This window comes from Lepidothrix coronata, unplaced genomic scaffold (genome assembly GCF_001604755.1).
Source record: "Lepidothrix coronata isolate B3197 unplaced genomic scaffold, Lepidothrix_coronata-1.0 Scaffold0, whole genome shotgun sequence".
Classification (NCBI taxonomy): Eukaryota; Metazoa; Chordata; class Aves; order Passeriformes; family Pipridae; genus Lepidothrix; species Lepidothrix coronata.
In genome coordinates, this window is record NW_016690180.1 from 15643804 (window position 1) to 15761065 (window position 117262).

Sequence of the window (117262 nt, forward strand, 5' to 3'; positions counted from 1 at the left end):
ATAAATGGTATTAAAGCAAAATCAGCATGATCTGTTCAGGGGGCATATAGAACAGTTCCCAGCACCTTTAGAGTAATCTGTAAACAAAATACATAAGGCTTATTATGCCTGATAATAGTGTAATAATATCTGATGTTTGCATAGTGTGTTTCACGTTAAAGAGAATTAATCTGTTGCAGCACATTGAAGATGTAAGATTAAGAGAGACAGAAATGGTTAAGAGCAATTCCTAGTGAAGGACAAGTTAATATAGCCTGGGATAGATACCAAAGCATACATGAGATACTGACACATCTCTAGTCTGCAATCTTTGTTTTAAACTTTCCTCTTTCAGGTGATCCTGAGCTTAAAATTGTTCTTTGAAGGGGAGGACATGGAGATGCCCAATTTCAACAACCATTTTTGAGAACCTTCTCTCCTTGAAATACTTTCCTATAAGAAGTGATTTAGTGGCAGTTTTATCCAGGCCAGTAAGCACAGGAACATTGCGTTGGCTAATTTGAAAAAGCTAAGAACTTCCTGCTGAATTCTTCAAAATATGTCACCTTTCAGTCATGAGGCAGCATCAGATGACCTCTACCAGGGGAGCAGCTTCATCTGACTCCCAGTGGCCCCTTGGTCACCAGGTCAGGCTGCCTGCAGCACCCACCTGGTGCTGCCACCATTCAAAACAATATTTGGACTTATACAAGCTTCAAGGAAACAATGGAAACCTTCCTGCCCTTGCCACAGCCCTTGTGAGACACTTTGCTTTGAGCTGGACCCCCCAGGTCACCATCAGTGCAAAGCATTCCCCCACCAAATCCCTTCCTCCTCTTTCTGCCCATGCTGCATCTGCTCCCAGGGCAGCCTGAGCAGCCTGCAGCTCTCTGGCACTACCAGGAGAGGGGAATTCACTGCAAGTGGGAACAGCCATGAGGCTCTCACTGTTTCAGGTGCAGCGGGCGGCTGCTGCCCCTTGGGATGCAGGAAGAACCCAGTACATCAGTGTTCCAGGCATCCCAGCATAAAGTGCCATGGCCCACAAAGGGGACTACCCTCTGGGAACAAACTGGAGTTCACAGCTTGGTGATGAGGAAGAGCTGGCAGGGCTGGAGAATGGCACAGCAGGAGCACTAACCCCATAAATCACACATCTGACAGCCAGGCTGTGGTTTGCAATGACAAGTATGCAGAGGGAGGGAAGGGGAATAAGGCTGAAGTGCTCTCTGCTGTTAATATAGGAGCTGGTCCTCACCCTCAGCCACTAGCAAATCCAGCTGTGCTGTAATAGGCAGAAACACGCACCAGCTCTGATGAACAGGGTGAGATGTGGAGATCTCATCCTCTCCTAAGAGTTTACAACTGGCCAGAAGGAATGAAAGTTCACAGGCCTGGAGGTTCAGGGTGTAACTTGTTGATGCTTTTTCTAGTCCATAGATCCTGGTGATACAGTAAAACTATTCACAGATAAGAAAATGCATAGGTTTTTTGTGGGCTTTGGTTTGCAGGAATTGCAAGATACGTTTTGTGAGATAACCTCCATCTTATCTTTATTTTTTCTGTTCTGAATTAGGGCAGGCTGGATGCTAAGGCCATTTCTGCCACAGTGTTAACTCCAGCCGGCAGAACAAGCTTCAATAAAAGAATTTTAGCCTTGGCCTGAGATTCAAGGAGTTAAAACGTGGCATTAGAGCGACAGCAGAGCTTCTAGCATTGGAAGATGGCTCCTTCCACACTACAGAAGAGCAGGGAGCCACGACTGGCTCGATAAGCTATTCTCCCTAGACTTACTTCTCTGGCTAAAACAAACGATTGACTTCTAATATTCTTGCCATCCACCCGTTCTGTATTTTATATATGTTTACACTGATTTTTAGTATTGCAGTCCTCATGCAGTTTCTTTGTATGATCCTCTGAACCAATACCAATTGACTGATATATGTCTGTCAGACAGCTCTTCACCAGCATCGCACTTCTCACACTAATACTTCTCCAGATTTAGGTATTACTTCTTTCTGAGAATATAGTCACAGTTTCACAGCAGCACAGATGAAGAATTCAGCAGGCCTAGAAAACAAATGTTTTTATTCAAAGTTTATGGTTTTATTCAAAAAATAAAATAAATTTGTGGGTTTGCACATCCTACCTGCACCTGACTTTCTGTTTAATCAACCTCCATACGTTAATAAATGTTGCCTTAAAATTCTTTCTGAGGCCTTGCACACTATAACATACCTGCATTGTTCTGGTCACTGCTTTCTCCCTTCTTGGATGGATAACATGTCACACTTGCTATTTCTGGTCGTGTTGTCTGCCTCTTGGGCTGGCAGCCATTTAAGCCATCTGAACCACAATTACCTCTGCCCATTATCTCAGAATTTCTTCTCCAAAGTGACCAGCCTTCCCAGTGCACTGTAGCTCCACATATTCCCACACCCTTGACCCTAATTGCTGCCCAGTGTTCTGCCCCTGGAAGAGAAGTCTTTTTTTTTCTCCTCAAAGATACACCATTAACCTGGTGATCAACAGGACACACAGGTGCCAACATCATCAAATTTCTTTCAGTAATAAAGAAAGGAAGAGACTATTTGAGCTATATTTAACAAATCCACTTACCTAAAGCCCATCAGGGAATAGATCCTCCTGTGTGAGTAGTATAAGCAAAGTATAAGCAAAGACAAAGTATCTGCTGTTTAAAGACAAAACACACACGTATCGTTTTCACGGCCAGAAAGGGGTTGCATGGAGGATTTGTGCAGTTTTACCTCATGAGCTATCTGTGGCTGTAGGTTTTTGAACACAGTAACACTTTAAAAAAAGTCCTTTCATAAATTCCCCTTCTTTAGGTAGATCTTGAAGGTAAGAACTGCCTTATAGAGCATATCATCACCTTGCCATTACATCACACAATAGCATTTAAGAGCCCACTGTATCTAGGATTGCACGTGCAGCATGGCGCTTGCTGGTATTCACCAAATGCAATTGCCTACAAAGCAGCATGTCAAAAATGCCTGAAAAACAAAATGGGGGACGCTTTTAGTCATTACAGTAAATAATACTTTCCTACCTGACAGCAGGGAAATTTTATTCAGTGTGTCACGTAGAGCAGCTGGCACAGCCTTCACCTGGTGCAGCCTTCATCTTGTGCCAAGTCACACAGCTCGCACCTCTGAAAGGTGCCTGCTCAGTTCAGGACACTGCTGTCAACCAAAGTTACAAGCAAACAGAGTCAGCTCAGGATGGCTGCCAAACTTGCAGGGACAGGTCTCTTATGCCCACCCTCAAATGAAAAGGCCAGGACAGAGGCCTTTCCTCCTCCAAGGAGGAGGAAGCCACTTCATAGCCTTTGAATATAAAACCAAAAGGTGGAAAAGCTCACAGGAATGTTCTCCCACCTTTCTGGTGAACTTGGTCAGGCCTGCCAACACAACTTGAGCCTTGTCCAAAACAGAAATCACAGAGTAGGTGAACCAGTATGGAAGATCTCAGGAACCCTGGAGAAGGAGGAAAGCACTCTAAAACCCTTCACCTTTAAGTCCTTTCAATTAACTTGGCTTTTCTTACCTTTTCTTACCTTCTTACCTTCTGAAGGCCAGAACAGTAAACATGGGCTTGTATTCAGCAATAGTGTACATAAAGGTAATCAGGAACTTGGAATGGAAATTAGGTATGTCAAGACGCTCATCACAGCTTGATGGAACAACATAATACTGCAGTGTCTCACTGGCCATATATTCAGGGGTTTGTCATTTGAGTGCTTCAAGAGAATGGGAACAGATCACTCAAGCTGCCTTTCTGAAGTATTCCCTAAAACCCCAAGGAGTCAGGAAAGGAGGTTAGAGATGGAGGTAGGTCTTTGGGACCTTCCAAATATGGAATGATGATTTGTTAAAACTCTTTGTGATTCATGCATTTTGTAATAAGAAAATTTCTCAAGGAAAGGTTCTTGGACTGAAAATTGGAGTGTTGTTCAAAAAAAGAGGAAAGATTTGTTGGATGTTAGCCCAAAATGTTTAGTTCATGAGTAACTCCCAGTAAGGCCTGACTGTACATCCTCTTCTAACCATGGCTATTCCATGCAAATGTCTATGGAGAGGGTCATTTGAAGAACAACTGCTGGGGTCAAGAGCTACTTGAGAGCATTTTCACTTGAAAAGATTAGGAATAGATAACCTGAGCAACTCCACAGCAGAACTGGCTTTGGAACAAAGGCAGCTGTCCAGCAGGGGCCTGAAGATGCACCTCATTTAGCTAACCCAGTTGCCCTTCATACAGTAAGAAGTGACTAAAAATTTCAACAGTAATCAGTATATCAAATTTTGTGTGTTTAACACCAAATATCAATTCTCTGGACAGTAAGACTACAAAGTAAATGTAACAAATTAAAATTTATATATTTTTATTCACTTTATGCTCATAAAATCGTTGCCCATATCAGATTGTATCACTCTTGGAGGATACTGAGTACTGAGGACACCTGTAAGAGAATTTTGCATCCTAATAATAGCAAGTCACAGTAAAGCTTTTTTTTTTTTAATCATTTGTAGGCAAACAAAGCATAAAGGTCATAATAAATTAAAGTTTAAAAGTTAGAAACTAAGAAGGCAAGGAAGAAAGACAAAAACCATGGGTATAGACGACAATGACAGTGCCACATGAAGAATGTAGTTAAGTACAGAGCTTACCATGTGTAAAAAAAACCCAAAATAAACAGATGTACAAAGCTGTTTCCAATTTTTAACATTTCCTTAAACATGTTTCTTCCAATGACTCATAGGAATTATCTGAGGACAACATTTTTAAGAGATGGTCCTATGGAAACACCTCCCTCATGCTGCTGCTTGCCATATATTCCAGATATAAAAGCAAGCTATAAGACAATTACACCTTTCTTTGAGAATTAATTCACATTAAAATTTCCTTTTCTCTAGACTACTATTCTTAGATTCGTATGATCCAGATGTTTAAACCTGATTAGATGTAACAGTGACTGTTTATAAGAATAACAAGTAATTGCCAAGAAGAGGTAAAAAGTGCTCATAGATGTGATGAGTATCATCAAACAACCTGGAGATCTGTAGAGTTTAATGGCATTACTAAAAGCTGGTATTTCTAGTGATATAGACCAACGAGAAAGTACAATACCTTTCTAGTGCTGATCTTTACTTTCCCTGTTCAGAAAAATGCTGCTGTTCTGTAAATCCCGTATTTTTAGTTTCCAGTCAATCATAATCAATGGAAAGAGACCAGCTCTTCCAGAAGGGGTTCGGAAGGTAACAACATACCACAGTACTCCTGCAAAACCAGCTTTTTTTCTCTGCTAATTGAAGAGACACTGTACAAACTTGCTTATTTGAATTCTTTCCCTAAACTCATTTTCTGAACTAAACCAGTACACTGTGACCCCTGCTGACTGGTGGGTTACATCAGGACAATAACTTCGGTATCCTGAGCTCCCAAAAGGCAGCGATAAGTATCTTTCCTGTCCACTGGACTAGGTTGAAGGACTTGACTTCAGGTACAGCAGTGGTCAGTCTCCTGCTTGGCAAGATGGGGCTTCCTAAGCAAAGGCAGTGGGGTAAGGCCAGAACACGGAAGAATAAAAACACTATGAACATTAGGGGATGATCCCTCGAGAAGAAAATAATGGGGGAAAAAATACCCCCCATGTTTCCATTTATGATGTAGACTGGACCAGAGTCTCAGCTTGGTGTCTAAAATGACCTTTCCAGAGATCTGAGATATATTTTCATGTTCAATGGAGTCAGTACTTAGGTTTGTTGACCTACTGCCAAACAAGCATCGCCTGAGTAGTGCTGCAGAGAGGACATTGTAATTAGTTGGGACATAGTGCCATCCCACAGCAGCAACACCATCCAGGTGGCCTTGCACTAGGGCCGCATCAGGGCATTGTACCACACTGATTTCTCTTGGAGAGGTTGGCTGGGATGATGCACAGTGCTTGGCAAACACCAGTAGATATCACCAGGGTAAAGAAAGATTGGATGTTGACTTTTGAACAGTTCAGGAAAGAAATGTCGTGGTTTATTTAAACATGCTAAATAAATTCTCAGGCAATCTAATTTATGCCCAACTGTTGATTGTACAGAAATCTCAACTTTGCCTCTGATGACAAAGAGCAAGCAAGGAATGGGGAATATTACAAGCCAATTTCCTATGATTGCAAGCCAAAAAAAAAAAAAAGGGCAAATTAGATGTTTCCTTTTTAAGGAATGTTACTTTCCCTTTTAAGTAATCAGGGGATTACAGTTCTATAAAGTTAAGATCCAAAACCAAGTCAAACTTCAACCAAGTAAAAGGAAGATTAGGCTTAAAATAGAAACACCATAAAATATGAGCTTCTTGTCTAACTCCACTATTTTCATCTTTCTCTAGTAGTGGAACTTTTTAGGTTTAAAAAAAAAAAAGTGTAACAGACTAAAAGCATAACAGATTCCTGTTCAATGTAAAGAGTAGTCCAGTTTCACCATTTGTCCTAGCTCAAGTTTCTAGGGCAATTTTTCTGTAGTTCATTTCTGGTGTCTCTAAAAGAACCTGAAAGAGGTTGCATCAGCTTTTAAGGAGCTATACCTGTTGACCAGATCTATGTGAATGTTGCAAACTTCTTTTATGCTTATTTTAACTACTCCCAAAATTCAACATGCATTCTAAAGTAGTTTCAGTTATTCCAGAAGTAGCATTAAGACTTTAAATAGATGGTTTTACCAACTGTTGAACAGCAGCATGTCTCAGGCTCCTTTCTTACGCTGGCCTCCACAAACTGCCGAAACGGAGCACAGATACATCTAAGCAAGTAGAATTCAGAGCGATTGGTGATGTTGTCACATCAGTGCCAGGCAGTGTCTCAGCTACCAGGTCATACGTGACAGGTGCAGCATCTCTCTAGTGCAACTACCTTGATTTTTGCTCCAAGCACGCAACTCTCTGCAAAGGCACTTTTTATGAATAGATGAGCTTGGGTTGGCGCTACTTCAAGTCTTTCTTGTGCCATCATTCATGGCTGGTGTGGACCTGTCCTCTGTGAATTAAAAGCCCAAATTCCACAGACATCTAATGAGACTGTTTTTGACATTACCAAGGGCTTCATTTTACTGTGACAAATACTCGTCTTCTGGCCAAAACAGACAAGTCACAGGCACACATGAGGAATCACAACATCCCACGTTTCAGGGTAGTTCTTCATCATCCCTTATTCTCCTAGCTGTGCATATGGTTGATCACCAACACTCTTCATGACTTTGAATATAATTAAAATGTATAATAAAGCAGTATAATAACAATAATATGCATGTAGAATAATATAGAAGAGTTTCATTTAAAAAAATTTTAAAAATAGAGGCTAGGCTTGTAAGAGGAGAAGCATGGGTGGAATTACAGGCTGTGAGATAACAGCTCTCCAGACCTGTGTTGCAACACGGCTCCAGAGTCATATTTAACAGCTGTGCAGTTTCCAGAACAACATAGAGGATGCTCATAATTAGCTGATGAGAGGCTTAACCTCTGAGGCTTTGGTGGTGTTAAATACCAAAATCTAGGCTCTGTACATTTGCTTGCGCTTCAGTACAAAATTCATGCGGAGCCATCCCTCCTTTTCTGTGGCTCTACAGTCCTGGTATTCACTTGTTAAGCTTTTCACTAAACACAGATAATAAATTTTCTCCATAATTTATAACATTCATGCTTGGAGGCCTTTGCTAAGAACAATTCATTTTACTCTTGTGTTTTATCCTTGTACTAATACCCCTGTAGCCAAGCGGATGGAGCTGAAATACAGCTCCAGTAGAAGAGTGATGTTAATGGATTCTCCCCATTTCAAAGAATGAGAGAAGAACATGAAAAAGGAGTGTGAGAATTTTTTACCTCAGTTCTACTTCTATTTTGCAGTATCTGAATGACCAAATGTCTCCACTGTGATGTCAGTGAACCACAGATAAAAACAGACAAAGAAGCTGAGAAGTCTGTGGTTATTTTGGCCTCTAATAATGTCAAATTCTGCAGGCTAAATCTCTACTGAACACCTAACATTGCTTCATTCCTGAGCAGTACCACAGAAGACAACTTTGTGATCTAATTTTAAAAAGTGTTTTGTTTGAAAAGCTTGTTAGCCTTTGAGATAAAGTCAGCTTAGCTGCAAACCTATCTATCAAAGTTTTATTTGATTGCAAATAAAAAATCCAAATTAAAAGGCCAAGCAAACACCACCTAAATATGAAGACTTACATATTCAAGGTTCCCAGATTCTCTGTTTGTTTTCTTTGGCTCTAAAGTCATGATTACTCATTACTGTTTTTAACACCAACCACGTGCTTCTCTCAATATTAAAGAAACAAGCAGCATGACATTCCTACAATGAAAGGAAAGTCAAACAGACAATACAGCACCCCAGCCTTGTTCAAGGAAGACTATGCATATGGAAAGAGTGAGTCCAAGTAAATGAATAACACTTCCTGCAAAGTTCACAGGTATTGTGCCTTGGCCAGACATGTGCAGGTACTAGCTGGCATGGAATAGGCCCCAGCTATCCTGATTCTTGGGCCAGTGATCAAAAGGTATGTCAGAAACACCAGCTTACTACTCCCTGACTTCTCAGGGAAGAGCTGAGGCTTCCTCCCTTGTGGTCAAAAAGAAAACAATACCCAGAGAGATGGCTCTGGATAAAACAGCCTTTGCAAGAAATAGCTTTGGGAACAACAACAAACCAGTGCCAGGTTTTAAAGCTGTGTAATACCCAGAACTGCAGGTATCTGCAAAGCTGACCAATTAAGGACTGCATGCTTGGGATGCCCAAAGAATAGGTCTTATTTTGGAAAATTGAGAAAGTTGACTGAGTACTAACCAATGAGCATTGCATAGCACACATTGCAGGGAAGAGGGACAGGTAAAGGGCTGCAGTTTTCATGTCCTCACTCACAGCAAACAGCCCCTTTCTCTCTAGAGCAGGAGTATTTAGATAACCTGGCCTATAGAAAAGTTTTCTCAACATAAATATCAGAATCTAATAGATTATTTTCCATTTGCAGACCTGGACCTGCTCCAGAAAGACAAGATTAAAGACTCCTCTAATAACTCAGGAGGGAGAACAAGCAAAACATTTAGGTGATTTGTCCCTGGTGGAGAAAGAAGCAATGACACTGGCACTAGTTTACTAATAGTTTGGTGACTGCTATCCACTCTGCTTTCTCCTCCAAATTGAGACTGCAGCTGCCATACCTTGTTGCTCAATTGTGATGATAATTTTAATTATTCCAGTGCCTGAGAACATGCTCTATATCCCTGAAATACATTCAAGAAAGTGTAAAGCTCTATAAGAGTAACAACTGAGGAAAAACTTTATATAGATATGAGAGAATTATTATTTATTTTCTTTTCTGACTTGTGCAGCTGCAGTTTGACCAAATAACTTAGCATCAAACCCAAAATTTTAGATTAAGTTGAAGCACCTAACTTACAGAAAATACTAAATCTTGGTTAAAGAGACCAGAAGATGAAAAAGCCAGTAAGTCCTTGAATTAACTGTTTCCAGGTAAATGATCCTCGGTCAAAAACCTGAAATGCATTCCAAGCCCCTCTGTCCATCATTAATATCTTGAATATTTTTCCTCATGAAATGAAATTAAATATCTGGCACTAACCAAGTTCTGGCTTGAGCATACTTAAAATTGTATCTGCCACCCTGCCAAACTGAAAAAAAAAAAAAAAGTTAAAAAAAAAAAAGAATTTAAGGGCGGAGCAAGTAATTTTTCCAAGATAATTTTTTACTTCAAACCTGAATGCTATGGTCAAATCTATGCAAAAATCCATTTTTCACTTTCTTTATTAATTCTAGTATGCTTATAATTAGAAGATAAATTTAAATGGCTTTAAATTGCAAATAGACATTCACAGATAAGAAATATAAATTATGCTATAATGTGGAAGAAAAACCATTGCAAAAATTAAAAAATAATTTTTATGTCTATTTGTTTTATTCTATGGTTTCTCTTCCATTGTTTGCCTTTCACATTCCTGCTACCAGACCTTTCCCACGTCAAGTAAAATTTTTATTAAGCTTGGTCATGTATTTACTTTGAAGACTACAACAGCAGTGGCTGAAAATCAGTATCTGTACTAACACTTTTTGGTAAAGTTTTAATTCATCTCCACAGTGTATTTACATTTGAAACTGCATCACCTGTGACCATCTGACATCTGCTACACTGCCTGATGATCAACAGACTTAGTTCCCTTTGTGCAAACAGCTGAATCACACAAATCTTGTTCGCACTCGGCTCTTTCACCATCCCTCAGTTATAATGTCACCAGAGGTGCACCAAAAGACTACATATTCCTACCAGAAACAGCAAATCAATGTGGTTGCCATAGAGATAATGCAGCCCCTTTGCCTAACAATGGATTATTGTGAAACCACAGACGACAACCAGGCATCTTTTTTTTTACTGTATTTGCTTTTTTAATCTTTGTTCTTTACAGAAAGTATTTACATAAATAAATCAAAAGGGTTGTTATAGTAACAAGTGCCAGGTTATGCATAGATGCACAGATGAAGGGTGTGCAAGGTGCCTCCCCTGTCCCCATGCAGGAGAGTGGTGGGGCTGGAGGCCCACAGGTGCTGCAGTTCTGCACCCACCGGCACAGCCCACAGCAGGCCCCTGGCTCCCCTGCACAGCACCTGCCAAGGACCGTCCACCTCCAGAAGCTGTAGTGAGAGAGACCAAAATCCCCACCATATGCAGTGGTGCAGCCAACCACTTTAATCCCTGTGATGGATGAGCAGGCAAAGGATTTGTAAGGGGGAGTCCCACACTGGCGCCACTGCTGCAGCCCCAGGTTTGTGAAAAGTTGGCTACCCCAGAAGCAGGATTTCTCAAACTTGTTTCTGTTATGTCTACACTTACTAAACAAAAGGTACTGGGCCACACCCTACCTCATGCTAGGTGACATTCAGATGTAATGCAACATTTAATTTTATGAAACCTGTCTTGCCAAAGTTTGCAATGACCTCAGCCCAGGTGCATTCCCACCTCCCTCTGACACAGGCACCTGAACTCTTATGCTTAGTTATGCTACCTTCCTTTCCCTTCACTGCCAACCTTCTGCTTTTTTTTTTTTGTAATTCTCCTACAGTTCTCATAAAAGGTGTTCTTCTTTCCAAGTCCTGCAACTCTCCTCCACTTTCTATTAGCATCCTACAAGTCTTTGACCTTGATTTCTTTCCCTTCATCTTCAAAAATTCCACCTAGAAGTGCAAGCAAATTATAGCTACAATTTCCATACCATTGAAGTGTTAAGGGTAGAGAAAGCCTAATGATTCTTTTTTTAAAGTTAGACTCATTCACAAAACAAAAATAGCATCTTGTGTTAGAGAGCTTCTCCAGTGTTTTGACGACTGCTTTTGTGTGTGACTTACCTAAAACTTTATATACAGTAGAAAAAATTAAATAATCCAAAGCTATCATAGAGCTGAGTTCAATTGTGTTTAGTCTTAAAATATGTGCTTCAGTTTCATAGAGTCATAGAATATCTCAGATTTGGAGGGATCCATAAGGACCATCAACTCCTACTCCAAAAAGCTGCAGAAAAAAATGTGACCTGATAGTGTATTATTTAAGAAATGGTATGCTATATGACAAAGACAAGTAAACAAGAAGCAGCATAAGTTTACATATGCAGGCTTAACATGGCTGCATTTTGACTTACAAGTTCCTGCTACAGGCTTTTTATGTTTTCAGATAATTCCTTGAGAAGCACACCCATAGGTTACTTACAGAGATAGCTGTCAAATGCCATGCTTTGAGAGTTATGAGCATGGAAATAAGAAGCTATGCCCATTGTGAGACAACTCTTGGTCCTTCTGAAAGAGGTGTCAAAATCTCTACTGACAACTCCAGCTAGCTCTTCATCATCACGTTTGAACCCAATGTAGCCTATTTTTGAAGCTTTATAGCATCTGCATTAGATGAGATGATTGCTATGCTTACAGGAACCATAAGCACTATCAAAGGGAGCAAAACAACATAACAGCTCTTAAAAACACCAACAATAAGAAGTAATAATGGATTTTACACATAAAGTCATCTGAGCTGCCTTTATCTCAGCACAGCTCTTAGACTCTGTGCTCCAGCATTGCAAAGCCTGCACCAGCCCAGAGTGGCAAGAGCAGCAGCAGGTGGAAATAGCACTGGAGATAGGAATGTGGAAGCCTGGTCTCCAGTGTCTGTGGTGGCCTCAGTGACACTGCCCACCACCAGGAGTGCCATTTAACTTAAACAGAGTTGTGTAGAAACAACAGATTGGGAGAGGAAACAGATTTAGTCTGGCATGAATCAATTATCTAATAGTGAGGAGTTGCAGCCATAGCTGGTCATCAGGGTTGGCTAGGTAAGGAGATTAGGGTTTAGAAACTGATGAATTGTCTAGGATGAGCAAGGAGGGAGACAAATCTGAGGAGTACTGGTAAGGCTGGTAAAGAGTGTGAGACAGAGACAGGAAACAGGAAAGTTTAGCATGGAGAGGCAGACTGTGGTAAGAAATTATGCTTGAGAGGGAGGGAAAGATTTCACAGTTCCTATCCAGACTGCAATAGGAATCAGCTAAACAAACAAAATGGTAAAAAGATATTGGGGCGCTGATGGGAGACAAGACAAGGACACCTGTAGAGGCCCAGAAAGGGGGCAAGTGTCTGAGAAGGGAGAGAGGTTTATAGATAGGAAGCTCAAAGAGCTTGGACAGTGATTTTCATAGAGAGCTCAAGGGTGGCATCTGGGATTGCCTGGAGGAGATTCTTAAAGAGAACAGAGGAGATGACAAATCAACCAGGGTGCACAAGGGACAGGGTCTAGATTGGGCTCAGACTGGAGTGCTGGAGAGAGAACATGACCAGCTTGGAGAGAGGGAGGAGATGAAGTAGTTGAGTCTGTGCCACTAAGTACACCACGTTTTCTTCATCCCCGGGGATACAAGCCAGCACTTGGGAGCCTTTTCAGCCTTTCTCTGTGTCCAAAATACAGTGCTACTTTGTATTTCAAAGCAGCACACTTGCTTTGAATGGGAGTGCCTGCAGGACTGAGTTAATATCATGTTATTAACCACCTCCTAGCCCAGAAGCAGTTACAGTCTGTTACAAGAAAGTTGTATCTTTTTGTACATTCTTTTCTGCTTTATGAGTTCCAGTGGTGAGTTTTAACCAAAGTATAAAGGTGTTTATTATACTAGCACTCATTGTAGCAAGTGAGAACACAGAACTTGAGAAATTGTAAACAAGAACTATTGATATTATTTAATGGTTCATCTAGCCTGGTTAAGGAAGTTTTAAATGCATTAAGTACATTTCAGGAGTTGTTTTGCCATGAGAGGTAATGTCTGACTTCCGAAGAAAAACCTGTTCACATTATTTTAATCTTAGAAAAATATTAAATTGCAGAAAAGTATAATTAATCAAATCTCATTATTAATTTCATTAGTGCAGTAGCAAACACTGTTATCAGAGTAGGAAAGCAGTTCTAAACCACTGTTTTTTTACAAAGATGAAGTTGAGCTCAGAGGAGGTCATCTCAAACTGGACAATTAGATATTAGCTTGATGAATTTGTTGATTGTCTTTCTGCTCTGGCCTTCAGAAGCTGTGAGCATCTAGCTACAGGGTAAGAACATATAGCCAGTGCAGGGGAAGGAGGACAGGGCTACACTGTGGTGACAACCTGTTCTCAGATCAGTTTACATCAGAAATGAATACTGACCCCTTGGAATATAACAGTCAACTGTAGACCTGTATTCCAATAACTTCTATTTGTGCTTGAGAGAGTGGGTATTACAAAAAACTCTTTCATTTGCAGATAAAACCCCCACATTTCAATTGCATTTAGGAAAGAAAAACAGTAATTTTTAAGATCAAACAATGATAATTTGAGGACCCAGTTTTCCTATTATTCTTGGGATATACAACTTATATCTGGAAAGTAAATAGAAACAGTGTTCACAACAAAACAGCTTATTTTTTTGAACGTGAATCAGATTCTTTTTACTACACCTATGCCTACATACACATGTACAAGTATTTTTTGTGAAATGCAGCTTGATAGTTGCATGTCCAGATAGTTATCTCTCAGAAAGGACAAAACCAAACTGAACCTACAGCAACCATAAAACATATTTACTCACTAACCAGCACTGATACGTTTTTGCCGAAACCAGATAAGGATAATGCAGTGCCCTCAAAGAAGGCATTCATTATCACAGAATACCCTGTAAAACCCAAGTTGTATTTCCTACCTCATCATCACAGACTTTCTTGTCCCTCCCCTACTTACCCCAATACTTTGAACCCCCTTCCTTGTCCAAAGCCCCTCAGGTGGTGGCTTAGGGTTTTCCCCAGAGCAATGGGTAGTCACTCTCCTGTCCATCCCTTGCAGGAGAGGCATTTGTTATTGGTCTACCCCAGCGTTGTCCTTTGTGCTGTGATCCCAAACTGCCTCAGAGGTCTTGCATTTCCCACGCTCACCTGACCGTGGCCCTCTCATAGGGGTGTCTGAACACAGCCTTTTCTTTTTCTTTCTTCCAGATCTGCAGCCTCTGAAGGTGGTTGATATCACCCCCTGATCTTCCAGACAAAACAAAATTTATATAGGAAGATTTCAGGTGAGGCTAGAAGGCTGAAAACAAAAGCATCACAAGTTTAGAACACAACACAGCCGATATTTAGCTGGATACCTTCTGAGATACTTTCGCCTTCCTTAGATAAGACTTCCCAGACATACCCCATTACCTGGAGCTGGGAACACAAGTTTTCCATCAACAACATCTCAGCCAGGTATGGAACAAGTTCTAAAATCTCCTAAGGCAAGTTAGATGATGAGGGAAGGTTGAGTCCCATCTTCCCCTCCCTCCATTTTACAATGAATTACAATTTTCATTCAGTACCACCTTCTCAGTACAAATGGCCTTAATACTGACAAAGCTTCTTGACAATTATTTCTGTGTCAGCTTTCAGAGTTCCTTTACTGTGTTTGAGGTTAACATTTTAAAAATAAGATAAAGAAGCTCATAGTTTTGCTTTGGGAGCAGGAACAAACTCACTAGAAGTCACCCTGTCTCTGCTTTATGTCTGAGAAGTAGTGCCTATGCCTTATCATCACACTGAATTATCTGAAGACTGAACCCAGACCTCATGTAGAGGATATCATTGGACTTAGATTCACTTCTGGGGTCTGATCTTCTCATTTAATTGCAACAGTTCTGATCCCCTAGACACATGGCTTCATCCTACACCATTTGCTCATTTTACAGTCATTACAGATTCAATCCTAAACATCCACTGGTCAGATTATGTGACAATACATCTGTTCTAGAACAAGCAGCAGTCACAAGTATTGAGGCCATGTTACTGAGAACACAGCTGCGTTGGGCAGGGCACGTCTCCAGGATGAAGGACCACCGCCTCCCTAAGATCCTGCTTTATGGTGAACTTGCCACCGGCTGCCGCAAGAGAGGAGCCCTGAAGAAAAGATACAAGGACTCCCTGAAACAACATCTCAGCCTTGGCCATATTGATCAACATAACTGGTCTACTCTGGCCTCCAATCAGAAGGTCTGGAGACACACCATCTATAATGCTGCTGATGCCTTTGAGAACACACGCAGGATCACTCTCAAGGAGAAAAGGCAACGCAGAAAGAATTGTGTCTTGCAGAATATACCACCTAAGGAGTCTTTCTGCTGTGCCTTTTGCAATCAGATTTGTCTATCTCGTATTGGCCTCATAAGCCACCAGCGTGCTTGTAACAAATGTGGATAGAGCCTTCCCAAATCTTCGTTCGTGAAGCCCAGCCATGATGACAGATTCAAAACATCAGTAAAAGTGCCTGTGAATTTTTTCCATGTGTAACCATCTTCTTCCAGTGATGAAGTTTTTAAGGTTTTACTTAATTTTTTATTAAGTTATGATGATATTGTGGAAGTTTTCATTAAAAAAATTAAAAAAATAATTTTCCTCCAAGGGAAACGTGGGTTGGAGTGTCTATTTCTAGCACCAGAGTCCTTGTAAAAGCAAATAAAACAATAGAAACTAGTAGTACACATTCCTAATTCAATTTTCTTTCTTTCACATCCCTCATTTCAGTCAAGTTACTTCAGACTGAGAACTGAGAAAAATAATTATTTTTATTTGTTTATTTGTTTATCTGTCCTATTTGCAGAACACTGTTCTTAAGAAACAAAGCTCTCCTACCTTGTAGGTAGGAGCTTACCATCATCCCTCCTTCACACTTGCAGCTCCTACTCTTTCTCTACTACCAGAGCTGCTGACATCACATCAGGTGTATGAAGACCACCATGAAGGACTGGCCCAACCACAGGACTCCAGACAAAGTTCTGTGCTAGGGCTGTCAATTTGACGTGTACCAAAAAGTTGCTAAAACATCCTAAGAAAGGTTAGCCACTTCTGGATGCTACTCACAATCTAGGGAACCATGGCATAACTGTATTTTCAGTCTGCTTTATAATCAATAGCAATTTCTTTACAGGATGCACTTGCACCCACACATAGCTGGATTGTAATCCAAAATCAGAGCTAAAAAACATTGCTAGCTTCAATCATGAATTCAATGCTGGATTGACAGTAGTTAGCAACTCTGGAAAATCCCCCCATAGAACAAATAATTCATAAAGCTTGTGGTGTTTGGGGTTCCATATTCAAAAGTGCACGCATTACTTTTATCAGGCCTCTCAGGAGGGACCAAGTGTTTACACTTGCTTAAACACACCGTAAACTGTACAAAACATGTGCAAGGGATGCAAGTGCTGCAATGACTGGCATGCCAAAGATTTTCTTTTTACCTTTATAAAATGAACTGATTTTGGACTACTTCCCCAACACAGCTAACATTACTTTCATGCACAGGCTGTGTTTCTGCTCAGAATACTAACTTTTATTTCCTATCTACACTTCAGGGATGTTGCAGAGCCCAAGAACTTAAATATTAGCAGTTACGTATTCTGAAGAAGCACCAGGAATTGAGGATACATAATGCATCTTGCTGTCTTCAGCCTCCTCTGGAGAACAGTCATCCTCCACCCTTTCCTCTCGGACCACTTAAAGAAGGTGAATCAACTCGTAACTTGACACACCTAATTATTATATGCCGCTAATATTCAAAGATGCTGTCAGATAAAGAAGAGGGTGTAGCCTCCATGCAAACATGCTTTCCTGATCTCAAATCAAAGACCTTCCTTTAATTAGTCATCTAATTCATTTAGGTCCAAATGAAGCTTCACAGGAAAAAGCAGATCCAGAAGAGGCATCATAAATGAGCAATTACAAGTCACTCACTCATCTTTAATTATTAGATATTTTCAAAGCAAGTCTTACAAGGAGGCTGAGGTCCTCTATTGTTTCTATCAGCTTCTTTAGTCCCCTTATTTTGATGGGCAATCAAATTCTTCCCTTTGAAACCGTTCTGGCAATTAGCCTGTATTTCCTGGTTTCCTGATTATAGAAAGGCTGCTCATATTTTTAATTTAGGAACTTCTAAAAGAGGGAATCTTTAATCCACCCCAAACATCACATTTCAGCACAGTCAGAGATTTGTACTGGATGAGTCTAGATAGTGGGTCCAATATTCAGTTGTATTCTGATACCAAGTGATGGGTGTCTAACCAATATTTAGCTGCAGGTTTCCCATTTGCTTTGCTCCTAACTATCTTTCAGCACACACTATCCACTAATCTTGGCAGGAAAGGATGGCAGAATGAATCCAGCATTATTTTCCCAATCTTTTTTTGGGAGGGGGCAACAAAGAGGTGCAGCTGAAGGATGCTTTATTCTTCCAGTTACAGCAGCAACATAAGGTGAATGAGATGGAAAGAAAGAAAGCGCTGCAGCACAGTAGGATTTCTGCAACAGGAAAACTGGCTTGTCTCTCTTTCTTTGCACCTGACTAGCACCTAGCTCCAAAGTAGCACTGCTCACACAGACTGTGGAAACACAGCAATAACTCCCTAAAAAAAAGAGCAGCCCTCATGCCATGGTTTAAAATGCAGATCCCTGTGCAGGTGAAAGAGAAGAAAGAAGTTCTCACCTCTGTGAGAACAGCCCACCATCTGTGCTAGCACAGCCCACCATCTGTGCTAGCACACCACACACTGCTTTTCTTCAAGTTCTTTCAGGCATCTTCTGAAAAGCGTCTTGAAACAGCAACCAAATAACTGAATCAGACACAAATTTAGGGAACATGATGCTAATGAAACATTCACAACAACTCTGATATTTGATTTGAATCCATATAGAGGTAAAAACATTCTCCCCTCTTAATATGATTAATTTAGACAAGCTCCACTTTCAGTTAAAACAATTATTTGAGTGGAGTAACAGATTATAATGTCCTCAGAAGAAAGTGACTGATCTTTTTCAAAGCATAACACAAATGGGTTTTTAGAGACAAGGAGTATTTTGGTTTTTTTCAACCAGTCCATTGCTGTAACAAACTTTCAGAGCCTGAAGAAGCACTTCTGTTCCTTAAAGCAATTCTTTTTTTCCCAGCTGTGTCCGGTGGTCTGATAAAATATATTGATCTCTCTCTTATAAATATTGATATTCAGAAAGTCCTCAATGTATCAAAACTATCACTACCACTGAACATGATAGGTTTAATACCGAGGAATCATTTTAGCTTTAACTCTGAGGGAGGATTAAATCTGTATTTCTGAAGTGCTGATAATGCAGCCATGGCATTTCAGACTGCAGAAGTGAGGACAGTTGCAGATTTAAATAGGCCAAATTAAGTTCCTAGTGAGCAAAGTACATTTCCCCAAAGCATTTTGAGGATGAACTCCAAATGTTCAAAGCATGGGACAAGATCACTGACACTGGCTGACCTGCACACCCTCATATCAGAATACTCCCAAACATGATGATTAGAAAAAGGAGAGAGTGTAACTGGGCCTCTGGCAGGTCATTAAGCAGAAGACAATGGCATTTGAAATGCACATTAAAGAAAAACATTGCTTGAAGGCTCCCAGAAATAAATGTTTATAGAAGATGAAGACAAACAGGAATTCAGCAGCAGCTTTTACAGCTGAAGAACAATGAATCCGGTAAATATTTTCCACTCATTTAATTTAAAAAGAAATCCACCTAATCTGTGTTCTCATTTTATGCATTTGCTCTCTCTTCTTATTATTGCAAACAATTTGGATCGATGGAATATTCTTAGAAACTGACATTAAAGCAATTACTAGGAAGAGATCACCTTGAATGTGGGGCAGTAAACATACACACTGAAGGCAGGCTGAACAAGTGTAACCCAAACAAACAGGGGAAAAAGGAAAAGCAATTCTGTGTCGTCAAAATACGTAAGTAATAAAAGTAATAGGTAGATCTGGCTCCTTAAGGCCCATATTCAGTCCAGTCACATGCTCCCAGTCTCCTCAGAAAATACAGGAATCCCACAGAACATTTCTGAAATCAAACTTCACAATATAATCCCTGTTTTCCCTACCCCATCTGTTTCATACAAGATGCTGGATCTCTGGCTTCTTCTTAAAAACTGCACTTACCCAAAGAGAAAAATGTTTCTGTCTTTCTTCTCCACTTGGGCTCTAACACTCTTAACCATCCCATTCCTAGCTGGGTCTAACCAGCCAAGAAGGCATGGTAATATTCCTGTAGTATCACATCACAAATAATCAGAAATGGGAAAGTACAGGTTTAACCAGAAATCTTAAGTCACAAATATCATCTTCACCTGAAACAGAAATGACATAAAGGAAGAAGCACAGTATCAAAAGCCTTCCATGGTTACTATCCCTCAGTACAAAGGTAAAGTTTGGCTTTGAGAAAGTAATGAATAGGCCAAGCATCTGAACCTTTAAAATAATTGTAGTGCTTTATGTACTAAAACATGCAAATTATCCAGCAGTCAGGAAGTAGTCACCAAACTTCTGAAACTTTCTGCCCACGTAGACCCTCTTCTTCCCCCATAGGTACTTTGTTTGCCCATTTCTCTGTGTTTTCTGGATGTTGGGTAACTGCTGCCTCAGTGGGGCTACTGCGTATCCAGAAAGCCTTGACAAATGGCCACTCTGCATATACAGACCAGCCCTACAATGTGTGCACAGTCACTGCAAGCAAGTTGAAGGTCGGCGTGTTTCTTTTTTTATCCAGAGACAGTAAAAATAAAAATCAAGCCTGTCACCAAAATCTACACCAATCTGTTGTGAGGATGCCTCAGGTCCACATATATTTCAGATGTGCTCATAACCATAGCAGCATGTGCCCAAATGCTTCTGTCCCATTCTCAGGAAATCTGACTGAAGCTCAGATTTTCAGAGGTACCTTCCTGGTGTGCAGAACCCAGGAAGCCACATGAACCATCCAGTTAGTCCCGGTGAACCCAGGGATAACTAGAACTAATGTAGATTTATATAATCCAACAAAACTGGAACATTTGTTTTCTGCACATACTCTCTGTGTGTTCATCAGAATTACATTAAAGAGAAGGTCTGGGTTGTTCTTTTACCCAAAAAAATTCTATTTGATAGAAAGATATGAAGACATGACTACGAAATAAATTGCTGTAAGCTGAGGTGAGGTGTGGATTTACAGCACACACCCAGCATTTCACAAAAGATACCCTTGAGCATGCCCTCATCAATGGTGCCATTGTGCTGTCACTGCAGCGTGGCTGCTGCACCTGTGCTATAAGTGAGCGTGTGTGTGTGTGTGTGTGAGAGCAGGCACTCACCACCCAGTAGTTTATTCTTATAAATCCAAACACTTCCACCACTATGCCATATCTTGTGTGTATGTCCATACACACTGGTCCAGATTTCTAAAGGAATTTAGGCATTTAACTTGGCCCTTAAGCATTTACTGGAGTGACCCAAAGTCAGACTGTGTTAAGTCACTGCTTGTACTACAAGGACGACTGTCTAGATTTGCTTTTTTTATTAAGTGATACAGCACAGGACCTTTTAAAGCACAGCCCCACTTGCCTATGTGAACTTTTTGAGATACCCAGAGCTAAGCTAACCACAGATGGCCGTATTAGCATGCAGAAACAGTACTAGCAGGTAGTGGGAGTCAACAAAAAGGAGTGCTGTATTTTAATTCACATTTTTCCAGATAGATAAGAAACTTCAGCTAGATTTTTTTAAAAGAGGCATTGCATACTTGGCATTGCATTAGTATTATCAGCATTTGCCTACAACGCTTTGAAAATAAACCTTTCATTATGTCCAGACATGATTTACAGATTCATTCCTGCAAACAGAAACACTGTGTTAGTTTTAAGATAAATCCTTTCTTATGTTCATATCTGATTTACAGTTAATTTTGTTCAAATAAAAATGCATGACGCAGATTTCCATTTCTGTTCTGCTAGGAACTTCTATTTTTAGATGTAGGGCAACTTTATACTCCTTTAATGTGCCTACCACTCCTATATAGCAAAAGGTGCACCTTAGTAAGGGCTAACACATTCTGTTAGATAAAGAAATTCTGCAGAATGGCTGACAAAATTGTCAACATTGATAAGAACAGTAACGTGTTTGGACATCCTACTTGATGGAAGTCTGCTAAAGGAAATTACTTCTTTCTTTTCTTTTCTTTTCTTTTTTTTTAATTGCAATTTGTTAATGTGGAAATAAACCAGAAAAAGAAGTAGCCCTCTGGGTACACTCCATAGTGAAACCACATTGCTCCGACACGTTCTCTTGCATCTGTCAAGTTGGGGCTGCTCCAGAGATCTTCACTGGTTCCCACTGTCAATGTGAAGGTCCCATGTCATCAGCTTTGCCCAATATTGCCTCCACCTACGTCTCTCTCATTTCCTCTCACACTCACCTCCCACTCTCCATGCTCTGCCCAAATTACTGATGACTGATCCTTTTGGATTTTTTTTTTTATCCACTCCCAAATGGGGACTTTTTTATATTCCACCTGTGCTCATAGAAACAACCTCTCAGCCAGGATCTATCAAATATTTTCCTTCCATCAAGAGCACTCAGAAAACTCCTGTCCTGAAAAAAACTGCACTGTTAAAAATTACGGGAATATGTAGAAAACATGAACTGATAGGTACCCTACCTTTTGTCTGATCATTTATCTGGCATATGTTTGGTAACAAACAGACAGTACAAAAAATATTTTGTTAACTAAACGAAAAGAAAAACAAGACTATTTCAGTACTTTCTTTTTCCCCAAGTGACAAATCTGGGTTTAGTTTTTCAATAAAAGTGGAACTTTGGTACATATTTGATATATATATATATGGGTTTTTCTTTTCCCTTTCCTATCTCAAAATTGAGTCAAATGGAATTTTCCTGATTAAAAAACCAGCTTTTTTATTTATGTTGTCTTCACGGTGGCCTGTGGTTTATATTTTATGAAATAATGATATCTTCAAAAACAAGAATACATAATGTGAGAGGAACACGCAGTTACTACTCCTCCTGAAACTCAAAAAAAACTTACAATCCAAAGTGTGGAAACACAGACAAAAAGGACTTTGTTTACTGTTTTGTTCTCCAGAAGGCCTCTGCAGCACAAGCAATGATCGTGCAACTCAAATGCTGTGTTGCAGGGATCTGTGACATTCCTTGCTGCAAGCTTCTGGGAAACAATCAGCTTCTTCTGGTAAGAAGTTTTTCTTCTATTAACTAAATGATTTTGAGTTATTCAAAACTATGAATATTTGTCCAAATGTTTATATGACCGAGAAAAATAAATTAAATTCCATCCAACAATGAAGCAACTTCCAGCAATGTGTAACAAAAATAGTGCCTCCCTTACATATTTACTCCAGTAAGTGTCTAAAAGTGATCCCATAATCAAGAATTGCAATCATAAATGAAAGACACTGGGAGGATGGCAACATTTGGAACAAAAACTCTTTCACCATAATGTAGATAACGTCTGTGTAGGAGAAGAGACTTTGTATTTACTTAAATTTCTCAGGGATGTTCTCACTTATCTATTCCTCTCAGTGCTTCCAAATTATTTGCTGCTTTAACAAAACAAAACTATTTTTAGAGAATTTCTCAACTCTGAAAAAATATTTTTAAATAACACTTGGAAAGCCTACCAGAATGAAAAAGCCTCTTTGTTTTTCCCCTGCTTAGTCTAACTGGCACTATCAAATATTTTCCTTTTTATTTAAAACACTTCCATAAACCTGGAAATAATTATACCTAAAATAACCCACAATTCTGATCTAATAGGAAATCCCTTGAAAACAAAAATGCAGTCTCACTCACCTTAACAACCAGCTTCCTCAAAATCATCAATTACAGATTTGCAAGTGTTTAAAATTAAACATTAAATTAAGAGTTTTGTCAAGCATGCGGTTATATAAGCATGTTCTTATTATTACATGGGTTAATATAGGAGAACATGAGTATGGAGTATGCAGAAAAAAATCAGAACTGAGTTTTACCTGTAACAAAAATTTTAAGTTAACTAAGGAACCTACTAGATTAGGTAGCACTGTTTATTTATTTTTGTCATATGATATTTTCTCCATTTTCTACAGAACTAGTGAACAAAGTTGAAACAAGAGTGTCACCTATGCACCTTACACGGCATCTGCAAGACTCTGAGTATTTTTTTTAAATCAGTGCCTGAACTTTTGCTGGCTACATATGACTAATACATTCCCTCACATCTCAAAACAGACCTCCAGCTATCATGAAGCTACAGCACCTTATATCAGTCCCATATTTTCTGAGGGCTTTTGAATATGTAGGAGGAGCACTGAAAATTTAAATGAATGAAAGGTCTTCCTTCTACAAAGCAAACAAAAAAAATCACAGGCAGGCCACAATCTGATGCATTAACAATGCTGATGTGTAGTACTTAGGATCATTACGAAGTTCTTTACTGTGAGGCACTGGAACAGGTTGTCCAGAGAAGCTGGGGATGCCCCACCCCTGGAAGTGTTCAAAGCCAGGTTGGATTGCCCTACTCACAGCAGGGAGGTTGGAACTAATGATCTTTAAGGTCCCTTCCAACCCAAATCATTCTGTGATTCTATGACTATGGTAAATAACTATGAATCTTGCCATAGGAATAATAAGATTAAGACCTATGCAGTGGAAGCAGCCTCCAAAGATTTGACAGACAACAGCAATCTAGTGCTCTGATTGCAGAAACCAGCACAGGATTTCCACCCCAGCTGTTTCCCTGTGGGCAAATCCCAAGCCCTCAGAGAAAGCCAATCCCCACCTCATACTAATAGCTGGTTTGAAAAGAAGACTTTCACTGCAGAAAATCTGCCATATCAAAGCAGCACTTGGAAGAATAAAAGATAAGGAAGGTAATGTGTGGCATGATGCATGTCCTGCCAGTTTTTCTTATCCTGCAAAACTGATAATCATACTTCCTGGCCTCAACGTGTCGCAGGGGTGAGATGTTCCCGCACTGTCGAAGTGCTGACACACAAAGCTAGTAACTCTAGTAACACTGCCAAACTGTATTTGGCAAAGAGATTGACAAAACTCTCTTGGGAGAGGGAGCTTCAGGAAACAACCTCAATAGACATCACTACATCACTTCCCAGTGCTGACACCTTAGAGACATAATACCATGATGAAGCTTTATTTTGCTGCCAAGTCTGACATCGTCTTGAGAATCTAAATTGAGCAATTGTTTACTACTACTCTTCAAGCACAGGTAGCAGAAAAGATCTTGTGAGCAAAGACACTTGGATCAGCTTATGCTGGATAGAAACTGGAATAAGCAATACTGACTTTGCAATAGGTCAGCTAAGGAACAGTTAGAAAATCCATTCCAGAAGTGATGGTAACAAAAAAGAAGTCAATAGAAGTGCTTGGAAAAATAATGTAGTTGCCAAGGCAAAGTGAGGAGCCTTCAGTGAGGACTCAGGGGGAAAATGCTATCCCCTTAAAATACCAATGGTCTTCTGTGTAGCATCTAGAAGTCTCTTGCTCAATTCCTGCCTCAGTCCAATCATACTTAATTTATGAGATAATCACAGCAGTTTGCTATAAAATGTCCCCCAGATATCTTTAAAGGATTGTTAAAGCTTTGAACTTCCTCACCTCCCTTATAATAGGTTTGAAAATGAAGTCACAAAACTACCTGATAAAACACACATGCTATAAATCCATAAAACTAGATCACAAATGATACTAGAATGGCCAATAAAAACTGATTTGTGTTTAAAAAAAGAAACCAAGCCAGAAAGCAACAAATTACATACTGAAAGCCCCCTTCTCCAACCCCTCCTCTCCCACAGCTCCATAAAGTTAAGTTACTCTCATTTACCTGGTCTGGTGGAAGGTATCCTTGCCCATGGCAGGGGAGTTACAACTCGCTGATCTTTGAGGTCCCTTCAAACCCAAACCATTCTATGATTCTGTACTTCAAGCATCCTAAGATCTTCAAAAACACATGGCATCAAAATGTAACAAACAAATAATGCCATAACTGATAATATTCAAATCAGGGCATGACCTTGCAGAACACCCATTAAGTGCTGATTTTGCAAAAGTCAAGCTGATTCAGTCTGAATGTGCACATTTTCCTTGGAGTCCTTTGGAAGAGAGGCAAGAATAATTTCCAGATTTAAACCTTTGTCTGATGTAAACTCAACAATTTGTTTTAAAATGTCATTACTTGAACACAAACTTTGGTTATCTCCCCAAGGCACAAACTGTGCACAAAGAGAAGTAGGTGTCCAGTCTCAAACTGTTGAAAGATCCCACTCTGAGAGAGAACTGAGAACACCGAAGACAGGTTTCTCTTAAAAGTATTTGCAGAGGCATGTGAGTTGCAGATGCTACTTGACTCACTATGAGTGACCTGCAGCTTTTCACGTGAAGAAAATATTACACTCGGGAATAGCCTGAGGATCCAAGAGCTCCACTGTGAGTTCAGGCTGTCACTAGCACAGCTTTGGAGCTGCAGGGTAGAGCACAGCACTTCACCCACAGACAGAGCAAAGTGTGTTCAATTTAAATAGACTTCACCTTGCACTACTTGAATATGACCTAACAAGCAAGAAATGCCACTTCCAGCCAGATTTGACTGCACTGAGAACTATTCTTCCCATCTACAATACTCCTTGTGTATACTTGGTGTCATGGCTAGGCTTTGTGAACGAAGATTAGGGAAAGGTCTCTACCCACATTTGTTACAAGCCCGCTGGTGGCTAAAAAGGCCAATATGAGATAGACAAGTCCAGTTGCAAAAGGCACAGCAGAAAGATTCCTTAGATGGTATATTCTGCAAGACACGATTCTTTCTGCATTGTCTTTTCTCCTCAAGAGTGATCCTGTGCGCTTTCTCAAAAGCCTAAATCCTAAACATCCACTGGTCAGATTATACAATCCTAAACATCCACACATCCACTGGTCAGATTATACTTGGTGGAGTAGAAAGGGGATGTCACCCCAGGAAACTGAACTGGCGCTTCTGATTTTCACTGGAAGTGGCTCACTACAGATGGGACAATTCCACCCTCAGAAGTCAAATTCAACTCAGATTACAAATTCAAAGCAGCGATGACTGAGCTGCGTGTACTGTTGCCATGAGTACATGCACGTTGCATGTCTGAGGGATGTTATGGAATAAAAAAAGTAATGTAATCTCTAATGCAAGCAGCAAAACTCCATGGGAAGTTTGGGTTTGTTACAGAACCTTAAATATGAAAGTCTCCAGTTGTGACACAGGAAGAAGAGAAGTTAGTCAATAAACAGTGTGGGAAAATGAAAGGTGTAAATTTCACCTACATTTCTTTGGGACACCCTCCCCCAACTATAATTAGCAAGGATGCACTTGCTTTGAAGTTCTGCCTTGGTTCACTTTGAGACAACCCAATTCCAACATGGCTACAGAGACTTTGGCACAGCTTCACTTTAAAAGACAGCTTTTGCAATTGAGTTCCTGATAGATTTGTTCTACAAAATATGTAACTGATACTTTTGCTAATGCACTTCAACAAACTGTAAACATTTTTATCTGTTTACTACTCCTCTTTGACTCTTACTGAGTGTAAAGACACACAGATCTCTCCTGTTAATGTTAAGAAGTGACTCAGATGAGGATGTTCACTGACATCTTCTAAGCTTTGCTTTTGTAGCTATTCAGGGGGGAGAAGAGAGAAGCAGTCTCTGCTTGTTGGGAGAACTCCTTCAATTAGAACTTCAGAATCAAAGGCTAATCTTGGATCAGTTTTGCTGGGTTAAGGACAGGGTGGCACAGGACTTTGGCTAGAGCTGAGATTGTGCCAGTGAAATGTCAGTACAGCCAACCATGACAGATAAGATTGTTCCTTCACTCAATAGGGAGCAATCAAACTTCAGGTCAAGGAAATATCAGTAATCTAGAAAGATAAAATACACTGGGGAGACAGGAAACTGGGGACAGAGGGTCTCTTCACTCTCCTCCAACTGCAACTTCTATCACCTCCCTGAAAACTAATTCAAACACACTCCCAGTGTCATTCCTCCTGAGCAAGCCATCAGATCCTACTTTCTCTAAACATTCAGTCCCTTCAAACGTCTCAAAAATACAGACTGCAACTTTATAAGTGGATCTGACATCCATTATTTGACATGTGATCTTTTCAATACTTCTGCCAGCTACAGTGATTCTTCATGTCAAAAAATACTGATATTATTATTAAAAGTATTTAATAGAGAGAAAACTAAGACCCATTAAATAGGGAGAAAACTACGACACATCCTAATGAGCCATGTATTTACAGATCACCACCAAAAGTCTTTAATGTGAATCTCCCAGATACAAACCATGTCATCTTATTTGGGAGCACAGTCCATTGTAGATATTCCTGCAGTTGAAATAATACTCAAAATTTGTAACGATGAAAGTAATCTATAGTAACTGAAAAGTGAAAGCTCTGAAAAGTGAAAGCTCAGTCATACAGTCACTTCTGATTTCACATTAGGGTCTGCTTTTATTAGAAGGCAGAGATCAACCTTGAGAGTTACCTACTAAGCAGGGAGCTTCAACTCAGAACACAGGTAGAAGTGAAACATGCAGCTGGGAAACTGAAAGCCTTTGGTCACTTATCACTTGTAGGGCACCATTTTAGGAACATTGGTGTCTTTTTAAATTCATATGAAGACCTCAGCTTTGCTGGTTTGTATCTTTTTTTTTATTTATTTACTGTAGTCTGGACGTTGATACCAAGTATGAGAAANTCATGGTATCATTGGACATACTGTGGTCGTGCAGGTTCAATGTATGTCATAAGTTCTGGTGAGAAACCAGACCAAGATGTAGATGGGAACTTACTGTTGTCATAAACATAGTAGGAATATAATGACAAATTCTGCTTTTAATTGTGTCCAGGAGCCTTCGGTGACATTTCACAGGGATAATCAAATTTGGTCTTGAGCAATTTGCTTTTAGGTTTGCTTTTAGGGATCTTAAAGATCATCTAGGTCCAACACCCTTGCCATAGGCAGGGATGCCACTCCCTATATCAGGTTGCTCAGGGTGCCATCTAACCTGGTCTTGAACACCTCCGGGGACTGGTCAGTGGATACATTGCTAAAATTATCTCATCAGATACATTGCTAAACATCTTTCCATTCAGTTCTTGCTCTCCACTTTCCCTTCATACTCTCTTTAGACTGGTCCCTCCTTTCAACTTTTAAAAAACACTGGCTACATCCATTCATTCTCTTTGTCATTATTTCTTATGTAATCAACCATGCAGCAGTAGCATAGCAAACAATAAAGCCAGGCAGTGTAAGAAGGGAAGGTGATTTCATTTTAAAATAAAACTCACACCCTCATATCCACATACTCAAAAAGCACCTGGATGTGCGTGCCCAAGTAGTCTGTGCAAAATTCAGGTGATAAGACTCCTGAACACAGGAGGTCTGGCTAGGACTCCTTGTGACAACACAGAGAAAAAGGGACACCAGTTATTAAGTTCTCAGCAAGAACAGGCTCACTCGAGGAGGTCGGGTTCCTGGGAAGAGCTGTAAGGACTGAACCTGATTGGATTCTTTATTTTATCCTCTAGGTTAAATGTGAAAACTGCATAAAACCAGGAGCAGGTATGATTACATAACTACAGAATTGCCAACAGAGCTGTAACAGTGCCAGCTGGGAGCAGAAGCTGTAATTCCCCTTGCAGGAAAAATGCTGAACACCACACATTTATACCCTTTTGTAACTTACTTCAACTCTGGACTTTGCTGGCACCAATGGTCTACAGGCTGATTTCCTAGCAGCAACATTACTTAACCTAAAGGTACTGTTAAATGCATTTTATTCACCTACAAGTGGCATTTCTTCAACTTCCAGAGGTGGTATGTTGTTTTGGTTTTTTTTCTTGGAATTCCTCCCCAGGGCATTCTCCCTAGAGATCCCTAAGTCATTGGCATCTCCCTCCTTGAGACTCACCCCGTGACAATTCCTTTCATCCTCACTCCTCATTCATATGCAGTCTTCTTACTACTTTATAATTATAAAGTGAACCACGGTGAAGTCTTCCTTCCCCTCTCCAATATGGGCTTCTTAGACTGCTATCATTGCTCCATGGCACAAGCTAAGCCAACTCTTCCCCTAAACCAGCTTGTGAAGCAAGAAATCAGATCAGAGTCCAAGAGTAACAGCTGGTTCAAGGTAGCAGGAGAGATCTTCTCAGATGTTACTGTAGTAGGTAACAGGACACATGAACCAGTTCTGACTACAGATATTAAACACACACCACAAACTTACTAAGGAACTTCAGTGCTTGCAGAGATGGCTTTTCCATTCTGTCAAGGTTTACATCTGGGCTTAAGGTTTTTTTTAAGTAGGTTTTTCAAAGTCAAGCAGCATTAGAACCAAGTATAGGTATTGCTACAAAATTACACACCCCTTCTCCCCTCTGCAAAAAAGAACAGTTATCGTAATAATAAAGGACACTTTTGTTCACTATTTCTCTACATCCACCTCCTGTCTTTTTGAGCAGCTCAAGTGGCTTTTTATGAAGGAAGGTACAAATGTGCCATGAAATCCATATAAGTGGGAGGCAATGCTATCACAGCATGTCCAGGTTCTGAAGCAAAACAGCATCAGCTGGTGAGAGACTGAAGCTCAAACTCGGCAATGTGGCAAGCTTTGAAGTCAGAGATCAGGCAGAAAAGGCATGGATAAAAGGTCTGGAAAAGGCATTACACAAGGTAAAGAGCAGAAAATAAAAGAAAAGTGGCCCAAGATCTTAAAAAAAAAAAAAATAGCAACACCAAATACAAAACAGGTAGACATTAAATAAGAGGTAGCAGTAAATATTTCTTAGAGACCTAAAGACTTGTATTACAGAGTGGACTGGGTGCATGCTTTCTGAGAGTACAAGTTTTTTTTTGCCCAGAAATTAGGACAACTCCCTGGAGAAAAAGGGTGAGCTTTCAGTTAGCATAAAAAAAGAGATGATGAAAAGATCAAAATGCCAAGTGAGACCATCCCCACGTGGACACCACCAAAATCCTGCAACACTTCTGGATCAAGTACTTCCTATCATCCTTTTGAAAATGAATGCATAAACACATTACCAACATATTTATTATTATAGAAATCTGTCAGCAAAATAAAATTAAAAAAAGTTTGACAGAAAGAGTCAGCAATGCATTTGAAGCACTGACTCAAACTGGTGCTTTTGTATCGTGTCACTGTGAAATTCAGAACGTGCACGTGTATTTATCCACGTGAGACACAAAATTCCCATTGACTCAAGTTTATCCAAGGCTGGACTAGAAAGATGCAGAGAATAACCTCAGGGAGATTCCTGAAGGACATGTCCCTGTGACACAGGACACACCTGCTACTAACACAAACTTAGAAACCATTATAGGCAGGACAGATCAGATTTTTATATGCCCATGGACTAAAACGACTTAGCACAAACTACAGCAAAAGAATTACTTCTAAGCCCTCCTGTGTGACAACTCTAAGTTAGACCAGAAGCAGAAGTTTCCTGGAAGAACACAAGGCCAGGTTTAAGCTGAGTGGGTTCTGTTATAGCAGCAATTTTTTATCAAGAGTTAATTGCTCTACACAGAAAATCACAGCACTTCTGAATGGGCACTTCTGGCCCTCCTGTCCTACAGCTTCATTGTGCCTTCAGCCATTACCACCTGTTAGCTGAGAATGCTGAACACCAAGCAGCTTTCAAGGAGGCTGTTAGGAAAGGGAAAACATGAGCCTTTTAAAACTGAAAGCATGTTTACCAGGGTCTCCCCCAAACAGTCCAAAACCTTCAGAAATCCACTTTAAAAAAGTTACTTAAAATGGTGTCTTTCAAAACAAGAGGATAAGTCTAGTAATTGAGTTTTGCAGTGCCAAATAGCAATTTCAAAAGATTTATTTATTTTTAAAGTACAGAACGGAGCACATGCATAAGAATTGGTCCTCTCCACAAACACAAGGCACACTCACTGTTCTGAAGGAAGAGCATGCATTTAGCAGCATCGTTCATTCAAAGAGATGAGTTTTAAATCAGTTAAGAATGACAGCTAATAGGGAAGAAGAACACATTTTAGATTTCTAAACACTATTTCTAGCTTCTACTGCTTGGCACTACATCACGCCTACAGTAATGTATCAATTGCAAGCAACGTGATTATGCTGGGGGCTGCGCATGATACACAATGCCACGTCAGAATAAAAAAATATACTCTATTGTAATTTTACATTACAAAAAATTCCAGATTGAGAAGACAGACTTTCAGGAACAAACTCACAGAAACTAGGCAGGCTGAGAAATGCAACCATTTGACAAATCATGCACACACAGACAAGTGCTGTGCTGAGGTCTCAAAAACTGCACAGACTGAAATGCTGTTACTGAGGACTGATGTTATCAAAAGAGCTTTCAAAACAAGTATTTAAATGATGACTGCTAAATTTTGTTGTCTAACTAGTCTTATGCTGATTTGCAATCTTAGATTTCAGTTCTACAGGAAGCTTCCATACCCATTACTAGAACACAAAGTCTGAGAAGCAAAGATTAGGCCCCAAGTTTTGTTCTTTTCATATACAAGTTTATTTTATAAGAGTATTTGGGACTGAACAGGTTAACTACAAAAACATCAGCTGGTATTTTTCTCCTCACCTACAAAAATGGCTAATAGAAAAGCTTTCAAAGAATTTTAGCTAACACCAAAACATGTGCCAGAAAAAAGGGGTCAATAAAGGTTCCCTACAACACAGTCTTAGCTGAGAAGCAACACAGAATTCTGACTTGACTCAGCTGCTTCAAGAGATACAGGATCCATCATCTCAGCAGCCTGAAGTTAGATTATTTTCTAACTAGTCAGATGATCTTTCAAACGTATCACTCCAGTTCATCCCCAAACACAGGGACTGTATGAATAAGGTCCCTGCCTATCATAGCAGCCAGGATGAGTTTGAACTTGTTATTAATATTTTCTGTTCATTCTTCAACACACAATTTCTTTGTGCCATTAAAAAAAGATTTACAGTTCAGTCTTGTCCTCTTATTATTACCAAAGCCTATGTCAAGGATCCAGACTGGTTTCGTGTTCTTCAGTTTCATCAGGTAGTTCTTCAGCAGAAGCACCACACATATTGTCCTGGTTTTCTGCAGGCTGATTTAGCTCATCAGATTCCCCCGTTGCAATCTGAGTCGTTTCTTCTTCCTCTTCTTCCTCAACTTCCCCATCATCCTCTACATCCATCTCAAACACCCTCACGTGGCGGAGATTTGAACTTAGCTACAGAGACATTAAAAAGTTTCTGTTAATAAATAAATAAGTAAAAGCACCGATACTATCTTAATTGTCAGCCAATAGCTTTGAAAATAGCCTTTATCTTTGAAACAGAGGTATCCAGGGAATTAGCAACTTTTTATTGCTCTACAGGCTGAAATGTAAAGCAAGCAGATTTATTAACTTCTGTTAAAGCTTTTCCATGTTGTTCTATGAGACAAGTATGACTGCATCCTGACACACTTAGAGCAGATCATGAGAAAACAATCTATTTGTTTAAAAAAAAAAAAATAAAAGTTTTGATAACTCTTAAATTACCACTCTCTTCGGTCATAGCACATGTTCTTTAATAGCTTATAGGCTTGTTCAAGGATACCGCACTTACCACACAGGACACTTTTCTAATGCCATTTACAGAAACATACTGAGCTTTCATATTCTCCAGCACTCTCCACTGATTCTCCAAGAAGACAGTACATGTGGGTATCTCACCACTCCGTTCATCCAGTCTGTGTAGAGCAAGGAAAAAAAACAAAGCCAGTACATAAGAAACAACTGCAGTTCTAAGAAAAACCTCCAGTTTCTTTTGTCTAAGTTCCATCATATCATATGCAACAAGATGAGCGTTTGAAACCATCATAAATGCTTTTACAGATACTCTAGAGTGGGGGACCCAACTGTGGAGACACAGCATGTTTTAACTGAGATAAACTCATTACCAGAAGGTGAGAAGTGTAAAGTCTGATCTTCCCACAAGAAACAGCTACAGCAGGAGGATGAGGGTGGCTTTCTTTAAAACCTCTCCTCTCCAAGAAGAGTTGTTTCTGAACACAGTCCTGGATGCCTCTCCTGACACAGAAGTTGGGTCTCCATGGCCTTTCAAAGATGCATCACTACAGTTCACCCCCACTCACAGGGACTCTATGAAGATAAACCCTGCCTATTACAGCAGCCAGGATAAGTTTGAACTTGCTCTTAATATTTTTTGTTTATTCTTCAATACGCACTATCTTTGTGGCCCAAAAAAAATATTAACAGGTCAGTATGGCTCTTTGAGGCAGAAATGCATCTTAAGCAAATCACCAGAGAAAAATACGGAGAAAAAAGTAAAAGCAAGGGAGACACAGCAACTAAAAGACTGGATTTACTGCTTGAACTACATTGGTCTTCATGTGTGTGTGTTCACTTCTCCAGGTGCTCTCTTCTCCCTGTGACAATAGAGAGATGTCACAAATGCAGAGAGAGGTACCAATTCTGATGTTTCAAGGGTAAGCTGACAGTGTTTCTAAGGGTGACTACAAGGGGAAAGATGAAGAAATACCTTCGTATCCTTATTACAAGACAGAAGTATTTGAGCAAATATGCCAAAACCACCCTAAATTGAAGTATCCTGACCAGCAAAGTTAGCATCTTCTAAAGAAAGGACGATTTCTGATTCTACAGGGTGTCTTCAGTTGATCCTTGCATTTCATGACAGCCAAGTACATGGGTAGTATCAGTCCCAAAAAAGCAAAAACAATCCCCACACCCCACAAAACAGTTTAGGAAGCTTCCATCTCCCCATCCTACTCTCCCTGGCACAAAGAGTTTGTCTTTACAATATTTACACACACACAAAGCACGAGTAACTGTACACAATTAGAACATTTTCTTAATTTGCTTTTCAGTTCTGCATTTTCAGATTTGCTCTAAGTTTTTCAGTACCTTTCTGTAGAATCCCAGATGAATTTCCTATCTTGGTCCTCATCTGTGTATACTGAAGATAAGGGCAGCTGAGCCAAGATTCTTTCCTTCCCCTCTTGTTCCACATTTTCTTTCAGAACTACAGTTACGGTTTCATCATCATAGAAGTGAGCATCCAAACAACTGTAGCATCTGTAAGAAAATAATTCAGAAAGCATCGAGGAATAAAAGGGAATACAGAACTAACAGATTTTAAGGTTGAACAGCATTTATGTTAAAAAGTATTCAGTAGTTAACAGTGAGCTTTACTGTAGATGTTAAAAAGGTCAGTCATGCAGCTGTGACACTGAAAGCCATAACTGTGGCAGACTCCTGCATCATGCAGGAAAAATGACTCTGAAGGTAAAAAAAAAAAAAGCAACTTACAAAAAAAAACTTACTAGCAATCTTCACATTTCAGATGAAATGTAAAAAACAGTAAACATAAACACCAAAGAAAATTTAGAACCACAATTGAAGGTACTGAGGGCAATCACATCTAGCCTTTCTACATGATAAGGACGAACTCAGTCTGCCATATGCCTTCTAAGATGGCTACATTCAGGCATATCGATTCTTATCTTACTTCAAGAATATCACAGATAAAAGCAATAGATGTTTCCAGCTAGCTTTTGCACATGTGCTAAAGCTCAAGTTTTCAACTGCAAAACTAAAATTTACTTGACCTTGAGATGAAGTGCAAAATAAGACTCCCACAACCCTGCAGCTTCATGAACCTGTGCCATTTCTTACAACCTGACTCACCCAGGTGCATTAACTTAGACGTTAATTTAATGCAAAATAAATAGTAGAAAACATGATCTTTAATTCAGCAATCTGCAATTCTGGAAGAAAAATCAAGTATACTGACCTGGAGTCTGAGCTCTCATTTATACTGTTGTTCAAGATGTTTCCAAACTCTACTGCAAGAATCCCGTTACTGACAGACCTAGAACAACAGTGTTAATTATCTTGGTGACTAATTCTTTTCCATTCGTGGAGAATCCAAAATCTGTAATGGCAACTGTGGTACAAAATGGTGTAAGCCTATCTAAGCTTAGCACAATACATGGCTACATGCCAAAATGACATAACTGGTGGTTAGGAACCTTTTAAATTCTTCTGCTCCTCAGGAAAACATGACTAATTCCTCAGGAGTCAAATGGAAAACTGCATCTGGCTTACGGGATACAGTTCTTCTTTGTTGAAGTCCTGGCTCAATTATCCTAGTCTCAGGTTTGTTAAGTTACTTGTTACTCTACAGAAAAAGAGTTTGGATTGGTTTAGGTATCAATGAGAGAGGACATATAAGTCACACCACCGGGCAGTAATTTTGTCATCAGCAGCTCTCAACTGGGAACACAAAAGATAGTTTCAACATGTGCTTTCCTTAGTAGTAAAACTGCTTTAAAAATTCACACCTCATCACAGTTTATTGTGTCCTCAAATTAAATGACACAGATTATAAAAATAAGTATTTTACAAAGAGGAGTAGTTTTTCTTGTTTTTTAAACCCAGCTCATTTCAGCCATCCCACTGACAGAATGCAGCTTAAACAGTTGTATCAGTACAACTAGGCAGTGACAAACAGCATTGTGGACACAGAAACTCCTGAAGGTACACAAATCTAGACTCCAAAGAGATAAATTCTATTTGATGCACCCATTTTCCCTAAAAGTATTAAATTACAGGCTGCAAAGGGTTAATCAAAGGCAAAGCAACACTGGAAGCAGGATTATCCACAATTTTTCAGAAGTTTGCCAATAAAAGTAACTCTGTGCGGAGCAAAACTAAGCAAGTCTGATTATTTTTCCTTAGCCTAGAATCATCTTGGGTCTCGTGATTAGATTTTCTGAGTCTAACACAACACAAACTCCTGTTGCACTTCCTAATGTACTCTTCATTTTCTCTAGTATAAAAGAAAAACTGTATTCATGCCACTCATTCCATCTTTTTAAATAGATCCAAATTGTAACTGTCTCTGTACACACGTGCCAAAGCTCACAAGCCATTTTTCCCCTCTTTTTGTCTTACCTGGAAGTGTCAGTATGTCTCCTCAAAATGTGTATTTTAGAAATAGAATTTTCTAGTATGGTGAAGAGGACATAATGTATATTGGATGTTTTGTCATTCCACCTGCAATGAAGTGGAAGAAATGAAAATTTAGGTTAAGTTCTAATAACTGGTAAACTACACAGAATAAGGAATAGCAGCATACTTACAGAAATGGTAGTTTAAATAACTGAGGTGTGGAATCTTCACTGAAAAGGAAAAACCAAAACAGTTTACAAAATGCTACTCACGCATGAGCTTTAGTTGCACATATCTTTAGTTTCTTTTAATAAAGAAATACCTTTGTGAAATTTTGTAGAGAGACAAGCAGACTGCTTGATGCACTGACCTTCCAATTACATCCTAACAAATATAAGAAAAATAGGCCATAAAATACAGGCAGTTATTCAAAATTATAGAGGTTTTTAAGACAAAAAACCCTCAACCAACTAACCAAAAACCCCTGAGTACACCTGAAAGAGAAATCCACCAATATTATGCTGGAATAAACATTCCTAATGCAAACAATACTGTCACTTCATACACTTGTTTCACATTTCTTCATCATATTAGACTAATGTATTGCCAACTAACATCGTTACTTGGTACACAGCATATACACCAAGATAATTAAGATTAAAACCAGATCCCAATAATGTGGGAACAGAAGATGTGAAACAAGAAATCCCCTGCTGTGCTCTCCCCAGCCAAAGACTTGAGACATGCCAGCAGTGAAGTTAGACTACGCCCAAGTTGTAGGCAATCAAAGATTAAAGCATCAGGCCTTGCTAAGCGTAACTACTACTTTCAGTTGACCACTATCCCTAAAAAAAGGTTACCATTTATAAAAACTGAACTTACTGCTGGCTTTTGTAAACACTGATCAATGATCCCTTCCATTTGCCTCTTGACAAAATGCAGTGATTTCTCAGGATAGTAGGGAAACAGAAGTGGGCTTTCTGTAAACAAATAAAGTAAGTTAATTTAAAAAATACTTGTACCTCTATAAAAATGTATTACACCATTATTAAAGTGACAAACTGAAGTAAGTCCAGTGAAGAGTCAGTAAGATGGTCACAGGGCTAGAGCACAAACTTTACAAGAAGCAGCTGAGGGGGCTGGGTTTGTTCAGCCTAAAGATGCAATTGCTAAGACAGAACCACAGATTGGTCTCTTCAGCTGCCTCAATGATAAGCTGCAGAAGAAATCATTTTCAAAGCTGCACACAGGGAAAGAAGAAAATATAAGGTCATAAGCCCCAGCAAGGGAAATTCCAGTCAGATATAAGGAAAAAAGTTTTCACAAGGATGGTTAGTCCAAGCATGGAGCAGGGTGCCCAGAGAAGGTGAGGTCTCTATCCTTGCAGACATACAGGACTTGACTACACAAACCTTGAATAACACAGTTTATCTTCAAAATTAGCCCTGCTTTGGTTGAATTAGATGATAGTCTAAGTTACTCCCTGATTATAAATTTTAACTCAAGTAACTCACTGGATTACAATATGAAACTAGACAAACAACTGAGAAATGAAGGTCTGCCTGTCCCTTCCACTTTTCTTCACAGCTCATTCAAAATTGCAAAATAGCATTTACCCAAGAGCTAGAAAACAGTTGTCATAAAATATCTTGTAAAAGCAAAACAACTTCCATACTTTTTGTAGTAGCTATGATTTGGTTTCAGTACAACTGATTCCTTCTTATGAAATGAACTACTCTGTAAGAAGACATTTTGCTTTTGAGATATAACTCCTTACTTATTTATAGCCTGTTTCTTTTCCAGTATTTAGGTGGAAAAAAATAATAAAAACTATATCAACCAACAAAGCAATATAAAACACCACGGAAGGGTAGAAAGTGTCAGCGACAGAAGCATTACTTGTCCTAAAATCCTATAAATATCTCAATACTTGCCAAATTAATACCAACAAAAGCACTTAGAAACCATCACAAATCTTGCGTAGTAACAGAAATGACCAGTCATCTACATACCTAAAGTATCAAACATATTTTTAAAGTATATCTAAAAATACATTTTCCAAATACTATTTTCCAAACAAAAAAGCTATCATTTCCTCCCTTTTTATTGAATTAAATAGGCAGAAAAAGGCAACTGTGGCAGATCCTATTACACAGCTTACACTGTCAAGGATTTACAGTCTATGGTTTCTAAAGGCAAACAAGAATCATTTCCACCATCAGCTCATTATAGTCTCTTACTTCTTTTTCACCACTAATAAACAAAATAATCTCAGACCCCAATGAAAACAAACAAGTTTGGACACTTCACCCAGGTACAACCTAAGCATAACTATTATTTTCTTGAATTGGAATTAAGATATTCTAAAATAGACATCTTCTAGGATTCCTTCCAAGTCAACACTTCGGAGACTGGTACAGAAAAACAGGGAGCTACTAACACCTAGAAAATGGTAATAAACTGGATAAGCAACTACCTAAAACCTGTGTAAAATAACAAGGCTTGTTTATTTTATTCTACTCAGACGAAGACCAATGATTAGCACTGCAGAAGTAACTTGTAAGCATGAAAAAAAAGATTACTCTTCTAAATTTCTTACATTCTATATATATCTTCGATTCACTTTTATTTTTTATGAAAGCAGATTACCTTTAAGATGAGTACTATTTTTAAGGAAGTTAAACCACTGGTTTCCCTCTGTATTAGGTGGTGATACAAGGTCATCATCTTCATCTTTCAAGTACTAGAAAAGAGACAGACATTTTTAAGACTTTAATTGAAGAATAAAGAACATTGGAATTCACCTCCAACATTGCCCCTAGCAAGTGTATTAGACACTCCCTGTTAAATTAGTCTTAAAACTAGATATTCCACCTCTTCTAGAAACAGTAAGAAAAATCAACTACTGCCTAAGATCACATGGTGATATTTCATACGAAACTAATTTAAATCAAGTCTGATTTAAAATGTTTTGAAATCCAGTGATAAATGCCATAAAGACAACAAACACACTTCAGTTTTACTGAAGCTGGCTTTTACAGTTTTACTGCTGCTGGCTGCAAAGAAGTCTTGCTGTTTTCCTAAAAACACAACATGTGTAAGCTGGAACTGTAAGGCATGTTTTTAAACACTACTTCTCCTAATAATAGGGAGAAACAAATAAAATATTCTCTTTAGCCATTATTGATATGTGCAACGCAGAGCACAAGGGCCAAGGAAGAAAAGGGGACACAGCTTTAAAAGCTTCTCCATCTAAGAATTTTCTCATTTATTCTTTTTGCATCTATTCCTTAGCTCTTTACCTGGCCAACTCTCTCCACATTGAAATATTTTCCTTTACGATTGTAAAGTTCTGGTGCCTGAAAAAATAATGCAAACAAATCTATTATTTAAACACGAAGTTAATAAGAAGTAGTGAACAAAAAGATGATTGAATTATTTTTTATAAGATTTTTCAATCAGTTCTTGGCAACAAAAATACAGTCAGATGCTGTACTTTGAAAACCAGCATCACTTACCTCATTGAAGTGTTCAGTAAGAAAATCAGCAACAAATGTGATATCTTTTTGAGTCATCTAAAAGGAAAAAAAACCAAACCCAAAAACAGTGAGAAAAAGCAAAGGGTAAAAAATACACTTCAATGAGAACAGAACACATGTTCTACAGGCTGCACAAACACAGCTCCCTCAGCCTGTTCTCACAGGGCAAGTGCTCCAGCCTCCAACCTGCCTGGGAGCCCACTGCTGAACTCACCCCAGTCAGTTTTGTACAGGAGGGTCCCAAGCTGGAGCAATCGGACAAGTGCGAAATAAGGACAGCAACTACTTCCTTTGACCTCCTGGCCGTGCTCTTGTTAGTACAGACCTTGTTACCCCTGGCCACCTTTGCTGCCAGGGCACACTGCTGGCTCACACCCAGCTTGTACCCTCTGACATTCACAGATCATCTCAGCAGAGCTGACATCTTCCCAGCCAGCTGAGGCACAGCTGAGCAATAGCAGGGGGTTACCCCTCCCCAGGACAGAACCTTGCTGAACTGTGGGAGGTCCCCACCCCACCAGCCTATCTCTATCCCCCTGGAAGGCACCTCTGCCCTCAAGCAAGGGCAGTGTGATGGTGGCTGCAAATCCAATGCAGGCATATTCCATCTCCTCTACCAGGGCACTGGTAAAGATGTTAAAACCCCATTCTAGTCAATTTAGTCATTTAGGGCATACAAAGAGCTGCTATACACAGAGGCCTTGCATTCACATACAGTGCACTAAAACCAGCAGTATTAACAAAGAAAAGGAAAAAATAATTCATGCAAGAGAGTGTACTAGTGCGAATCTAAAGGCATCGACTTTCTCAAAAAAATAACACAGACGCTATCTTTTTAAGTTTTGGAATAGAACAAAACCAAACCTTTAATTCCGCTTTCCAGTTGAGCAAAATACAGACTACATCTGCATTTATCAGAAAACGTTACTCCTACCTTGTTCAGCTCTGGAAGCACATGATCTTCTGACATCCTCAACATCGCTGAGGGAAAAATGATATTCTTATTGCATTAATACTGTTTTCCTAATATTCTTAATTTCTCATGTCTATGTAACAAGAGATTGCCGTTAAAATAGATTAATTCATCAGAAGCAAAAGAGTCTGGAACAAAGAATTACAAATTGAGACTGAAATTAAGCCTCACTAGTCCCACTAGCTTACAATACAAATCTTGTAGAATTTTTATCTTTAATCTTTTCCAACTGCATTCTACCCTGAGATGAAATTATTACAAAAAGGGTTCATAAGAATTTATTCATGTACATACTAAGAGTAATAAAATGGGTATATATAAAATACATGAATACTGTCATGCCCAGAATCATGCGTTTGAAGAGAATTACACAGAAGTAACTTTAAATCAGCAAGGCTTGGATAAAATTCTCTGTTTAGTTTCAAAACAAGTAAATAACAGCAAACATAACACAGAACTCTGACAGTTCTGCTTTCTGCAATTTTTAAAATTAGAATTACTATATTCCTGCTAGTAAGTGCTAACAATGCATTTCTGGTGCTTTTACAGTATCTGGTAAGACCACTTAGGTTTTGTAAAGTAGTCAGTTAAAAGTTACAAACTTATTCATAATCACTTCAGAAAAACAAGCAGGCTAAAATACAGCATTCTGCGCTTCCTTCTAACATTTTCTCTGCAGCTACTCAGACAAAATTGAAGGTGGCTACCAAGTGCATCCAGACATTCAGAGACTGTTTACATCTGTGCAGAACCTTACAGCTACCCAGGCTGTCACAGGAAAAAAGAGCAATTAACAGAGTAAAGGAGAATTAGACTGTACTTCAGATTTAGTGTAAACTAAATAAAGTCCTTTATTTTCTCCAAGTTGAGACCAGCAAATTGCTCATGAAGCAGAAAACAGTTTGGAGCAACACTGCAGGTCAAGTATGTACAATACCCACTCCACACAGTAAGTTCAATCAAGAACTATCAAGTTTATGATTTATGTGTTTAATAGTATAATTACTCGTCTCATCAACTGTATCCTTTCAGATGTCCAGAAATTTTCTATGATAGAAATAAATAGATGGTTATAACTAAGACTGGCCCGATTACTTGCCAACATTTCGATGCTTACAGTATAAAACAGACACTGGATGATTACTATGTCATCAAGCTTACCAACATACAGCCACCGAAAAAACGCCTTGAAGTTTTTCATACTACTGTCGATAACTCTGAGCAAGAAACAACAAAAGAAATTACAAGACCTAAATGTCACAAGCTGCTCCAGGCTTAAGTCCCATTTTACTACAGAAAGGCCTACAAGCAATATCAGTTTTTTAAAAAATGCCCAGTGCAACCTTTCAAGTAAGACTATTCCTGCAGTGAGACAAGATCAAAGCCCACCACCAACAGAGGAGCTTTGTTCTTTCAACCTCCTCTATTCCCAGCTACATGCAGCCCCTTCAATACAAAACTCATAGGAATGTTTTCTAATCTCTCCAGACTTTATACTTACTGAAGTAGCTCATTTGCCTTCAGGATGAAAGAACCAACAGCAGTAATAGCCTCTGCAAAAGAAGCCAGCCATTATTATTAAGCTTTCAAAAGTGAAATCTGATCAGGTAAGTAGCAGACACTACTGCACCTTCAATTCCAGATGCATCTAATCCCAAAGACTCGTATTTTTGTTTCCATAAAGCCATTCCTTTCAATTCACTCAAGTGGTATAACAGAGCCTCAGAGCCACTAGGAAGGAAGAGGAAAGAAGTATAATCTTTTAGTCATCCTTTGGAAATTCATTACTTTGCTGTGTGATAATGATAATAGCAGGATAATGCTATTATCATTTACTGTGCAAAGTGCATATATAATATGCCATTTAATCTATAATTCATTCAACATTCTGTGACTTACCTCTGCAAATGACTTATGACTAACTTCTGTATACTGGAATAGGAAGACTCTATGGACTGACCAAGTTTTTTTAAACCCTGTTAACAAAGAAATACAAGCATATAATAATTTTCTGTTAACTTACCAGAACAAAGATTAAAATAAAATGAAACAGATTGTTTTAGTATGTTTAAAAAAGTATTAACATACCTTTACTGTCAGCTGGTTCATTAGTAATGCCTGAAGTTCCAGACTGAAGAAGGTGGGGAGAGAACCAAATATGCATTTACTTTGTGTTTCTACATCAAGTGCAAATGCATACTCAGATAAAACAACAGTAACTACCTTGCTTTGCCCCATAACAACAGCTGCATAAACTCATCCTGAACAGAAGTGGTTGTATTCTTTTCCTGTCAGTTAAAATGATTGAAAGATTGGTGAAGAGATTAAATCCAGGCTACCAAATTATCTCACAAACACTTCAATTAAAGTATATCAGAGGACCCACCCATATCCTTGAATGTTGAAATCAGACTACTGAGCACTGAAAATTTTCTAGTATTTTAAGTTTTTTCAATTGTATTACCCAATAAAAATTCTAAGCAGTTTACCATCACCAAAAATCTATTTTAAAAAAATAAATCATATTATTCAATTAACTTCTGGCTATAGGCAATGAACACAAAATTTAAGTAAATCCAAGACCATCTTAATCATGGATGTTATACAAGCTCCACTGAACTAGGCTGTAAGTGTTGTTACTCAACATTTACAGTAATTAGTTTAACAATGAATAAAGTACAAAGAGCAGTTTAACAATGAATAAAATACAAAGAGCACAACCTTAAACAGAAACCAACTGATCAACAGCTGGGCAAGCTGAAAGCCTCACTTTTGAATATCTCAGAATAAATAAAACAAAGAAGTATCACAATACAATCATGTTTGATTGTACTCATGCATCTTCAGCATCAGAGCACCTGACACACAACAGCTTCCAGGTTGTCTCTGAACTTAGAGACTGTTAGCTGGAGACATCATGCTTAAACATTAAGATATGCATGACATTAATAAGAAAAACAGAATTACTTCAAAAGTTTTTCCAAAAGAGTGGTTAATCCCACAGTACCTGTACAAACTTTGTGAGTCGTGAGTCCATCTGCATCAGGATTTCTTCCCACGCTTCACACATGCATGTCAATGACAATTTTATATACTGTAATACAGAAACAGACATCAGTATTATTTCCTTTCTCCCCTTAATCATCACACTCAATAACTGAATGTTACAATACAAAGGGAAGAGATACTGTAGATCTTATGTAAAATTTATTATCAAATTCCAAGTTAGAGCTCTACATTTACTTAAAACCAACTTAAGCATCCTACTAGAAAACATTTGTCTTTACTTGCATTAAGAATATCAAAGCCTGTGAGAACTGTGATATGAAAAGGACAGAGTAACATGACTGTACCTGTAACAGAGTTGAAATGTGAGTAAACTTCCGCGCCATTCGAGTTACCTCAGGTAAGTAACTTGATAATAGACTAGTGTCCAACTATAACAAACGAAACAAGCAACAGTTAACAGATGATTTGTCTTTTAAAAAATTCTAGATTACAGAAATTAAAAAACAGATTGAAAGGATCCACCCAAAAACTGTCAGCTTTCATTCCTTTTAAGTTGATTTTAAGAGGAAAAGAGATGTAATTCAAAGAAGCAATAAATATTTTTAATTCATCTATAAAAACTCCTGATAAGGTTTCTCATTCTGGAGTTCTAACAGAATAGTTTTAAGTTCTAGATAGATGGGATAATGAAAAAGCACTGCTGTTATGCCTTTGTGTGTTGAATGAAGAAAATTTGAATAACTAACTGTAATTGAATAAATTAATGTTATTTTAAGAGTAGGATTTTAAATAATGCCTCAGATCATCACCGTCAGTCTTATGAGTGAAACCATGTTAACATCATAAATCTAAAAGCTAAACTGGGATAAATTTCAGAAAGGCTCAAAATATTATTTTGTGAGGTTTTTTGCAAATAACGGAAAAGCAATAAAGCTACCCGAACGCAATTTAAAAAGCAGTTTTATTTTTAAAGAACATTTTAAGATTACTTTACTTGCCTGAAAATACGTTATCTCTGCTTCACTGTCTGAAGAGTCTCGTATCTCTGTAATAACTGACAGTGATTTCAAATCACTAGACAAACACAGTCCACGACAAGAACCTGCCACCTGAGGGATTCCAGTTTAAAAGTTAATAAAATATTGCATTTCCTCTAAGATGCACTTACTGCTCTAACACACTGACATACAAAGATGATTGCAGTCAACAACATATAAAGACAAAGGGTAATTTTCAGCTACTACTCAGGATCAAAACTACTCTTTTTATTGTGAATTAACACTGAACTTTGCTTCATGTGAAACAAGATGTTAAATTTTCCAGTTAAAATGTCTTTTCATCAATAACCAATAACCCAATTAACTAGTTTCTTTAAAATTCAGTAACCCACTCTCACTTGTGCGTAAGCACACATATGTGTATTTCCACTCAATTTAGCTGAAGTTTGGTATTTTATGAAGAAAAAATATGGAAAGGAATGGAACATACCCCATTTACTGTAGCAATCTTGAACATTCCATACGCATAAATCTCAATAAATCCTGAGCTGCCACCAAGGACAAGAGCATTAAGCCTATTAAAATAGAACAGTGTGTTGACAAGCATACTGAAAGAAATTCAAACACATGCAGATAAAGTTCTTAATACTTATATACCAGCCCTTTAATAAATGTTCCTCTAACAAATCACTGCGCAAAAGAAAACACTGTGCTACTGTCTGTGATCCAAGAAATCTAAAGCAAACAAAAAATTAGCTTGGATTTTATTGATCAAACCTGCCTTCTAACATTTACAGTAAGAGTATCATTAAGAGTACGACATTAAGTGAGAGAACAGGGAAAAATAGTACAATTTAGTCACAGAGTCCTTTTTCACTAACTTTATACCTTCCAGAATTAAAAAGTAACAAGCTACAGTCCACCTACCAATACAGGCTACAAAGAACTCTTACAAAGCTACTTTGAGTTTATCCTAACTACAGGCAGAGTAAGTTGGCCACAGTCACTCAGTGGCTCCTCAACAAAACCTCAAAGGAAATAAGCATTTGAAATGAATGCTGCAGCAACAACAGCCACAGAAGTAACAGCATCAGAAACAGAAACCCAGAAATACCAGAAAATCAACTGCAATTTCTGCCTCTTACACACTTAAATACGTTGAAGCATAATGTTTCAAGAAACATTCTGTCTGAAGACAGAACTTGGCAATCACAGTATTGGAAAAATGTTTGGTTTGATTAATTGAATGTATGAAGGGAGCACGGAATCCACAAAGCTCCTACACCACAGACAGCCACATCTCTCTCTCAAGCAAGGAAATTCTACTGTAAGAAGAGGCATCAAGTCTTAAAAAAGAAAAACTCATGATAGACACAGATGTAAATTTTGATTTAAGGAGGATGATTCTCAGTGGAAAGACTGTAAGGAACAGCAAAAGCCAATGGAAAACAAGGCACAGACATTAAGTGCCCTCCTCAAAGCAGCACCACAGACACTGCACAAAGCCAGACTCAGTCTGCTAAACTACACTTCCTCCAGCTGCTCCTGGTGTGTGCCCTAATAACATATGTTTATTCTCAAGTAACACTAATATAGCTGATTTCAGAGCTAGCATTAAGTTTAGCTTTATCACACTCATATAAACCCCCAGGAATTCCCTGTCTCTAACAAGCATCCACAAATGTCTCCAAGACCAGCTTCAGTAACATAAAATAGCCTTCAAATGCACGCCAGGGAATCTTCTAAGAAAAAGAAGATATGGCATCAACAGCAGTTGCTGATCAAGTGCCTTATAATCTCTCTAAACTGAGGGGAGACTTCTTTTTTAACATATTCTTTGAACTTTATCTTTGTACGTGAAAAAAAAAGACATCCCATATAATTTCTCCAGGACCCTTAAAAACAATTATTAATAACTTCAAAGTAAACTCGCTTATGCATTATTTTATACTTTTGAAAACTCAACCAACCAAACTAAAAAAAAACCTCAACCAACAACAATGCACAGATGGATTTTACCTGACATCACCCAGAAGCTTCATAATCTCATCTGACTTTTCCTCACTGAAAATACAAACCATGTAATTAGGTCTTATGTAGCTTGTCTCAATACCAGAAAACAAAATAAAAGAAGAAAATAGAGAGCTATAAGATGACAGTTTCTTACCTGAAAATTTTTGCAGTGGTACTGTAACTGAAAACAAAATAATTACCGTCAATAACAATGTTTGGACATCTGTAGAGCACTAAAGACGAAGAACTGAAACAACGGTAACAAACAGCAAATAGTATCTTCTCAAGCTTACTAGTGTAACACTTACTTTTTTGGTAGGGCTGGTAATTTAGGCAAAAGGAGGTTTGATTCATCCTCAGCATTGTAAAAGGAAGTGAGAACACTGAAAAAGAAGCAATACTGTCTTTACTACCCAAGCTGTAAAAATGAGAAGAGACTTCCTTTTTAACTTCAAAGTTAGAGCATATACTCAATAGATCATGTATATCAGAGCTACAAATATCAGTGGGTAATCCCTTATGGGATTTTTAATAATTTATCAAGTGATCAAATTAATAAAAGAACTCTGAAATTTTTTTATTATTTTCACTGAAAAAAGTTTGTGTCTGCTGGCTTGGAGGCTTGCCACCAAAATCCTTCTGCATCTCTAATGCAGTTACTGACAGAGGATTTCTGCAGTACAACCTACCCACACCTCAAAACCGCTAAAGGCACATTGTGGTGATAGGAACATTAACACACAATACTTAATATCACACCACAGACATGCCAGAAGGATGAGACCTCCCCACAAAGAGCTAAGCCTATCCCCATCAGGAGAAGAATGTTAGAGTGATTTAAGATGCAGTTATTTTCATGCTATTTTAAGATTGGTGTTTTCTGGAAGTAGGGGGGAAAATCCCCAAGTCAGGCTTACAACACCTCCCTCTTTTAAATAAATGTTTTATTTAATTAATTTCTTGCACTGCAGTAAGGTGCACATCAGAGGTTTCCATAAGACCACAGAAGTAGGGATCATGATGTCCTCCAGCTCACAAGCGCTGCTGAGAATTGTTTAATCCCACAGAGCTCATGGTCACTAGTGACAATCTGACGTCCTGAACAACAGAATTGCCAATGGGACTGGATGTAACACCAAAGACACACCATGAAAGACGTAAACATCAAACTAAAGATCTTGAAAACACAGGTGAAGAAATACTTCAATATAATTATTCTAACAAAATAGAAGAACATAACATTACTACAATTAGTTAAATGAATTCATTGGTATTGATGTAAACTGTATCAGAAGTCAGGCTGTACAAACCACCACTAGATTAAGCAGCTTTCGAGAGGCAGGCGCTCAAGATTAGGTTACACATTACATTTCAGCATGAAGAACCATAAGATTAAGGTATCAGCACTAAAAATAAGCATATGGAAAGTGTCTATTCTAAAAAAAATAAAAAAAAAATAGGAAAATCTTAGCCAAGTGGTGAAAAAAAGCCACAGCTATGGAATTTTGTACTATTTTATATGACTGCTTCTAACACACTTAGTATAAATTATTAATAAGGTGGGCACTACATAGCCTGTAGTTTACTTCTAGAGTTTTTCAGACTCACCTGCTTTCCTCAGTTACTTCCATCCAATGCATGTATGTAATAGATAAGTCCACAGAGAAGGAATGCAAGCTTTCGGGTTTTTCTACATCACACAGAATAATCCGCTTGGTATCAGCAAGGCCAAAAGCCAAAACTAGAGAAAGAAAAATAAAATGTATAAATAACCAATGTGCAAAACTCTGTATTTTACACTGACCTAGAAAACAATGTGCCTTCAAAGCCAATTACTGGAAAGTTTTCTTGGTCTGTTTACAGTCCTTTCAAACTCTCATTTGAAATCTACTTATTAAAGTTTGAACTCCTGTCATGTTTTAGGTGGTAAATTTAAGGCAAAGGCCTGATTTCATAATTATTTACCTGAATGTTGAACTGAACATGCTTATAACACTTCTAACAACAGTTCCAATAAAGTGCAGCCTTCCAATTTTGCAAATTTGAGGCCAATATTATACATAAAATATTGTCCATCAGAAAGGTTTGGGTTTTATGGCAACAGAAGTTAGGACTTACTGAGAAACTTTTGCATCACTTTCTTCCTAACTGTCTTCATCCCTAACAGCATATGGCAAGCACAGGTTTCTGTACTTATTTCCTTGTAATCACATGTAACCAGCTTAAAAAGAAGTTTCTTAGACTCCTCAGATGCCATCAGAAAACAATGTAGGTAGTTTTTGTCCACATCATGAAAGAAGATTGTTCTCATTCTCCCACCTCCAATGAATCAAAAATTAACTAATTTCCAGCACAAGTCTATTAAGATACTAATTTCAACATTATTTCTGTTGATAAAGGTGTTTCTTTCTCTGGTCTATTACGAGAGCAATTTTAGCCTCTGAAGTTTTGCCTCTGCCAAATAAACTGAGCTCTTCAATCAATCCTGATTAGACAGCCAGCCTCTTTCTCTTCCAATAAACTTTGCAGTTCATACAAAAATATTCTGCTTACTTAGGAGGTTGAAGTTTTGCTATACCCTGAAAAGCAGTATTTTAGACGTAAATCTGTCTTGCAAATCTTTCTTGCGGTTGCATTCAAAAGTGTTAATCTCTCTATTACTGTGAATGAACCTACATAAAACTGAGCCATCCTCCTCTTCAAACACAGTTAACTTGAAAATTTCCTTTGCAGATAAAAGGTATCATCACCACAACATTCATGATTTCCCATGGGATTTTTATTGTACCATGTCACCTTGTATACTTGACATTACTTTTGCCATCTGGTCTCCAAGCAAGAGCGGTCACTTCTTTTCCTGTATTTTCATTTGGAGGTAAACTCCACACTCGTTGAAAGTTTGCAAGCCGATGAAGTAAAACCTACCAAGCAAATAAATACATCGAAGTCAAACTTAAATCACATTCTCCCATTAACACCACTCTGTAATTCACTTCAAGACACACTTTTTTAACCAGTTTTTAATAACTCGTGTTGCAAATACCACCTACTCCTCTAGCAGATGATTCACTCCTATGTTCTTTTAGAAGGCAGCCCAATGTTTACAGCACTACAGAGAAATAAGCTGAGCCTTGAACAAGGACAGAAGCCAGTAACAACTGCCTCTCCAGCAGACAGCCCGAAAGCACAACAGTCTTGTCTTCATGCATGACCACATGCAGAAAAAAATACTTGACCATTGATTTAAATACGAAATTTCACGCGCTTTAAAATCCCCCAAATGCAGGCAAGGAGCGCATCACGAGTGAATTTGTTTGGAAATTAGACTGTAAAGAGGGAAGGGGCACTAAGAATTAAGCAGCTTGATTTAAAAAAAAACCCTGCTCTTCCCAGATGCTTGGCCAGGCTTACAGGAACGATGCCACAAGCAGCAGCACAGGCATCTGGCCTGCAGGGAGAGGCAGGGCCCTCCTTCCGGCGGCAGCCGCTGCTCCCTCGGCCCCCGCACTCACCTCCCCCGCCCGGTTGGCCAGGGCGATGAGGTCCCTTTTGGGGGACCAGCACATGAACACGACCTCCTGAGGCAGCTGCTTCTCGCCCACCTGCCTGAAGGCGGGCATGGCTGCGGGGCTCCGAGAGCTGCCCCGGGCCCTTCCCGCCCGCCGCCCTCCGCTCTCGCTTCCGGGGGCGGCGCCGATCCCGGGCGGGCGCAGGGGGGCGGGTCAGGCTCCTCCTGCTCCGCCCTCTCAGTAAGCTTACTAAATACCCTTTTTTTTTCCTAGCCTCTTTTCCATTTGGAGAAAAATTTTTTAAAAACACAAAACCATTTCTCTGAGAGGACTGTAACTAACAGAGCTTTGTTTCCCAAGAATTTTACCTTTCCATCGCCTACCCTCACTTTCTCCCTTGCCCCAGGTCCCCCAACACCTACCACAAAACCACAGCATCCACCAGTACCTCACCTCTCAGCAGTACTCCCCTGAACGTCAGATTCCCACCAAATCAGACAAATAGCCAATCCTAAACACACAAAATTGTTACATTATACAAATACACGGTAAGGGCTGTGGTAGTTCACTTAGGTTGGGGGGTTTTTTTTGGTGCAAGTAACGATGTGTAATAAAGGAACTGCCACTTTTAATTCAATCAGGTTTTATTTTGGATGTCAATATTTACATTTTTAGAAAATGGAAACAAAGGCTGGCCATAAAAAAATAAATAATTAAGTAGCAGCAAGAAAAGTCATGTCTTTTTTTTCTTATTCTTTATTTTCTTCCTGGAGAATATGGCACGTTTCGTTGCTGATCTTTTACAGATCCCCATCTTTACCTTCTTTGAAGTTTTCTGCCCTTTCTTTTTGTCATTTCTGTAAAGAAAAAAGGAACATAGAGATTAGAATAAAATGGAGAATGAACTTTTACATTTGCTGGTATTTTAAATAATCTGTCTGTGTAAGTACATGAACTGTAGTGACAGTATGTGAAGCACCGGCACAAAAAGTACAAGGAACATTCCATCTTACAATGTTATGATATTTCAACTTCCTAAAACTGTTTCTCCACTTTATTGCCATTAATTATCTTTCATTTATGTACTTATTCAACATTTAACTTTAAAAGGATATAGAAAACTTAAGAAATTCCCTCACAAAAAAGCACACACAGAGTTTCATGCTGAACATATAAAGCATAAATACATAATAGAAAGGCTTAGAAGACAATACATAAAGTTAGGGAGACTCCTGCATTAGGAAGACTCCTGCAAATACAGGACCTAAATACAACTAGCAAGTGGGCTGTTTTATCTCTGACAAAGGATGTATTTTACAATGTGAAATGTTGAATAATTTTAATAAATAAAACATACAGAACTTTTTATTAGAAAAAGAAAGCTACGCTATATGCTGCAATAAATCAACAAAAGAAGTAACTGATGACGTGAAAGGACTAAACCAGTCTGGTACAATTGACCAAATAGTATCTTACTTGACAGAAGAAACAGATGAGGCTTCATGAATTTTTTAGCATCCTTTTTACTTTTTTAAGCGAAGAAAAAAAACCCCAAACATTAAGAGATGGAATTTTTAAAAGAGATACCTTTTATCTCTACTACTCCTTAACCAAAACTTGTTTTAATGCCACAGTAAGACACAAAGCAATACTCCTGTACTCCTCTACCACCCAACAGGCGTCTGGTGAGTCTCTTGATAGTGATCCAAGAGGGTAATTATCTGAATCTCACTATGCAACAAGAAGTACAGCTTTTGCGAGAGAAGATTTGCATTTCCACTGCTATAACCATTCAAGTCAAGAATCACAAACAAATCCATGACTCTGGAGAAGCTACCAAAGTGCAGGTCAACTATACAGAACTGGAAAGGTTGAGACAACTGCTGCATCATCTCTTAGCAAATCCCCTTTCCTCTTTTCAGTTAGTTCTATTTGAAGACCACCATACATGATTCTTTTGGACTTCTGACACATACAAGTATGTCATTCTGTATATTACAGAAGGACAATCATGGAAGACTGAAAGTACTCAATGTGATCCTGATTAATGGTGGAGATTTAGATCATACTACAAAAAGGACCTGAAATACCACATGGAAAAAAGCAAAATATGCCACAACAAAGCAAAAGAAACAGGAAGCAATAAAACAGTGTCGGTGTTTTCTCTGACCTCTCATGAGCAATTTGAAAGGGATAAAAGCGTTCTATTACTTCAATTTTCAGTCTTCTTGAGAGAGCTCTCCTGTGCACCAGTCACCAAGTTTGCGATCCATATAAATCAGTTTTGAAAGAAAAGCCACAGACAGGGAACTGGGAGCCACAGGAGCTGCCATTTATCATATCCTCCCTTCAGTATATACTCCCCAGCAACAGAGCAGGAGAGCAACAGTGAAAGTTGACATCAGCACTTAAAGCCAAAAATCACCTCTTTCTAAATTCATTCCATGACATAAGATCTGATCTCACCTGACTGCTATCTTTTATTATATGAATGCAATATGACACTTACTGGAAAGCTGTTCTGGTGCGGGAGAGACTGGGACAGGCACTGCGCTTGTGACCTGCCTTGCCACACACAAAACAGCCAGAATCAGTCTGCTCACAACTGTGGTTTGGAAGAGCACAGCAGTTGCAATTGTTACAGTGAAACCAAGCTGCAAAATAAGTAACACGATTTATAATATTGAAAATGTTCATAACGATAATTCTGAAAATGAGGTTTAAATATAGGCCACAGTACCCAGTTTCTAATTCTGGATTAGTTTTACAGAGATGAATGTGGTCAGTTTTGGGTTCTTCATCCCATCTCATAAGGCAGCCAGATACCTCACTAGATACACTGCACAATTATGTGTGAATTTTTTTGCCATGAGAACTATTATCATGTATGTGATCTTAACAGGGAAAAAAGCCCAGATGTTACAATGTATTTACAGATTGTGATTTCTGTAACAGTAACAAAAATTATTGCTTCAGCCATTTGAACAGAGCTATATATACAACTAAATTTGTACATGAAACATAATTTTACTCCACCCTCTCAAGCATTTTAGTAATTCCCCATTTGTTTATGAAATTCTAATGAAAAAGTTTACAGAATTAGGAAACACTTATATGACAAATGACAATATTTCAATTTTCCCATAATAAATATAAATAAGATTTAGTGTGCCTTGACAAGAAGTTATCACATTTCCACATAGTGCAAATACACTTAAATTAATAAATAGCAGCTTGTGCAAAACAGAGATTTTTCGTTTACTCTGTGTCTTCTACTACATTTTACTTCTACATCTTCTCTCCTGGTTTGTTATCTCAGTTTCTTTGGACTAGGTGCATTTCTATTTAGAAAAGTATTTTTGTGTACTTACAGGGTTTTACACATTTTTTGCAAAGAACACAATGTTTCCATCGTCTGCCATCCTACAAAAGACAAATAAATGTTTTTTTTATTAACCCCCCCCACATTTATTCTATCTTAAAACTAAACTACTGATGTATGTACCCCACTGTTTACAGAAACAAGTAGGAAGGACTGTAACTCAGAAACAACAAACCTGAGAATCTGTGACAACCACAGCAAAAGGGTTGCACTTTAAAATTAGCAAGTTCTAAAACTTCAAAAGATAAGAAAACATGTATGTGCCAACAGACCACTGGTGAATAAGTTATGGTCTGAGTGGAAAGTCGTAAATTTTTCTTGTCCTCTTTACAAAACCAGAAATTAATTCCCAGTGGGTTATAAAAGATGTCCTGTGAAGGTAATAATAAGTCTACAAAACTGGAACTGTTGGGGATTTCCCACAGAACTTGGTATCAGAATAGGTTTTTACCAGAGCAAATATTACGGAGACTCCTATCTGACTACTGCTAAAACTGCCATTCAGAAAGAAGGGAAAATACTTACTTTTGACGTACATGAATTGCACATCTCACAGTGCTGGTTACCAGAACTAACATACCGCTGACATAAGGTGCAAAACCTGGGAAAAAAAATGTACTGGTCCACATTTGCTAACAAAACAATTAATTTTACACAAGCTTAACAATAAACATAAGGACTGTAAAATCACTTTGTTGAATTAAAGATTACAGCTTTGATGCATAAATGATACTTAGGCAATTTAGACACATCCACATAGTAAAATTCAGGAGCCTGAATTTGAATTATCGACACTATCAGTAGTAAATCAAACTAAATCCATTCCTCTGTCCTCGATGCTTCTCTTAGGGTTCATTTTTTTAACTACTATCTCAACAAAGCTGATTATCATACATAGCTGTAAATCCCTCTTGTAGGTATATATAACATTTCCCACAGAGAAGCTGAGTCATCTCATCATTCCACAATGGAAAATATAAGCTTCTTTTTAGGTGTTCAGCTCTCCTACACACTGTCTATATACCACGCAACTTTGGAATGAAACAGAAAAATATGCTCGAGCCTTGCATCCAACTTAGGCAAGACAACACGGAACAGCACCATCCCAAACTCCTTTAGAGACTCTCTGCCCTAACTAAGAACAAAGACACTCTTTCAGTTACTTGAGCATTAACATATCTTACCTATAACCTTCTTCTACAGGAAGTACAATGATACTCGGGGTAAGGTTTGTGAAGATACGGACAGGAGATTGTCTGCGACCTGTCTTGCCATGTTTATACAGTGCATGATTATCATAGTCTACCTAGAAAAATAGAACCATAAAAAAGAGCCTTAAACTGAATGCTAAGCACAGGCAGAGCTATTTAGATATTTATTATCTTTATATGTGCCTTATAAAACGTTCACGTTTATATACAAACTGCAGGAACGTGATAAAGTTATCAAAGGTATGACTAACAGAAATACAGAATGCAGGCTTCACATGAGCACCATGGGCTTCGCAGTGTCTCCAACACAGTCAAAGTTCAAGGACACAGCCCATCTACAGACAAGTGCTACCACTGTATCAGCTCCATTCATATTCCTGTTCACATTGCACACAACTGATATTTAGCAGATTCATTTGGTTCAGCCATACCTGGTAATCCATCATACTGAAGCTTGGGAAAAAGTCAAGAATACGAGACTCAAAGAAGTATGGAAATATCCAGAACATCGGCATCTCTTTATTGTCTTGACCTAGTAATGAAAAGGCTTTAATGTACATAAGAGAAAAACAAGGTATGTGAAGCATGAGAACTTTACAGTAAGCATTTGGTATACATAAACATGGATATGTATGTCATGCTAGGCATAAGAACTAGTTCCTGCACGAAACAAAGTTTTGGCATATTTTATATATGCGTAGCTGTAAGTGCCACGTAACTAACAGTTCTTGTTACCTGCCTATGTTGGTAAGAAATGGTACTGGTTTGATAGCTTATTTTTCTCTACCTTTTAAGTCCATTTTAACGGAAAAGCAGATTTGGAAAAGAATGGCAAAGAGTTTTAAGAGAGACTTATAGAACTGGGCATTACTAAACTAAAAATATCAGGAGAGTAAACAGGATATGGTAGTTTGCCTTCAGAAATTATAACGTGAGTGTGCTCACATTCACCTGAGCAGCAAGAATCACAGACTTATTTTAATAGATACTTTTCTTATAGTCATGTTACTGCTTAACCCACCTATCTGGCTATAATACATACCTTCTTTTCCTGTCTCCTTCCACATTGCCATCAGTTTTTTAAAACTAGAAGCCAGTGCTTCCACTAAACCTCCAAATGGGGGATCAGTTACCATAATGACTCTTTCACCATTATCTTCATACAAGAATTTCCTACAAGTTTCACGTGCAGCCTGTAAGAAACAGAGGTTAACAGATTAAAGAAAGTAAAAATATTGTCTTCAGCAATAAAATGATCATTGTAGAAGTTTCAGGTTTTATTCTTGTGGAGGTGAATTTCCTCTTGTGTAGCATTTAAAAAACGAAACAAAAACCCCCAAACAAATTAAAAGAATCCCAAACAAAAAAAACCCTACTGGATTTGAAGCATTGAAAACAAGTGCCCTGAATTTCAGTTAATATATCAAAGGCAGATGCAGTTCAAGCTTCCTAAGGCAGTCTTCTTCCTAAGGATACTAAATTTACCTCAGAAAAAATGATGTTATTCATAGTGAGAAAACAAAGTTCAGGCTCAGAATACATTTTATTCATGCCCTTTAACTTATAGTTCTATTCTGCAAAGCATTACCAAAGCAGTAGGAGAAAAACACGTCTACTGAAAACCAATTCAATCCATACTGATTATAAAAATATACAGTATTCAAATTGTAGCAATCCAACCTGGATTCTATTATTAAAGGAAATGTAAAAACCTATGTATTCACTGCCATCTTGCAGTGTTCTGTCATCTGTTACTTAGATTCTATTGCATACCAAAACCAGATTTTTAATACTAATATGCAACTGAAAGTTTTGCAATTCAGTCCATGAATACACTGCAGAACAGTGTCATTACAGGTGTCACCTTTGCACACTTTGAAAAGAACTGCAATATTTATAATGCAGATGAACAGAGTCTTTAGTTTTAATTGAAAAATACAAAACTTGAATACAGTGATGGATTACAAATATTTAAAGTTCAGGCTTTCAGACCAGCTTCCCTTTTCATTCTAAATTATTCTTTTTATTTTCAAGACCTCATTCAAATGTAGCCTTTAGAATGGAAAAATCCGAAAATTACCTACATGCTGTGAACGGTATTGAAAGAAACATGTTTATACAAATAACCAGAGGCTTACTAATGGCAGAGGAAGAGCAAAGAGTGAGTATATTATTGGGACAAGAGTTTAAAATTAATGTTTGGACTTGAATTAGACTGTGATTCTCTTACAAAGCTATAACAGACATCGTATTGCAGCTGCAGGTTTCCTAACAAACTCAAAATTAAGCACTTCATGTGACATTTAAAAAGAAACAAGAAATTCGGCATTTTCATTGAGCATTACACCAAATCAATCTCATTTTATGACAACAAGGTTAACCTTTTGAGCTTGCTTTTCTGGAACAAAGCATAAAAACCTCGTTTTCCCTCCCATCTCAAGCACCAGTGATGAAGTCTTGTAGCATCCACTGGGCTGGTAAAGGCTGGGAATAAAATAATGAATTCTGTTGTAGCAACACAAGAAAAGGGGTAATGAATACTTATATGAGGCAACAGCTCACACCACACTGTCATTTTAATAAAAGCAGGAATTAAGGTGTCTAACCAACATTAGTTAACATAAATATAATAAGTTTGAATCAAGTGGGAGAGAATTACTGAATAGGCACTGTCATTCTTTGCTTTTCAGTACTACTGACCATTTTTTCTCATGATGTTTTCTACTAGACTAGCTTCTTACAAAATTTTGCATTGACAACACTTACTTCTTTACAAAATCACTCAATAAATACTTGGCCTTACCTCTCCACCAAAAAAATAATGATTGAACATGTTGTAGTGGCAGAATTCATCCTCTGTGTAAAATTGTGAATACCTGTAAAATAAGTTCAAATAGTAGTAGAAAAATATAAGCAACTTCTTGTGTGCCCTAAAAGGCATTTAGACTGAAAACAGGCCTTAAGAAAAACAACATCTTTGGGTTCTGATTACTGACAACACATACTTATAGTGAGGAATTATTAAGTATAATTACTTTTCTCATAAACCGGATGTCATTTGTCTATGTGTGCATGAACTAAGACGCAGAGACAAGAAAGTGAAAACAACCACCAATTTATCTTTTAAAGTAGTAAGAACACAAATCTTTATACTTATTCTTCAGACAGACAAACGTTAAAACCTACCTGAAATCAATATCTAGTAGAAGGCTTCTAACTCTGAAATCTTCTTCTTGTGATGCTTTTGACTGGATCATTTCATGAAGCCTGAAGTATAATTGGAGCAAAAAAATTTAACACATAACCACTGGCTTCAGAAATGATCTTGCAAGACAAGAATGCCTGGTACTTTACTAAACTTAAAACAAAACAGATAAGAGAAAATGGGGTAATCTGAATTTGGGTGATTCCCTTTGGCCGATACTCAGAGTTAAAAAAATAGGTTAGTCTTAAAAGATGAAAAGTCAGTGAAACCTATTGGATCACCTTGCATAAAAACCCCCTGAAACAAAGCCAAAGAAATGTCACTGCAGTAAGAAATAAAGCAGAACTGAAGTGTGTATGTGTGTTTCTGTTATTTGCAGTGCTGCTGCAGTCTTCTCCTGTATCTTTTTAGCTCAAAGCAAGACCCCACGAGATGCTTGCATAACCCCAACCAATTAAAGCATAGTGAACCTCTTATTATGGGAGAATCACTGATTATGTAATCATTAGTAAGCTGCACAGTTTTGAGATATAAATATTATTTGAAACTGTAGCAACTCTCACTGATGTACCTGGGTGTTCCGACAGAGAGCACTCGTCTGAATCCTAAATCAATAAGGAGATTAAGTAGAAACTGGCAACTTCTGTCTGCAAATAAATACTGTGCATTTGTTTTTTTATTCTCCAGTGGATACAGAAATTGACTGGGACTTTTCAGCTGGGCAGTGGAGATATCACACAGCAACTGGTGATTCGAGTGTTTTTCCCACTCTGCTGGCAATAGCAATTGCTGGCATTCCTGGCAAAACCTCCTCTTTGATAATGGCAGCAGAACAAAATTCTTGTACCTTTAAATAGAAAAGACAATAGGGAACAAACTTTGCAAAAAGCTTCTGTGAAAGACATGTAGCAGAGTTACAGAGGGAGTTTCACATTTTTTAAGTATTCAGACATTTAAACAGACAATGCAGTTTACGCTGCTCTTGCAAAACTCCACATGTGAATTAAGTATTATTTATGAAAGAATATTCAAAGGACACTCTGAAATGCACATAATATATGGTAACCAAATATATTGGGAGTCTCCACAAGATAACTGGATTACAGAGTGAAGATTTCATAGACTAACTGCAAAGTCCTGTATGTTTATACACAAAAATTCAGACATTATTTGTTACTGTATTACCTTTGCTTCTTTTTATAATGTTAAGCCTGTTACTTTTGCAAACTAACGTCAGGCATAAATTAACTGAAACTACTACTGATCTGTTGTTAGCAAATTATGAGCACTAACATCAGAAGAACTATACAAACATAAAAGAACCCAGTTCTTGGGTTGAAAATACTATGCTCTAATTAGTTGTTTCATGCTATTTTCCCATTTGTCCAAATCCCTCTGCCACATCTTCCTATTTGAAAGAATCCTGAAATGTCTTCTCTACATTCAGAGTACCTAAACTTCATTTCTACTAAAGGAAATATGCATAACAATACCTTTCCACATTCTGTCTGTGTGTGAAAGTAGGTTGATGGTTTCTATTATATTCTTCACGTGCTGCAAGCCTTGTTTCCGACACCTGTAAAATTTGTGTACGTAAAAAGTTACAAAACAAACAGCTATTGCTCTGTGTTGTACATCAAATCTCAACATTAAACAAAAGGGGTGCATCAAAGGTCTCATGCTTTAGTTACTCTGCAAGGAAAAACCATCACATTCCTTGGTCTGTTGTTTCAGAGGAACAAGCATGACTTCAGCACAGGGGCACACTGCAAAGCAACACCAGTCTCTCACTGTGAAGTTAAACCATGCAAAAAAATAAATAAGATTTCATTCTTTTACTACATATCTTCTACTCAGGGAAAAACTCAAAACGTGGCTGTGGTGGAGACAGAAAGAGCTACCCTTTCCATTAATGTGTGCCAGGAGTTCTATTCCCTCTGAAGAACTATGATCTGATCCTGAAAAACTGATGACAGCAGAAACATTGCCCAAGACTTTTGTGTGTGATCATTTTAAAAGGACAACAGCTCTTTGTTATGACCTGTCACTGAGTTTGAGTCATTAACCTTTAACATTTCAGTCTCTCACACTCTTCTCTGACTCTTCTGCTTTGTTCCCACAAAACATACTCATGGTTTCACGTGGAACAGAGTTTCAAGACATTTGCACAAAACTTATGGAACTGTTTTGTTTAAAGGAGGAGACAGTAAAATTCAACAGAACAAAAGACACCATGATACAAGTGACATTTAAAATTACTTATCACTAGGAATCCCATTTAAATCTACACAACCCAGTAACCAACCATCTCGTTTTCTCTTTCTACAACTTTTCAGTAGTAAGCAGCACAGCAAAAAAACAATTATGAACCCAATTAAATTGCAGCCTGCCAATCTCCTGAGGACAATGACTACAAACACAAGATACTCATTCAGGGAACAGAAAAAGTAACACAAAATACATTGGAAAAAAACACGGTAAGCTCTCTGTGAATACATATCAATCCCAATTTCATTACCCTACAAAATTATGTGACCAAAGGTCTTTAGGCAATGAGAAATTGCTGAGCATCATGCTGAACCCCACCACCTCGGAATTTTGTATATCCCACTTTTTGTTTGCATCCAGTAGATTTTCTCAGTCTTAATTATGGGAGATGAGAGCATCCTGGGATCAGAAGTATCCCATTTTGTTCAACATTGCATAGCATTAGCAAACTTCTTACCTTAATTATCTATGCATTTTGGCAATACAGTAACAAGTGCCAGTTCTGCTCAAAATGTACATAGCCTTCCTTAAAAGTTATACTTGAAACATGTTCTCCTGACAGAAATAAGTGCTCTGCTAAGTATAAACTATTAGATAAAGTTTAGAAAGTGACAATTGCCACAGATTTCCAGAACAAAATATACTTTTTAACTGTTAAATCGGTAAAAAAATCCCCAGTATTTCATAGTATCATCGACTGATTTGGGTTGGAAGGGACCTTAAAGATCACCTAGCTCCAATCCCCCTGTCATGGGCAGGGACACTTTCCACTAGAGGATGTTGTTCAAAACCCCATCCAATCTGGCCTTGAACACTTCTAGGGATGGGGCATCCCCAATTCTCTGGGCAACCTGTTGCAGTGCCTCACCACTGTCACAGTAAAGAATTTCTTCCTAACAGCTAATCCAAACCTTCTTCGCATTTAAAGTCATCGCCCCTTGTCCTATCACTACACGCCGTTATAAAAAGTCCCTCTCCAGCTTTCTTGTAGCCCCTTTAGGTAGTGGAAGGTGCTATAAAAGGTCTCCCTGGAGCCTTCTCTTCTCCAGGCTGAACAGCCCCAACTCTCTGTCTTTCCCCATAGGAGAGGTGCTCCAACCCTCGGATCACCTCCGTAGTCCTGAATCTCCAGCAGAATCTTAAGCAACGCTCTCTTACCTTCTCATCTTCCCACTGAAAAAAGTTACAATCCTTTCTATCCCTACAAGCTGAACAAGCATAGAATCTTCTCCCTTCCTCTTTTCCTTGGCTGGTCTTCACGAACAGCAGCGCGGGACCTGGGGACAAACGCGACGACACGATGACACAGGGGGCACCAGCAGGTTTGTTCCACCGCTCCGCTGCAAGAGCCGAGCTCCCAGAACAAGGCATTCCCAACGGCTGCTGCAAGGCAAGCCCTGCCGGGAGCCCAGGGACGCTGGGGTGGTGCCCCCCGCCCCTCCGGGCTCACCGTGCGGGCAGCTGGGCGCGCCGGACGCCGGCCCGACCAGGGCGATGCCGCCGGGGCCGCGCTCCCCCGCCGCCATCGCACCGCCTCCGTCCCGACGGCCCCCGCGAGCGGCGCGGCTGCACCGGGCGGCGCCCCCCAGCGGCGCGGAGGCCTCGGCGGGACCCCCCCCACCCGCGGACAAGGGAGACGGCGGAGCCCCGACCCCGAGCCGGTCCCACTGGAATAATTCATTATTCTCAGCAGGCGTACCCCGTGCATCAGCACTGTCTTTAATTTTTTAATAATCCGTTTGGATAAAAACAATCATGGCAAGTTTATAAAGGTGGGCGTTTCCATCTCCTTTCGAGCTCCACCTTGCGGTGGGATTTACATTTAAGGCTTAAACATCTCAGTTTTGTGACTTTGCTAACGTGCTACATTAATATTTACATCCACTCAAAATTACATAAAATACAAGCATTTTATTATTTCTGAGTTCCAACAGTATTGCTTAGAATTACAAAATACAGCAATGTCTGAAATACTGAAAGTTTCATAAAAGCAGCAATCCTTCTCCCACTCCCAGTCTTAAATGTCCAGGAAATTACTAAAATAAAAATATTTATCACATTACAGAAGCCGCAGACCTAGAAACATGACCATCAAGTCTTAAACCAGGTAATTTAAGCATAAATGCAAATGGCAATTGGCAGGTGAGCATGACATTGCTAAGATCACAATAATAATTCTCTGTTGTATGTATTACAGTCTTTTCCAGTTAAAAAAAGTGTTCTCTTTTTTCCAGTCAAAAAAACAAAAATTGTGTTTAGCTAGAAATTTAGAAGGCAAACTGGCTTCGTGATGAACACATAAGTGATTCTGTCACTAACAATGCAGAACCACTTTGGTGACAACTGATGAACACATTTATAGTGCGTGGCAAAACAAACCTAACAACACGGTGCAATTCCTTCATTGTGATGCATCTATAAAGAAATATCACAAATTTCCATATATGTGCTTAAATACACAACTTCTAAACACTACGATGAAACTTCAACCTCTGAAATGTACACTCAGTTTCTATTGTCACAGTAGAAACTGTGTATTCACTCAGGCTGAATTTTGCTGTAATTCACCTACTTAACTATTTTTGGTCCCTGTGTGCAAAAAAAAAAAAAAAAAGGTAGTTGGAGCATTTTTTCCCCTTCTCCCTTTCTCCTACTTGTTTGTCAAGGACAGATTATTATTTTAAGTGCATGACTTTTCAAGTAACTAGCCTACAAAAATCTATAACCAGTTTAAAATATCAGGAAAAAATTCCAAGGAAAAGCATTTTTCACAATCAAAGATAACATTCTGAACTTTTTTTTCCAAAGGCCATATAAAAAGAAATTAATAGTGTACAGATTCTCACATGTATATTAAACAAAAAAAATCCTATTGTATTCAAAATTAGTTTCTCAGCATATGCAAACTAGCTTCCCTTATTCAGAATACATTAATTTAGCCTATAAAAATACAGTATGGACAAATTTTTCTCATTCCCTGACGTAAGAATTCACAATTTTGACACAAAAATTGTAAACTTTTATTACATTCAAAATACATTTCTTAAGTCTTTAGAATTTAAGTTCTGAGGTGTTGGCAGTCAGAGCTCTTGGTATACAGCAGAAGTACGTTATTGCAGAGCCTTTACACAAAAGCAGCTGTCTAAAGTTAAGAGAACTTACTCTTCCCACGTATTTTTGTTGCTACCAGGAGGAAAAGAAAGGCTTCCTGCTATGAAAGGTCTGTGTGAATGCATTACTCAGGTGAACAATTCGGCCCTGACTTCCAGTGCTACTTCGCTCTACAATCACACGTGGCATCTGAACAAGCTGAATTGGACTTTTTTCATCCTTTAATGCCTGAGTAAGGTTTAGTATCTAAAAAGAGTAAAAGCAGGTAAGGTTAGAGTACACAAATAAAACTGCAGCTAACAGGCTTATAAATTTAGATGCCACTCAAATCAATTCTGTAGAGGACTGTGCTGATGAATGAATTAATTTTAAAAGACACTCTATTGCAAGTAGAAATATTTTATTTCTTTAGTAACATGAAGACATCCTGCCACTAACTATCCTTCCATTCTTTTCTTGAATAGTTCATGCAATCCTCTCCAAATTTTCAGAAAATGTTATGAGTCAAAAATCAAAGAGCATTTTAAATTTAGCACATCTCTTGAAAGCACTGCACCTTTAATGAAAAAAAACCAACCTACAAGAAAGCCATGATTTAACATAGGATCTATCACCAGTTCAGCCAAAATTATTTTCATATCAGAAGATATGAAGCCATATTATTAACGCATACCAAACCCAGTGCTAAGATCTACATTCAGCCCTCAATTCACAGGAGTCTATTATCTTCCTTCCAAAACTTCAGTGCTCATGGACTGCCCTGATAACTTACTCCATATTCAGTGTTATCCTGCTGAAAACTGAGGCAAGTATTCATTTTAGCTCTGGTGACACACTTGCATTATCCTTAATATCAAGCTTTTTTGTCCCCTGCACAATGACCTTGTCAAACTTACTGATCCTCTGCTCATTCTGCACTTTTCAAAGTTCTGAGGCAATCCTTTGTAGATATGTGTTACCTGTTGCTTAGACTATACATTCTTGAGAGAATTGTTTATTTTGGATTTGAAACCCTTCCCAAATTTTTTTACCTGCACTTCACAAAAATAGGCTTCTAACTATGTTTGGTACCTTAAAGACCTCACCCCTTACATGCAAGATATGTTTATCTGCAGTCTCCTTATCTTTATCAACTAGATTCCTAGTTTTCTTATTCTTAAATTCCCATTTTTAAGGATGTATTTAGATGTTTTGGCTATCCTGCAAATTCATCCCAACTGAATGCATCCACTATCATGTGATCTAGGTAGCCAGCTCTTCTATAATGCCCTTGTAACATACTTTCATTTTACACCAAAATCAAGTCTAAAATCAGTGCTAAAAGGCATTGTTTGCTGATGTATTTCCAATCACATCCAAGAATTACTCATTATCTGCACTTCTTCCATGCCTGAAAACCTGACATTTCCCACAGTGAAACACACTCTTATATAGCTAGAGAGAGATTAAAAAAAAAAACCAAACAAACACAACAAATCTCTGCTGAAATCCACCTCAGGGACAGGGTACAAAAAAAGGGTCCGGATGTAGCTTTTAGAGCGAAAAACTAATTTAGACAAGCAAGCAGAGCTGCAGTCTTGTGCAAGGTACTTTCTGATATAGGAAATTCTACAGAGAAAACAGCTAATTAAGCCACTCTAGGAATTGTGAATGTCTGGCTTCAAACTATCCATGTTGAATTTATGAACACAGAGAAGTCAGTATCAATATATTTAGCGCAAACGGGACTATTACATTTGCAGAAATGACATTTTATGCCTACAATGAACTAAATAACTTGTTCTTAGCTAAAGCTTTTTCTCTAATATTTCACACCTGTCTTAAATTGTAAAATTGCAGGAAGATGGAGAAACCCTCTTCTCTCTTGTTTTGGTGTTTTAAAATAACAAACAATCAAAAAACAAAAAAAAACCAAAAAAGCCCAACACTTAACAATCATCAAATTTCTAATCCGAAAATGGCTGGACTGTTTTGAAGTATAATTTTAACATTTGATATTTTATTACCTAATATTGCTTTCTTGTGAGAGGTATTTGAATAATCAAGTCAATCCTCCAAAATAAAGTCACATTTATTTTAACAGCATAATGAAATTACACATCAAGTTTTCCATCCAAATTTATGACTCTTCTCCAATATTTCGTTTTTAAAATGCCTTCTGAGAATATACAGTTAATTTCTCCCCTATCCCCCACAAAACCAATAAAATCCAATTATTTAAGAAAATCTTCTATTAAAAAAAAAATCAGCATACACTTTCTGCTGTCTCATCTATATGCAAATGGGAACAAACTCTAAGAAGAAATTGAGTCTTCTCAGGTGAAAATACCTTCAAGTGTCTTTCCATTCAACAGAAGTCAGTTTTTGTTCCTCTAAAAAAAGCAGCTGAGAAGTGATGACAAATTAAATACACAAATAAAAATCTAAGAAAAGCAGACTTACCTGTCCCCTCATAACAGACATCTGGTTTTCAAAAGTAGCCTTGTCAAATCCTTTGTCAGTCTTTATTAAGAAAACAAACAGTTATTATAGGAAATGACCCACTTATTTTCAGCTATATATTTAGTATGTAAAATCATCGGTATCATAATAAGCATACTCATATTTACAAACACTATAATAACTTTTGAAAGCTTCAAATAGAATCCTAGTATGACCCACAAAAAGGCCTACTTATTGCAGCAAGTTTACATACGTGAAAATGAAAAATGTTCCACATCACGGAAGTAAAATACATCAGTGGATATCTCTTTTGGCAAGTGGTAAACACCAATATCTGGTAGACACCAGGCTTAATACCATTACATAATGTTAACACTGCTCTTTCACATGTACTCTGGAAGAAGAACATTTCCTCCCTTGGATTTATTAAATACTTCAACTAACAAACCCAGAGTCAAAGACACAAATATTTGTGTTTCAGGATCCAGTTTTGATATTAAAGCTGCACTTTCATTAAAAGTTTAAAATTTCAAATTCTTTCGATGCTCATTTGTATTATTTCAATTGAACACATGACACAATTGTTTATGGAATATTTCAGATAAGGACACTTCTTTACGTGTCAATATTGTAGCACACTTTTAGTGTCTTTAAAATGAGTTTGACTTTAAACATGGTCAAGATTTCAGCATCAGTTTAGCACAATATATGTACGTAAAATTTATATATATATATATATACATACACACAAAAGGCCTGCATGTATTTTAAGTTACGTTAAATACATGATTTCCTCAGGTTGCTACAACTTAAGTGCATACACACCACATAGGTATGTTAAATGGAGTTTTTACACAAATTTGTGCTACAAGAATTAACTGGCTTTAATTGATTATGTGAAACTTAGATATATAATAGATAATTATGTATTCAGATGAGTTGATTACTATGAATTAACTACACTGGTGACACAGTTTCCTTATAATTACATAAACCCTTTCGACCATGCCAGTGTTAGAGCTAAAATAGCACAATATCGTCATATAAAAAAGTTATATTTTTTTTTTCCTTTTATGACTTTAGCTGTTCCATTACAGGTATCAGCTATTTCAGTAATATTCAATTCAAAGAAGCAGTTGATTCACCTTAAACAGTTCATAAAGATCTTCGCAAAGGTCCTGTACGAAGTTCATATCAGAAATGCGAGGAAGAACAAGATCTCTGGTCTCCTGAGAGAAAGGAACTTTTGCTTGAGGAAGCCAAGCCCAGTGAAAGGGATCTAATACAGGAAAACAGTACACTTAGTGATTAACAACAGGCAAAAATTAAATTCTCGAGCTGCCTGCTGCATGTTCTCAGTAACACACCACTTTTTCCCAACATGGTTTCCCCATACACCCCTTTTGGCTACAGTTGCAAGAGCAGCTTTACAGCTCCTAATCCTTTTTTCCAAACAGTAAAAACATAGTAAGCAAAGTAAAAAAAGCATACAAATGAAACACTGCAAGCATGAGAAGAGGCCTTTTCTAGTTTAGCAATGCAGTTCCCTTTGGAGTAAAATAATAGCTGTAATAAAATAGAAATCTTTCACATGTTTGACTCATTTATGAATTAACAAAAAAGTAGCTGCTATTTTTAATATAATTTTTAGTTTTTTAAAATGCTTTCTAAGCATGCTGAGAGAAGGTTCTTAACTTTTCACTCAATTGCTACTAGATGGTTTTTTCAAAATATATTGCAAGAGTAATGAACTTCCGAATGACCATTTTTTTTAAGTGCTCCCTTTCTTCTGCTTTGGGTAATGATTCGTTCCCCAAGGCTCTGCTTATGAGTTTTGAGACCCAAGAGCCTGAGAGCAAATCTTACAAGTGAAAACTGAGGCAAAGTCAGCACTGAGTAACTTCTTTCTTCACCTTTTGCCTTCAGGTCTTTGCTGCACTTTTCTTCAGTCCCATCCTCACTTCTAATTTACTTAATGCTTTCTTGTTGCTCTTTATATCTTCTGCTAGCTTTGCTTCAGCTGAGCTTTGACATTCCAAACTCTTTTCTTGCACTTTCGGGCAAAGTCTCTATTTTTTCAGAGGAGTTTCTACATCTTCTTTTTTTAATTTTTTTTTTTAATTAATATACTTAATATTTGCATCCCCAATTCAGGCAGGAATTCCCTGTTCATCCACGCTGGACCAACTTCCTGCCTTTTGCATAGGCTGCTCTCTGGCTTTTAGAAGGTTATCCTTGATGACCAACCAGCGCTAGTCAAGAAAATTTGCTCTATGTATCAAGAGGCTGCAATTTGTAAATGCCATGTTACAAGTTTCCTTTACAAAATTATCGCATGCCTGTCGAACTGCACAAGAATACTAAAGGATCATGCAAGTTTAATACTTTTGATTCTGAAGTAATAGATGGTATAAAATAAGCCATAATTGCTGTGTCTCTAGAACAGCTACAGAAGTGACTGTAGCCAAGAGATATGCAGGATAGTAACTATTTAGTATCAACATATAAAGAGATTATACAAAGCTCTGCCTGGAGTAATAAACTAGCCTTTTGAGAGTCTAACTAGCCCACACTTAACTGCTATAATTACCTGCTTGGCTAATAGCCCTCAGAAATAATTGGAAACCCTGTTGGGCACCTCCCTCTAAACTGTAAGTAATCACAGATGTAGTCAAAAGCAATCTCACTTAAACAGTAATAGTATTTTCAAGCAGAGCAAAAATTGATAACTAAATATTAACATCTAGGAAATAAGCTGAAGATGAGAACAAGAAAAAAATAACCTGTCTACTTGTCCACCTATAATAGTACTTTTCATTTTGAAACAGAAATTTGGCCATTAGACAGACAGCTTGCATATCCTTTCACCCAAGTAATTTTCCACCATGTTTTTCAAAAAAATACATGTGAAAAACATGTTGCTAAATTCTTCCAATTCCACCATCAGTCAGTTTACATACAGTACTACGCTTGTAAGTGTCCATGTATTAACAACTTTTAAAAGTAAAAAATATTAAAATGGACTAAATCACATATGCCATTGCAAAAATGGCACTTGTTCCTAACTTTCTGAAGAAGAGTATGTTATTTAAAAATTCAATGTATAACTACAGCGATGATTTCTTAGTTTCTTACTAAAACAACCCAAATAAAAAATACTTCTTTGGAAGCTACTCTCCTGAAAGGAAGATGATAGAAGAATGCAATACTTACATGCCCTCCACTCATCAGGATGCTTAAAAGGAAATGCTAAACCATTGTCAATTGCAGCAATTTTAATAGATTCTTTAGTTATAGTCCATTGGCTATCCTGTTGAAGGAATATTTAAAAAATAAGTGATATTTATGTGCTTACAAAAACAGTGAAACACATTAAAAATATTAAATAATATACTTTTTACCTTCACTGGTTAAATTCAACTTAAACAATACAAAGCAGTATCCAAATAAACTCAAGTACATATAACTCTTACTCTAACCCCATTAAAGAGGAGTCCTTCCCCAAATACAAGATAAGCTGAGCACATAAAGAGCTGAAAAAATGTGCCTGAGCAACAGTGGGCACTTTTACTATTATTATAACCCAATCTAGTAAAGCCAAAATACAGAACAATATAAATAACTTCTAGCACTGTTCTATATAGACTAGTCTAAAGAAAATAACTTTTCCCTTCATTTTGCCTAGAATAATTTGCAGTTATCATATATCTTGAAACCATGCACCAGGATTAAAGGCATGCCCTTAATCCCCAGCAAGACCAAGGTACAAAACTAAAAAATTTAAAGAATGTAAATTTCAATAGTACAATTTTCTTACCTTATCTGAAAGATCAAGTCCATCATCTTCTTTTTCGTACCTGACTAACCAGTTATCATTACCTCTGTCTTTAAACAGAGAAATGCATGTCACAACATAACACATATAAAGAAAGCATCATCTAAAGTGATACACAATGACTAATATTGTAAATTGACACTTCACCCATGTAAGTCAGGAAAAACTGTTCAAAAAATTTCTTTCCATCACAACACATGTGTTTTAGCTTTACTGAAATGTATAGGCAACTGATTCAGTGAATGACCACAAATGTACCAAATGTTCTTAGGTATGTAGTATTTCTTTAGTTTCCCTAAACACATAACTAAAGCATAATGAAAGTATTTGCTTAAAAATATCAAGTAACACTTTAAAAGGGTTGTTTGGATTTTTTCATATTGCAATCCAAAGTAAATTATTTTAAATTTAAAATGCGACTTTCTGGCCTTCAATTTTGAGAAAAGTATCTGAAATGTACTAAAAGTCTTAAACACCAGCTTTCAGCCAGCATTGTTTACCATTTCTGCCTCACAAAAGTAGATAGCTACCAAGAGACACTAACAAATACCTGTGTTTCTGATGACATAATCCAAGATAACCAATTTTTCAAACTGTGACTGAAATTCTTTCCTTGTGTTCTCAGGTAAAGGATCAGTTTCAAACTTCCTGAGCCAGTAGTCAGCTTCCTTATATCCTTCAACAAACAACTGGAAGGAGCCAACCTGAAATATTAAGAAACAGCATTTGGAAAATACACTTGGGTAGGTCACATAAGTAATCTCAACTTTGAAAGTACATAATGAGTTTTTCTGTTAAAAGTTCAGAACACAGCAATATGACATAAAAAAAAAAAAAAAGATTACTAAGTGGTTTCTCTTTCATTCCTAAACTCAAAAAAAAGGTAAGACTCAAATCATGAAAGTGTTTTTCTAGGATTTTTGATGGTTTTGGTTTTTTTGGTTTTTTTTAATCTTTGTTTAAACACTCACTGAGTTTACCAGGAATGAAATGTAGCCAGACGGCTCAACACAAATGAACAGTCAGTATTACAAGAAATAATATCTATTCTCTTTTTTCACTGGAAGCACTTGATTCAATAGTTCAGAGAAAACTGTAAAAATGACAAGAGAAAAATCTTCCTCTCTGATCATCTTTTAACCGTCACTGATGAGAACAGCAGCACTAACCACTTTTTTCAAGACAGATCCTTTTTGCACAAAATTGGCTGAAATACATTTCCCAAAAGAATCCAAGGGAGAAAAGTCAAGATGGCATAGGCTCCATATGTATGTGAAACAGGAGAGGTGCTCAAGATTAAAATTCAAAAAAGAACTTCTATTTGGGAAGTAAAATGCAGATAGATAAACACATGCAGACACATGGATAAATACAGAGCACGTGGAACAACCATGCTCATGCGAAGCTTGCACAACCTGTGTCACGTGGATCTAAATTGCTGGGAACTGATACAAGTGGATTACACAAGCTGTATGTAACCTGTGCTTTAAAAGCTTAGGATTAGAACAGTGTAGTGATATTTTGGGGATACAGTAAGGCTCATCAGGCAAGAAAGATGCCAGGTTTTTAGTCGGCATAGTCTGCACTCAAGACAAAAGGAAGGTAGGAAGAACACAACAATAGGATTCCCAAAAGAATAAAACAAACAATAGAAGGCAAAAAAAAAAATAGGAAAAAATTAGGAACTAGATAAATTTCAGGGAAAAAAGATTGACAATATAAAAACATAATACTAAAAGGAAATGTACTAAACAATCAATAAATACAAAAAAATAAGTGAAATGTACAACAAGATCCAGCAGAAAGCTTGACTATAAACTGAAACAAAAAGTGCCAAGATTATTAAAGTAGTTCAAGTGAAGGAATGATATAAAAGTGGATAGATTTTGCACAGAAACGGTCATATTTATCAAAATTTCAGACATTTAAAGTTAGTTTTCAATAAGCAACAAATTTTTTCTTCTACTGTTTAAGTTACTTATAAATATTCTTTTTTTTTTTAACTCAAAGTTTTGTCTAAGAATCAGGAAGTGCACAAATGACCTATTTTTCATCTTACCTTAGGAGGTAGTCCAATTCGATTAAATTTTTTAGCAACTTTTGGCACTTTCTCTAAAGCATACTTTTTTCCTCTTGACTTTGCACGATCTATTGCACTGTAATTAAAGGTCTCACTGACAAGCCAGACGACCTTAAAACATGAAAGTTAAACACAGCTCAGAATTCTTTATTATTTAAATTATAAATTTACATTAAATTTTAGGCTCGGTTGTCAAAAAAAGAAAAATCAAAAAGGAAGCATCAGGCATTTCCAACAGAAATTTTATAGAGGTGAATATATTCTATTTCACAGATCTCAAACAAAAATGGGAATTTTATATGCTGATTTTTGCAAATTTGCATCTCACCAAAACATGAGGCACAAAAGGTGTCAGAAAATATTAGAAACTGAAGTGGTTCCAAAAAGAAAAGATTCAATTCGGATTCAATTAAACTTATCATTTAAAACAAAAGTCACAGTCACTATTTCTACACCAAACCACTGTGCCTTTGGACTTGCAACAGTTTACAAATGACAATACACAAGGATATCTACACAGCTGCAGTTCAGAGACTGTAGGGGTTTTTTATTCAGTAATTTATGTGTTTTAACTTTTACCTTAGTTTTAGGTACAACTCCCAGCCCCAGCTTCTCATCTACAAGATAGGCACCAGCTTCAGAGAGGTATCCCTGATTTGGAACGAGGCAGCCTCTGCCAAAGCAGCAAGGACAACAAATTTTGTGAAAATATTTGGTCCATTTTGGATTTAGATGTCCATAAGGCTCTTCAGATTTTGGTTTGAACACTCCAATAATTTTCTAAGATAAATAATACAAAATTAAAATATGAGCACTTTGGGTTGCAAAATTAGTTTAAAGATTAGTTATTTGAAAATACTGGTTAGATCCTATACACAGCATTTTACAGTTGCTCTTTTTAGATGATGAGATAATAAAACAAACAAAATGAAATGCTAAATACATTTATCATCAAATGCCTGTCTAGGATTAGTACAAATTCAAAATAAGCTCTTCACAAGAAAAAATCCAAATCAACTACTATTTTCTTTTCCAAAATATATTTTTCAAAATTTAAGAGGACTGCATTTTAAAATATAATATTTTTATATTCTAAGTTTTTTAAAAAGGAGGTAACAAAAGTAGCTTTAAAAGCAATTTTCAGCCCACCAATTAACTCACTGACAGGCTATTTCAGGTGGAGACATAGTGGCTCCAGGAAAGTGACAAACATAAAGAACATTAATAGTTGACTGTTACATTTTCTCTTTTAAATCTATTTTCCTATTGCTCTGAGTTTGAATGGATCAAAAGCTTCTGCACTCAGCAATTCCCAAGAGTGGTGTCATTTACCACTTCTGTAGACTCCTCAATTTAAAGTCGACAATGGTTCACACCATCAGCCACCATTTACCTGTAGTAAATACTACATGTAGTAAATACTAAAATTAATCAGAGTGCTGTGTCCAATTTTGGACACTATGCTTCAAGAAATCTGTTAGCACACTGGAGAAAGTTGAACCTTAAGAGCAGCTCAAGACTGGAACAGACTGCCAGGTTCTGGAGTCTCCAAAGCAGGATGCAACTAACAGGAGGTTAGTTAGACATTTATCAGGGCTCGCGTTAAAACAATCCTGCTCCACAGCACAGGCACTAAATAAATGATTTCTCAAGGTGCCTTCTACATATGATTCTGTATTTGTTGACCTCAAACCACAAGATTATTACCAGACTAATATATATAACCTTTCAATTGCCTGTGATGAACTCTGGCCTACTGCATAAAGTCCGTGTAATGACTTTTCTATAGGTCACATGGAATGCTGTAGAAATGCTTATCTTCATCCCTCCTCACAGCACAGTGGCAAGCAAATCAAATTCTTTCTAATAAATATTTAAGAACAACTGTTTAGGAAGCATTTTCACGTATTAGTACTTTACTGAATCCTCATCAAAAGAATGGACCTCTCAATAAGCTAAACACGGCCTGTTGTTGCACCAGTTCTCAGAGCTGATTGACACTCAGGTCAGGAACAAGTTTCCTGGCAGTCAAAGACTGCTGCAGTAACTGCTGATTTGGCTGGATTAGGGAGAGGATCCGACCAGTTGCCTTAGTTTCTAGAGAATTTTCACCCATTTTGTCCTAGACAATCTTGCTTTGTCCAAGATTGTCCAGGACAAAGTAACTACAGAGGACTTAATTCATTCAGTTTGGAAACAGATACACAAGATAGCAGGCATTAGCAGCATCATCTGTCTCATTCATCTATTTTGATTCATTCCCAAAAATACCATTATTTGCATTCAAACTGTAAAATAAGTTTCCTGTCAACAAAGATAGGAAATAAACTGACAAGAATTCTCTTGGTTTTGGTACGCTGTTACCTATGACTGTAGATAAAACCATTCAAAACCAAGAACAAGTCGTATGCAACTGCAGATACAATTCAATTTAGACCTACAAAAATGGTTACACTTACAATAAATATTCTATGTAATGTGAAAGGACATCATGTTTTTGAATACATTACTATTTATTATTATTTTTTATTTTTAAATCACAACACTTGGTACACTATTTTAATCAAAATTACAATGTGAGGTTTAGAAATGTTAAAAAGTTATTTAATTTTTTCCTATTGAATCACATGTATCTACCTGCTTAAAACAAAGCTACCAGCTTTGCATTTCCCAGAAATGTTGTGGTGTATATAGTAGTACCTTCCAAACCTTTAATTATCTCTTTTCTAAATCACTCTCTGGAAAATACTTCCTACAAAGTGCCCATTTGAAAAAGCAGCTTAGCTCATTCCATCACTTGTCTGGACTGTACTGTGCTATACTGTCAAATCTAGATATGGTTTCAAGGTTTCACTGAAGTTAGAACACCCTGCCAAATTTTGCAGAGCCACCACTGTTGAGGACCAGAGTAGAATCAGAAAGCTCAATATGTAGGACAAGCTAGCAAGGCCAGTCTTAATTTTGCCAGTCAAAATTAATTTACAGACTGACTCCATTAGCATTACCAATTAGCCAGTAGTTAAACTGCCAGGAAACTATTGCAGAACAATTTGTAACAGATACAATGTCTTGTATTTATTGGTTACACAAATACAGAAATATTCAATACTTCAGCAATAGTGCTGCTTAAGTACAGAACTCCTTCATATCAGCATACAATTATATAATTTTTGTTAATAAATGCAAAAAAGCTAGCTTTAATTAGGCAAATTGATTTTTATCTTTCTGATAGACTCAAATCAGCAAATCAGATGACATAATGGAAACTGCTTATTTTACCTGTAACTTGGCATTAGTGTGAGTAAACACTTCAGAAGCTGACCAGTAAGAAGGCTTAGCACTTCTTTAATGAGCTCCTTCCCAGCATAAGGAAGAGATTACTCAAGAAGAATAGAAGGCAACTCACAAAACTGGTCTGAAGTGGAATGATGCAATACTCAGACCAACAGGATCTGAAATCCATTCCACAAATTAGAATAGCACTATTGACAAAATTAAGTTTTATCAGACCTTTAATATGGATAGCAAACATAGATAAGTTCTTAATTTATTGCAAAGAACAAAAGCAAAATTGAAAGTCTGCTAAGAACTCCGTATCATTATTCTCACAGTCCCATGTTGACAAATACTTCCATATTTTGTGATAAATCCTTCCTGACCCATATAAAATAAGTGGTCTCTTTTTTTAAATCATTTCTCCTAAATACTTACATTCAAATCAATGACCTACATAAAGGAGGAGGGCAAGTCACTACTAAGAACTTAACTAGGAACAAAACCAACATTTACTGCAAAAGAAAAGCAAAACCAACAAAAAAATCACCACATAAGAAGCTAGGAATAATATGCCCCATCCAAAATACTACAGTTATGTTTACACAAAAATGATGTATAAGTAGTCTCTCACTAGCGCCAGGGCACAGTGAATGTCTCAGGCATCTGCTAATCACCAAAATCCAGCAAAATCAAGTCTGGAGAAGCTTCAGAGAAAACAGATTTGCAAATATGGAAATACAGAACAAGTATGATTTTTTTTTTCCCCTAGCAATTTCTCTACTAACTCTCTAAGAATAAAAAAATGTCAACTGCACAGCATTAAGAAAAACTCCAAAAAAAGCCCACTTAATCAGTTGTAAAGTATTTTAGCATGACACTGTAGAATACTCTTTAGACACATCATGCAATGAATTTTTGAAAAAGTATTAATTTAAACCAGTATTTGGTTATTACTCAGATTTTTTCCTATTGCATATTAAATAAGATATAAACCTAATTTAAAATACCTCTTTACAAACAGAATAAAGTTTGAATATGTGTATATAAGTACACAACCTGGAAATCTACAAAGATCTAAGCTACTGAAATCGGGAAGTAATGTAACATTTAAAAAGTCGGATGAAAATTTGAAAAGGTTTTCATATTTACAGCATTGTATGTGATAGCAAGAATCCCACAAAGTCATCAGAGAAAGAATTCTTTTTCCTTCCAGTTTCAAAAAGAGAGAGACCCTCCTTCCCAACCTACTTTGGCTCTTCTCCAGCAGAATAAAGGGGATCATTACTAGCAAATGTTCCTGGAACACAGGTTACAATGGAATAATGGAGCTGCAATGTGCAGTTTTCAGAAGATTTTGAAGGGTAACTGCCACCTCCCATAACAATAAATTCATTAATAAAATCATAAATTTACATATTTATTTATATTAAGTCAGGTAACTATTCTATAAAATCACTCATTCAAAAAAGTGTAAAACTATCACCAGAAAATTGGCATTAAAACAAACTAAACAACTGTGAAAATTAACTGACAAAACAGGAATATATTCTATAATGATCAATAATATGACTAAAAGCTAAACAGAACCCAAACTACTCCCTAAATGAAAGGGAAGTGACTGTTATGGAGATGCACAGAATAACAACAATCTTGAATATATGCTGAAAACCTAGGCACTCAAAATGTTACAACTTCCACATCCAACACAACTGAGCAACTGGGATCTTCAGGATTAATGAACACCTACATCTATCTAAGACCAGAAAACTCCTGATTGAGCTTAAAATAAAATCAGATATGACAAATTAGCAAAAGTTGAGGGGTTGGAACTCTTATTTTATGAAACAGATGGGTAGCAAAGTATTTCTAATTTAAAGAAAACAATGTGAAAATATGTCTGAAACATCATTTTCTGTTACTAAATATTGTTGACCAAATGTTACTTTTCAAGCCAGATACTCAGGTAACTGTTACTTCTCTGTCTCAAAGTAACCTTAGGACACTCCCTTGATGACCACTATTCAAGGTACTATCTACCACTATGGGAGGGGAAACCAAATTTTCCAGTTAAGATTCAGCAGACAAGTTCAAGCAAAAAGGTAGATTTGATATCACTTCTCACCCATCTACCAATCATATAGGAGAAAGGAGACATGACCTAAATAAAAGACTATCTAAAAAGAGAAGAGATAAAAATGTAGGAGGCCTAAACAGTACTGAAATCAGAAGCTCAGTTGTGTCAAAAATCAACTAAAACATACAGAAAACAAGATTTCGCACAAAGGAATTCTTGAACTGTTTTCAGATGTTAGAGGTCCTTTTATTTTCTCCATATTTATTTGATGCAGATCATTCAAACATGACAAAACTGCAGCAGAGAAATAATAGTTATTTTGCCTTACCTTGTGCTGCAAGACATAGAAATCTAATTATTACTTGCATTGATTTTTCCAACATCAATGCTGGCATACAATAAATTATTAAACAACTTATTTAAATGAATTTCCGTTTAAACAGAATTTTTAAATATCCATTTTCAGTTCACTGCTGATAGTGTCCCTGACTCTGCAGTAACATGCTCACCCCTTTTGGATCCTTGGCAAAGTAACTCCCACTGGATCCTTGAGAGATTCTTTCTGGAAAAACTCCACATTCTATAGCTTGTTCTGTTCTCAGAATAATCTCTGCAAATTCTGGATCATCTAAAAATATATTCATATCAGCAATATGTCCTGTATGCCCTGAAAAATAAGAAAACAAGGAGTCTTAAGTGCAATTTGTACTACTAATTAACAGCAGCATAAATAAACACATTGAAAAGCCAACACCCTTCCCCTGCTGACACCCATTCAACAGCAGGCTGAAAAATCTGGTCCATTAAATCAGTGCAAGTTTTTCCACTGATTTATCCGTGTCTAATCGACCTTTTGTTTAAAGTAAATCAGCCAAACCCGCAACAGCAAATTTGAGACTACCACTGCTAAGTGTTTATACTTTTCAAGGATTAAAAAAAAAAAAAATCATAAAAACATTTAAAGTCACAACTGTAAAAAAAGTGCTAAAGATTTTACATATTATCTGTGTGTCCTGCAGAGAAAGCTACCTGAAAGCAAACTGCTCATTACCCACTAACTATTAGGATGGTATCACACCCTTGAGTCAAGAGTTTAGCTAACGTTCATTGTCTGCGGAGACACAATAAAGTTAACCCACTGAAAAATCTGTTACAAGTAGCACTCAAAAGTGGCATCAACATCCCCGTGGAGGACCACGTGCCATCACTATTCCAACATTAAAACATTGTAAGCAACTTGTAGTGTTTCTTTATATACCAACCAAAAGATCAGGTCTATGAAGACACTCATAATGCAAACCCTACAACACTACACAAACATTTAGAAAGACGACTAGAAAGGAAGTTGCCAGGATTCTATTCATCTTTCAATTTTTTCAAACTATTTCTTCACAAGTTTTGAAACTGTAGATTATTGTACCTTACTTTTAAGGCTGGGATTATTCTACACGTTCACTGAGTGCGTTGTAATGGGTCTGTTTATTAGGGATCATTTCTGCATTAAGAAGCAGCTACATTATTCTAAATTAAACATTTACAGATAAAAGTCGCTTTTTTTCCCATTTCAGCAATTGGAAAAATGTAACATACATCCTTCTGGAATGCAACTGATACAGAATCCACAGAAAAGATACTCCTAAACAGTTTGTGGAGAGTCAAATTAAAAAACTAAACACCTTTTGTAGCACAGGACAGTCTTTGAAGCTTTCTAGAACACTATCACTTGTGTGCAACGTACCACTCACAAATAATAATATGGTTTCCAAACAAAAGAACTATAAAGCATTAAAAAAATAGGAAAACCTTAGTATAAGTTGGCAACAGGAAGAGAAGCCTTAAAGCTAATAGCAGGTCATTCTTAAGGATCAACAGCTATGGCCCCTTGGATCAGAATCTCTTACAACTACTCGGCAAATACTGCTGCGATAAACTACACTTTGAGACTTCAGAGTCAGACAACAAGAGACAGGGAAGGAGTTCAAAGATTTCCCTGTCACAAAGTATTTAAGTGAGTTACAGAAATAAACCCAAAGACCCACAATGCATTTATTTTTATGGAAAAAGTCACTTTGAATCAATGATTCTTATTACATATTCAAGCCTCAACTACCTCTACACATCTACATCACACACCGGAGCTGCAACTACTACATATTTGTCAGTGAAAGCAAAATCAGGGTTGTGCATTGCACTGTTACCAAACAAAATGCAATATCCATGCTAAGTCACACTGCACATTGATCTTCCAGGTGAAGAAGACCTACAAATGAAGTTGTTCACATGGATTGCAGTTGTCTCTGCAGAAGATTCAGAGGGCAGTTTTTGATTTCTGTGCATTTATTCCACAATCTAATACTGTAGTCTCACTGCCTTGGGGAAATTCTTCAACCATGTCTTTTTTAACATAAAAGACAACTTAAGGAAAAAGTTGAAAGCAAAGAAGCCGCATTATGCTGCACAGTCAAGGAAGAAGAGAGAAATTTTTGAAACTCGTGATTTGTTCAGTATTGCTACTGTGCCGTGAGAAAGCCTGTTACAACAGTGATGTCACTGCACAAAAACATATAGGCTGACAATAAAGAAACTGACAGTTTAAAGTTTATCAACACTCTCCCTATGCAAATAAACCATCTTAATTGAAGACAGTATTTGCTGAATGTGGCAGGGGTTTTTTTTTGAGTTGGTTTCTTTTTCAAAAATCATTTTAATCAAGTTTCCCACTGAGAAAGTATGTTATATCACAACTTATTCCCATTTTTATAATTAATCGAGGTTTCTCTTGCAATTACTCTAGAAAACTACTCTTCTCATTAAACTGCCACTAAGTAGACCAGGCCTCACATACACAGAGTCTAATACCAAGCTCAAGAACTTTTTTCAAATTAATTTGGCTAAGACCAAGACTGGGAAGCTGCTATACTAGAATGATGAAGACTCACCAAAGAAGATACAAATACAATCATTCACATATGCACCTCAGCCTGTTCTTCTATCAAGTGAACATGACATAAGCTAAACTCATACACTTTACAAAAGTAATATGTATGAACTCCTTCAGCACTAAGCTAGATTTATACACTTTCAACATGAACATGGCTAAAGGTAGTCCCTTCAACCAATTCCATCTTTTCCAATACAAAGTCTCATATTCTGATCATAATTCCATTATGAAAACACTCAGTGTTGCAATAACATGCACAAATAACATCTGTTGCATGTTGGTTCCACCTGACTCGTGAAACAATCCTGTACCTTCAAGTGTTATACATACAAAAAAGTTAAGGACGGGGAAGCAAGGGATGAGATGCTGTAATCAATCACAGTTCTGAGATTTTCTCACACATTCTTCGGGTAGATTCCAAGTAGTACCCTGCATTCACTGTCCTAACTGCCCCAGTGGTGCAAGAGCCACATCTAGTCTCCACTCTGAAGAATGAACTTCTTTTTTGAAGTGTTTTGAAGGTTTTGAAGTGTTTTTTGAAGTTTTTCTAGAAGTGTTTTGCAAGAAGCACTGTCTCCTTAACACATCTTTGTGGAAACAAGACAGGAGAACTCAACATTTTAATGGCACGTTCTCATTACAGGTGTAGACTACAATTGGGACCAGTGGTTAAAAGAAGAGATTATTCTTTCCTTATGGTTAAATTCTATACACTATTAAAAGCTTTCTGTGGCTACTAAAATAAAGTTACTAGCACAATTTATTTTGTTTAACTTGATAGGAGTTTTGTTTGCTTTTTTATTTATTTATTCAATTGTTGCAAAAGGAACAGTCTTGCCAGTCTCTGGCAAGAAATCCTATGCTATGATTACAATAGCAAATGCTGTGAAATGACAGAACTCCACAGATTTCAGTCAGCAAACCCATCCTAGATGTACACCTATTTAGAAACTTGCACAGAATCAAAAGGTTGTAAGCCTAAAAAAAAAAAGTAAGCAATAAATAACAAGTAATTTATGATTTTGCCAGTATATTTAGAATTAGGTAATGGCTACACTTATGCCTCTTTTCAAATTAATTATTAAATTCTTGCATTTCTGAACTTTCACATTATACTTCTCTCTCCAAGACCAGATTTCAAAACATGGAAAGATAGATTTCTATAAAAACCAAAGTTATGACAGTAGAGTCCACATCTAAAACTCCTAAAGCATGTGATGGTACAAAGTGAACATATGATTGTATGAGAGACTGAACGGTTAATGACTCAAAACAATTGCCCATTTGTGGAGGCAGCAGGGAGCTTTGCTGAGGCCAGGTTTGCAGGAGGCGAGTTTTTGGGTGTGTAGTGGCGATTCAGGAAAGACAGAGAGGGTGAACACCTACCACCAGAGGTTACAAGCCAAGCTTTGAGCCAGGTAAGCAGCAGATCCTGCGAAGTGGAATAGTGCTTTCTATCATGCCAACTGTGCTCCCTTACACACACACACAGTCCTCTTCACCCAGGGAAGGTCAGGTTAACACAGAGGCCTGAGGGTATTCATCCCCGCTGATGGGGCATAACTGGCTCAACTATGTTGATGTGAGAGGCAGCTGTCATGTCTTAGAAGGTATCATAAACCATCAAAGACCCCCAAAGCACCCCAGACTCACTTCTGAGGCCTTTCGCCAGAGGACTAAAAGCTCCCCACCCCCAGGGGAGGTACCTGGGCGTTCCCATCTGTCCTGAGCATAAGGGCTTCCCTCACAGTCCACAGATCAAGATTGTGACCATCACTTCAACCAGTGGACATCGAAATGGCAACAATCAAGTCTTGTCACAAGACTAACGGGTGGTGGTATGTTTCTACTCTTATTCTTTCTTTCTTTCTTTTCCCTTACACATTGTCTTAAGTGATGTTTTTATTCTTTGATATTGCTATGTTAGTACAGATAATAATAGCCAAAAGAGCTACGTACCTGCTTTCCATAGCAACCAAGTTGTTCTAAAATAAACCCTATATATATACATATATACTTACAAACAGCAATCATTCAGTGTCCTTTCATTCTAATCTACCCCAAAGGATCTATCTATCTGGGTTACCCTTGCCTTCTGAGGTGGGTTGTAACAGATTGGAACAAAGAACAGGCACAGACTGAGCTTTTTTTTTCAAGATGAAACTATGGGGGTCACAAGAAAGTAATCAGTGGGATAGGCAGACAAACAGAAAACTTGACAGTTTGACAAGTGTTCAGGAAGTAGCATCCAGTCCCACCACAGAACATGCAAAGCCACAAGTTCAAAAAAACTTGACAGAAACAAAGCAAGGCCCAACAAAACAGCAAACAGATAGGGAGAAGTAACAGTGGAGACACTCATCAAGATGTAAATGAGTTCGTGCAGCCCTGCACAGAGACACAAAGCAGTTGCATTTCGATCGATTCGCAGCACCTTCCCTTCACTAAGTATTAGTCAGTGAGCCCACATGACGAGCGAAGGCAACGCGTCTCTGCCCCTCGCCGACGCAGTGCCACTGGGCACGGCACACCGAGCGCACTGCATCCAGCAGTTGTGTTTCTAGCCCCGCTGGCAGCACAGAGCCAGGCAGGGGCTGCCTTCCCCCCTCCCCGGCACAGACGCCCAGCCCGACCCGCGCCGTCCCCCCCGGCCGCTCCCGCGGTGCCGCCGAGCCCGGCGAGGGCGGTCGGGCCGTACCTGCGGCGGCCCGGGGCTCCCTGTCCCAGGAGGCGCCCGCTCGGCGCCCGCGGCCGGTACCAGACGCCCGCAGGAGGGGCTCGTCCTCTCCATCCCCCTCGGGCCCCGAGTCCGAGTCCTCCGAGTCCGAGTCCTCCTCGAGCCCCGGCTCCCCACACTGCCGCACAGCCCCGCCGGGGGCGGCTCTCGTTCCCTGCGGCCCCCGCCAGGGCGGCCCTGGCTGAGGCACCGGGTCCGCGAGGAGCAGCAGCCGCTCGTCGGGCTCCTCGGCGCCCGGCTCCGCCATGGGCGGCGCGGCTGGGGCTGGGGCTGGGGCCGGGGCCGAGCGCGGCGGCGCGGCCGGGCGGGCTGGGGGCTCTCCCGCCGCTCCGGCTGCGCGGCCCCGCGCCTGCGCGCGGCCCCGCGCCCGCCCCGCCACCTGCCTTAAAGGGGCCGCGCCCTCAGCTCCGCCAGCGCCCCGGCCCGGCTCCAAAGTCTGCGCCGCGCCAGCGACCGGTCACGGGGCGCGCAGAGCAGCTGGTAGTTTAACAAAAACACCCCTCGAACTCGCCTTATTTCTACATCTGGAACAGGTTTATCTCCTGGCCACCACTTGCCACAGCCAGCCGTTCTCCCTCCCCACGCTTTACACGACATTGTTCTATATCATCACGGTAACTTCCAAAACGAAGGCTAAAAATAATATAAGTGAAAACAGTATGAATACATTGGACACATTGTCATTATTTTCATGTTCCCACAACAACAATGCGATCTTGACTGGAAGAAAGAGAATACAACTATAACCCCACACACTGCATCAGATTTTGACCTGGATGCCTTGTTCCACACCTCTCTATAGAAGAGGGATTTTCCTCAGATTTCGGTGAAATATGGGAGAAAGGTGTACACCTGAAGTATTTGCATAGAACTTGGTTTCTGGGTTATACCAGGAGCAAATCAGTTCTCAGCTTAAAATAGTAACTGTATATATTAATTATTCAGTATTCTCATAATTATGCATGGTGTAAGGACTCATTCTGTGCATAACCTGGATCACAGAAAGAAAATCACTTTGCTTGGTTATGACAAAATAAAACCTTACTGAAATGCTGGAGTTGTGTTTGTTTTGTCTTACATTACCTGTCAGCCAGTGGACTTTGGAACTAAGCTATGTCATTTACTTAGGTAACTATTAATATCTGTAACATTTGATAAAATCTGTTCACACTTGCATTTCTGTTTCCATTCCTTTTAATTAAAAGTGAACTTATCCAGTCACCTATGACTCCACATGAATAGCCATTTTGTGCCTAGTAAACATATTTATGAATGTTACAGCAAATGGATGTAATTTTCTGTATAGAAAATTCTATGGATGTTAATTTCTGTATGAAGCAAACAAAAAGATCAGACTAAAATGGGAGAATTTTGACATTTTTCTCAGCAGACTGCTAATACTGCATCTCCCTTTAGCTACGAGTGAGTTGTGACTGTTTCAACAACATTCCATTAAACAGTTCATTCAAGGGCTTCTAAAAACTTCGAGAGTTCTTTCTTCTGATAAAACTAAACAAGAAATAACTCATTAGTTATTTTTCATAGAATAATAGGATGGCCTGTGTTGGAAGGGACCTTCCAACCCCCCTGCTATGGACAGGGACACCTCCCACGAGACCAGGCTGCTTAAAACTCCATCCAACCTGGCCTTCAACATTTCCAGGGATAGGGCATCCACAACTTCTCTGGGCAACCTCTTCCAATGCCTCACCCGCCTCACAGTAAAGAATAAAAAAAATATTTCTCTTGGTTTATGAGCTCATCTACACATTACTGTACTTCTAAATGCAGTTAACTGGTAGTTTTCTTCTCCTGATCCAATGAGAATTCTGTAACTTGCTCATAGGTCTTGATCTAACAAAGCCTTTACATTGCCTCACTCTTCACTACTGCAGAGTTCAAACACTACGACAGCTCATAATTAAACAAAATACACATCACCATCATAGTTATTAACAAACCATTAATTTTAATTCCGAGTAGCTAATGCTCTTCAATTAGCCACATGGATTAAAATTACTAACAATTACATCACACAAATAAGTTGGATCATTTTCCTCATGCTAACGCTTCTGTCTCTATCCTTCTAACCCACAGAGCATACTTTGTCATCTGTTCATAATACGTATCTGAGCACCATGTCAAAATACTGGAGTAGGGAAAACAGAAGGGAAAAAAGGGAATTCACGCACAACCCTGCGCTTTTCGCTTTAGGTGAGCGCCCTCTTGTGATACAGATCGAGATGAGCATAAAGCAGCAGCAACACGACATACGCAACAGCCCAGGCGCGGCGTGACTGAGAGGACTGAGGAGCGGGACAGTTCAACTTGTAAAGCTCTCTTCTGTTCCAAAGGATTAAGAAACTGTTAATTTTAGCCTGAGCCAACAATTAAAACAGGGTGTAAGATTATTCTGTCAGAACACCCAAAGGATCCTAATTAAACTTACAGAAGCAGGACGGTCAATATGCACTCTTCACGTGCCAATTAGCCGTCTGATCTTAAAACTGTAAAACAGAAGAATCAGATAAGATTTCATAAACAAATTCAGCTGACCAGATACAGGCTGGTTAAAACCAAATATTGGAACAAACACACCATATACCTAACGCGCCTCTTCAATTTCTGTACTCGCTACTGGTTGTTTTAAAAAAGCAAATGGGAACCTGCCAGCTCCTGCGACCGCCTCGTGGGGCAAAGGCCAGTTCCAGGGAAGCTTCCACCTGCTGAATATTCACTGGCAGTCCCTAGTAAAGATGCAAAGCTTTCCCAGATCTCCTGCTGGTGTAACTGCCTTTTCTCAAATAATGTAAAAAAAAAAAAAAAAAACCAAAAAAAAAAAGGTAAATTAGGTCTCTCCTGATAGCATGTCTTCGTCCCTCCGACGCAGTTTTGGGTTGCACTCCTCAGCCCCACAGGCAGGTTGCTGCTATTCCCTGACGACAATCCCATAACCATTTGCGTCCACAAAAACATCCCGAAGAGCACAGAACGCCCTAGCCCTGTCGGGGACCTCGGGGACGCACGCTGTTACCAACAGCCTAATGCCAAACCTTGCGGGGCAGGGAAAAACAATCCACGAATAGGCTCTTCCCAACCAAGTAGTCTGTGTTCCGGGGGGCTCCTCCCGCACGCCCCTTACGAGAGGACGCCCCGAGCTCGGACCGCCGGGCCGCCCACCTGGGGCTCAGGGCCAGGGGCCGCCGCAGCCCCGCATCTGCACTGGGGGGCCGAGCTCCGCCCTGCGGCCGGGCAGGGCAAGACAGGGGAGGGAAGGAGAGGGGAGGGGAGGGCCGAGGGGGGCCGGGCGGGCTCTGCCCGCGGCGCGGAGCCGGTGGCGGGGCGGGGCCCTGGCGCTCCGTGCGCCTGCACCGCCCCGGCCCGCCCCTTCCCGGCGGAAAGTGCCTGGCTCCACGGGCCTGCTCGGCGCCGAGGGGGAGCGGTGGCGGCGGCAGCGGCAGCGGGAGCGCCGTGGCCATGAACGCGGAAAACCAGGGCTGCAGCGAGCGGCTGGTGACGGCGGCCTATGTGCGCCAGGGGGCGCAGGGCCGCCGCGCGCACGAGCTGCGCCTGCGGGCGCTGCTGGAGCAGGTAACGGGGTCGGACCCCGCACACCGCGCTCCGGCCGGGCACGGCCGCCCCGAGCCGCCCGGGCTCCGCGCACCGGCGTCCGCACCGCGGCAGAGCCGCCCGCCCTCCGCGCACCGGGCTCCGAGCGGACAGAGCGGCCCTGAGATTCCCGGGGTCCGCGGCGGAGCCGCCGCGCAGCGCCGTGAGCGCGCAGCCGGGCCGGGCTCACGGGCCTCGCCGCCCCCTGGCGCGGCGTCACCGCCCTGTCCGACCCGGGGCAGCACGGTCGGCAGAGCCGCGGCCGGGGGGGCAGAGACCTTACGGACACCCAGGGTGAAAGGCCGCGACTGAGAGGGAAAAATAAGCGACCGCCTTATGTTATGTAAAAGGCCCAGCGAACAATTAATGTTTAAAAGCAGTTGAGATATTTGCACATTACTACGTTAGGTAAAACGTGATACACTTGTGAGGTCCCGTTTCTTTGTGTCCAGTTTATAACAATAATTGTCAATGAATTAGCAAATGTTTAGTTCTTGGCCATCCTCAGTCATGTCATCTACCGTTTCCGATTTAACTTTGATACTGCATTTCAGAAATTCAGATTTCCTGAATTTGTTGTGTTCTTACTGGGACATGTGAAAAAGCCTCTGAACCTATAGCAGCGCTTCATGGGTTTATGTGCTCCTTTCTTCGGAGGTTCATTTTATGCAATTGGCAAAGATGAGGAGTAATGACCACAAGAAAGCGTTTTTCTGGTTGCGGGTTTTGACATATTCTGGACGTCGTTTCCTTACCTATTAGATAATAACTAGATAAAAACCCTGCAGAGGTTTTTGTGTGTACCATAAAGTACACTTCAAGGGGAAAAATATCCTGATTATTTTAATGTCAGGATATGCTAATGTAACTGTACTTAATACATGGAAAAATCATTTAACTTTTCTCTGAATACAGGTTCATAACATTAGATAACATAAAACAGCGTAATGAAAATACAAACAGTGTGGGAAAGAAGGGTAGCAGTCAAACAAGTTGCATAAAGTTTTGTTCATTTTTAATTTCTGAGTTTTGTAGTTACCTTTATATTATTATTATTAAGGGAAAATGTCCCGAGGATGGATGGGATGAAAGCACCATTGAATTGTTTCTTCATGAACTTGCTATAATGGATAGCAATAACTTCCTGGGCAACTGTGGTGTGGGTGAGAGGGAAGGAAGAGTGGTGTCAGGACTCGTTGCCCGAAGGCATTACAGGTAGGAATTACTGACAGTTTCAATGATTCAGATTTATTATTAATGCTTTCAAATACCATATTTTATTGTGTTTTGTTGATAGCATTTGAGAAAAATAATGTAATAATTGAACTGATGCAACTTTCTGTATTAATTTTCATTAACAACTCACTGGAAAGTCTTGAATGAAACAAAAACCTTTTGTCGGGGTTATGTCTTGTATGCTTCCCTTGCAGAAGACAACTCAGTATCTTCAGCTTCTACAAGGGAAGCAGAGATCTTCCTGTTTTAAAATGCACTATTCATTACTTTTTAAACAAGGTACAACTTTCACCTATATCTTATTAAAAACTACTGCACACTGTAGTTTTGCAGTATTGAACGTTCCTAGTGAACAGCTATTTGTATTTTATTATATTTATTAATAGCTTTATAATGTTATAAGTTGATAGGCAGATGAAAGCACAGCTCATCTATAAAGTAGGAGATCTATAAAGACACAAAGAGCTTTTAATAGCTTTTAGCCCTTCTGACACTTGATGGGTGTGTTGGATGCTATAATTTTAGAGATTCTGCTTTAATTTCCTTATGAATATACTTTTTTGTATGTTTGTGTGGAGTTCCTGGAGTACCTTGCTGTGATGTTTTATCCAACAGGCATGGAACAAAGTGAAATCTCCTGGAAGTTTCTCCTTGAAAGATTAACACAAAAGCATATTAGAGACCAGAAATTTAGCAAGCTTTACCATATGGAGGTTGAGTTACTTTGGCTTAATGGCTTTCATAAGTGCTACAGTACCATGAAAAATTAATGGAGGAACCCAGTAATACATCAGTTTGGCTTTTTTAGTTTTGTGTATGGCTCTTTAGACTAGGATAGATGTGGTATGGAAGGAGAGAGTATCTAGGAGGTTCTGCTTTCTGACAGTGCTGGAGAAATCCTGTCTGGCTTCTGGCCAGAGGGAGCCTGAACTGGCATTTAGCTATTGTTGTTCGCATGCGGCTCTGTCACCTGGCATCTCGCTTCACCTGCAAGTGTCAGCATTAGCAAGGTGTCCTCCACTGCACTAAGTGTTACAGGTGGTTACAGGTAACTGTGGGAGCAATGGACGCAGCAGGAGATGGTTTTCAAACTGTCTTTCCTTTCAGCTTAAATTCTAAGGACCAGTCTTATGGAGGATTACTCCTTAGGAAGGAGTGCTTATGTGCAGAAAATAAAAAGTGCTGGTATAAGAAAGTTGTTAAGAATGTAGTTGGAACAGCAAAGAAGATATTTCAGGTGCAGTGGGGATTATATGTAAGTTTCAACTAATTATTAAGTGTTTGTTGATTTCAACCTATAGCTTGAAACAGGGAACTAAATTTAAGCTGTAAAACTGTGCTCCAAGAAGTTCTGAATTCCATGTACTCATCACAGTGCATTTTACTCCATTCCCAAGATAAAAACAGAATTTAAGCCATAAATAGGTGTGTATTGTTACTAGCTTACTTGAGCAGCTGCTGCGTTTCAACCATGGCCGAAGTTAGTTCTATAAGCTTGTATTTTATAAATTATTCCAGGATCCTCCACTCCTGGAAGGTACTAAATAATATTCAATATTTATAAATTCCATTTATAAACATAATTTATAAACAGAATGCAGACGGACATGATAGATAATACTGAGTAGCACAATGAGATAGATGAAGATGTAGAAGATGAGCAAAGCATATATATATGTTTGTCACAGTGTTATTTCCTTGGCTTAAGGAGATGAAGCATTTGTCAAGGGAGTATCTGTATAATACCACTATGCCTATGATACTGTACACTATAGGCAAATCATTTTTGTTTTCCTTGGAGTTGTGCATGTGAATGTGTCAGCATTTATAATGCTAATTCAACAAACATCAAGAAGTGCTGAAGTGCGCTTAAAAGGAAACCTGCCAGATGCTAAAGGTGTTGCTACTGTGGGTATTCTCAAAGTTTTTACTTGCATGCTGGAAGATTTTTAATCTAATATTTAAAAAACCACTAGATTTCATACAAATATATGTAGTTTGTTACAATGGAATTCATTGTAATGAATTCCAGATGCAAATATTGATGCAGGTATTGATGTTGCATTGGATACAAAATTTTCCACAATTGTTTATCAAATGAAATTCTTTTTAGTCAGCAAGAATTATTGCTTTACTATGTGGAAAAACTTGATGTATGTTTTCAACTTCTTTTGTTTAGATTGATCCATGGAATTGGCAGGTCAGGTGATATTTCCGCAGTCCAGCCTAAAGCTGCAGGGTCGAGCCTTTTGAACAAACTTACTAATTCAGTCGTTCTGGATATTATAAAGCTGGCTGGTAGGTGTAAATTTGAAAAATCTTTCTTGTTCGTGGAGGTGTGTCATGGGGTCTTCATGTTAATTTCTGCCTTGCTTTTTATGTGCAGGTGTCCGGACAGTGGCCAGTTGCTTTGTGGTTCCCATGGCAACTGGCATGAGTTTGACTCTGTGTTTTTTAACATTGCGGCACAAGAGACCAAAGGCAAAATACATTATCTGGCCACGTATAGACCAGAAATCTTGCTTTAAATCAATGATAACTGCAGGTAAGAAGAAACTGATTGATCACACAGAGTGTGGTCTTCTACAACTATCAGAGTTTAATATCCTTGCAGTAAGATCCAAAAAAGGCCTAATGCATGATTAGTTTTGCTTTATTTCTACACTCCTGATTTCTAACATGCAATCACACGTATGAGTTGTCATCCTAATGCCTTGTAAAATGCAGGGATATGCTGAGGCACAGAGGTGTATAAATTAGTCAACAGAGAACACAGTACTAAGGAAGTTACAGTTCATCCTCAAAGTAAGATGCCTAGTTTGCTCTTCTGAGAATTATGTGAAACTGAAGCCCATGATTCAAATCTCTCCCTCCTGAATTTATGCAAAAAGTGTAAGTGTCTGAGGAATTGTGATAAGGTGACAATCTGTCTGATTTGCACAATCTTTTCTGTTAGAAAGAATCTGTTAAAACAACAGAAGCAAGAAGGTTTTTCAGATGTATACTGGAACTAAAACCTCAAAATTAGTCAGACTTGTTGAGTTACATTCATGTCTTCCTTTTTTTGGTCAGGTTTTGAGCCTGTGGTGATAGAAAATGCATTAGAAGGCGATGAGCTACGGACAGACCTTGAAGCAGTGGAGGCCAAAATCAAAGCTCTTGGTGCTGAAAATATTCTTTGTGTGCATTCCACAACATCTTGTTTTGCTCCAAGGGTACCTGATAGGTAAGCAGTCTTTGTAAGAAGTGTGTTATTTGTTACAGTAAAAACAAACAAAACCCAACAGACCAAAACTTTCATGTTTTGAATGTCCATCTTCTTAAAATTGCTTCTGCCAACAATTAGTTAAAGGTGCTTTAATCACCTTGGTTGAAGAGTGTTCCACTTTCAGAAAAGTATATTAAAAGGGTGAGAATAATGCAGAAGGTTTTTCTTCTGCCATATAACTGAGGTTAATGATGATCTCTTACGGTGAAATTAATGTCAATTTGGTAGTGGTTTTTTAATAATTTCATTGAGGTAGTAAAAGTAGACTTTCACAGAGACATAGTCCAGTAAATATAGTTCCATGGCTATATTTAAACAGTAACATTTTAACATTTCTGTTGCCTTTTCTACTCTTCTCCTACAGCCAATGATGAATTGTCCTAAGCTGTTAATACAAAAACATTGTGGTTATGAATGAAAAATAGAGTATCTGAGACATTATTTCAACCTGTGCATTGGTTGTGAAACTTCTCAATCAGAAAGTGTAATGTTGGAGGAGAGGTGCCTGAAGTACTTGGCATATTGAGTCATTTGCCCAAAATGAGCATTGTTGTTATTTGCAAAACCTGCTTTCTGTATTTGCTTGCAAAATAAGTATGAAGAAGCAAATTCCTTAGGTTTTATGATTCAACAGGTATATTTTTATCAGCTTTTATGTAGTATGTTAAAGTAGGAGGTATTAATGTCTTTTTTTGCATGGTTTTAAGGTACTAGTGTCTTAGTAATTTCATTTCAACTGTTTTTAATTTATCACAAAACTGAAAAGACTGATGTTTAGAGTTCCTCTGCAGTGTGTGCTTCTTTGTTAATTACTTTGTTATTTGGAAAATTTAGTTGACTATTTGCAAGCGTGTGAAAGAAAATTATTGACTCTGAAATGTGATAAGTAAAGATATGTTTCACTCTCTTTTCCTACCTTTAAAAAAACCCCCAGTATTTATCATATGTTAACCTAGTTGCTAGAGGGAAGTTAAAACCATATAATTCTGTCAGAGTAGTATGAACATGGCTTGAAGTTGACTTGCAGATTTATTGGCTAACCTAAATCACAGCTATCAAAATTGAATGGTCTGTTTTATAGCTCAGGTAAATGAATCTTTTCCTTATCTGCTTCCTCTTTTTGACATGCGATTGTTTTGTCCTCTACAACTAAGAGATGAATTATTAGGTAGTGGCACTGTGTTATGATATACCACAGATATAGGAGGATTTGAATGCACTTTCTATTTAAAGGATACTGTCAACTGTTGAAGGCCATAACATTCATCTTCCTGCAGGAAGGAAAACCCTGTACAGCAGTTCTGGAGGGTGCCATTTTAAATGTCTGTTTTTTACATATCTTACATTTGTAAGGCTTTATTTAGTTGTGGTGGTGGTGTTTTAAAATTTTAAGTAGTTTTAGGGCTGTGTGCATATAGCTTTCCTTTGAAGTATTTTTTAACTTTGTGGGAATAATTCGCTAGTGTATAAACGCTCTTGCTCAGAGAGACATCAGTTCTCAGAGAGTATTTTACCTGCTCTTGCTGTGAGGTGTTTCTGAAACTACTGATTTAAGAGAACCGAAGGGAAAAAAGTGTTATTTTTCAGTTGGTTTATGTACTTAGCAGGATTCTGAATCTTTTTACTTTCAGTAATAGAAAAAAAGAGCAAAGCTTTCTTTTCATGAACTTTCACAAACAGGAGAGAAAAAATTGTGAAATATTTCTGTATTTGTGACTATTAAGACCTTGAGTAATAGCCAACTTACACTAATGCTTTATGATATGACTAGCAGCACTATTAATGGCTCATTTTAAGCCTTGGAAGCAGACAAATGCTATGCATCATTGTTTGCTTCTCTTGCATATTAACACACTCTCTTCAAACTGTAGAATTCTCATTCTGTATTTTAATATGGATCTAATTGTTCAGTAGAATATTTTTAGGAAGAAAATAAGAGTCTTTTCTGTTTTCAGTGCTTGTAGAAGCTAGCTTATTGCTTCTTTAAGTCTCAAGAGGTGAGAGGGACAAACATATATAGCTGTACACCCTCTGTGTTTCCAGTTTGATGAAATTCTCTGCCTACACCCAAAAAAAAGCTTGTAAGAGGGGAACTGTGTTGCTTTGATTCTCTCTAGAAGGTGACTAATGAGTCTGATTAAGATCAGCAGATCAGAAGGCAAAAACTTTGCCCTGCATATTGTTATGTTTCCTCAAGTATTCTGTTACTGTTACAGAGTTCAGGATGTTAATAAATATGAAAAATTATTGGACATGCAGCTCCTGACAAATATCTTGACTATAGAAGATCAACATGGACATTACATTACTGGTGTTTCCTAATTGTAAAATACTTTTGATTTCTTTAAGGATAATATGGTGATAGTGATGATTTCCTAAGGACTGAGGTTCAGAAAATTTACTATGACATTTGCAGCTGAATTTTGCATTGCAGAACAACACTAGGCAATGTAATAGAAATAGAATGCAAAGGAGTGTCACCTCTTGGAAAATGTTTTCATACTCTGTCACATTTTATATGAATGTCAGTACATTATAGTGAGAGGCTGTACAGAAAGAGAGTAAAAATTCATTAGAAGTAGAGTTTCCTGGGGTTTTTTTAGAGGCAATATTACTTTTATCATCACTTAAATGGCTATATATTACCTTATTTTTTCAAATAGATCTTATTTCTAAAATAGGTTCACAAGTTTGGGGAAAATCATGAGTCTTTTTTTAAAAACAGAGCATCATTGGAGTGCTTCAGAAAAGGGTACTAAGTTTAAAATGCTGAAGGCTCTTACCTAAAATGATCTGTGCACTCACATAAATTTTAATTTGACTGATTAATCAATCCAGGCTGAGCTCATTGTGATTTCAGGTGATTCCAAATGCAAGTGAAGTTGTAAACAGTTGAACAAAGTTTCAATTTGTCAATGTCTGTATTCAGACATTTTAGGACTCTCCATTCCTTTAAAGAATTTTCTTTTAATTAGTTTGTCTGAAACATGCAAATGAGATTCCAGCCAAAGGATTGAAATACTAGTTCTTTGAATTAAACAGAAGCATGTAAAAACTTCCTGTTATATGATGCTTTTTATTCTCAAGACACTCTTGGAACTTCCGTAGACCGATATCATGTTGAATACTAGAGGAAAAGTCAAAAAAAAGTGTGATTAGCTAAAGCTCTCTTAGTTAACATTAAAGTAGAAAAAAAAAAAAAAAAAGCTTGTACCTGAAGCAAAATGGTTTGGGATGTAATTACTGGTGTCCAGACAAAAAAAAGGCATGAAAAGTTTCAGACCAGATTAACAATTTGCAATATATGTAAAAGGCAACAGAATTTTTACCTTAACCTTTATAGTTTAAGGTGACAAGTACTGCCTTGAGGTACTAATCAAAACATTACCTTTCTCATTCTGACCTCCTTGTAGACTCTTCAGTCTTTTAGTGGTCTGATTTGTAAGATGAGTTACAGTTACCAATGCTTCTCTAAATTACAATTTTATGCTCACAGGCTGGAGGAACTGGCAGTGATTTGTGCCAATTATGGCATTCCCCATATTGTTAACAATGCATATGGAGTTCAGTCATCAAAATGTATGCATCTTATCCAGCAGGTAGGAGCTGTGAATTTCCAATAATATTTTTTAGCAAGTAAAGTAAATCTCTGATTGTAGACAACCTAGCAGATTTTATCAGATGCCTTATGCTGTTGAGAGTAATCCCATACATGTCTGAACAATTTTCTGAGAAAAAAAACAGAGGGAAATAGAACTTTAAAATAATATTTTTTCTATTATGTGCTTTTTGTATAATAACCCTACACTTAGTTAGGTTTTGTGTATGTTCATGTGTCTTTCATAATGGAAAAAATGTCCTTAATAAGCTTTCTTAAAATATTTCGTAAGCTTGTTGACTAAAAGTAAAATACATACTTGAATAGGGATTAAGCCTTCAACAGAATGTGAGTTACGGATTTTCAATGGAAGGTACAGGATGCTACAGCAACACTTTATAGATGTTGAAATATTGTTGGCATGGAGAACGGCTGAGGAAACTGGTTTAAGTTCAATGTTATGTTCACAAAGGTTTAATTTCTGATGCTGTTTAGTTTGAAGAGGATGTTGCTTAATATCTTAGATCAGTCATGAAGCAGAATTCTTGCATTTTTGCCAATTGTATTGTACGTGTGGTGTTCTTCAATATTTCTCCTTTCTCTCTGCCTATTCAAAAAATAGGGGATTATATTTTAACAGGATCCAGGGAATCTTGAACTATTATTAATTTAAAATATGCTGGTAATCTTTTTTCTGATTGCTAAGACGTTATTAACAGGGCACAGACATGATTGTAACAGGAACGTCATGTTGGCATTTATAAATTTTGAAAGAGAGGGAATTTAACAAAACTTGAAGTGTTTTGTGAAATAGAAGACGATGTGTGCTTTATTTGTAATGTACTTGGTACATGTTTATTTAATTTGCAGAAGTTTAGTGAGAGACTAACATGAAGGGGGCTGTGGAAATGCTGGGGTTTGCTGCATGAAGTGTGTCTAATGATAAACGTTTCAGACCATAAAGCTACAAATAGAAGTTTTACTGTTGGTTTCTGCATTTTTTTCTTGACTTGATAAGTTGTTTGTTTATTCCTTGCTTATGCAAATGTATACATTTGAGCTCTGATTTGTTTTACATTTATTTACAAAAATTTATTTAGTGTGCTAGAAAATGTGCTGTTTATGAGGAAGTAGTTACTAATGAATACTTAGGAATATGTACATGCTGAGCACAGTTGTGAATAGAACTTGCGAGAGTATCGCAGGGGAAAAGCTTTTGAGACCATTTCATTTGCCATGCTTTTCCTGTGGTGGTCTCCTGTCAATTAAATCAAACAGTAGCTTCTGGCATTCATCTTCCCATCAAAAAGCTGATGAACTTGGAGTGCTTCTTCCTATCTCACATGCATTAAGCTGTCAAAACATAGAAATAATAAATGTGGTTTAGTTGGATCTGCTTTTTTCAGTCTGTTTGCCGTAGGTATTAACTCTGTTCTTTCTTGCATTCAGTTTGTAGCACTTTAAATTGTATGTGTTTGCATGTGCTTTAGTATTTATGGGGTTTAATATAGTTTTCAGATTCTTTTATGCTGCATAGTTTTTAATTGTACGGTTCCCTGTTGCATATTACTCAAATTGAAGGTATACTGCAGAATATACTTTTTACTTTAAGAAAATCTGAGTGGTTAGGTATAAGGATGCTTTTTTCTCTGAAGTGGGGGGATATCTGCTATAAGAAGTTATAGGGATCAGGATTTTGCAAGTAGCCTTAGAAGTGCTGTAACAGCTCATTTGTTTTAATACAAACTTATACGTGTATAGAGAGAAATCTTTGCTAACGAAGCATTAACTTGTAGTCCTTTACTGTGAGAATCTTTTGAGTTGAACAGTTTTAACTGTAAAATTCCCCTTAAATTTCAAGGGGTTACTTTTTGGTTGTTGAAAATGAGCTCCACTTAGACTTGCGAGAACTAAAATCAGTATTTTAAATCACAGAAGAATGGGAATTTGTGAGGTACTGCGTCAAGCAGACAACGGTACTACTAGTGAGCAGTGCTAAGAAAAGGTAATGTTATGATTTTTATTTTTTTTCATAAATGCAGGATCTGAGAAAGTTTCAGGAATTATATGTGGGTTTGTTACATTCTTGTGTAATTACGATGCTATCACGTTTCCTTTTTTTCTAATATGTGCTGTGGATTTGTTTGTTTGTTTGTTTTTGACAAAGGGTGCTCGAGTGGGCAGAATAGATGCTTTTGTTCAGAGCTTGGACAAAAATTTTATGGTTCCAGTAGGTGGTGCTATCATTGCTGGCTTCAACGAGTCCTTCATTCAGGAGATCAGCAAAATGTATCCAGGTAACTAGTTCATGGTCTGATTTCAGCCATATGAAATAACTGTAGAAAACTTGATTATCAGCTTTCTTTCACATGAAATTTATTTTTGCCACTTTAATCTGCATATTGGGGTTTTTTTCAGGAAGAGCATCTGCGTCTCCTTCCTTAGATGTCCTCATTACACTTCTGTCTTTGGGTACCAGTGGCTACAAAAAGTTACTGAAAGAGAGAAAGGTAAGCTTTTTGGCAAGCAGCATTTTCTTGAAGTCAACTCTTAACAAAGTCTTGTTGCAAAACTGCTTTGTTTAGTAAATCCAGTTTCTGTCTAGAAAGCCGTTGAACTTACTCTGAGCTCACAGCTGTGAATCTGGAAAGGCAGTATGATATAATTACTTCTTGGCTAAATGGTACTTATGAATAAGCATGATTTCCATGTTGTTGTTTGTTCAAACCAGATAGCTAAACTGAGGTCCTGTACTATCTTGTACAGTATTCATATTTGTTGTTCCTATGTGTAACTTAGGAACACAAAAGCTTAATCTGAGAAGTACTGTACTGTGTTATCATGGTCACAGTGCTTCCAGGACGTGAGATTGGACACTCAGAGTAACCCAGGGTCTGTGCTCTTCCTCTTTTGTCCCTATTGTGCCTTTGTGCTATGATAGTGTTTAATTAAATGATTGTGTGCCATATTCTCTGGAGAATCACAGCTTCTGGTTAGGTTATAAATACTGTGCATTGCCACAAAAAGAGAAGAATACTGTCACTTAAGGTATTCATCTAGATACAGAGCTAGGTTTCTTCTCTGCCTTTCACAGACTATGTGTTTTAAGTTGGATATAACTGCATTGCACAAAAATTCAATGAGTGTTGGGTTGGAATCTGTACATCTTGAGTTATCCTTAATTCTGGAAATAATAGAGGCCTGATTTTGCTCTCTATGTAGTAACACAGAGGATTCTTTTTGTAGAGGCTTTAGATAAGGAAATACTGTGAATTAAGTACGATTAAGTTAATAGTTTTAAACAATGCGTTGTCTGTTTCATTATTTTATTTATAAACTACATTCCAGGTGTTTCTTGCTGACAGCTTGCTGCTGTCTCTGATTACATGGCAGAGCCATAGTGCTGGATGCTGTGACTTATTTCTAGCTGTTTGTAGAGGCGTCCAGAAATTCTGTACTGGAATTGAGCTACCATAGGAATAGTTAGACTGTGGAAAACCAAACCAACTTAGTTGCCTTACAATGACTGAGAAAAATCTGTGCAACTAAAGCAAAAACATGGCTTGTGGAACACTGAAAGCAGTTGCCACTTCTGCCACTGTTGCAATACGGTTTCTAGCATTTTATTCTGGATTGTTGTATGTATTGCCACGTATGGTTTGTGTCTTCATTAAAAGCTAATTGTGTTTTTCCCTCTTTACTCTCATATCCAAAGGAATCTCAAGTGAGTTTATTGTGTGTTCCAGAAAGCTGATTTTGATCAGCTATATATACAGTTATATATCAGTTATATATACAACAGTAGCAGATGTATAATGAGCAGTATAAATATTGTCCAAATCATAAATAATAATTCTTTCATAAATAACATATCTTAACAAATAGCTGTATATTTTGAGTCATGTCGCTTTCTTGGAAGTAGAATTCTAAAGTAAATGAAGGATTATATTTTTACAACTTCATGTCTTTCAATTTCAAATGTGAGTATACTCTGTAAAGAGGGCCTTATATATGGCATAAATGTTTCTTTTATTGGATTTGCTGTAGAAATGGAAACATTTTTGCTTAAATCTGTTTGTTCCTGAATTGTAAAAATGTAATGGTGATAGTTTATTGCCTGTGCTCTGAGGAAGCAAAGGCAGAGCTATTAGGCTTCCAGCAGGAGCTATTTATAGCTTGACATTGAGTACTCGTTTTTATATTGGTGCAGCTGCACCTACTCACGAAAAAAATCAACTATAAAAAACTTCAGGTATTTTTTTTCTTTCTCTTTTTACCTGATCCTTATTCGCATGGGTATTACTTCAGGTTATTTGATCTTAGGCCAGAAAGACCAGAATATTACTGAAAAGAGAGAAATCTTACACAACCAAGGAAAGAAATAGTCTGCCCAGTTTTTCTTTTATACGGGTGAACTGTTAAATATAGGCAGGGGAGAGGAGCACGTTCAGGGAGTGGAATTTTTCTGACAAGGTGGCAGTTGGGGAGTGTGCAGTTGTCCAGGAGTATGGGATTATGATATGAAGGAATAAAATGGCACAATGGATCTGAGGACAGGAGAGAAAGGGAGTAACACAAACATACTGTCCAAGTAGCTGAATGAAGGTGGCTATATATGAAATATAATAAGGAATGTTTTCAACACTTGTATCTATCTGATATTCCAGAGAAAGGATGGAAGACCACAAACAGTAATGTTTTCTCACTTGTTCTGAATTTTCAGTATTCCTTTTTATGTATTTGTGGTGTTTACAGCAGTGGTTTTCTGATCTCAGCAGGCGATTCCAGGTCCTTTTGCAATGCAGATGATAGGTGGTCCATAGTCAAATTTGTTAATATCTTTGCTTTTAAATAACTCATAACATTTATGTAAAGGTTAAGTTTTTGTAGTGACTTCCTTGATGCCTCAGTAGAGGTCCCATAAATGTCCCATATCACACGTTTCCAGATCATAAAAGTTGCTATTTTCATGTATGTGTGTCTAAACCAGGCCACGTTTAGTAAATATATTTGTTACACTCTGTAATAGCCTAAACAGCAGACTTAGTTGTCACCTCAGTTTTTATGGAGAGCGAGGACCCTACGTTCAGGGTTTACATTCAGGACCCTACAGACCAAATTTAATAACTGGTCCTTTTAATCCATTTAACTAATTTTTATATTGGTATTATCAGAGTGATGATGGCTTCATTTTGTTTTCAGCAGTTATGGATTTCCTCATTAAACTTTCCTTAATCTAACAATGAAGATAATTCTCATTTTCTTAAATGTATTTCTGTGTTAGTTGGGATGTGATGGAGCTTTTTATATTGCTATCTATCTGTCTGTATATTTTCTGAGAGTGCAACTGGAGTTATTTTTATGTTCTTATTGAGCATGTATCTAAAATATTTAAAATCACATGGAGTGGGAGGAAATTGTTTGCTTTTTACAATTCAGTAAAATAGTGGGCTTATGTTTCATGAGTTGTCATTGATGTAATTGTTCTGATTGAAATAAATTATTTGTACAGTTCAGTGTGAGTTTATATTGCTGTCCTACTTACGATGGAAGAAGAGGAAAGCCGTTCAATGATGGATATTAAAAATGTAAAAAAGTCAGATATTCTTAAAGTAAAATAGACATTTGTTACTCCTTTTTTTTTTTTCCTAGTTTGCTTACTACACTATATTTTGTTAAACGTGGGAATGTTGCAGGATTTTCCCCATGTGAAACATGTGGAACCATATTCAAACTTTTGAGTAGCTGGAGACAAAATAGTTTTAAGAAAACTGTGTTAAATGGTGTTGCATAGTTAGACAAGTGCCAAGCATGATTGGAAATTTCAAAGAGGCTTACATAGTTACAGCATGTATTCGAGACGTATGGGTCACAAGGAGCCTGAACTCAAGGTCTCACAAGTGCTGAAAAGGAAATGTGTTGATTGATGTTGTTAAGAAACGCCTTTAAAAAATGTGAATGTCAGCATTAGCATTACCATATCAGATTGGTGAGACTTACTGGGTACTTTCTGTTTAATGACATATGTTAGATACATATAATATGAAGGTTTAAAGGTTCTGTAGTTAATTTCTTATTTTTTTAAACTTTCTAGTATAAATTCAGAACACAATCCTTGCAAGGCAGGAGGATCTATCTAGGAGGGCATGTGGTATATACAGGTGTCACACACGTACACATACAGCTTCTATCATGTGTTTGCCTGCATTTCAAGAGAGTAATCTTTCTTTGGGGGCTCTCATATACTAACAGATCTCGATCCTCAGCACTGCAGCTTCTCTTTGGCTGCAGGAAGTGGTCTGATCAGATCACAGCGGCTGTGATGGTTGCATGATAAACAGCAGGGGCTGCTGCAAAGTAAGATGGGACCAGATGGGTCTCAGGTACAGCATAGGAGAGTTGGCATCTGTGTCTACTATGAAGAGGTTGTAAAATTACTCTTGTGCAGTGTCGTCTTTAGTGCCATAAGCAGCTATATGGCTGCTCTCTGAGGGTGGCTCATCTTTTCAGATGAGAGTTAAACAGGGAGGGAGGCAGAGTGTTACAACCTCACCCTGTAAGCAAGCTGGGTGGTTAGAGCCAGCTAGGATAGTTTCAACCATCCACAAAAACTTTTCTGGCCTTCATCAGTTGCCTCTTTGTCACCTGGTATGGGACTGTCAGTATATTTAGTAGCCCCCTCTTCTTTTCCTCTGGAGTTACTGGCTTTTTCTTTACTTGTTTCCCTTTAGTTATTTTCATTTGGAAGAAGAATTGTACCTATTACAGTGGAGCCTCAAATGAAGAATCACCCATACTAGTGTAGCTTCCATTAAAAATAATTTTATAATGTAAATATGGTATGATTCAAATGATTATTGTACTGATTGTTACAATACTTCTTGAAAATATGTTTGTATATGTGTGTGGAATTAGGCTGTTTTGTCCAAATAATTGAATTAAATGGCATATTTAGTGCATACGGCATTGCTGACTTGGTCTTTGTAATTTTTAAGGTGTTATGTTGGTTTTGGTCCTGGAGGGACCAGAAATGCAAGACATTTCTACATAGTTTAGCATTCATTTCTCTAGCCTGATGAGGTTTTGTGCTAAGTTTCTAAGGGGAAAGAGTGAATTAAATAATGAAACTTAACTGACATTTGGTGCCTAGGTTGTGTGGTGCAACTCTAGCATAATAATTAGCTTTGTTGGAAAAAACTTGAGTCCCTGCTACAGAAAATCTATTATGTAAGAGCTCATTTATACATAATTGCTTAGGGTGCTTATAAATTTTCCATATAAGAGAAATATTTTATAATAGAGGTTGGTTATAGATTTGACCTCACAAAAATATTGCTTTTATCCTTTTCTTGGAAAGGCAGTTAATCTATTTTGTAACAAACTTCTGAAATTATAAAATACCTAGAGGACTTCCAGTGGAAAGATGCAAGAGAGTATTGTTCATAAAAATAAGTTATGAATTTGTGTTCATGTAGCTTCGGTCTAACTGATGAAAATAATTTTTTTTTTACCATCTTTCTATTTTCCCTTGTTTTAACAAATTCCTCTGTATGTAAAAGCCCATCTAGTAACCTAATTTCATTTAATAAATGTAATTTAATTTGATACATTTATACAGTGGGTAACTTGTTATACCAACTTGCAGTCCTTTCAGTAATACTGTGAGAGATTTATCAGAGAATTCCCTAGGTACAACACATAAAAATTAATTACTTAGGAATTGGTTCTTGTTCCAGTATATTTTTTCTCAGTACTAATTTCACCAATAATATTTCCATAGTAAACACAATTTATCTATTTCTGTAATAGTTTACTTCAGTTGTACAAGTAAATAGCCAGCAGAGGGAGCACAAATTAATTTATTACTTGTATGGAAAAAATACTAATAAAATGGCTAGCACTTATTGTGGAAGGCAAGTAACGAGTAAGTAATGTGCTTATATTCAGTGAGGGACCAGAACAAAGGCAAAACTGTCAGAACATTTGAAACATAAATGTTTTTCAGCTTCTGTGGGTGAACTGTAAATTAGCTCTGATTAATGGAAACCATAAAATCACTTGATTTACAAGAAATCAGAAATATTTTCACAAATTTCCAGTTCTGATAATTAACCATAGATTCCTCCCCAAAGTTTTGTTGTTCCAAGTATTACAGAAGCTTTATGTTCTTGTTGATAGTTGAATCAGTAGCCTAATTCATTTAGACAGTAAGAGGATACTTTTTTCCTCTCCGTCTGAATTCGTTCTGTGGTATCAGGAAGAACAGGTCAGGAGCTGTGTTCATTTGGTCACTCGTGAAGTGAGACTGGGCTTCTTGCAGTGGTTCAAGAAAAGCGGCTGTAACATTATTCCAGCTTAGGTACCACAAAGCTCATTTGGTTTTATAAGACCTTGGGGAGGTTCTGTTCAAAAACATAATTTTGCTCACGAGCTGTAATTTGTATCTGTCAGAGTCCATAGGTTGGAGTAGGATACTGGTCTACAAACAGAAGAGGCGACTCTATTTAAAGAGTGAAAAATCACTTGTCAGGTCCAGAAATTGCTTAAACAGGCAGTCACACTGAAGCAGATCAGCACAATTTTTATGACCAGAAAGAGGAAAAAACTGGTGTTTAATATCTTTTAAAAAGACTGTTTAATATTTATATGTTTTTGCTAATTTTTTTGAGAGACTAAGCATTAAAAAGGATGGAAAAAAAGCCAAAGCATACAATAAGAAGAATGATGTTTATTTTCAGTCTGTCAATAAGTGTTTTGAGCTGATATCTGAAGAGGAAAACATTAGACTGAGAAAAAGCATGAGCAATTATAATTATCATAGATTACTACTGGGGAAGAGGGAGGAAATAAAATACAGATGAAGTAAGAGTAGCAGCCTTTTATGTCCAGTGTGACTTGTATCTCAGCCAAAACATTTATGAATGTCTTGTGACACTTTCATAATAAAGGTGCAATCCAGTTAAGTGATAGCAGAAATTCAGATATCTCTGTTCTTTTAGTCAGCTTGAACAGGAGGGGGGGGGTTCAGAGGAAAAAGACAGGCTCCACAACAGAGCTGAGTATTCAGGAGAGTATATATTGTGTGAAAGAAAATTCAATCAAATGTGCACTCACAGCCTCCTTCAGAGACTGGAGTTGTATTCTCATACAGAAAAAGAAGTAAGTCTTTGCACTAGTGAGAATTGTGATTGTATGATACTAGAAACAAAATGTGCTGGTTTTAGTCTGGAATGTATTAATAGAGAGAAAACGAAGTAAGGAGCAATTTGCCGTAACGTGGCCGTCTGTGGTGGCAGCAGTTCATTCTCAGTGGTTTAGGGAGCCAGGGCAGGGGAAGGCTCTTGCAGCAGTGGGGTGGGGTAAGACCTGCTGTGCAGTGGGAATCTCTTCAAGTTTTTACCTCCCTAGATTTCAGGGCCACAGAGAGAATGACTGACGTCCCAAGGACATATATTAAACCAGATAGAGACTTTTGTATCAGCTTGAGGATAAGAACAGTGTTCTGGAAATGAAGCTGTTACTTTATAGAATTATTTCAAAGAATTGTCTAGTCCACTTACTTGGTACACTTGAAAAGAGAATCAGCTGGGCACCTGTAGCATGTAATGGAGACTTAACAGTTTTGTGAAATAGGTGCTATTTTCTCTGTTTGATAGCTAATAAAAAAAATTGCCTTTTTTTTTTTTTTGCAGGAGATGTTTTCCTATCTTTCAAGTGAGCTGAAGAAGCTGGCAGATAACCACAATGAGAGACTGTTAGACACACCACATAATCCCATTTCCTTAGGTAATTGTTGGGGTTTCATCTTCTAAAAAAATTCTAATATACTGTGCATTCATAATGCACTTTCACATACCATTCCTATATATTAAACATTGTTCACTACACTGTATTAAATTATTCTTAGGCTGATATGAAACCATTGAACCCAATAAGGTCACCTACTATAAAAGTAGAGAAGTAAGTTAGGCCCATTATTTTGCTCCTGTCCAACATATTCATTTATTGTAATCAAGACAGTCAGAAGATGTTAGCATATAGTAATACTTTCTATAAAGTGCATTTAAAAATAAATTATAGTGTAATTATTTTACTGGTCATCTTAGTGTTGTAAAAGAGATTATGGAATTCCTCCTCAAGGTATTTGTTCTAATCAAAAATTCTGCTGAACACCAAAGTAGTACTACCCACCTGTGGAGAATCTGCATACAGTCTAATCAGAGAAGTAATCTCTGACAGCTTTTGGAAAAGTTAAAAATTATGGCATTTCTTTTTTTCTTTGTATCTGAACACAAATATTTGGCTAGATCCTTTCTGTTGGAAAGCAATTTGTCCTTTGTGATGATTCTTTGGAGAAAAAGCGGCTTTGTAGCAGTTTTAACCTGACCTTATGTTATTTTAGCCATGTCACTGAAGAATCTAGATGAAAGTAATGATGCTGCTGTTACCCAGCTTGGATCTATGCTCTTCACAAGACAAGTTTCTGGAGCAAGGTAAGGATGCTCTAAATTAGAAAAATTTCTGGGGGTTATATTAGAATATATTTTAGCATATCAGTTATATTGGCATATATTTTATGAAAAACCCAATAGGATTTGTTTTATGCCAGCTGTCTCATGATTACAGAATGCAGTCAGGCAATAATGAGTCAGAGAATAATCACCCTTCTTCACCAGTGTTATCAACTAATGTCTCCCTACCTGAGTTAGCGGTGAGGCTCCCTTTGTTAACTTTGGTAGGCTGAATAGATAATCTATGCCCATTTAATTTAGTGTCATTATTCCCTAGTACCCTTTGGTTTCATTTAGTTTCCAGATGTTGTCTGATCTTATAGTTCAGGTGTAAGCTACTGAGGGAAGATATTTGTTTTGTTTATTGCAGCACAAATATGGTTATACTGGTTGTCAGGGGAATAAGCTTTTAATGCCCTACATAGCTTTTTGTCATATGGAAGAAAATTCTGCTTTCTGGAACTAATTGTATTTAAAAAAAAAATCAAAATCATTAGAAATCTACAACCTGAGCCAGTCTGAGGTGAATTTATTCTTAGAGACACTGTTACATGGAAATGCAAGCCAAATAATTTTTAAACATTTTAGAAGAAGAGAATGATTTAAAATTTGTTTTGGCAGCATTCCTTAATCTGAATATTACTGCTGCCATGCTCACTTCTGCCATAGACTTACTGTCATTTTTTTGTAGCAGAGCTGAATGTTTCCACATCAGAAGGCATGCTTCATTAGCTTGGATTATTCCACTTCCTGAACAGATGAATGACAGTAAATCTATATGTACTGTAGTTAGATGCTCTTTTTAATTTGCCTGTCCTAACCTTGCCTTGTCCTGTAATTGTAGCCATCTTCGGTAAAATTATTCAACAGGTTGAATTTTTGAAGTTAAAACTCTCCAATTCTTTGCCTGATGTAAAGGTTTCAGGTTTTCCCTTTCTTAGTGTAAGTAATTCTTTTGCAGTATACACTGTTTGACCCAGCATTTCAAAAGATTTTAAATGTTGTGCTGGTGCTTGAGTGTCAGCGGTAGGAATAGCAACTCACTACTTCAGTAGGAATTTGTGTAATTGTGTTCAACCTAGAGTATCCCATAAAATGTCCAAGACAGCTTTAACTGAATCATAATTTTGCTTGTTTCAGGGTTGTTCCACGTGGGTCTGTACAAACTGTGAATAACTACACTTTTAAAGGCTTTATGTCACATGCAAATGACTACCCCTGTGCTTACCTCAATGCTGCCTCAGCAATTGGAATTAAAAAGCAAGATGTAGATATATTCCTTAAAAGACTCGACAAGTGTTTGAAGACTTTTAGAAAAGAAGCAAATCAAGAAAAAAGTATAAATGAAATAAGTGATTCTAATACAGCCACAGAACAGCTTGAAAACTAGAAGATACGAATTTAGTAACACAGGAAGATACGGCTTTTTGTCTGGATTATGTCAGGTTTCTGTTGGATTAGAATTATGCATCTGCAGTGCAGAAATCTGTTCTTGATCTGAAAATAACAATAAAAAGTTGGGTGAAATTCAGCTTTAAGAAAGTAAGTGATACTCTTCCCAAGACAGAGGGCCAGTCACAATTTTTTGCAGCCTACAAAATGCACTTAACACCTGCCAAAGTAAAGCTTTATGTTCGTGAAACCTTCGATTTTGCCTTTCAGTCTGTGTATGGCTATTCGGACCAGTGCTTACCAAATCACCAAATGTTTATTCACATGTTTTTGTTTAACAGGATTGTCTGTGGCAGTGATTGAATTCCTTCCTAGGTATAGACTATCCAAACAACACATTTCACTGCTCTAAGAGTATCTTGTTTTTCATCAGTGTATGTGTCACTTTTAATTTCTTTTCAAAGATTTATGCAAATGTTGGGATAGCCCTCACTAAATACAATGTTCAAACTGCATGGGGAAATGACAGAGTTGGAATAGTACTGTTTTTCCGGTGTTCTCACCTGTCATCAACTACCTAGAACAAATCAGCCTCCAGTGGCAAAGAAGAACCTAGAATACCTCCTATCCTGTCAGTACTCGGCTCTTGAAAACGTTTGTCAGCAGCCCATAGAAGCTTTAAAGTCAGGGCTTGTAGAATGGAGAGGTACAGTCATTGGGGGCTTTTGGCTTTGTTTTTTTATTTTTGTTCTTCCCATTTCCTTTGATAGGGTGATCAGATCAGAGACTCACTGAAAAGAAGGAATGCCATGTGATTAATGCAGCAGTTTCAAGAGCCTAGTGAGCCCTAAGAATATTTTGGCATTTTTAGTCTAATGTTGTTGAAATTTATAGACTTCCATTTCTGTAGTGTCTCTTGCCATTGGCACTGCTGTTTCTGTGGCTCTGTGCAGTTGCTGATTTGAATTCATTAAGCAAACAATAGATTCAGAGTCTGTTCCTGAAACAAAGGTTCCATATCACTGGAGTGACAGTGCTGTAGGTTGCAAAACTTGTAGTTATTCTTGAATGCAGTTACTACATTGTATATAGCTTCTGTTTACTGTTCAAGGTGAGCATAACATTCAAAGACATTTTCTTTGTCTGTCTGTAATGTAATAATGCTCAGGATACCACAATTAATGAGTTCTGAACGTCAGGAAATGTTTTAGTTACCTTGTTTAGTGGAAACTGAGACGTATATCCTTCAGAGCCCTTTGTAAATCAGTTAATCAGAATAGTGGTGCCTTTGAATGTATTGTCTTTCCAGTGTGGTCAAATGAATTGATAAAAGAGGTGGTGCTAATATATGGGAGTTAATAATATGCTAGTCATCATGAAAGTGCTCTCACTTAATGAGGTCCATTGTATCTTAAGCTTAAATTGAACTGGTCCTTCTACATTGTTATTACTAGAGTTACAGGTTAGATTGATTAAAGCTTGTGCAGCTCCCCAGACTGCAGTCACAGTTGTTATTTGCTGTACAAACACATCCTAGGAGACCCGTCAGTTAGCTTGGCCACTGAGCCCTTGTGGCTGTAAGGAGATGTAAATGACTTGTCTTTATCTCTCTCTCTCTTTTTATTTCCCCACGCCTTTTTTTTTTTTTTCCTCCTGTTGAGGGCATGCTGTAACTCAGTTTTTCCAGTCAGTAAAACTTCCACAAACTTTGGAGTCAAATCTCTGCAGATCACTGCCTCAGTGTTCCATATATTGGAGCAGCCAGTGAAAACCACCAGGCCTTAGTGATACTTTTCTTCTTGGTTTTTGAGATTGCTGTTCTGTGGCTGAATGAGTATAAATTATTGATTTAGATGACCAGTCACAGAATGTGGATGTTAGAACTATCATTACAAAAGTCTAGAGGTGTGTGATAGCAGCTAAAATAAGCATTTGATGAATGATATCCTGACTGAGTAAAGAAAACAGCAGTTATCTTCTCTGAGAGGAAGAAATCTCTGCCTTTTGTGATCTCATAATAAATTGTCTGCTACAAGTAATTCACCCAGTTCTACCGTAAATTGAACTACTTCCTCGGGTAGTGTTTTTTTCTGTCTTTGAAATGTTTCCCATTTGCAATCAAAGCTGAAAATTTCAACAAAGCTTTAAACAAGAATCCATAGAAAGAGGTAAGCAGTTTATTTTGATTTTGACCTCTTAAACCTTTTTTATTAAAAAAAATTAAGATGATGGCTTTAATTGAAAACAAAAATAAATTTTAAATTTTTGTGTCATTAAAACTCTTCACAGATCTTAGTGATGCCACCTGAAGTCAGAAAATTTAAAATATTTTGATAAATGTGTCCCACCATGATGTATAAAATCTTGAACTAAATATTTATGTTATATTACTTTGGTAAGTTGTTGTACCAGTCTGCAGTTTTGTTTGCTTGCTTTGTCCTCGTAAGTGTCTTCAGTTTTAGTTAATATTCATTTTTTACAGACAGAAGCAATCTATAATGTTATATAAATGTAATGAAGTTTTAAGTAATTCAAATGGCAATATAATTCCAAGTAAATGGAGAAGACTTGGTTATTCGCAGCATATTTGGAACAGGAGATTCAGTAGAGAATAAAAAGTATTTTTCAAGTAAGAGTGTAAATTACTTATTCTCTGTTCACTAATGTCTGTAATAAAGTAGGGAAATAACACTGAGCATACACTCATGACTTTTCATTTCCTTTGTATAGCAGCTACAGGGAGATTCCATGACTGTGGCAGGTCTCACCCACTAAAAGCAGTACTGTGAATGACATCAATAACATGGACATGAGTTTGTCAAAGTATGCAGAGTAAAACAAATATATTAACAGTATTTGCCTTCTATGAAGATCTTCCCAAGATTGATCACCGAAGTAAGAAGCTTCTTAATTAATCGCAGCCCTTTTTCTTATCTCTACATAGACGCATGTCATTAAAGACTTTGACATGGCTCAAAAATCTACAAGAGCCAACTTGCTCTCTCCAGCTTCTGCATTACTAGAGAGACATCTGGGAAGGCTGCCTGGGCTTCAGCACATACTAGGGGTTGATAGAGCAGGAATCCTTAGTAGAAACACCAAGAACAGATATCCATTTAGTAAGGCTATCTCACAGCTACTATTTATGTAGCTACCTTTCTCCGTCATTTTCTAGCTCGCAGCATGTGGTTACCAGCCATGAAATAGGAATAGGCAAGCGCTTGAAATATTCCAGGAGAGCTGAGGATTCAGAAAGACAGGTTTAGGAGGTTACCATTCTTGCTACCTAGTGTGCTGCTCTAAGTTACTGTCCTGTAGCCTGCTCTGCAGCTGCCACAGTTCATACAGTGTGTTAAAACACTGAAGCTGAGGTGTGCTTGAGCATTGCCAGGCTGGGAAAGCAGTGGCTGTAGAGCCAGCACAATGTGCATTGTGCTGCTGCAGCACAGATGTTTTTACTGGAGACAGTAACCTTTGGCACCAGGGCAGGGTGCAAGGGTAGACGGGGACCACTCAGCTTGCTGTGGTCTGAATCACCAAAATGGCTTTCCTCCCTTACAGTGCCTGTAACTGCTGTGTGCAGTGCTTTTCTTTCCCTCTGGTGTTGCATCTTAGACTCTCTGGATCTATACATGTGGAAGAAATGAAGGAGCAGATGGACATGCCTTATAAAAATAGCACTGGGATAATATAATGCAAGCAAACTGACACTGAATGACCCATCTCACAGGCCCACTCTTAGTTTGCTTTTTTTTTTTGTAGTATCTGAGATAATCAACAAAACAAAGGACTTTAAGCAATAATATTGCCTATTCGTGCTTTGCTCATAACAATTGCCTAAGATACAAAGCAAATAAAATCTACCAGATGCAGCAAATTCTCTTGAGCCTAAGAAAGCAAAATTGTAATGTTGCAAATGTAAATGCTGGCATTGCAGCTTAATACACATATAAACCGAGCAATCTATATTGTGCGATCATCATTTTTTAAGAAAGGCTGGAGCCCAGAGACCGGCAAATGTTCTCATCTGCAGTGTATCAGCAGTTCTCAGTCTTCAGCTGCTGTACAGATAATATTTCTAATTGAAGAATCATTACATGAATCCATATGTGAATGATAGATGGGCTATAGCCTTTTGTTCACGATGCTTTAAAAATTGAGTTGCTGGTTTTACTTTTATAAGGCGTGATTAGATTGCCTTTTCCTTCCCCCCTCCTTTTTTTTTAATGCAACATTTTAATCACCCTGGTCTGACAGGATTTGGAATCTGAAGGGAAAACAATTTCTGTAGCTGACAATTTTTTTAAACAATAGCTATTTAAAGCCTTGAATTGGTTACAAAGTGACTCTCCACAGAGAGAACCTTTGTTCAAATGTTTTTAATTCTGAAACTAGTGCTTGAAAAATTGTGCTTGATGTGCTCTATAATTGTTTTTCATGTATTATACTCTTTTCCTTCAAAGATAACAGCATACACTTTAGTGCAGTTTAATAATCCTTTAAAAAATCATAGTTAAAAAGGCATTTGCTCTGTTACTCATCAAGCATCTGTTGTATCAAAGAACTGGTAATATATTTATCTTGATGGATAAGCTTCAGTGTTCTGGACCAAGTTCAGTGTAACTGGACCAAGCTTTTAATACTCTTTTGGGGATCCTAAAGTCGAGTTCATGATCTAATTAAGATCAGTGTGATAATTATATCTGCTGCTGAACAGGAGTCTTTCATCAAACCACATTTCAACTTAATTCTGTAATGTGGCATCAAAGCTGATCCAGTTCAGAAGCTGAATTGCTTTCTTAACATGGATGGTGAAATTTAATTTGCCTTTAGATCCTGGATTCAAGTCCAGGCTGAGTCAGCTATAGCAAAATTATGACTGCTTGGGTTTTAACCTAATGTGAATAGAAAAAATACAGTGGTTTCAGCTGGGTGCTGCCTTTCCTATTTTTGTTCTCAAAGGGCTGCAAACGTTAGGCTCCCATCTTACACCTACTGCAGGTTGGAATGGGGGGTTGGTCATGCACACGTAACATGACAGCAACAGAGGGGTGTGTGTTATTGATCTTTTTCTAGACATCCCAAGTAGGAATGCACCACTTGCGAATTCAAGACAAACACGTACTGTTGCTGTTGATCTGTTTTCTCCAAAAACTGTTTCTCAGGTGCATTTCTTTTGATCGAAGTGTACCAGAGGAGCACATGCACAAAATACAGGGAAAAGGAGCAAGACCTCCAATATTTTGGAAGGTTTCTAGATTGGTTATAAGTGTCAGGCTTTTGCAATTAATAAAGCTTATATTATATGTATAAAGCTATGGAAACTCATGAAAAAAATGTTCGCAACCACTCTTGTCTCTTACCTAAACTGTTTCGGAGCTGAATTCTGTGCCGTGACACCTCTGTAGCCCCTGGGCCAGGGTGTGCTGCTCCAGCACCACATCCGGCAGATCACTGATGCAGCTCTGAGGTCTGGCTGCAGGAGAACTCAGTGCCCAAGCAGGTGAAAGCATTCCTGCTTTGCTTTGTTAGTGGGCTGTCAAGCGGATATGAAGTAGAACTAGTTTGCAAACATGGACACTGTTGAGCAGTTAATCCTGCAACTAGTCTTTCTGGAGTCTGAGGAACTGCAGAGGGAAAGAGAGCTTCATTTGGTCTGTAATATGTCAAATTAAGAAATGTAGCTGTTGAAGGAAAATAATATGTCAAATGTAACTAGAGAAGCATCTTTAAAAAAAAATTACAACATACTATATAAACTCTTGATTAAATACAAGTCTGCTTCCTCCTCTCATTGTCTTCTGGATCTCTCTGTAGTGAAGGTACAATGCAGAGTCTAGCTTCTGGTTCTATACAGCATCTATTTCAAAAGTGGTAGAGGAATTGCAAATGCTTTAGGGGGTGGAGGGGCTTGGGATACAGTAAAGATACATTTTTAAATGGAAGATGAGGAAAGTGTCTAGGAAGTTCATAAAAATAGAAATAGCCTGAAATGCTTACTGTGCAGCTGAGGAGGTGGTGAGTCTCTGGAAAGATTGGAGTATGCATAGTAAAGTCTTGATCTTCTGCACAGTGCAAGCACCAGAGAATACTATCAAAATGTAGCTCTTGTCATTGCAATGATAGCCTGCTCTCTAATACTGTGCATTTCCAGTACTCTGTCCTCCCCTCACCCCACCGAGTAATTTTGGCTGGGATTTTTTTTAGCAGAATCTAGTGTAATAATGCATCAGAAAAAGGATGAGGAGGGGGGGAAGGGTGCCTACCAGTGTATTGCCATCCCCACTGATGCAGAACTTCCTATGCACAAAGTCATCTGGAGCACACAAAGGCAGCAGATGCAAATGCACATGCCACTAGCTTTTTTTGTTAAAGGGTTTATAACCAGTAAATGCATTTGAATTCTTATTTTTTTTAATAATGATATAACTGATGCCATTAAATCTGACACTCATATCCCATGCAGATGGCACAAGCTGTCACGCTCTGGTTTTCTCTTTGGTTTTGTTTCTAAAAATTTCAGCTGAATGTTAAATCTGTGTCAGGGCAGCACTCCAGGTTTCAGAAAAGACACACGCCATGTCGACCTAACAGTGGATGGTTTCATTAGACCCCACACAGTTCTTTTCCTGCCTCTGAAGGCATGCTTAGGAATTTCAACCTCACTGGTCCAGGGCCTTTTGAAGTAAGGTGTTTCTCGGTAACTTTTTGTAACTGAGAAAGTGGAAGTCTTTGTAGGCTACATACACTCTTCACAGTGCCTTGTGGTGACTTCACACACTGACTTCTGGATCCATGTCCTCATTTACAGGTAAATAGCTTTCATCTCTTTTTGCACTGAGATGAGTAGAATAAATGCTTCTTTATTGCTTTTACACTGTTATTGGTATTAAAAGTTATGGTGAATGAAACACTGCTGCCGCCTTCAGCAAGGCTGTAAGGCACGTGTGGGTATGCTAATGGGAGCAGGGCCAGGGATCTTTCAGCTCCAGTGATGGTGTGCCTTGTGCTCTACGTAATGAAACGCCATTAATGGCTCTGCCAAGTGAGGCAGGGACTGCAGTGGCCCTTCTGCAGGTGTCAGCTGGGCAAAAGTTGAGTGGGGAGCTGGCCTTGGGTTGTCCAGTCTACTGTTTTCTCTTTCCTAGATGTGATGGCTCTGCAGCAGCCTTAGGAAGAAGAGGCAATAACAATGTATTTTTGTCATGGAAGGCAGTAGCTGTGACTCACAAGATTCCTGGGGCACCACTTAGCAGAGTTAAAAGATGCCCTTTTCATTTAGTCACTATATAACTGCATTTCTGAGTCTCCTGGTTTGCTTTGTTCTTGCATTTTTGAGTCTCCCTGTTTGCTTTGTTCTTGCATAAGCCCCTCTTCCTGCATTTTCAGGCCCTAATTTTCTCCTACCTTGCACTTTCTGTAGATTTTTACATCTGTGCCAGTGGTAGGAAAACTCAGCTCTTTTGTTGTGAAAGCATTTAGGGTATATGCTGTATTTATTTGGCACAAGCATAGAAGGCCATAGCGGGGGCAAGGCAGTGGGGAATCAAGCCAGTTGTTTACATCTTCCTCCAGAGGACTGGTAGGTCAAACATCCTTCTCCTGTCCACAATACTCTGCCATTAACAGCTGTTAGTGAGTGTTAGCACATCATATTTTTTTCCCTCGAGGCTGAGCACATTATCTCTACAACACTCCAGCACCTTGCTGGGAACATGCCACAGCTCTGTTTTCAAAGTGTTTTGTTAATGCTAGTGACCTTGGTGGTGTGACCACAACACCTGCTTTACCTGATAAGATCATTAATTTTTTTCTTCTCAGCCTTTGTGTTGAGTGTAAGCAAATCTTCATTTGTACCTGGAAAACACTGCCCGAACATCAGCTTACTGGAGCACTGACCTGTGTCTCTCGGTATTTTTTAATGTGTTAACAGACAATTAGAAGAAATCACTTCAATAAAAGCAGAGTGAAAACAAGCTTCTCATTAGCTGCAATGGAGCAAGACGCCGTTGGAATCAATCACAGGGCTTTTCAGCTGTCACTCTGCCACAGCAACAGCTGTCTGTCAGTTGAGGTGACAGCAGAGAGCTGATCTATTCTCTTCTCTGAGCTACAGAGATAAGCTGCACATGCACAATGAATGTGTTCCCAAAATAAACACATTGGGAAGAGCAGGGTTTTTTCTTCAATGATAAATCTTTGCACTCTTCTAACAGTTCCTCCTTCCTAGTGGATTAAGAACTGCCTGAAGGGCAGATCACAGAGGGTCCTAATCAGCGGCACAGGATCTAGTTGGAGGCCTGTAACTAGTGCTGTCCCCCAAGGCTCAGTACTGGGCTCAATATTGTTTAACTTATTCATCTGTAACTTGGATAAAGGGGCAGATGCCTCCTCAGCAAAATCACTGACCACACAGAGCTGGGAGGAGTGGCCAATATCCCACAGTGATGTGCAGCCCTTCAGAAGGACCTCAAGAGGTTGGAGAGATGGGCAGAAAAGAACCATCTGAAATTCAACAAAGGCAAGTGCAGGGTCCTGCACCTCATGCACCAGGACAGGCTGGGGGGCAACCTGCTGGAAAACAGCTCTGCAGAGAAGGACATGGTGATACTGCTGGACAACAAGCTGTCCATGAGCCAGGAATGTGTCCTTGTGGCCAAGAAGGCCAATGGTATTCAGGGGTACATTAGGAAGAGCATTGCCAGCAGGTCAAGATGATCCTGCCCTCCTGCTCAGCCCTAGTGAGATGCACCTGGAGTGCTGTGTCCAGTTCTGAGCTCCTCAGTACAAAAGAGACATGGAGCTCCTGGAGCGGATCTACTGGAGGGCAACAAAGACAATTAAGGGACTGGAGCATCTCTCTTAAAGGGAAAGGGAGCTGGGCCTGTTCAGCCTCAAGAAGAGACAACCAGGAGGGGACCTCATCAATGTCTATAAGTATCTGAAGGGAAGGTGCAAGAAGATGGATCCAGGCTCTTCTCGGTGGTGCCAAGTAATGGGACAAGAGGCAATGGGCAGAAACTGATGCACAGGAAGTTCCACCTGAATATGAGGAAGAGCTTCTTTACTGTGCAGGTGACCGAACACTAGAACAGACTGCCTAGAGAGGTTGTGTGGTCTCCATCATTGGAGATATTCAAGTACCATCTGGATGCAATCCTGTCCAATGTGCTCTAGGATGGCCCTGCTTGAGCAGGGAGGTTGGACCAGATGATCACTGTGGTCCCTTCCAACCATTCTGTGATTCTGTATTTCCTCCTCCTTTTTTAGTTTACCAGGTTGCTGTCACCCCCTGCCTTTTTTCTTACAGTAGTTGTGTGTTCTCCTGCTTTTTATAGATTTGGTTTTCTGTACGCTGCTGCTTTATATTTCTGCGGCTGCATCCAACCTTCTGCTTCATTCCAACTTCTGCTTCATCCCATCTTCTGCTATGTCCCACCTTCGGTCGAGGTAGGGTCTGTTTAAGGAGGAGACACAAGTGATGCTGCCTCCTAGGCCACCATGACCATGGCTGGCAGTGCCATGGCTGCAGCTGGTGTCCATAAAATGATGGTTGGAATTGCTTGGATATGGTTTAAGTGGGTCTTAAACTCAGTGTGGAGCAGAGGAGCTGGAAGAGCTTGTGAAGGGACTAGTCCTACTTCAGGCCTTACCTCAGTCCTTTGTAAAGGCAGGCCTACAAGGTTTTTGCATTTGCTTTATTTCTTTATTGATCAAGCATGAGTTTAATAAATGATAAGTAGTCTTCAACTTTCCCCTCCCCACTGTTTGCCCCAGTTTTGTTGTTCCTCCACAGCAGTGCTGATATTATTTTCATGTACAGGGCAGTGCTGCACCTCCTTTCTCTCTTCCTCATCCCTATGCTGGATGGAGAGAAACAGATTTCCTTGGCAAAAATCCTGTGCTTTGGGTCTTGCTACATGGCCCCATGCACAAGTATATCCTGGCTGTGTGTCCTGTGTGTCCCTGGCGAGTGCTGGGGTCCCGGGCTGGCTGCGTGTGTGTGGTGTGGTCCCGGGCTGTCTGCGTGTGTGTGGTGGGGTCCCGGGCTAGCTGGAAGTCCCCCCCAGCACCGCATGCAGCAGTTCAGTCCCCAGGTGTGGCCGCAGCGGGAGAGGGGAGAGAGAGAGTGGGGGAGCCTTGCCAGCAGTTGCTGCGTGCCCGTGGAGGAGAACAGCTTCAGAGCACACAGAGGTTTGCCATTCCAAGTTTGGGGGGGGAAGGGGGAGGGGGGTGCAAGGGAAGGGGGTTGGGGGAATAGAGGGGAGGGGTATTCAAGCGGGCCATGGGGGTCCTCTGATTGGTGGGAGGGAGAGCGGGGCACTCCTGTATGAAGTGTCACAGGTGAGCAGTGCGCCTGAAGATACGTGGTAACGCAGTGGAGGAAGGATATGGTCCAGGTGGATAGTGGGATTCCTTTAGAGTGATGGGGGTCCCAGCCAAGCTGCAGCCTTGAAAGGCACCCCAGCCTTGGATGTGTACGGGGGCCAGAATGGTTGGTTGGTTTGTTTGTCTATTTGTTTTTGACTCACCTGCGGCTACTGCCCAGGTTCAGCATGTTCTGGATATATTTGCTTTGCTCTGTTACGA

At 38.3% G+C, this 117262-nt stretch overlaps 4 protein-coding genes across 14 annotated transcripts; 1 reads left to right on the forward strand and 3 right to left on the reverse strand.

The window, feature by feature from the left end:
- Positions 1 to 31320: 31320 nt before the first annotated feature.
- On the reverse strand, positions 31321 to 50670 carry ANAPC4 (anaphase promoting complex subunit 4). Of its 3 annotated transcripts, XM_017815165.1 has the most exons (28): positions 50500 to 50670; positions 49803 to 49908; positions 48596 to 48728; positions 47296 to 47370; positions 47142 to 47168; positions 46994 to 47038; positions 45465 to 45549; positions 44975 to 45085; positions 44321 to 44404; positions 43975 to 44061; positions 43191 to 43255; positions 43056 to 43098; positions 42867 to 42943; positions 42598 to 42698; positions 42469 to 42520; positions 42129 to 42184; positions 40929 to 40975; positions 39974 to 40030; positions 39758 to 39814; positions 39105 to 39198; positions 37338 to 37435; positions 36778 to 36839; positions 36647 to 36685; positions 36459 to 36560; positions 35296 to 35373; positions 34407 to 34577; positions 33088 to 33211; positions 31321 to 32708 (listed from the first exon to the last, which is right to left on the reverse strand). In XM_017815165.1, exons 1-28 carry the CDS (start codon positions 50605 to 50607, stop codon positions 32493 to 32495), a joined length of 2400 nt encoding a protein of 799 aa, XP_017670654.1. In that variant the 5' UTR covers positions 50608 to 50670; the 3' UTR covers positions 31321 to 32492. The 3 variants fall into 3 exon arrangements, with proteins under 3 accessions (XP_017670654.1, XP_017670716.1, XP_017670800.1); XM_017815227.1 differs by lacking the exon at positions 50500 to 50670 and having other exon boundaries at positions 49776 to 49885; XM_017815311.1 differs by lacking the exons at positions 49803 to 49908; positions 50500 to 50670 and adding an exon at positions 49664 to 49763.
- Positions 50671 to 51166: 496 nt separating this feature from the next.
- Positions 51167 to 62097, reverse strand: ZCCHC4 (zinc finger CCHC-type containing 4). 2 transcript variants are annotated; one of them, XM_017815414.1, is made up of 13 exons: positions 62013 to 62097; positions 61721 to 61839; positions 59788 to 59870; positions 58866 to 59141; positions 58276 to 58356; positions 57893 to 57965; positions 56132 to 56282; positions 55521 to 55621; positions 55063 to 55184; positions 54404 to 54479; positions 53868 to 53919; positions 53006 to 53150; positions 51167 to 51353 (listed from the first exon to the last, which is right to left on the reverse strand). In XM_017815414.1, exons 1-13 carry the CDS (start codon positions 62086 to 62088, stop codon positions 51230 to 51232), a joined length of 1479 nt encoding a protein of 492 aa, XP_017670903.1. In that variant the 5' UTR covers positions 62089 to 62097; the 3' UTR covers positions 51167 to 51229. The 2 variants fall into 2 exon arrangements, 1 of the variants encoding a protein (XP_017670903.1); XR_001874933.1 differs by lacking the exons at positions 51167 to 51353; positions 53006 to 53150 and having other exon boundaries at positions 55063 to 55180.
- PI4K2B (phosphatidylinositol 4-kinase type 2 beta) lies at positions 61733 to 86222 on the reverse strand. Of its 7 annotated transcripts, XM_017816218.1 has the most exons (13): positions 85725 to 86085; positions 85508 to 85565; positions 83570 to 83691; positions 77890 to 78047; positions 72610 to 72810; positions 72010 to 72141; positions 70501 to 70654; positions 69933 to 70000; positions 69329 to 69425; positions 67261 to 67394; positions 66116 to 66175; positions 63725 to 63919; positions 61733 to 61839 (listed from the first exon to the last, which is right to left on the reverse strand). In XM_017816218.1, exons 4-12 carry the CDS (start codon positions 78022 to 78024, stop codon positions 63746 to 63748), a joined length of 1155 nt encoding a protein of 384 aa, XP_017671707.1. In that variant the 5' UTR covers positions 78025 to 78047; positions 83570 to 83691; positions 85508 to 85565; positions 85725 to 86085; the 3' UTR covers positions 61733 to 61839; positions 63725 to 63745. The 7 variants fall into 7 exon arrangements, with proteins under 7 accessions (XP_017671707.1, XP_017671280.1, XP_017671618.1 ...); XM_017815791.1 differs by lacking the exon at positions 61733 to 61839 and having other exon boundaries at positions 62266 to 63919; positions 85725 to 86084; XM_017816129.1 differs by lacking the exons at positions 61733 to 61839; positions 83570 to 83691; positions 85725 to 86085 and adding an exon at positions 86112 to 86222 and having other exon boundaries at positions 62266 to 63919.
- A 300-nt stretch (positions 86223 to 86522) lies between these two features.
- Positions 86523 to 109364, forward strand: SEPSECS (Sep (O-phosphoserine) tRNA:Sec (selenocysteine) tRNA synthase). Of its 2 annotated transcripts, none has more exons than XM_017815595.1 (11): positions 86523 to 86649; positions 87728 to 87882; positions 90083 to 90201; positions 90290 to 90448; positions 90976 to 91129; positions 94668 to 94770; positions 96937 to 97066; positions 97188 to 97279; positions 104462 to 104555; positions 105172 to 105262; positions 106421 to 109364. In XM_017815595.1, the coding sequence occupies exons 1-11, from the start codon at positions 86536 to 86538 to the stop codon at positions 106668 to 106670; spliced, it is 1461 nt and encodes a 486-aa protein (XP_017671084.1). In that variant the 5' UTR covers positions 86523 to 86535; the 3' UTR covers positions 106671 to 109364. The 2 variants fall into 2 exon arrangements, with proteins under 2 accessions (XP_017671084.1, XP_017671157.1); XM_017815668.1 differs by lacking the exon at positions 86523 to 86649 and adding an exon at positions 86967 to 87075.
- Positions 109365 to 117262: the final 7898 nt, after the last annotated feature.

Bases quoted from the DNA above. Each gene is read 5' to 3' on its own strand.
- SEPSECS (XM_017815595.1), top strand. From the start codon at position 86,536: ATGAACGCGGAAAACCAGGGCTGCAGCGAGCGGCTGGTGACGGCGGCC. The intron at 91,130-94,667 runs GTAAGCAGTCTT...TTATGCTCACAG, and splicing joins GCTCCAAGGGTACCTGATAG to GCTGGAGGAACTGGCAGTGA. The intron at 97,280-104,461 runs GTAAGCTTTTTG...TTTTTTTTGCAG, and splicing joins AGTTACTGAAAGAGAGAAAG to GAGATGTTTTCCTATCTTTC.
- ANAPC4 (XM_017815165.1), bottom strand. From the start codon at position 50,607: ATGCCCGCCTTCAGGCAGGTGGGCGAGAAGCAGCTGCCTCAGGAGGTC. The intron at 48,729-49,802 runs GTAATGTCAAGT...TTCTTTCTCTAG, and splicing joins TTGGAGACCAGATGGCAAAA to TTTTGGCTTTTGGCCTTGCT. The intron at 34,578-35,295 runs GTCAGTATACTT...ATTTTCTTACAG, and splicing joins AATGAGAGCTCAGACTCCAG to ATGCTACAGTTGTTTGGATG.
- ZCCHC4 (XM_017815414.1), bottom strand. From the start codon at position 62,088: ATGGCGGCGGGGGAGCGCGGCCCCGGCGGCATCGCCCTGGTCGGGCCG. The intron at 59,142-59,787 runs GTATTGTTATGC...TTCTATTTAAAG, and splicing joins CACAGACAGAATGTGGAAAG to GTACAAGAATTTTGTTCTGC. The intron at 54,480-55,062 runs GTAAGATATGTT...TTTTTTTCCCAG, and splicing joins CCTGTAGAAGAAGGTTATAG to GTTTTGCACCTTATGTCAGC.
- PI4K2B (XM_017816218.1), bottom strand. From the start codon at position 78,024: ATGAATATATTTTTAGATGATCCAGAATTTGCAGAGATTATTCTGAGA. The intron at 72,811-77,889 runs GTGAGCATGTTA...TATTTATCTTAG, and splicing joins TTGCCAAGGATCCAAAAGGG to AAAATTATTGGAGTGTTCAA. The intron at 66,176-67,260 runs GTGAATCAACTG...TTCTTAATAAAG, and splicing joins ATCTTTATGAACTGTTTAAG to ACTGACAAAGGATTTGACAA.